Source organism: Pristiophorus japonicus, chromosome 1 (assembly GCF_044704955.1).
Source record: "Pristiophorus japonicus isolate sPriJap1 chromosome 1, sPriJap1.hap1, whole genome shotgun sequence".
Lineage (NCBI taxonomy): Eukaryota > Metazoa > Chordata > Chondrichthyes > Pristiophoridae > Pristiophorus > Pristiophorus japonicus.
Genome location: NC_091977.1, coordinates 178,860,854 through 179,005,032, shown reverse-complemented (window position 1 = coordinate 179,005,032; position 144,179 = coordinate 178,860,854).

The following is a 144,179-nucleotide window of genomic DNA, read 5'->3' as shown; positions in this document are numbered from 1 at the left end:
GAGAGTGGCTGATGATGAGGAGGAAGATGCAGATGATGAGGAGGAGGAGGACGAAGAAGCCATGCAACTACCTGGACCCAGAGCACAACGGCGGAGGAGGGCGGGCTGTTGTGCCCCTTTAATGATTGCTGCAGCCTTGCGCCAGCAGCTCATCCGTGAACGCTTTTCTGCCTGACAGCGGCAACTATTCCAACTGTTTGGACCTGCTCCGTAATGTTGTGTTGTGTTGATGGAATCAATTAATGGAAATGATTCTTCTTTAGTTCAAAAAGTTGTGTTTCTCATGGAACAAATAATTTAAATGATTCAATTATAATGTAAAATATATTTTATTTAAAATCTAACACTTGCTTGTACTTAACAAGAATATTTTTATTAAAGTTAAGTTAAGATCATTTACAAACTTTAAAATCACTTACAAACTTTTAAGCTTATAAATTTACATAACTTACAAAAAAACTTTAAGTTGACAACAGTAACAACAATAATAAATACAACAACAACAGCAGCAGCAGCAGCAAAGAAAGGCTGCACCCATCTCTCATCCACCTTATTCTAAGACTGCCCGCTGCGCTTGGACTTGGTGACTCCACCCCTGCCCGCAGGCAGTGGCGCAACGTTTCTCGGGTTGGTACCAAGCTTATTCTTTCGAGCATCTTGGGTAATGCGCACTTCTTGATGGGGGGCATTGGCAGGCGGTAATGTGGAAGGCCCGGCTTGGGCCTCTTCAGAGGTTGGTCTGGGGATTGGTGTGGAAGTGGCAGTTGATTCTGTCAATGGCCGCGGGATCTGGGCATGTTCCCTTATTGCAGCAGCTACTTGCGACATTTCCTCCCTAATGTTCACCAACAGTGCATCAGCTGCCTGTGACATTTCCTCCCTCATATTCACTGACAGCGCATCAGCTGCCTGCGACATTCCCTCCCTCATGTGCCCAGACAGTGTTCCCATTAACGTGAGAGTGTTGTTACTTCTCCCGACAGTCCCGATACCTCATCACCCACCCGACTGATAGTGTCCAGGAGTGATCGCGTAAGGTCAATGCTCTCCCCACTCAATGCCATCTTCTGAACCACATCTGATACATCCTGCACCTCAGGAGAGCGCTGATAAGCTCTCCTTCCCCTCCTCACCCTGGGTGTGGTTCGCTGCATCCCACTGGGACCCTCAGCCTTGGATAGTGGGGCTCTGGGTGTGCCTTGCTGCACCGCACTGGAACCCACAGCCACGGATTGTGTGAAACCATGAAATGTCCCAACACTCGCACCATTCAGGAAAGGGGCTGGCACCTCAATGGGCAGCACCAGCATCTCCTCCAGAGTGAGTACAACAGTGGGGGCTTCATCCTACCCCTCCCTCTGCCCCTCACTCCCATGCTCTTGGTCTGAAAGGTGGGATTGGACGAGGTTCTCCTCTTCAGGCTCGTCTGTGCCTGAATCTTCTTCTGCATCGGCTTTAGCATCGTCAGGGTTGGCCTCAAGTTCTGCAAAATATAACAGAACAGTCAAATGGTTAGCAGCAGAGGAGGGGGCAAGGTGGGTGGTATGAGTAGGCTCACACAGTGCAGGCAGCAGGCTCATTAGAAGGACCACGATGAATGATAGAGCATTGTTTCTCCAGGCAGGACCCATCAAAGCAGCGACCCTGTCTCCCACGGGTGTCAGTGGGTGCAGATTTGCCGGGCCTCCTCCTATTCGAATTCTCTCTCTTTTGTTGTGTGCCACCTTCCTCTGCAAAGATGAAAATATAACTTTTTAGAGAGGGTGTCTTTCTGCTGGGTGGGACATACAGATGGTCACATTTACAATTGCAATTCCAGTGAATAAATGAAAATATTACTTACGCTAACTGCTTGACCAAGGTCCTGCCACTTCTTTTGGCACTGGCCTCTGGGCCTCGTGGTGATCACCATTGCACAGTAATCTTGTGAAAGTTGGTGCCAGCATTTCTTCATTTCTGTTGGTGAAACTTTTATTTGACCTCTGCTGGTGTATAGCTCATGCCATTGGGCCTCCACTTCATCCTGTGAGAAATTCTTGGTCCTTGAGCTGCGTTGCATATTGCAGCTCCAATTTTAATTCTCACACACCACTCAGAATTAAAGTTTTCACATACAACTGGCTGATTAAAAATGGCCGAATGCAGACCGGGAGCTATACTGGGCATGCGCACCCATCGCAGTCACGTAAAAAACTTCATTTTTTTTTACGCATGCGGGGTGGGGGGACGGCATCCTTTTTTCGGTGCAGACATGAGACTCCAACCCCCAAGGCGAAAGGACAGGCTGCGTGGCGCCAATTTCAAAAATTGGAACGGGGAAACTTTCAAATTTTTTTTGGCGTAGTTGGGCCCTAAAAAAAGGGCGTAACTCTTGAAATATGCCAAAAAAAATGGCATTGGGGAAAATTAAGCCCATTATTTCTGGGCACTCAGCTTATCTGCACTACTTCCTTGTGTACAGCCAGTAACTACTAATGTAGCATAGGAAATAAACAGGCACAGACAACCTAGATGAACACTTATTTATGTGTGAACTGGTCATTTAAATGTTTTCAGTAAAACGTTTTAGAAAAGCTGACTGATCTGCACACATATTAACTGACAGGCAGTAAGAAGATAATGACAAACGTGATAATTGCAGCCCCATTCTCATAGTGTCCACTAATTTTGATTGTCTGATTTCATGTCAACTTTAAATTAAACCGCAAAGCTACTTTAGGTAAGCTGCATTCTTGCAACACCAATTGATGCCAGCCATAAAGCATATCTCTATGAAGTTTAATTTGCTCTTTGTGCACTAATTGTGTACAAAACATTTGTTAATATTTCTCTGTTTTCTTGGTGCACTTGCAGAAACACATAGGTTTACTCTCTCCCATTCTTGGAGGTCAGTTGCCGAGCAGGCAATCAGCAAAAGAATCTACAATAATCACCAGTTAACTCCTTTACAAGGCATGCAAGTACTATAAATAATGCTCATTCCAGCTGTGGAGAACAGAATTTGGACAATTTACAATTTATTGAGAGAGTAAGGCATAGAAAGGCCATTTTATTGCCACACCTTTCAGATTATTATGAATTATTATGATGGATGGCATAAGAGAATGAAGAGATTCCCACTATGGGTTGAAAGGGCATTGCTAAATAAAGGGAGGACCAAGTGTGAAAGGGAAACATGGAAAGCCAACATGGTTTCCAGTCCACAAGCGGTCACACTTGGTGGAATATACAGATGTTCATTTCCAATTGGAAATGCCAAGATAACCAATGAGGACCACTATGAATAATATCACATTTATATATCTGGGTATAACTGTCAGTGGCTTTACATGGCAACATACAGGTATTCTATTCTCTTTCCAGAAAGAGCCACATCAGGCCTCAAAGGACAAATCATTGATCAGCACACATTGCTTCATGCATTGGTTTTCTGCAGGTGATTTACTTTGCAACTGTTTTCAATGATGCCTTCTCCTTTGGAAATACCAGATGACTGGCAATATTGGGTCTGCTTCTCCAGTGGGGGCTGCATGCTGCTGAAGAACTATGTGTCGGCCAAAGCATGTTAGAAGAGGATATTTATTACCTTAGTGATAAAGCAATGAGCCACATTTCAAATGATTCAAGTCACATCAACATGGTGCCAACAGTGGTGGTCACTTTCGCTTCCAGTGAGAACACTATTGCCTCAGATCGGATCTGGATGCTGACACATTTCGGAAACCACATAGCCTGTATATGCTGCTCCTCATGGACGCCCAAGTAGGTGACATGTCAGTGGAACTCATGCTGCATTGAATTGCAGTGAGTCCTGCGGCCTTGAACCTCCCAAGCCATGTTATTGTTCTTCCTCCTCCAAACTAGCAAGTATTGATGTGAAGTCACTTCTCTGGAGTTTAAAGAAAGACTCCTCTTTTAGGAACATTTCCTGCTCTCCTCACCCCTGGAACTCTATGGGCTTCCTCCAGTACATTAATGTTAACTTTATATAAGAGAAATGAAAGCAATGTAGGAATTAAGTAAATCCTGAGGAAATTTACATGTTCATCATTGCTTAACAAATAGATAACAAACAAAATAAAATGTATTACTGCAGGGTTTGTGCATTGGCATGTTTTAGAAATGTTTACACCAACAATCGAGTGAGGAGCATTGGTGAAATTTAACACCTGGTCAATTAGTGCCAAATCTAAAAAATTACTATCCCTTAACACATAATTGGTACATGTGCGAGCTTTAACACACAGCAAATTAAAGCCCAATGTGATTATAATTAGAGCTGGCCCACAGGTTCTGCCATTCAATGCACAACATCACATAAGTATTAGTACATACTCCTGAGTGGCACAGTTACAATGCTCAAGGAAAATCAAGGGTTTTGTTACTCAAATTGTTTCTTTGTTCCAAAGTACAATGTTGCAAACAAGGTTAGCACAGTTTCATTCTTGCCATAAATACCTGCTTGTAACTATGCTATTTCAATGTTAATCGATCTTCCAGTGATCTGTGACAGGCGATGACAATCACATTGACATTTTTGCACGACGCGTACATTTACAGAGTTAATTTTCCTCTCTACATACCAAGCCAGTATCTAACATTCACAAAAAATTTAAAGAAAATTATTTAAAAAAGGCATTGCACCATGTGCTATCACATGTCAGAACAAAAACAAGAAGTCAGCTGTTCATCTTCATATAATAACCACGATGTTATTGTGAACTATACCTTTATTTACAATGGCACAATATCATACCAACATGAAGCTTAGAATCAATAACAACAGCATTAAATGTTTAAAATATTAAAAATAATGAGCACTTATTAATTTGTTTATGATTATGCCAGTAAATTTAATATTTAGGGGAAATTATCCTTTTAACAGAATTAAGAATCTTTCAATAAAATGATCAGAATGGTTTATAGGCTAAAAAACTGTATGCCCGTGAATAAAATATTATTTTTTTTTATTACTTGTGTTGATTTGGATTACAATAGGTCAAAAAACTGTTGAAATAGAATGTATATTCGAGGGATATGTTAATTACATATTATACTCAACAACATGTTTTCTGTTTGCATCAATACATCCATATAATTAAAAGTCTTGCATTTAACATTCATCTATAACATCACACTTTTCAAAAGCATCACATCTGAAAGTGTAGCTTCAGAAACATGACACCTCAATGTGTCATACCTAGGGCATGACACCTCAAAGTATCGCACCTTAGGCCATCACACTTTCAAAGTGTCACTCGTCAATCGGCAAAACATGAATGCCTCAAATAACCACTAATCTTTTAAATTATCCATCAACTACCTGATCAACCAAATGTGATAGAATCAAAACTCATACAAAGAACCAATGAGGAATGAATAACCAGCAGAAAACTAAACAATCAAATCCTTAAGTTTTTTTTCAAAGCTACTATTCACAATCCAGCAAGTACCAAAAACCAAACTCTGAAAATGTTCATATAATTTCTTCACACTGTCTTCACCCCCCTTTATCTTCTTCACTCAGGTCAATGTATACAGCTGGAAATAGCATTCATAACATAACAAACATATAAAAATCATTTTAAATAAACTGACCCATAAAATTGGTTATTTAATCTTGTAAACATTTGCAACTTGCTTCCCCCACATAGGCCTATCCTTGTATCTGAAGCTTGGGACTTGAGTTGGAAACTTCACCTACACATTGGTTGCTGAGAGTCCCAGCTGCTGTGGACAGATTCTCTGCAAGAGATATAACCAGGCTTAAAACTTACAAGTGACATTTGTGAACTGTGAGCTGTGGCTAGAAAAACATCAAAAAATAGAAATATTTTGTATTTTTCATCATGTTATACAGTTTATGTTATTAAATTAAAGGGGCTTGTAAAGATGCAGGCCCACTCCACCAACAGATATATGACAGAACAGGTGCCACTGACCTCGACTCTTGACATCAACGGTCAGCTCACTTATATGACTGCAGCAGGTGCCCGTGCCAGTATGGTCGCATCTTCAGTGTCCATTAAAGGAGGGGGCAGGAAATGCAGTGCCCGATGGTAACTTGGGGGTTCATTGGCAGACTCCTATCAAAAGTGAAGGCTGACTAGCTGATCAATTCCATTTATAGGAAGACTGATTTAAAACATTTCATGGCAGCATTTCCGGAATCTCCCAGGCTATGACAGATCTGGTAGGGATGTCTAGCTTACTGGGTGGAAAGGAAGTCAGAGCTGAAGAATTTCCAAAGTGTGAAATCCCTTTCCCTGGGTTGACGTTCTCTGACGTGTTTGCAGTGGACAGAAGATTTGTCTGCCCCACAGGCCTTTTTGGTAATTCCTGATGCTTCTTATTTTGCATGGTGACCTGGCATTTCTCAGTCCCACCCAAACTTCTTTCCTAAGCCTGCTAGCATCTGACTTACATCCCCATTATGGTAGTAGGCCTGAGGATTTTTGGGTCCAAGATGTCCAGGATGGCAATTCTTTTTTCTGTCGCTGAGAGAACTTGTGTTTGTGCTGGAGCTAGAGGGGGAAGTTAAAAAGGCACTTTGTTGTGAAGCTTGAATATTGTGGCTGCAGCTCATCAGTTAGCTAGGGCAGGGTCATGATAAATAACAACCATTTCAGGTAGAATCATTGAATGATGAAAATTATGGCACAGAAGGATACCATTAGAGCCCATTAGGTGTAATTCTAGTGAATCTTCATTGTACCCTGAGTCTACTATTTTTTCCAATAACTGGAACTGCACACAACACACCAACTGTGTCCTAACAACTGTCGAATGCAATCTCACCATCAGTTCCTTGCTTTTGTATTGAATGCTGCTCATTACAAACCCTAGAATCCCATTTCCTTTTTTATGACCTTTCCTATCTGCATTTCTAGCATAATTTGAATATTTTGGGACTGCCCTTATGCTTAATGGGACTAGAATCAGAGACCATGCTATTCGACACCTGTGGCTCTAAAAGCAACCTTGCAACTCATAAATACACTTGGAAAAACAGCTGGGGTAACAACACGTCTGTTTTGTGAGGTAGCTCTGGAGGGACTGATTGAGGAGGGTTAGAAAGAAAGAAAGAAAGGAAGGAAGGAAGGAAGGACTTGCATTTATATAGTGCCTTTCACAACTTCAGGATGTCCCAAAGCACTTTACAGCGAATTAAATATTTTTTGAAGTGTAGTCACTGATACAATGTATGAATTGCCCCAGCCAATTTGCATACAGCATGGTCCCACAAACAGCCTCCCCGGGTCCGTACGGCATGTGTATGGACTCGGGAAGGCATCGCAAAAGCCGGTTTTCTGCGCACAATGAGCATGTGCTGAAAACTGGATTTTCCGATCAGTCAAGCTCCAGCTTGACAGATCCTCCACATCTCCCCAGACAGGACATTCGCAGGGCAAGATTGCGGTATTTACCCATATCTTGCCCAGCGGATGTCCTGAAAACTCTTGCGCCTGATAAAAGCAGGTGCATAGTCTACTGTTACAGGCTTAAGAGTTTTAAAACACACAAAAACATAATAAAATAACATTTTAAAAACACATTTTATTGTTAAAAACCCTGCCACCAAGATAAGTTTATTTCAAACAATAATTAAAAAAACTTTTAAAAAACTCAGAAAATATATTTTTGTATAAGACATAAATACCTTTAATTTAAATTACTGTTAAATATGTGGTGTATTTGTTCTATTTTTTATTAGTGTTTTGGGTATTTGGGGGCTGTTTCTCAATCATAATAATGGGAACTCCAACTTACGGTGTTCCCATTATTATGAATGAGAAAATACAGTACCTGGATTGGCTGCCACAGCCATGTGACTCCAGCTCCAGCTTACGGACGTCCTGACGTGCACATGCTCCGATGTGCAGTGAGAGGAGGTCTCAGGACCGGGATCGTTGGTGGGCACAGAAGGAACAGGTAAGTGCGCATCTTTTTTAACTTTTTCACTTGATCGCCCGCAGGAAGCAGCTGACCGGGATTTCTGTGCCAATTTGTTTTTAGTGATGTCTGGTTAAATGCTGTGTCCCCGTGCAATGTTAAAACTATTGACCTGACTTGATCAAAGTGCTATAGAGCTCCTTAGCCAAGAGACAATTGAAGGAATTGGTGAGGAGTAAGGAGTAAGTCCCGAGATCTCATCTTTGCTCAGGTATAGAAAAGAAAGAGAGACTACCATTTACCTTTCACAACCACCGGACATCACAAAGTGCTTTACAGCCAATGAAGTACTTTTCTCGAAGTGTAGTCACGGTTGTAATGTACGAAACGCGGCCACCAATTTGCGCACAGCAAGTTCCCACAAACAGTGATATGACAATGACCAGATAATCTGTTTTTTAGTGATGTTTATTGAGGGATAAATATTGACCAGGGCATTAGGGATAACTCCCCTGCTCTTCATCAAAATATTGCCATGGGATTGTTTACGTCCACTTGAGAGAGCAGGCGGGCCTCGGTTTAATGTCTCATCCAAACGACGGCATCTCCGGCAATGCGGCATTCCCTCAGTACTATCAGCCTAGATTATTTTCCTCAAGCCGCTGCAGTGGGAATTGAACTCACAACCTTCTGACTCAGAGGCGAAGGTGCTAGCAACTGAGCCACAGCTAGCATAGATGATAGCATCATTCTTTGTATATCATTCCTTATTTTTCCAGTGAAGCATTCTTCCACTCACTCCTGCACAAACATATCTTGCAGCCATGCAGCATTACAGTCTTCAATGCCTTGTAATGTGCTAACAGCTGAAGACATATTAATGGATCGGACAGAAGTGGGGACGATTCCAACATACCTATCTGCAATTTGAAGAACTAGTGGGGGCTTCTTTACAGTGTCCGTTTGTAGAAGAATCAATGCGTTAATGAACCTTTTACACAATAGCCCTGACATTATTGAGGGTCCATTCTCTGCTGGAACAAGAGTGGCAGAGCAGAACCTCTATCCAATTTAGCCTGAAGCCAGAGATCCCATCCCAACTCTCAGGAATGGAGTCATTTGCATAATTGAGGCAGTTGCACTGTGGCTACATGGGTGCTTCATCAGCACCTGCCCTGATATGCTGACCAGAAGGAGAGAAACCAACAACCCTCCACATGAGGTGCTCCCAGGCCAAGCTAGGCTGAAGAAATAAGTACCTTCGTCCATGCAGAACAAAGTAATCAATCCCTGTCGGTTTGATTACTTTAGTCTAGTAAAGTTTGAGACCTTCACTAAGCCCATAATAAAATGTCTGCTCTTTTTGGCTTATCAGGAAGTATACTCGGTGGATTCACCTGAGTTAGTCTAGGAACACCCCTGGATACAATATGGATAGGTGAAAAGAAAATCTGCTCATAGAGCCAATACTGGAATTTAAAGGACCACAGCAAATAGTGCGGAACTTTAATTCATTAAACTCTGGTCATTTGTGGGCCGGTACCAGAAAAAATAATTATGACAGCTGTCAGATTGTTGTAAAAACCTAACTGGTTCATTACTGTCCTTCTGGGATGACCTGTCACCCCTCCCTGGCTTGGCCTACATGTGTCCAGTCCCACATTATGTGGTTGGCTTTTAATGTGCTCAAGGCAACTAGGAATGAGCAATAAGTACTGCCTTGACACTGTCACCTGCATCCCGAGTAAATACATAAGGAAAATGTTATTATCAGCAAACATTGATTTCATTTTTCTTGTGCCTCTGTTCAAATCATTTATATAAATGGAAAACAAAAGAAATTCCAGCACAGATCCCTAGGTACACCAGTATTCACATGCCATCAATCCTAAAAACATTCACCTATCCCGAATCTCCCCTCGCCTTCTCTCTATCTATGCAGCTGCATTGCTTATAATACCAAGTGGAATCATTTTCACTGCAATTCTCTTATATGCTACCTTATCAAATAGGTGAAATTCACATACATATCTACTCCTTTCCCTTTGTGTACATATTCTGTGATTGTCTTGAAAAATACAATTAAGTTAGTCACACATGACCTGTCTTTGATAAATTTATACTGATTGTTTGTGTTAGCATATGGTCACTAATTTCATCTCATTTTATGGTTTCTAGAAATTTACTCACAACTGAGATAAGTCTAACTGGTCTCTAACATTTTCCAGCACCAGTCATTTTCCACAATTCCTGTTTCTAACATTTTTTGAAAGATTAGTATTTGTGCCTCTCTCAAAACTGTGGAGAATCAGTTTAAATCTTAGAAATGGATAAGAATGGCTGAAGGATATTAAATAAAAGTATTAAGAAAAAAACTTGTATTTCTGCAACACCTTAGCACATCCTTAGGGAATCTCAAAGTGCTTCACAGCCAATGGATTTCCTTTGAAGTGTAGTCACTATTTTTATGCCGACAAATGTATCAGCCAATATACATACAAGGCCCCAATAATGCAAATAAGTCAGTGACTAAATAATCTGTTTCCATGGTGTTGACTGAGGGAGGGATTTTGACCATCAGACCGAATAGTGCCATAGGATTTTTTATATCACCTGAGCTCGCAGACAAATCTTTGGTTTAACATTATGGGCGAGACTTTCCACTTTGCTCGCTAGCGCCCAAAAAATGGGTGATGTTCCAGAGATGGTCGATGTCTCAGCCTTATCGATCGCTGGAACATCGCCCATTTTTTGGGCTGCGATTTTCCACTCAGCAATAGGCCAGCGATGTGAAATGGGCGATGCCAAAGGTCAGCGATGTAACATGTGCCCAGCGAATGGCCAGTGATGTGGAAGATAAAAACTTCCCTAGCAATGGGCTTCTGCGCATGCGGGTTTTTTTTTTTGGTTGGCCATCTTTTCCCGCGTTTCGGTAGGTCAGGGGTCATCCACACATGCCCAGAAGGGGGAGAGAGATCGAGAGAGGATAGAGAGAGAGAGAGAGAAAGAGAGGGAGGAGGAAGACAGAGACAAAGAGGACAGAGAAAAGAGAGAGCGAGAGATAGGGAGAGTAACATGTCTGAGAGTGATGAAAGTCTTAGCGATGTGGCGATGGGGAGGAAGAGGTGCAAACCATTTTCAGATGAGGCCAACGAGGCCCTCGTGGCGGAGGTGCACTCCCGGTGGGTCCAACTGACCGGGGGTGAGCGTGGTGGGAAACCAGCACCACGGGCGTACCGTAAATTATGGAGCGACGTCACCACTGTCATCTCGTCTGCGTCCCATGAAGCGAGGGGACCCGACCAGTGCAGCAAATGCTGGAACAGCCTTGTGGCTTCAGCAAGAGTAAGTATGATTTTATACTGTAATGATGCCAAGCCTAAGTAGAATTATAATTATGATAGTCAATCTCCTGGATTGAATGTAAGCTTTTAATTCTAACATATATAAGATATATCATCCCCGCTAGGAACTGCACATGGCTATGAACCTGTGCCCTTTTGAAGTCTCTCTAGCTGCTGTCACTTACACAGGGACCCAGCATGGACTGGGGGAAAGCTGGCTTTGCTCACTGTCTGGCCTGGGACAAATATGGATATTAGCTACTGTCATTGCCGAGTTCAATGTAGATTATATTCGAGAGAGATGTCTGCGTCAAGCATTCGCTCCTCAACACACTGATCTTTGTTATAACCGTGCATCAATTGTGTGGACACAAACCCTATTAGCATATAACGTTGGAAACTGTTGTCTATAAATGATAGAACCTAGTCAAGTAGCTTATGCCATGCTCCCTTCACATTTGCAGAGGAAGATATCTCATAATCGTTCGCAGCAGAGGCACAACGGAGGAGGCCCTCATGTAATACAGACACTCACCGACATTGAGGAACGTGCTGCAGCACTAGTGGGGGCCCACAGTTGCGCTGCCACCACCCGTGATGTTGCCGGACCCTCCCATGCACTACGTGAGTAATGTGTCAAGCAGTGTTAAAGTAATGTTACATCACTTCATTATAAAAGACTAGACGAGTGATGTACTGTTATGCATGCAGCCTCTGTGCTATTCTGTGCTACTCTCATGTTGACAACATAAGAATATAAGAGCAGGCCATCTGGCCATCTGTCCCTTTCTCTGATGCATTAATATGTAATGTCTCTCGCTCACATTTATTGGAGTAGCGCTGCTCCTCCTACGTATGCCAGCGCGGAGCTCCAATCCCTCCTGTTCTAATAAGCTCAATTGTGTTTCGCAGGACTCCCAGCTCCAGAGGCACCAGTGGAGGACACACCCTCACATGCACCTGCCCCACTGCATGTGTCATTCACCACGGGTGGTGAAGAGGAGACCACCGAGCCAGAGGAGGAGGAAATCCTGGAGACAGGAGGATGCTCTTTGCATCCCTCTGTCTGTTGAACCTGTGGCCACGACGGTGATTCCCATCGAAGAGATACCCGCAACAAGCGGCATGCAGTTGGCAACGCCAAGGCGCATATTGGTGCTGTCGCGGACCCCACAGAGGCCGGGTCAGCGGCTTGAGCAAAGGCCTACCCTGGACGAGCGCATAGACAGGCTGGCACGACTGTGCGAGGAGTCTGTCGCGACCCAGCGCGAGCAGCTCTAAGTGTTTGTGGGCTTCATGGAGGAATTCTCCCGGGTGTCAGCTTGCCAAGTGGAGGCGACGCAGTAGATGATTAACGAGATGCATCAAATCACCGCCATGCATTGCAGCATGTGTACTTGGCGGCACACGGCACTGCACCCCAAGGTCCTGTGACCACAAGCACCAGCACACAGGCAGGTCCAGAGGAAGCCCCACCTCCTGACTCGGAAGGCGATCCCCCTATTTTGTTCTCCCCTCCAACAGCCCCCCAACAGGCGATCGTGACCCAGATCCCTCACCACGGCAGGAAGTCTTGCCGTTGCCCACTGCACACCTGCTTCATAGCAGTACCCGGGGGACGAAAACGGGTGGGTGAGGTAATGAAGCTGTTAGGTGCAGGATCTGGAGAGAAACGTGGCCACAATTAGGGAGGGGGGTGCAATGTTTCTTATATTGTACATATTGTTCACATTGTTCATTGATGGTGTTTTTATTGCTGTTTCACTGTGGGTGGTGGGAGGGTGTTTCTGTGTTTGTTATTTAAAAATAACGTTCAAGAGTTATTATTTTATTAAAACAATTTTATTTCGCTTTACAATTGTTGTGCAGTGTCTTCTAATAACGTACGTTTTAGTAAACCATGAATGCAACGGTTGTGAAATAATGGCCAGGCCGGACCAAGTAAGGATGAAACGTCACTTATTAATATAAATATAATAAAATGTCTAATTGGCAGTCTAACTATCTTTAAAAGGCCCTTAAATAATTCACAAACTATCTAAGCCCCTGTTTAAGCAGCCTCCTCTGTTCCTGCGACTTTCAAAATGGTGACCGTAGTGCTGAGATCTGTGAGGAAGGCCAGGGCAAAGCAACTATTCTCCAGCGATGTTCTCGGTGAGCGATCAGCCCGGTGATGTGCCGGCGATGTGCCGAAAGTTGCGCTGGACGATGTGCGGGCGATCACCTCAGCGATCACCTCGGCAATGTGAGCCGAAAGTTGGGGGGATAATTCTCCATTGATGTTGTAGCCCAACTTTCCACTTTTTGGTCAAAATGGGCGATAGCAGGCATTTTTGGGCGATATATGGGCACTAGTCCAGTGATGTGAAGTGGAAACTCTAGCCCTATATCTATAGATAGCACCTCGAAAATGTATCACACTCTCAATACTGCACGGAAGTGTCAGTCTAGATTATGTGCCCAAATACTTAGTGTAGTTGAAACACATCATTACATAGGATTACATAGGATTACATAGGATATAAGGCACAGAAACAAGCCATTTGGATCACCTATCCATGCCGGCATTTATGCTCCAATCGAGCCTCCTCCCGTCTTTTCTCATCTAACTCTGTCAGCATAACCCTCTATTCCCTTCTCTCTCATATGCTTATCTAACCACTCTTTAAATACATCAATATTATTTGCCTCAACTATTCCCTGTGGTAGCAGCTTCCACATTCTCATCACTCTCTGGGTAAAGAAGTTTTTTCTGAATTCCCTATTTGATTTCCGCTGACTGAGACATTGGGGTGAATTTTCCCAGGTTCCACACAGGAGATGGTGGGAAACCCAGAAGGTCAGGTTTCCCAGAAAGCTGTGGAGTTTTAACTTGCGTGTGACATAAAGGGCGGGTTCCCTGGCCAGAAGTCAACCTATTTGACAGGCTAGTTTCCAGTCGTGTGGGGAATGCGGACAAGTAAACCACAGGACCAGATAGGTGCTGGGCCGAGGTTCGTTAGAGAAGGGGTTACAAGCCATGGGGGGAGGGAGTCGTTGGAGCAATTCCCCCGGGGGTTCCAAACCTGGGGTGGGGGGGAGGATCCAATCCCTCAGCCCAGCATCGGAGTCACGATCCCTGGGGGTGGGGCTGTTCCAGCTTGGGGGGAGGGGGATCTGATCCCCGACCCCAGGGAGGGTCAGGCTGATGGTAAGGGAGCTTGGGGGAATACAAGGAAGCACTCCTGCTTCTTCACAAGGATTGTTCTCTGAGGCTGTGGGCTCCTCATTGCAGCCACTGGGAATCCCGAGCCCTGGGATCCCGTCCCGCCTGAGTGAAAGGTGAAATTGGTTGGGTTGGGGTCAGGTTTTACAATTTTACAACTGTCACTTTCCCCCCTGCCCACCTCCCACCACCCCGCTCTCGGCCTCCAACCCACCCATTCTTACCTCTGAAAATTCCGGACACTAAAGCACCACTGCCTGCATCAAACTGAGTTTAGTTAGAGGAGCTTTGTCAGGTTGGAGGCAAATACTGTCCCAAGGATCAGTATTGGGCCTAATTCATATTCATGGCTTGGACTGAGAAAATCAATGCAAATTGGTGAAACTCACAGATTATAGCAAATGAAAGCAGCAATGTCATGGGGGAGCCATCAACTCCACGCTCCCCTCCGCGTCACATACCATTCTGACTTGGACATGTATTACTAATGCTTCAATGTTGTTGGTCAATATCCTGGAATTGCCGACCTAGCATCATTCTAGGAGCACCATCAGCACAAGACTGCAGCAATTGAAGAAGGCACACTACCACCTTCTCAGGGCAACAAGGGATGGCCAATTACCAGCATCTCCCACATCCGAAAGCAAATTACAAAAAAATGAATGTGGACAAGTGTAAAGATATACATATAGATAGATCGATAGAAAGGAAAATAGGTGACACATGTACTTCATGAATTGTGTTCAAATAGCTAAGGATGAAGTGGAGAGAGACTTAGAAATCTTAGTATATTCAATGCTTAACATGTCCAGGCACTGCAGAACAGCAATCAATAAAGCAAGTAGAGTGCTGAATCATGTCGCCTAAGTCAAAAAAAGTCATGATCAAACTGTTCAGTGCTCTGGTCAGACCACGGGCTGATTTGGATGGATGGACATCATTACCGTAGTCACATTGAACTGCCCCCGTGTTTGGAACATCTCACAGCTCCTCTGCAGAGCTGAGCCAATTGAGTTATATTAAAAGGGGGGCAGGAGGCGATCCCGGGAAAAGGCAGCACAGGGTCAGGCACCAGATGGGTCGAGCATTGATGGTTTCCCAGGCCCCACAAAAACCACAAAAAAATGTATTGGACCCGCTTTTGGGATTCTTCCAAGCAGTCCCTTTAAAGAAAGAAAAACTTTAATTTATATAGCACCTTTCATGACCACTGGACATCCGAAAGCACTTTACAGCCAATGTAGTACTTTAAATAAAAATATATGGTCACTGTTGTAATGTGGTAGAACCGGCCACCAATTTGCACACAGCAAGCTCCCACAAACAGCAATGTGATAATGATCAAATAATCTGTTTTTATTATGTTGATTGAGGGATAAGTATTGGCCAGGACACCGGAGAAAACTTCCCTGCTCTTCTTTGAATCAGTGGCATGGGATCTTTTACGTCCACCTGAGAGAGCAGACAGAGCCTCTGTAGAGTTGCAAAATTCATGGGAGAACCCCCCCCAGTGTTTGGACTCATTGGAAAGGAAATTTAATTTGGAACTATCTACCAGAAAGTTATGGATCCTAAAATGCTTATGGAAGAAATCTATGAGTTTTAACCAAGTTTGAGATTTTTAAAAGTTAAATGTTGGATCTGCAAGAAAAGGGGTGGGGTCAATCTCTAAAAGGCCAGTTTGGACATTAGAGCTAATCAAATTGACTGGGAACTGTTTACCCCTGAAACCTGCCCCTAGAAAACATTAGCATTTAAACAATCGACCACGGAAGAAACATTATCACCCCACCCAGAGGAACCAAATGTCACATACATATTCCAACACCTTTTCAACAGGCATAGAAATATTCTGAAAGTTCAGCCATGAACTCATTAAATGGCGGTGCAGGCTCGAAGGGCCGAATGGCCTACTCCTGCACCTATTTTCTATGTTTCTATGTTTCTAAATATCTGGCTCAGGCCAGACTTCTGGAAGCAAAAAAACAGTGCTATCACAATGGACACGAGCTCATCAACTCCGAAAAATCTATCAATGCCAGATTAAAACGTAATCAAGTTTCAGTTAGCTGGGCTGCAAAACCTAAACAAAGAACTAAGGTTGATTTGGGGACAGATAAGGAAGTCTCTGAAAGTATAATTAAGGCCTATTTTTATAGCCAGGACTACACTTGGCTTCTACACCAGCTTCGTATGCTTCAGACCTGGTAGACTTCAAGACCAGCACACCAGCTTCGTTAACCTGGTTCTTCAGAACATCAACCAAGACAACATCGCAAGTGACCAGGACACCAAGCACGCCACGGCAGCAAGAGGCTCACGAAGCAACCACTAAGATATTACCAGCAATCAAATTAGTAATATTGAGCCACCGCGACCAAAGATTTCCAAACCGAACTCAACTCGACGAAAACCCGAAGATTCGCAAGCTGTTTCCACTCTACAAGCTATCCCTGAGCAACCAACGGGTAAAACATTACCTAAAAGAATTTTAAAACCTACTGCTGAAGGAAGAAAGTGGGTACTCACCCCATAAATCCAATACGCGCCCTACCGCATCAGTGGACACCACCCAACTGAGGAACATGCAGCAAGAAGTCCTCTCCTACGTTCGGGGTATGGCTAGCAGAATCGACAAAATTTAACGCACCCTGAAACCGGGACCCATTACCGACTGTCAAGGAAGGATTAGTGAGCATAGTCCCTGAAGCCCCAGAGCCTAACCTAGTTAGATAGGGGGATTGGGAGGTGGGAGGTGTTGTACTGCTGTGAATTCTCTTGTGTTTGAGGAAAGGATTCCCCATTAGAGTGATAAGTTTTCTCTCATTTAAAGTGATAAGTTTTCTCTCATCTAAAGTGATAAGTTTTCTCAGTTTTAATAAAAGGTGTATTCATTCTTATTGAATAAAAAACATACATTTCTTTGTACAAAACAGTTGTCTGCTGCACCTTATCACACCCTGATTAATAAATCCAGGCTCGAGAACCAGGGAGTGGGAGTGACTCGCAACCGCTCTGGGTCATGGAAGGCAAGCTGACCCCACTGACACCACTCCCTACACCTCGGTTTAACGTCTCATCCAAAAGAAGACACCTCCGACAGAGCAGCGCTCCCTCAGCACTGCACTGGATGTCCGCCTAGGTTTTCTGACCCAGAGGTGAACGTGCTACCCACTGAGCCACAGCTGGCACTATTTTAAGTTTCGATAGTTAGGCCACTCCTCATCTACAGCACTCGCTCCTCTCATTAGAGCTTGGAAATTGCATTGGGGTCCTATTGAAATCAGAGGACCTCCATTTGCATTGTACAACAAAGACCCCACAGGAGCCAAAGGCCCCAATCAAAATGACAACAGGTGAAACGACAGCTGAAACAGGGCAGTATATTCTGCACTCCAATTGTAAGCATGATACTGCCCTGTTCCCGCCCAAAAACAGGGATGAAAGTAGAGACCCACATCTTTTGGGTTACATTCAGTTCTGTTTGCCAAGAGACAAGGGAGACATTGAAGCCATAAAGTTAATATCTAGTTTAAGAGCTCTCAGCAATGTTTTAATTGTATTAAATTAAATAGTGAAAGTAGTGCAAAGGGATGCAGGTTCAAAATGATAAAGGGGAATTTAGGACTGATGGCAAAAAGTTATTTTTCACCCAAATATTCATCAATACAGTGAATGGTCTTCCACACAGAGTAGTGGAGGCAAAATCATAAATGAATGCCACAATTAGAATCATAGAAGAATGGTTACAGCACAGAAGGAGGCAACTCGGCCCGTTGAGCCTGTGCCAGCTCTCTGCAAGACCACTTCAGCTAGTCCCATGCCCCTGCCCTTTTTGAGCATATTGAAGGGTCTAAGATGGGCCAAATGGTCTTCCCAATCAGTATTTACCTTGTGATCTCCTACTGCCGGCTCACTGATTGATCTGCTGGTTATTGGAGGCTCGACAATGTGAAAATCCTTCTAGGGCATTGGTCCGCCTTCAGCTTCAGCAAGAATTGCAACTCCACCATGGAAAGTAAGGTCTGTAAACACATCTTTGAGAAATTATAAATATCTGAGAAAAGGGAGGAAGCTTTTAGGAAGGGAGGAGGGAGAAATAAACAAATTAAGTACTTCCATTTTAAGAACGTATTGCAAATCCACTGGAGGAGATAGAACAATAAAGTAAATATCCTACTGGTAATTTCTCTGTGCAGCAACCTGACAATCCACTAGAGTAAGATTAGAATCGATTGTTCACTGAAATTAAATATAGGATGCAGAAATTTAGAGGTAGTAATCCAATCAGACAGCTTTCATGGTGTCATAAAGCTTGAGAGGAAAGTTTGAACAGCTCGTGAATGTCAGGAAAACACTGATATTAAATTAAAACTGTGTAACTCATTCCCATCAACATCTTATATTCTTTTAAATACTTCATTAAAAAGATTAACATTACATTGTCCACTTCTGTTGCTGCTATGCAGTGGCATAGTAACCACAGGAGAGACACACCGATGTAAGTGAAAATGGTAATACAGACAGTACTGCAGCATAACCTAATGTATTCTACATCTCACGTGAGACATATGGCATTGCAAGCCAATTCTTGTATACATGATAACATTAAATAAAGATTACTCACTGCAGTGAATTTTCAGTTAATGATCCAATTATCTGGTCACTGAAATGATTTTTAGAATGCATTATATCAATTTGTTACTGACGATCTTTCGGCTCTGCAGGCTACATCATAAGTTTTCTCACCAATGCTCGTACTTGTGACTCATGGTCCTCCGCTGGTTTTCGAACTCCTGTAATTCACCATAAATTGTACATAATCTTCAGTTATTTAGTTCTTATCTGAGTACAGTGGTACTTATTCAGTCATCACAGTGTAATGTTTGTAATGTCTGTAAGCTTGTAATGTTACAGACTAAGGGTTTAATTAAGAGGGGGAAAATAGAGTACGAGAGGAAACTTGCAGGGAACATAAAAACTGACTGCAAAATCTTCGATAAATATGTGAAGAGAAAAAGATTAGTGAAGACAAATATAGGTCACTTGCAGTCGGATTCAGGTGAATTTATAATGGGAATAAAGAAATGGCAGACCAATTGAACAAATACTTCGGTTCTGTCTTCACAAAGGAATATACAATTAAACTTCCGATTGTACGAGGGGACAGTAGGTCTAGAGAGAAGGAGGAACTGAAGGGTATCCTTATTAGGCGGGAAATTGTGTTAGGGAAATTGATGGGATTGAAGGCCTGGGGCCTGATAGTCTGCATCCCAGAGTACTTAAGGAAGTGGCCCTATAAATAGTGGATGCATTGGTGATCATTTTCCAACAGTCAATCGACTCTGAATCAGTTCTTATGGACTTGAGGGTAGCTAATGTAACATCACTTTTTAAAAAAGGAGGGAGAGAGAAAACGGGTAATTATAGACCGGTTAGCCTGACATCAGTTGTGGGGAAAATTTTGGAATCTATCATTAAGGATGAAATAGCAGCGCATTTGGAAAGCAGTGACAGGATTGGACCAAGTCAGCATGGATTTATGAAAGGGAATCATGCTTGACGAATCTTCTGGAATTTTTTGACGATGTAACTAGCAGAGTGGACAAGGGAGAACCAGTGGATGTGGTGTATTTGGACTTTCAAAAGGCTTTTGACAAGGTCACGCACAAGAGATTTGTGTGCAAAATCAAAGAGCATGGTATTGGGGGTAATGTACTGACGTGGATAGAGATCTGGTTGGCAGACAGGAAGCAGAGAGTCGGGATAAACGGGTCCTTTTCAGAATGGCAGGCAGTGACTAGTGGGGTGCCACAGGGCTCAGTGCTGGGACCCCAGCTCTTTATAATATACATTAATGATTTAGATGAAGAAATTGAGTGTAATATCTCCAAGTTTGCAGATGACATTAAGCTGGGTGGCGGTGTGAGCTGTGAGGAGGACATTAAGAGGCTGCAGGGTGACTTGGACAGATTAGGTGAGTGGGAAAATGCATGGCAGATGGAGTATAACATGGGTAAATGTGAGGTTATCCACTTTGGGGGAAAAATACGAAGGCAGAATATTATCTGAATGGCGGCAGATTAGGAAAAGGGGAGGTGCAATGAGACCTGGGTGTCATGGTTTATCAGTCACTGAAAGTGGGCATGCAGGTACAGCAGGCGGTGAAGAAGACAAATGGTATGTTGGCCTTCATAGCTAGGGGATTTAAGTATAGGAGCAGGGAGGTCTTACTGCAGTTGTACAGGGCCATAGTGTGGCCTCACCTGGAATATTGTGTACAGTTTTGGTCTCCTAATCTGAGGAAGGACGTTCTTGCTATTGAGGGAGTGCAGTGAAGGTTCACCAGACTGATTCCAGGGATGGCTGGACTGTCATATGAGGAGAGACTGGATCAACTGGGCCTTTATTCACTGGAGTTTAGAAGATGAGAGGGGATTTCATAGAAACGTATAAGATTCTGACGGGACTGGACAGGTTAGATGCTGGATGAATGTTCCCGATGTTGGGGAAGTCCAGAACCAGGGGACATAGTCTTAGGATAAGGGGTAGACCATTTAGGACTGAGATGAGCAGAAACTTCTTCACCCAGAGAGTTGGTAACCTATGGAATTCCCTGCCGCAGAGATTTCTTGATGCCAGTTCATTGGATATATTCAAGAGGGAGTTAGATATGGCCCTTACGGCTAAGGGGATCAAGGGGTATGGAGAGAAAACAGGAAATGGGTACTGAGGGAATGATCAGCCATGATCTTATTGAATAGCAGTGCAGGCTCAAAAGGCCAAATGGCCTACTCCTGCACCTATTTTCTATGTTTCTATGTAGCGCCACACTGTGGATGTGGAATGTGTTGTGTACTGCAAGTGCAGGGTTAATAATAAACAGAACCAGGCAGATTTCTGGAGACTTCCAAGAGAGCTGCCTGCCATGTTAGGAAGCTGTGTGTGCTGTGTTCTGTGACTATATCATATTTGGCGACAAGGATGGGATTTTTCGGATGATTTAAAGCTTAAATTTTGTTGGTGAAGGATTCAGCCAGCCGACAGAGAGACTTTGGAAATTTCTGTCTTTGGAAAAAAGCTACAAAATCTGAGGTAAAATACAGCACATGGTGTGAACAGCTGGAGATTAAAATGGCAGGTGTAGTGAGACATTTGGGTGAATATGGACATGAGCGGGAATGTTTTAAAGCGTATGTGGATCAGCTAGAAATGTATTTCACTGCAAATAACATAATCGAAGTTCCAGACAATGCAGTCCAGAACCGGGCTGTGTTGGAACATAAGAAAGCGATCTTCTTATCGGAGGCAGGTCCGGCATTATATGACACACTTGTAAATCAGCTTGTGCCTGATGAGCCAAAGGACACAACACTTAAAGAGATTTTAACGAAGCTGGAGCAGCACTATAACCCCAAACCGTTAGAAATTGCTGAAGGCTATCGTTTTGGGATTCGGAATCAAAAGACTAATGAAAGTATCAGTCATTACATCATAGCATTAAAAAAGCTGTCGATGCACTGTAATTTGGGAAACTTTCAAAACCGAGCATTACGGGATCGTTTTGTTTGTGGGGTGAAAAATGATGCGATCAGAAGGAAGTTATTGACGACGGATGACGTGACTTTTGAGATTGCTTGTCAGACAGCGAGGTCGATAGGCATGGCCGAACAATATTCCCGAGAATTAAATAATGATTACGGTCATCAGTCAACCGAGGTAAATCACCTGCAGGTTCAAAGTAAAAGACGGTGGGGGCCCAAAGTCTCAGAAACTGGAAATTCTAACAGAGCGTCAAAGTGGTGCTATAGGTGCCTGGGACAACACATTGCTCAAAGTTGTCCATACGTGAAGGCAGGAAGACTGGGCATCTTGCGAAGGCATGCCGACTGAAAGGTAAACCAGTTTTTAAAGCTATGAGTCCAGCGTTCAAAGCTATGAGTAGAAATCCCAAGAGACTACATAGCATGGAAGAATAACAACAGGATGAGGAGATGTCAGGGTTACACATCATCAGGAGCACGAGGTTAACGGACAGCGATTCGGAAAGCATCAAAATCCACATAGATGTTGCGGGATTCAAGATACCAATGGAAATTGACATGGGTGCATCCATGAATGTAGTACGGGAGTCACCATAACCCGATAAATTGCGTGATTTTCAACTGGAGAAATCCAAGATAGAGCTGCGGGGCTACTTGGGAGAGAAAATTCCTGTGGTAGGTCGTATCACCGTACCGGTGAAATATAAAGATCAATTTCAGAACTTGCCTCTGATCGTAGTGAAAGGAGACAAGTCTGCCTTACTAGGAAGAAATTGGTTGAGCTCACTGAAGCTGGATTGGAGTGAGATTTTCTGTGTGGAAGCGAGATTTTCATCAACTGACGAGGTTATCAAGAAGTATCCGAAGGTGTTCTGTGAAACGGGCAGTCCGATCCAAGGCTTCAAGGCGAATGTCAGGGTACAGAAGGACGCTAGATCGGTTTACTACAAGCCACGTTCCGTACCATATGCACTCAAGGAGAAAGTTGAGCAAGATCTCAAAAGACTAGAGACTGAGAACATAATTTGTAAGATAGATCGATGTAATTGGGCTGCACCCATTGTTGTTGTACCTAAGTCCAATGGTGAGGTGATTACAAAGTAACCGTAAACCAGGTTCTAGAGGGTAATGTCCCCAATACATTGCCGAATATAGATTTGTTCACAACACTAACAGGTGGCCAGAGAAAACTGGATCTTACAAATGCCTACTTACAGCTTGAACTGGATGAAGAGTCCAAGTCATGTTTGACGATAAATACTCATCTAGGCCTATATCAATTTAATAGGCCAGCGTTTGGAGTGTCTTCCGCCCCTGCCATATTCCAAGGGGTGATGAACCAGATTTTGCAAGGTATTAAAGGGGTAGTATTTTATTTGGATGACATACTAATTTCAGCACCAAATAGGCAAATTCATAATAACATATTGAATGAAGTCCTCAAACGGCAAGAGAAACACAGAGTACGAGTGTCTGCTCTTAAGTGTGAGTTATTTAAAAACTCAGTGGAGTACTTAGGGTACAGAGTAGACAAAGATGGTTTACATCCAACCATGGAAAAATTGGATGCAATCAGAAATGCACACACTCCCAGGAATGTCACTGAACTTCGTTCATTCTTGGGTCTTTTGAACTATTATGGGAAGTTCCTACCAAATTTGGCTACAGTATTACATCCACTGAATGAACTTTTGAAAAAACAGGTCCATTGGAAGTGGTCAAAAGAATGCAATACAGCATTCAAGGAGTGTAAAAGCAAATTGGTAGAGAGCACCATGTTAGTTCACTATGACATATCTAAGGAGATTAAGCTAGCATGTGATGCTTCTCCGTATGGAGTTAGGGCAATAATCTCTCATGTATTAAGTAGTGGGGAGGAGAGACCAATTGGTTTTGTTTCACGCACTCTCAGTGCCAGTGAGAGTAATTATGCGCAAATTGAAAGGGAAGCTTTGGCATTAATATTTGGGGTCAAGAAGTTTCACAAATACTTGTCTGGTCATAAGTTTACCATCATTATGGACCATAAGCCCCTAACAGCAATCCTCCATCCAAAGTCCCCAGGTTCAACATTAGCTGCAGACCGAATGCAGAGATGGGCTTTGATTTTGTCAGCATATACATATGATATTGAATACAGACGATCAGCTGATCACAGTAATGCTGATGCAATGTCTAGATTGCCTTCCCTATCACAAGTTACACCCGATAGGGAAGAAGTGTTTTATTTTTCATACATTGATGAACTGCCAATCACAGCTGAAGAGATTGGTAGAGCAACCAAACGTGACCCAGTGATGTCAAAGGTGTATGAGTATATTGCAAATGGATGGCCAAACCATGTAATAGACAAAGATACACATCCATTCTTCATTCATAGGAACGAATTATCAGTCGATAAAGATTGTATCATGTGGGGTGCAAGAATGGTTATACCAAATAAATTCAGGTCCAATTTATTAGGAGACCTCCATGACCAGCACCTGGGAATGTGCTTGACCAAGAGTTTTGCACGCAGTTATTTATGATAACTGCCAGATCTTGATAAAGATATAGATTACATCGTGAGTCAGTGTACGACATGTCAATTGGTAAGCAAGCAACCACCACCATTACCATTACCATTACAGCCATGGAAATGGCCTCCCAGGGTGTGGCAAAGGCTACATATTGATTTTGCTGAGTTAGGACAACAATTGTTCATTGTGATTGATAGCCATTCGAAGTGGGTTGAGGTGTTTCCAATGTGGAAAATAACAACAAGTAAAACATTGGACATTTTACGAAAATTATTTTCTTCATTTGGCCTCCCTGAAGAAATTGTTTCTGATAATGGACCACAATATCGTTCAGAAGAATTTGCACAATTCACGAGCAAAAATGGTGTGAAACATACCAAGGTTCCACCATACCATCCTGCTTCGAATGGTGCAGCAGAGCGCACAGTACAAATTGTAAAACATGCCCTCATAAAACAAATGTTAGATCCAAATCCAAGGAAACGACAGTTGTCATTGGATCACAAATTGGCTAATTTTTTGATTACATATTGAAATACTCCTCAAACAACTACTGGTAGAACACCAGCAGAGTTGTTTCTCAAATGACAGCCACGAATCAGATTCTTGTTGTTAAAGCCAAATTTGGCACAGTCTGTAGAAGAGACACAATTAAGACAGAAAGAGAATCATGATAGAGGTAGAGTAAAAGAGAGAAGTGTGAAATTAAACCAGAAGGTGAGAGTGAAGAACTATCACCATAAATGGGTAAAGTGGTTATCAGGAAGAGTGGTGAAGATATGTGGTCCTCACACATATTTGGTCAAGATGTTTGATAATGGACAGGTTAGGTTTGTTCATATTGATCATATTTTACCTACAGACATGAAAGGAGTTGAAGGTGGGAATGATTAAATTATTTTTGACTCATCAGATAGTTATGATACACCAGTAGCAAATCCTAAATCCAATGTACTGGAAACAAATCCAGGAGAGAATCAGAATGAAAGTCTGAGTCCGAGTCAGGAAAACAAAGAGCCTGAAGTTAGAGTGAGTTCAAATGAAAATGAAAGAAATTCCGTGGAAGAAAACGTTCCTCAGGATGAGCCTCGAATGAGTTTAAATTCAAGACCATGTTTGTAAGGTTCTGTTGAAGAGCGAAGGTATCCTCTTCGAAACAGAAAACAAGTGGTCAAGTTAAATTTGTAAATATGGAAAAAAAATTATTTTATAGCCTGTGTTATTTATAAACATGAAAGTTATGTATGATGTTTGTTGTGATGGCTTCTTCATTAAGGAGGGAGAAGTATAATGTCTGTAATGTCTGTAAGCTTGTAACGTTTGTAGCTCCACACTGTGGATGTGGACGTATTGTGTACTGCAAGTGCAGGGTTAATAATAAACAGAACCAGGCAGATTTTCGGAGACTTCCGAGAGAGCTGCCTGCCCTGTTAGGAAGCTGTGTGTGCTGTGCTCTGTGAATATATCACACACTGTATCTATCATACTTTGCCCATTCATTGATTCAGACTATGTGGTCGACTTTCATTCCCTTTGCCAGGTAGGAACAGGATTGTTGTGTGATTAAAACAGCAGCACAGCAGTTACGTACCTGACGTATGGGTCACTGCCGTTTTGGTTGGGGCCTTGAAATGGTGGTCCAGGCACCCCCTAGAAACAGGAGTGAGCCTCATTAGCCCAATGGGGTCCTATGAAGATCAATAGGACCTCACGCACTTATCTTGAAAGTGAGTTGTACAGATTCACAACGCTCTGTGTAAAGAAGGATGCAATGTCCAAGCCATAAACATGTCTTTGGGCCCTCATTTGAATATTTTTATTGGGCTTCCTCCTGTTTCCGGTGGGAATGTTGGCTACCTAAATTACATCCCACTCGAAGATTGCAGTAGATGGGCCTCTAGTGGTAAAGTAGCAACATTTTTCAGTTTTCGTCCACTGAGAAATGAGCAGAAGGCAGACAAAAACCAAGGCAGACAAAAACCAGTGGCATATTGCCCTGTCACAATGTATATTGGGGCCAAAAATTAACCTTGGGTCGAGGGTGCATGATGATATAAGTGCAGACATGTGAATGCTTGGAACTTTTGCTCCTGAGGCTGCCATAATTTGACAGGTTGGGGAAAGTTCCATTCATTTTCTTAGCAGTGGTGGATACCCACACCCTCGAGGCCACAACTAGGGTACCTGCCCGCCGGAGTAATTGGGAAATTTGGCAGAGTAGTGGTTAGTTGGGGAAAGGGGAATTAAAAAGCATTCCACTGCTGACCTTATGCTGGGATCCTAAAATTACAATGGGACTGTGCCAGAAGGGTCATGGATTTTTGTCCCTATCTATACATGTGGATTTATTCCATTTTACAATTGGCTGGAATGGAATGGCATTGTTAGAATCATGTACACTGATCTGACATTAACCTATGGTAACAGTTAGCACAATGGAACCTTCACATTCTAACGGTCAGTACAGTGCTGACGGCATGTGGACAGAGATGTGAATGAAGAGTTACAGTTGCACTGCCCCTTGCATCACTGATGTAAATGTGGAACCATCCTCAAATGCACTCAAACACAGGCAGGATGTCTCACTTACTGTCCTCAGACTGTAATGAGAGATTTACTGATTGAGAAGAGTTGATAGAACATTCAGCTCTTTCCAGTCAGTAAAAGTAGATTGATGGTACAGCAGCCAATTTAGCTTTAAACATATTTAAAATAAGAAAGAAATAAAACATCTAACTGCTGTCAGTGTAAAATTAATATGATGCAAGGCAATGTCTTTAAGATTGTCTGAGTAACGATAAGGGCCCCTGCTCAAAGCATTATATTGCACTTCTGCTAGTGCTGTGCTGAAGTTCTCGACAAAGAATGGGCCCCAAAGTTGTAGTATGAAGGCACATCTGTGTATCCCTCATTCGCCTCCTGTTCTTCTGCAATAGGTCATTTGTTCTTGGAATAATGCAGTAGGGGTAAATGTAAACACTAAGGGAAGTGAATTCAGCTTAGTTCTACAAATCAGGAGCAAACTTAAACCATATCTTATTTTTTACAGAAGTATTGTAAATCTTGTAATTACTTTCGGTTTCCACCAATTGCATATTATGAAGCCCACTGTGATGGTTATGTAATAATTTGAAGTCTGTCCCAGTCCTTGGGGTGATCTCAATGGAGAAACAGAGTTCAAGTGCATGGAACCTTTGTTCCCATAAATGCAGGTTGCCAGTTGTGAAGCAATGGAGCTATCTGATTTATTGTGACAGCCTGTCAGCTAACATAATGATACAAGCAGTTAAGTGTTAACAAACATCCTAACATGAGGGTCCTGTGGCACCTCGAGCCTCAGTTCAATAGAACTCCATTGCTTTTAAAATCCATGAATGAACAAGAATAGCTCCTGATTGTAATTGTGTACAAGGTAAGGGAATGGACTGCTGCTCATGCAAGTGACTTGAAGGCACTCGAAGGCTCAAACAGGACCAGTACACTCAAAATAAAGAAAAGCAATAACAACTGTCATATTTCAAAAAATTATTATGCGGTTCCTGGCCAATCGGAAACATTGTTTATTGATGTCAGGCACAGGTCTTCAATCAGTGATGGCCTGTATTGAAATGGCATTTTTAATGAAACAAATGTTCACCCTCCAGTTGAAGGGTTGCATGTTCTGTCACTTAAACAGAAATAGTACCCGAGGAGAGGAGAAAAGTAATAATAGTAATATATATTTTAAACAGCTTAAATGTCACTGAAGAGAGAGGAAGGGTCTGCCCCTATAAAATAATTTATAAAATTCTTAGGTGCTGAAAATGCCCCTTTTGAAAAGGACCATTAGCGCCTCTGGCTTGTGCTAATGGGGCGATAAGTGGTTTGCGCCATGAGCAGGCGTCGGGAGCGACATGGCTGGAATTGCCCCAGGATGCCGCGGGCGGAAATGGCTTTGTGTTGCATCCCGTCATTGGTGCCCCGGGCACCGGCACACATGGTGATGACATAATCGCCGTGCGTGCCGCCCTCTTATCGCCATTTTATTTTAAATATCGGCCAATTCTGGAGTCGGCCCGACAATAGCGGCCGCTGGTTCAGCCGGGCCGCCAACAGGCAGCCCTGCACCCCTTCTTGGCCTGGCCGAAACCCTCCCTGGTGGCCCAGTGTGCGCCATGGAGACTGCGCTACGCCTCGCAGCATCCCTCCCTTTTAAGAGAGGGGGAGGGATGTTGTGACACGTCAGCGTGACGTGATGTCTGTGTCGCGTTGATGCCTTCAGTGCCGCGCTGACAACGCAGCGCTGTGCTCAGGCCTCCCTCCCATCCCATGAGCACCCCAAGAACGCCGGCGAGTGACAACAGGATTTTTTTTGTTCTAAGAGCCCAATTCCAGGGCTCATGTGTCTTCCTGGCGCCGCGTGATAAAACTCCGGTTTATTCAAAGTTGCCGCCCCAAACCAAGCACGGTGCAATTTCGACCCCTTACAATGCTGATATCAGTGAGTTTACTCACCTGCTATAGGTTTCCTAATGCTTTGCAGTTCTATAGCAAGAAAAGGAGTTTTGAAATTATACTCTCAAAGCTGCTGAAACACACACTTACGTGCATTCTAACCTTATGTAACTCGGGCAATAGCTCCACACGCTTTCATTTTGTTTAGATCCTGATCTCTGAGTATTTCAAAGCTTTAAAGGTCACTTGTTGACATTCAGCTCTGGGTTTCTGAATGATGTTCACATTTCGACACATGGACAATTATGTCATCCTCTGCCTCTTTGAAGTTTTAAAGCTTTATGTCCTCTGACTCATTCTTTTCCAACTCTATGTTTATCAAATGTTTTATTAACACTGTCGTTACCTTTTAAATCGATTGGAACCCGTATAAATATTTTTTCCCTGAGAAAGAAAGCTATTATTTGCACTGAAAATTTTAAACAAATATGTCTGCATAATGATCCAATGGTCCAATGCAGGTTAAACACTAAAAAGGTCAATGCCCATCTTTTCTTTTTACAGATGCTGACTGACCTGCTGCTGTGTATTTCCAGCATGTTCTGTTTTTATTTCAGATTTCCAGTATTTGCAGTTTCTGTGGAAGTGGGTGAGAGGAGCCTATATATTCTGCTCCATGAATATTGAGTGTAATCAGCACTTGAGTGCTTAACCTGTAGGGAGGCTATTGATAGCCCCTGAAAACAGGCCCGGGAATTGTGATGCAAGATTAACCTGCACCCATTCAATGCAACATGCCAACTTCCTGCTGCTTGCTCATTTCAATGATTTCAGTGTCCAGCCAGTGCTAACCTCGCTGTTGATTGGCTTCGCGCATCAACAGAATGCCCAAAACCGTAACTTGCTAGCACCTTTTAAAGATTGCCTCCACTGCTTAAAGCTAGCCTGCAATTCTTAAAGAGAAGCATTCTGGTTGGAGCAAGGTGCTGGAAGTCGTTCAGGAGGTGAATCTGACCTGGGAAACAGTGAAGAATGGCATAATATGGGAGAGAGCAGGCTCTGATGCTGCACTGGAGGCCTTGGTGAAGGAGATGGAAAGGAGCAGAGATATCCTGTATATGCAGGGGGCAGGAGGCCCTCCAGATACATGCTCAGAAGGCAGAGGGAGCAGATAGCCATGGAGGTTAATGTCAGGCATCAAGCCCCGAGGACCTGGATGCAGTGCTGCAAGAAGTTCAATGACCTCACATGAGTAGTCAAAGGTCAGTGAATGCATCTTAAAATGCCATATCCTACCAACTACTCCACTAGTCTCAGCCACTGCTCAATGCACTACACTTCCATCACTCACCTGCCAACAATCTCTATTAATCAGGACTCATACTTAACATTCATAGCTTCACCTCACCCTCACGCACTCACTGACACACTTTTCTCTCTCTTGCACGGCAAGGTGGCACACAACCAGAAGCAGCAGGAGCTAACCAGCATATGACAGGCCCGTCGACATGTCCTAACCCTGATGGAGGAGACAGTGCTGGCCATTATTGGAACGGCCATTGCTGAGGCCGTGGCCAGCTGCAGGGCTGAAACCATCATAGATGACAGTATCTCAAACCTAATTCTCCTTCTTACATCTCACTTCCCCCTCATCCCTGAATCTTTTCTGATTTACAAGCTACAGATGGTGTAAGCATGCACCTCTTGATTTCCCCCCCCCACCATCCCTTCACTGTAACATTATCCTTGTGCCTTTCTCCTTTCAGATACCCAAGAATTGTAGCTGGCCAGGCAGTGGTGGAAGAGCAAGAAGACAGTGATGATTAAGATGCACCGTCACTCGATTTCACACTTGCAGCCACCAGCTCAGATACTGATACAGCGCGTAATTTAGAGGATCACATAGAGGTGGGATCTGCAGGTGGTGAGACACCGGGCACAAGTGGCCTGCAGCCAGAGCAGGAGGCAAGGATAGCACTGGAACCAACTTGGCACAGGGCTTTCCGCATAGCTTGGAGCCCATTCTTTCCAGCATGGAAATGGTAGCCAACTCCATTGGCACAGTTGTGCAGCCAATCATGAAGCAGCTTCTGATGGCCGATGTCTCAGCTTCCATTGCAGCACAAGCAGCAGCCACCCAATGTCTGAGCACTGCAGTGCAAGCTCATACTGCTGTCCACATGCCTGTGGATTATAGTGTGCAAATAGGCTTGCAGGGTAGCACAGCAGTTCAGCAACCTGTCCTCCAACAGATTACTAGGATTGCTGAGGCGTCATCCCGAGGGAGTGTCAGTGGCTCCATGGAGCACAAACTTGCTGTCCTCTCTCAGGATGACAACATTCGTACTCCCACAGCTGCCACTGCGCCAGTGCCCTTGCTGTTGGCTGTCATCCAGCCAGCCCAGACTGCTGCCACCCATGCAGAAATAGTGCAGTCCACAGCAGGGCCTTCTAGGTCCAGAGCTGCTCAAGGTTGTCCTCCATGGCCGGCTGCAGCTTTTTCCACTGAAAGTTAGCAGCCTTCTGACAAGTATGCAGTGCTCCTCCAGAGCGGTCCAGTCAGTGGAAGGGCTGTTTCAGCACACCTGTGGTCTGCTGAATCACATTTCATGTGGTAACATGATTTTCATTTTATGCACGCTACCCACGTGTGCATACATTGTGCACCAGAGTCATCAGTCATGTAGTCAGTGGATAGCCCTTGTCACCCACTGTCCGCTGTGCCTCAGTGTGTACCAATCTCACCTCTGAATCAGAAAGTTGTGGGTTCAAAGACCCACTCCAGGATCTTGAGCACAAAAATCCAGGCTGACACTCCAGTTCAAAACTGAGGGATTGCTGCACTATCGGAGGTGACGTCTTTCAGATAAGACGTTAAACTGAGGTCCAGTCTGCACTCTCAAGTGGACGTACAAGATCACATAGCACTATTATGAAGAAGAGCAGAGGAGTTATCCTTGGTGTCCTGTCCAATATTTATCCCTCAATCAACATAACAAAAACAGATTATCTGGTCATAATCACACTGCTATTTGTGGGAGCAAGCTGTGCACAATTTGGCTGCTGTGTTTCCTGCATTACAACAGTGACTACACTCCAAAAGTATTTCTTTGGCTATAAAGTGCTTTGAGACATCCAGTGGTCATAAAGGCAATATATAAATGTAAGGGGGAGAAAACCGGCTGCTTGGCGCCTGTGGGAGCGCTAACAGGGCGCTATGGGGTTAGTGACCGGGCGCGGTGAATGCAGTGACGTCCACGAACTTCAGTGCCAGTTTAGCACTGGCGCTAAATCTTACCGACTGGGTTTCTAGCCCCCTGCAGATCCTGACGTCATAACGTGTACAGCGTCCCGTTATTGCTCCGGATGTGAAATTGCCTCCCGCCCCCAGCTGTATCGCCGGGAGTGAACAACATCAGGAAGAGGAGGTATTGTCATCTCACTGGCCGCTTGGGGAGTGCTTATTAAAGGGAATGATTTTCAGGTAGGCCAACCTTTATTATTTGCACCAATCTGGTGCCTGCTCAAAGTTTTTGATGTTTTATTGCTGCAAGATGTCCAAGTCTTCCACTTTGTGAGAGTCTTTGGAGCTGTAATGGTAGTCGTGCATGTTGCCTTGCAATGCAGAGCTGCCGACTAATAGGTTGTGCATCATCATTGCATCATTGGCCCCTCCCTTTAAGTGAGGGAAGCAGCCTCTGATGCTGTTAACAATGCCCTCCAAATTGTTCAGCACTCTGCCACTTTTGCAAGGGCCCGAAATTGATGAACTCACAGTCCACTGCCGCCGACTGTCGCCCACTGTCACCGACATTCCTCTGGAAGATCCGCCCAGTGCCACTTTCGAGGTGGCCTGGAGCGGGCCAGAGGAGAGAGCTGCTGGGAAGAGCTCAGTGATGTCAGCGGACGGCCGAGTGACACAACTGAGGTCCTGCCCGCCGAGCTCCCATATTCATGCAGGCAGGAGTCGGCGGGAGTCGACGCCAGAATGGGGGTGGATTGCTGGCTGGAGGCTGGTCTGTCCCTGGTGGTAAGTATGAAGATCCTGAAAAAAAGGTTAGTAAACATTTTTTTTTTCCACAGCGACTTACCTAAATGAGGTCCCCTGAAGGTCTTCCGATGTTTTTTTTTTACTGATCATTTTTCTTTGTAGGTCTTCGACCCTCCGTGGGGCCGTCTCCATCCTCAACGGCACTTGGGTGGCTAGTGCCTTTGCCGCTGAGATTGAGAGCTCCCCCTGGCTGCCGCCCAGATTGGCGGCATAAGTCCCTCATTTGCTGCCTGCCGAACTTCAAGGGACCTTGTTGATCAATATCACGCCCAAAGAACCGTCAGGTACCTCGGCGATCCTTTGGGTGGCACTTGGGCGGGCGGAGGCCTTCACCAATTTCGGGCCCTTGGACTTTAGCGCCCTAAGCGCCTGATTTAGCACTCCACTTCCCTCTTGGAGCATTAAAGCTGAATTTCCTAACAGGAGAGAAGCATTAGCACTTGGTGCTACTTTTTCTACTTTTCAAAAGTTAATGCCACAACTGGGGCGCTATGGAATTTCTTCTTTCTTTCTTTGGTTTGCCATGGTGGCTCAAATGCAGATGTCACAACAGAATGGAGGCATCATGGCTGCTGCTAGGATACCAGAGGCATTGGCCTGCGTGATGCGCTGCCTATGGTCACACATCAGTTAGACGTTGAGGGAGTGGAATCCCTTTCAGTTCCAGTATATGGCAGAGTTGGCATGTGGTGCCCGCAAAGCAATGTGCATGCAGTCAATGACACCCTCCACCATGCCTCCAATCCTAGCGAAGCTGCGTGTTTGCTCCCCTGCTGGTCTCTGGCAAGAGAGAATGAAAGTAATCAGCTCTCTTTGAATAGAGAGCCTCAGTGACCTCCCTTACGCAGTAGTGGACGATAAACTGCGAGATGTTGCAAATACCTCCAGCTCCAGCCTGGAAAGAGCCAGACACATAAAGGTTCATTGCCACGGTCACCTTCACAGCCATTGGCAATGTGGTCCTTGCCCTGCTCTGAGGTTGCAGTTGTGGTTGCTGCAGGTGGAAAATTTCAGTGAGGGCGTCCTTACCGAAGTGCAGACATCTCACACATTGTTCCTTGCTGAGGTTCAGGTAGGAATATTGCTCCCTGAACACTTTGGGTTGATGTGGCCTGTTGCTGAGAGCCCTTCTCCCCCTACTCCTCTCTCTGCTAGCAGCTTGCCTGGCTTCTGCTCATTCTCCCAGTCATGCTGTATTTCAAGCGGAATGCCCACTACTGCACCCATGTCTGACAGCAAGTGGTTTGTGCAGAAGCCTTGAGGTCAGGGAAAAGTCCTTCAGCATCTACTACACCATCCCCTGTAGACTTTTGAAACTTGAAACAACTATAGAAAGCACCAAACACTTGTAGAATCGTATCAACGGCCAGAGGAAATCAACCAGCAACTAACTGCTAAGTAGTTGATGATGCCTTTAAAAGCACTGGTGGGAGGTCCTTCCTGTTGCTGAATGCATGTTGCATGCTGATTGACATCATGATCTGCCTGCTCTGCATATTTCTGCCAGATGTTCACTGCACGTGCTAATACCTTCACCAATATGGCATCCACCGCGATTTACCCCACAAGTATGGGTGTAAGCCGCCGTCACCATTTTGAAGCACTCGTAGCACCCAAAGAATGGTCACCTTCTGCCCCAGGTGTCTGTTTAACATCTCCAGGCAAGTTAAAATTATGGTAATCAGCAATTAGGACCAACATTGTTTGCTAAATCCGGACTTCCAAACAGACTAATTTTATTAGCACTGCACCCACTTAGCATCTATATTCTCCCTTTGGCCAAAATAACTCCCTAAGACTCTTGGCAGTACCGCACTCCCTTATCAACAGCAACTTGCATTTATATAGTTCCTTTAATATAGAAAATGATCAAAAAACATATGCTGAACCAAAGAAAGAGAAATTAGGGATAGTAGATTTTAAGGATAGTCTTAAAGGAGGGTCATTTCAGAGTATGGAGCCTAGGATGCCGAATACAAGGCCACCAATGTGGAATGAAGGGGGAGGGAAACACTAGAGGCCAGAGTCAGTGAAATTGAGAGTTTGGGGTGGGGGGGAGGTGGTTCCAGAGATAGGGAGGTGCGAGGCAATGGCAGGAAATAAATAAGAGGATGAAAAATTTAAATTTAAGACATTGGGAGACTGGTAGGCAATGCACGTCAGCAGGGGCAGGGGTGACAGACAAGCAGGATTTGGTGTGAGATAGGATATGGGAAGCAGAGTTTTGGATGAGGTGACAATAATGGAGTATAGAGAATGGGAGCCCGGCCAGGAAAGCTTTGAGATAGTCAAGTCTGGAGATGACTAAAGCATGGAGACGGTTTTAATGGCATGTGGACTGAAGTAGATGTGGAGGTGGGGGTACTGGGGTGTGTGGGGTGGAGGGGTGGGGGAGTGTTGGGTGAATTTTTCAGAGGTGTAAGTTGGAGGTCTTTGTGATGGAGATGATTATGGAATCAGAAGGTCAAATCAGGATTGAATAGGTTGCTTCTGAAGTAGCCTAGCAAGCCATTCAGTTGTATCAAAACTGTTATCAAGAAGAAAGCCCACCACCAACTTCTCAGGGCAACTAAGGCAATTAAATGCTGGCCTTTCTCAAGGTTACCCGCTGTTCTGGTTTAGGAGGCCAAAACCCGCAACTTGTAACCCAAAGTTGAGAGTATTACCAACTACGCTAAGCTGACACTTAATTTGATGTGACAGTTCTGAGTATGTTAAGTTCCAGTTCTTGACATTGCTTTTCCGTAACTTGCTTTTCGGAGGTCTGCAAGAGCTTGTTGTGGAAGTGGAGATTCCAAAATTCTTTCAATGATGGCATGGTTGGCAAGAGAGAAAGTGGGGGGTGGATTTACAATGGCAAGCCTGGGGCCAATGCATTAATTTAAGCCATGCTGTGAATATCACAAGCTGTCTACCTAATTACATAGAATTACATAGAATGTACAGCAAAGAAACAGGTCATTCGGCCCAACTGATCCATGCCGGCATTTATGCTCCACATGAGCATCCTCCCACCACTCTTCATCTAACCCGCTATTCCTTTCTCCCTTGTGTGCAATTCTAGCTTCCCTTAAAGGCATCTAATGCAGAAATATTCCTTGTTTCAGTATTCAGTCGGGAAAGGGATCACCTGTGGAGGGGAACAGGCTACATTTAAATAGTGAAGAATGAGAATGTATAAATATTCAGGAATTTTGTTTAGTTTCTTTTAGGATCAGTCAATTTTTATGGAGCATTTTCCATCAGGACGTTAGTGAGGTATCTGTTGTGGGTTAGATCGTACATTGTCAGTAAAAGACCCAGGCTTGATGCCCCATGTGACTTTTCCTCATTCCATGCGGCCCTATGTTCTTATCACTGACCCTCTCCATCACATGATCAAGATACAGGGCGGTCTTTGCGAGAATGTTTCGATCACCTTTCTTCCCATCATTTAACTTGAAACTACACTATAGGAGCTGACATTGCATGATTTAGCAGTGTGAACTGAAAATATGAATCAATAAGCCAACAAACTAAATTTAAAATGATTCCTATTAAGTTATATTACAGAAAATAAATGCTGGTGAGTGTGTGTGATGATTACATTACAATAACTGTGTCAGCTCCTGAAAATTTTTATGTCATCAGTACTGCTTCATTGTGTTAAATCCGCATAGCCTACTATTTAATCTGACATTACTTTTTAAATTATACAATTGTAGTGGAGATATTTTCAGTATAAAAAATGATCTTACCTCATTGCAGGGAGGATATGAAAAGTATCTCATTGTAGTGTGATAGTATCATGCATGGAATGTCTTTTTATTGTGAAGTCATGTAAAAATGAAAAGAAAAAAAGATGTTACAATGGGCTGCCTCAATGATTCATTGAATAAATGCATTTTGTGGTGTAATACTGAAGTATTTGAACCAGGAAAGTTCCAGGTTTGATCTCCAATCTGTATTAGTGGGTGCATCAATTGGCCTCAACATCCCTCGCTGGAATGGAAATAATCAGTCAGGCTTGCTGCTCTTGATCCTTATCCAGCATTCCTCTCAGAGAATTCAGCACCTGTAGACTTCATGGGGAATATTTCCCCTTGTGATAAGTGTAAGAAACCATAAACCTATTGCTTATAAACAGACTTTACAATTGAATTATGCAGAGTGCACTTAGGCAGTCATGAGTTGCCAGATTTGGGCAGGGTCAAGTTTGATTGTACTGCCCATATTTGAATAGCCCACCCAAATTCATTCTTGTGAAGAATGGCTATTCCACTATGAGTCAGCAAATTTAGTTTAGAAGTTTTTTCTCCATTTGTTAATGTTAGTAAAAAGTCAGTGTCAGTATAAATTGATGAAAATATATCCCTTGGAGAGGATGGAGAAAATGAGTGAAAAATGAATTAAAATGGTCCCCGAGAGAGACCGTTCTAAATAGCTCATAGCTGACACTCACTCAAATGCTTTTCTCTGTCTCCACAAAAAAAAACATCTTTAGAATCACCAAAATAATATAAATCTTGAATTAATGGTCCAGCAGGGAAAAGAAAACTACATCACAAAACTTCTCAGTCTCATGTATAGGGTCCAACTGCTGCTCTCAAACGACCCATTACTGTATATCGCTGTCCAAATGACTCACAAGTAAAACTAATTACACTAAAACTACTTTAATACATTTTATTTTAACAATAGAATTCAAAGATCCAGTTGTATAAACAGGTTACATGCTGGTAATGAAGTGATAGATGTTGCTGCTGCTGTCATTCTGTTGGAATGATACAGCTCTTCTGATCTTTCATTGCTCATTCATTTCAATGGAACGCAAAGAAGCCAAGCTTTATTTATATTTTGCTCATGATTTCACTTGTTATTTTTGTGTGACTCTCTGGAGTACGCACATCAAGCCAAGTGTCTAAAACATGTGTGAGGGTAATTCTGAAAGAGCTCTGCTTCTAGTTGAAATGAACTGATAGTAAAATCTCCTGCGTTGTTTTCTTTTCGTAAACTACTGAAATATCCAATATGCTGATATCTCATTACAGGGAGCAGATTTTTTGGCATATCACAGGTGTGTTTTTTTCCAAAAGGTTATGTTAATGTTGGAATCCCATCCACCGGCTTCCACTCACTGACTTTGTATCTGTCTACCTGTCTAACGACCAATTCTCTACATTCTGTTGTTCTATTTTAAGCACTCCCACATGCCTTTATGTGTTTCCTGTCTTTCTGCTGTCTCCAGTCAAACACTAGGCTCAAAAAACGTCTCCCTCTTTTATCAACCTCTCACCCTGAAACTTGATCTCTCTATCCAGAACTTTTACCATTCTTTTTCACTCACTGGCTCTTTTGTTTTGACTGTTTTGCTCTTATCTCTATCTCTTTTCCTCATCTTGTGTCTCATTTTAAGAATTAATCATATTTCTTCTTCACTGTCACTCTCAATTTTGTCATTCCATTGCTAATCCATCTTGTTTCACTTATTCTTGGAACTTTCACTCTCTCTTGGCACTATCCTGTACTTCCCTTCTATGCCCTGTTCTATCCTGATTTGTCATGTTGAGTCTTGCCTGATCTTATCTTGTTATGTCATATCCTCTCAAGCCTTGTCCTTCCCCCACCCAGGCTTGCTCCATCCTGTTTCTCCTTTCTTATTCTCACTACTATTACTCTCTTTTTCCCCTTTCCCTTATTCTTAGCAGCACCTACTTCTGGCTTTTCCCATTGCTCCCTCTCTTACCACATGTCTTGGTCTCTTTATTCTTGTCTTTCTTGCATATTTCATTCACACTGGTCCTGAGAATGTTTGGAAATTTCTAGATTCAAGCCATTCTTTCCATCACTAAAAACAAAGTCAAAGCAAAACTGAAGCAAACAATCTGGAACTTTATACCACATTCTAGCCTACTCGAAGCAGTCAAATTGACAGCTGAAGCAACTCCTTTACAGCACTCCAGACATGTACAGTGAAGGTAGCAGACACAGAATGGGGCTCAGCATTCCACTCAGCTGGCATGGGCTACATCACAGAATTCCACCAGAGTATTAAAACACCAGCCATCCTACTAGCCGTGCTAAAAATAAACTATATTTTACTTTTTAAAGGCATCAATCTAATCTTAAATATATATAATAACATTGATGTGTAGTATAAATATGATACAGAACTTGGGAGCGGTGGCTGACCTAAAAATAAGGCACTCCTTGATATCGGACTACGTAATCCACTTGTCGTTTGGCTTTATGGTTTATGTGGCCTGATGTCACTTGGGTTATTTTTAGAGAAACAGCCTCACCCCCGTCTGTATCGTTGCCTCCTTGACATAACATGCCCAGTCTGAAAATGCCAGACTAAATTGTGAAAACAAGATTAGAAGTTTAGGTGAGTCCTTTATGTCCCCTTTTCATATCCATTTTGTTAAATGTATTTGAATGCACCAAAGCCCTGGATCTACAGTCACTTTTCAATCAGCAAGCAGAATCCTGAGTGCTCAGGGCATACATGTTCGGATGCAATTGTTCTCCCTAGTTTGTTTTTTATTAGCTGTTATTAATTGACACAAAACATTTTTCTGCTGCTTTTCTCATAGTTTACTTTTCTTTTATCCTCATCTTCACACCTCCTGCTCCATGCAATTTCTTCAGCCAAGAGGACAGATGGAAGACCTGCTGCCAGCCCTCCTCGTTGTTGTATGACTGAGTATGATGAGGTGTGGAAGAGCCGCCTGAAGTGACTCTTCTTCTGGTTTCCCCTTCCTACTGGTGAAAAGGTGCCTAGCCTCAGCCTGAAATGTCCAAATGGTGGCATGGTTGAGATTGGTAGCTGATAGTGGGAGAACATTTTGTCTCCTTACTATCTGTGTTGAAATCAGAAGCGGGGATGTAAGAATCACATTTATAATTTTGATACAAATAGAAAACAGAAGAAATCCCCCATGTACAGAAGTGGAGTATGAAACCATATCCAACCACTCTGTGGTGCAGCCTACTGAAGCACCACATCACCTTTGATTTGTTACATAGGATTACATCGAATATACAGCACAGAAACAGGTCATTCGGCTCAACCAGTCCATGCCGGTGTTTATGCTCCACTTGAGCATCCTCCCATCCTTCCTCATCTAACTCTATCAGTAAAACCCTCTATTCCCTGCTCCCTCATATGCTTATCTATCCTCTCCTTAAATGCATCCATACTATTTGCCTCAACTACTCCCTGTGATACCGAGTTCCACATTCTCACCACCCTCTGAGTAAAGACATTTCTTCTGAATTGACCATTTGATTTCTTAGTGACTATCTTATATTGATGGCCTCTAGTTTTGCTCTTCCCCACAAGTGGAAACATTCTCTCTCTGTTGTATTCTTTAACAAAAAAGACAGTTCTTTTAATTTTTATAATTAAAAAGCCAAATTACCTGCAGACCTAGTTTTATAATGATATCTAACACACATAGTACTGCACATTACACACAGGAGGCAAATCCCCCCATTCTTTTATTGCACTTGATTGTGAAGCAGATGTTTTGAATCATGTCATGTACAGTAAGACTACAAATTGTTCAAAAGAAACTTCAGTATTTGAACTGGAACTAACTATATATATATATAATATTAAAAAATTTACATCATTACACACTTTCTATCAACGTATTCATTAAAAATTACTATGTCTACATTTATAATGGGAACTGCCTATATTAATTGGTCATGTTACAATTACAGCCTTCCACCAGATGTGGCACTGCACTGCACTGTGTTGTGTCTCCCACCTCCTCAGCCTGGACTGCAGGAAATTCCCAATGCAACAAACAAATTTACTTCCCTGCTTCCAAAATTCCCATAAGTTTTGGTTTGTACCTTTAAATAATAATATAAAATCAAAGTATTATCTAAAAATAAGGATATAATATATGACTTTAAAATAGCAACTGAATTATATCTGCTTGCCCTGGTCCAATTATTCCCTGTCCTCTAATCCCGCTATACCTGAAGGCTACACTTGGTCTTTACTTTCCAAGTACAACACCACAGGGGATCAGTTAGTATTTATATAAACATTTTGAATAATTATGAACGTTTATGCTACATGCTGAAATGCAGCCATACTTTTTAGTACAGAAAATTGTAATATGGTAGACTCACTATAACTGGCATTTCTGTAGGAGCCAAGTGCAATATTGCATGTGCTTTTGGTTCCATATTAAGTATTAGGTGGTATATTCCCACTAATAATGAGTTGTTATTTAGGTACTGCTGAACAACAAGCCACACAAATATCAGGGGTTCTGCTGTGGTGACGTTGCTTTGGGCAGGAGTTGAACCCAGGTGCTAATAATCCATTGCATGGCAGAACCCCTAAGGCATGTGTTCATTATGGTCATTAAGTGAGTAAGCTTCTTGTGTCACAGCCCATGATACCATTGTTTAAAAAAAAATACAAACTGTAGTTAAAACTAAAATTAGCCACATTAGTAGAAACTAGGCACATGATGGGAACTGTTGCTATTGTTTCAACAGTAATCTAGTAATGTTTGTGGTATGTCACAGTGCTGTGGCAAAGAGATACTGTAGAAAGCATTTGTTTGGTATATGTTTCACAACAGTCTGATACCATGTGCTATGTACCCACTATAAATCTAAGCAACATACTAGTAATACATGTCAAATAGAATCACATGATTCTGTTGCATACGGCTCTTCCTCTTCTAAAGCAAATACCTAAATTAAAGTTTTAATTACAAAAATATCTTACACTTATGTAGCTCCTTTAACATAAGAACCATCTCAAGACACTTCACAAATAAGTGTAGGGAAACTGGGCACTGAGCCAGAAGGGAGGGGTCAGCTCACGTGAGCGAAAGCTTAGTCAAGAAGATGGTTCTTGAAGAGGATTTTAACGGTGGTGACAGAGGTAGAGAGGTTTAAATAGGGAGTTCCATAGAGGACTAAATGCTCTATCACCAAGTGTAGGGCAAAGATGGAGTACAGATTTCTGGAGTCAAGGAATGGAGTGCTTGAGAGGGCATGTAAGAGTGGAGGAAATTGCAGAGATAGGACAAAGGCCACGGGGAATTTATAGATGAAGACAAGAATTTTAAATCTACTACATTGGGGTACCAGGGGTTACTGTTGGTCAATGAGGATGAGCATTCTGGGTGAGCAGGACTTCGTGTCGGACAGGATATGTGTGACAAGGTTTTGGACAATTTGGAGTTTGTAGAGAATGGAGACTGGAAGCACAGAAAAGAGAAGAGTGGAGTAGTCAATTCTAAAGGTAAGTGCAGTTATGTAATGTTGCAGAAGTGGAAGTAAATAGGTGATGAGTATGATGTAGGATTTGAAAGTCAGTTCATGGTCAAACAGGATGCCAATATTATAGATGGTCTGGTTCAGCCTAACAGAGCAGTTCGGGAGGGCCATGGAACCAGTGTCAAGGGACCAAAATTTATGGTGGGAGCCAAAGACGATTGATATGGTCTTCCTGATGTTGAGCTGAGGAAAGTTATGGCGCATGCAGGTTTGATGTTATAAAGTTTAACAGCATGAAGGCGCTAAAGAAATTGAGAGAAATGATGCAGAATTACAACTATACATCTACAACCTAATCCTCTTCATGCTGATAATATCACCAAGGGGCAACATGTAGATACAGAAGAAGAGGCCGAGGATAGATCCACGACGGAAGAAAGAAAAGCTATTGATGGAGATTCTCTGGCAACATTTTGATGTGTCTGGATGGTACCATGCAATGACATTTCCCTAATGGAGAGACAGATGAAGAGAATAGCCATGGTCAACCATATTGAACATAGTGGAGAGGTTAAAGAGGAATAGCACAAAGTGGTCTCAGTCACAAAGGATAACATTCGTGACTTTGGCTAAAGCCATTCAAGTGCTGTAAGTAGAGCGGAAGCTGAACTAGAGGTATTTGGACAGAAAAGTTTGAGAGAGATAAGCACCATTAATTTAAAAAGAGATTGGAGATGGGGTGGTAGTTGGAGAAGATGGATAGGTCGAAGGTGGATTTAAATTAAATACAAACTATTTGTATATATAATTACATATTTATGCTTTGCAACTGTGAGGAGCGATCTTGCAGTTTCAGCTGATCATATCACAGTTGTGACTTTGTTACTCAAGTGGTTAATTTCACATCAGTAATTGTGGAGCATTTTCCATGTAGCAATGGTTCGGATTTTCCGTGGCCTATGGCTGCGTATGCGGTGCGTACATAGCCATAAGTGCCTCGCAAGTTCCAGGTCAATGCATGGGCTGCGCATGTGTGAAAACCCTGAACTTATGATCTGTCTAGAATCTTGGGCTATTTGACCAATTCTTTCCCAGTGAATGTCCATGCAACTCATAAGCCTGGTAAAAGCAGGCATAAGGCCTTCTTTTACCAGCGTAAGGATGAAAATAAATATTAAAATAAAATTTTTATCATTTTAACATTCAAAAACCTGTAATATAAGTTTATATTATTTGTGGCCCCTTAAAAAATGTCAAAATGTATTTTTCAAAAAATTAAACTTTTGGTTTAAATGTTTAAATTGTATTTTAATTAATTTTAAACAGGTAATGTTTTTTTTAATTTCAAGTTTGTTAAAATGTATTTTTGGGTGATTCCTATTGTGCTTATGGGATTCCATAGGTAAATGGAATTCCCTAAGCATAATGGGAATCCCCTTTCTGATAGATTGGGCTGGCCCAAGTGATCCCAGGAGCGCTTGCGAACTCCCTGCGCTCCTGGGATATGTGGGCATTTACGCAGGCGTTTGAGTAGAGGCCCAGAAACACAAGTCTCCATGATTCCAGGACCATCACGTAGGTGGGTGGATTTTTTGCGGTTCAGAGGCATCTGCCTGCGCAAGCCTCCGACTGCAAATTCTGTTCTGTACTGAGTCAGCTGATCTCAATCAGTGCATGAGTGAGGTGCGCATGTGTGAAAACCCTGAATTGGCTTCAGTGTTCCTGTGCAATGAGGGAAAATCAGACCGGGTTCCCATTCCTGATCCTGTGACTGTGTAGGAAAGTGTGTGTGGCTCAGATTAGATGAGTATAGGGCTCAGTGATGGTGCTCCACTTATGATCAGTCTGCGTCCACTCACTTTCTATGCTTACACAGAAATAATGGACACTTGCGTAAGGTACCTGAAGACTCAGTGCCCTTGAAACCATATGTAACATGACTCACTATTTTCATATGATGAAAATTAAGAAAAGAATTATAATATTACCAGAGAACCAGGTCAAATCAACAGTAAGAGAAGAGTAAATGACCTCAGCCAATAGTAACTATTTTAACTTGAAGCACAGAGTGTCAGATGACTGATAAAGGTCTATTGTCTAGAGACTTCCACAATTCAGACTAACTAACCTTTAATTGCACCAATAGACAGCTGATAAGTGACTCAAATGACTCTTTCCATATCTGTACAGTCACTAGGATGTGCTTCCTGAAAGGATATAAGAGCGATACCTGTAAGTCCTCAATCTGATAGCAAGCTTCCTGTCAGATAATCCATTGCAAGAGCTTTTCATACAGTGGCTAGAATTCTTGTTGTAACACTTGTAGATTAATCAAGTTTGAACTGTCTTTGCAAGATGTATTAAATGTATTGTTTTTCAAAGTTGCTTTATGAACTTCTCTTATACCTCAATGGATAAGTGTAACACAGACCAAGGATATAGGCCCCAGTTTCAATCACTGGCTTGTGCCAAATTAGTTGATCTCCAGGCTTAGCAGTCGGGGTGCTACATAAAGAAATAGAAAAGTTAAGCAGGACTTTCACTCTGGGATGGTGAAATTAGTCTTCGTCAATAATGCAAAATGGGTGATAGTGAATAAGCATCCCGTTCTTTTCTATTGACTTCAATGAAAAAGAAAATCAGGTGGCATGTAAACTAACCAATTCACTATCACCCAATTTGCAGTACAGCCTGTTTTGGTTGAACAAACTATTCAACTGTGCTGTGTCCCATGCCCCAAGGATGCCTGAAAATTTTCAACCCCATATTGAATAAAAGAAACACTTAAATTTACAAAGCGCTTTTCACAATCTCAGTGTTATGTCTCAAATAAAGCAATGTAACTGAGTACTGCAGACTTGAGTAAGTGTGACCTTAGTCTCTTTATTCTGACTCCAGAGTGCTGGCACAGTATGGGAGGCCTGCTTATATGCAGGGCTCCCAAAGGATGCTGGGATCCCTTGGGACTCCAACAGATGCACCCTCTGGTGGCAGTAGAATTCTGGTTACAAGGTGTGGCATACATAACATCATTCCCCCACCCCGCAAAGTCAATAGTACACTTATTTACACGGTGAGACAATCTGGGGCTTTCCGCTCCCTAGTCGATCATCTCGGTACAAACACAGGTGCAGGTGAGTTGGTTGGGCCTACGCTGGGCTGCTGTGCAGCTGGCCTTGCTGGACTGCTGGGGATGATGAGTTCAGCTTCGTGGTCAACCGTGATGTCGGTTGCCACTTGTGTGTGTATCGGAGGGTCGAAGTTGGTGGTGTCCTCTTCAGGTTGCTTGTGGCTGACTGTGAATCACAGTTTGGTTTGGTCCAAATGCTTTCTGCAAGTTAGTCAATTTGCAAGTTTGACCTCAAACACCCTACTCCCTTCTTTGGCTATGACGGTGCCAGCAAGTCATTTGGGACCATGTCCATAATTGAATAAAAATACAGGGTCATTGACTTCAATATCGCGTGACAAATATGCGCGATCATAGTACATGCTTTGTTGATGCAGCCTGCCTTCAACATGATCATGGAGATCAGGGTGGACAAGAGAGAGCCTTGTTTTGAGTAACCTTTCCATGAGCAGTTTGGCAGGGGGAACCCCGATGAGCGACTGGGGTCTTGTGCGGTAGCTGAGAAGGACTCGGAACAAGCGGGTCTGCAGGGAGCCTTCCGACAAGCGTTTCAAGCTTTGCTTGATGGTTTGGACTGCCCGTCTGCCTGGTCGTTAGATGCGGGCTTGAACGGGGCAGATATGATGTGCTTGATCCCATTGCGGGTCATGAATTCCTTGAATTCAGCACTGGTGAAACACTGCCCATTGTCGCTGACAAGGACATCAGGCAGGCCGTGCATGGCAAACATGGCTCATAGGCTTTCGATGGTGGCAGTGGACGTACTTACAGACATTATTACACACTCAATCCATTTTGAATAAGCATCCACAACAACCAAAAACATTTTGCCTAGAAACAGGCCAGCGAAGTCAATGTGGATCCTAGACCATGGTTTGGAGGGCCATGACTACAAACTTAGCAATGCCTCCCTGGGTGCATTGCTTTGTTGAGAACAAATGTTGCATTGGCGCACGCAAGACTCCAAATCTGAGTCGATGCCCGGCCACCACACATGGGATCTGCCATTGCTTTCATCATTACTATGCCTGGGTGGGTACTGTGTAGGTCGCATATGAACGTTTCCCTGCCTTTCTTAGGCAAAACCACATGATTACCCCACAAAAGACAGTCCGCCTGTATGGACATTTCATCTTTGCGGCCGCTGGAATGGCTTGATCTCTTCATGCATCTTCGCTGGGATGCTGGACTAAATCCCATGGAGGACACAGTTTTTTACAAGGGACAGTAAAGGATCCTGGCTGGTCCAGGTCCTGATGTGACAGGCCGTAACGGATGACTTTTCATTTTCAAATGCATCCATCACCAAGAGCAAGTCTGCAGGCTGTGCTATTTCCACCCCGGTGGTGAGCAATGGTAGCCGACTGAGAGCATCAGCGCAGTTCTCTATGCCTGGACTGTGGCGAATTACATAGTTATATGCAGACAGCGTGAGCGCCCATCTTTGGATGCGAGCAGAGGCATTGGTATGAATACCTTTGCTCTCTGGGAATAGCAATATGGAAGGCTTATGGTCAGTTTCTAACTCGAACTTAAGCCCAAACAGATACTGGTGCATTTTTTTCACCCTGTAAATGCATGCAAGAGCTTCTTTTTCAATCATGCTGTAGGTCCTTTCAGCCTTGGACAAACTCCTGGTCGCATAAGCGACCGGTTGCATTGATCCTGATTCGTTTGCTTGTTGTAACACACACCCGATCCCATACGAAGACGCATCGCAAGCTAGCACTAAACGTTTACATAGGTCATACAGAACAAGCAGTTTGTTGGAACATAACAGATTTCTGGCTTTCTCAAAAGCACTCTCTTGTGATTTCCCCCATACCCAGTCATCTCCCTTGCGTAGCAACACATGTAGAGGTTCCAGCAAGGTGCTTAACCCGGGTAGGAAATTACCAAATTAATTGAGGAGTCCCAGGAACGACCGCAGCTCCGTCACGTTCTGTGGTCATGGAGCATTTGTGATGGCCTCCGTCTTGGCGTCGATGGTTCTGATGCCGTCTGCCGCGATTCTTCTCCCTATGAACTCGACCTCTGGTGGCAGGAAAACACACTTCGAGCATTTCAACCTGAGTCCCACATAATCTAGCTGACTTAGAACCTTTTCCAGGTTCTTCAAGTGTTCGACGGTGTCCCGACCTGTGATCAATACGTTGTCCTGGAAAAGCACGGTGCCGAAACCGACTTTCGCAGACTCTCCATGTTCCTTTGAAAAATAGCCCCGGCCAATTGAATCCCAAACGGGCATCTATTGTAGATGAACAGACTTTTGTGCATGTTGATGCAGGTGAGGCCTTTCGAAGATTCTGCCAGCTCCTGCGTCATGTAGGCCGAGGTAAGCTCCAACTTGGTGAACGTCTTCCCTCCTGCCAGCGTCGCAAATTGGTCGTCTGCCTTGGGTAGCAGGTACTGGTCCTTCAGCGAAAAACGGTTAATCGTTACTTTATAGTCCCCTCAAATTCTGACCGTGCCATCGCCCTTGAGAACTGGAACAATCGGACTGGCCCACTCATTGAATTCAACTGGTGCGATCATGCCCTCTCGTTGCATCCTGTCCAGCTCAATCTCCACTTTCTCTCGCATCATGTATGGCACCGCACGTGCCTTGCGGTGCATGGGTTGTGTACCGGGAACCAAGTGGGTCTGCACTTTGGCCCCAGAGAAATTTCAGATGCCCGGCTCAAACCATGACGGGAACTTGCTCAGAACCTGGGCACATGAGGCATCATCAACGGACGAAAGCGCTCAGATGTCGTCCCAATTCCAGCAGATTTTTCCCAGTCAGCTTCTGCCGAACAGTGTGGGGCCATCACCTGATACACTCCATAGTGGTAGATCGTGCACCACTCCATCATAGGAAACTTTTACTGTTGCACTGCCAATTACAGGGATCAGCTCTTTAGTGTAAGTTCTCAGCTTGATATGAATGGGGCTCAGCTTGGGCCTTTGTGCCTTGTTGCACCACAGTCTCTCGAAGGCATTTTTGCTCATGATAAACTGACTTGGACCCGTGTCCAATTCCATGGATACTGGAATTCCATTCAGTTCAACTATTAACATGATCGGTGGACATTTCGTGGTGAAGGTGTGTACCCCGTACATTTCTGCCTCCTCGGTTCAAGTCTCTAGTTCAGTTTGATCCGCAATGGATCGGTCTTCCTCTGCGACGTGGTGGTTTGCAGGGATTGCAGCTCATCTGCACATTCGCTGGAGGTGTCCCATTGTTCCACAGCCCTTGCACATATAGTATTTGAAGCGGCATTGATGGGCTCGATGATCACCTCTGCAGTGCCAACAAGGTGTCAATTGCCTCGCATTCTTGATGGCGGACTCTGAGTCATCTGAGATTGTGCAGTTGCAGACGTGTACGTTCTACCATATGCATTCCTGCCTGAAAACGACGTTACTTTGTGTACAGTACTTGCTAATGCATCTTTATGCTGCAAAATGTTTTGGTGTTATCGCTGGTGGACATAACTGCCTGGGCAATCGTCATGGCTTTTTTCAGGTTCGGTGTTTCAACAGTCAATAGTTTGCAAAGGTAACCTCATGGCCAAGCACAAAAAAGTTTCTTAGCATTTGCTCTAGGAATCCACCAAATTCGCAATGTCCTGCAAGGCAACTTAGTTTGGTGACGTAGCTCACCACTTCCTGGCATTCAGACCGTTGACATGTATAATATTGATACCTCACCATCAGAACGTTCTTCTTCGGATTTAAGTGCTCCCGGACCAGCGAACACAGTTCTTCATACGATTTGGTTGTTGGTTTCACCGGAGCAAGAAGATTCTTCATGAGGCCATAGGTTGTTGCCCCGCAGACGGTGAGGAGGATCGCCCTTCGTTTGGCAGCGTTCTCTTTCCCTTTCAGCTCATTGGCCACGAAGTATTGGTCCAGTCGCTCCACGAAGGCTTCCCAATCGTCACCTTCTGAGAATGTCTCCAGGATACCAACAGTTCTCTGCATTTTCGCATGATGGTTCGTTATCTCTTACTCGTCGCCAGTTGTTATGTCTCAAATAAAGCAATGTGACTGAGTACTGTAGACTTGAGTAAGTGTGACCTTAGTCTCTTTATTCTGACTCCAGAGTGCTGGCATAGCATGGGAGGTCTGGTTATATGCAGTGCTCCCAAAGGATGCTGGGATCCCTTGGGACTCCAACATATGCGCCCTCTGGTGGCGGTAGAATGCTGGTTATAAGGTGCTGCATACATAACACACAGGATGTCCCAAAGCACTTTACAGCCAATGAAGTACTTCTGAAGTGTAGTTACTGTTGTAATGTAAGAAATGTGGCAGCCAATTTGTGCACAGCAAGCACCCACAAACAGCAATGTGATAATGACCAAGAAATCTGTTTTCGTGATATTGGTTGAGGGATGAATAGTGGTCAGGACACCAAGGATAACTCACTTGCCCTTCTTCGAAATAGTGCCATGGGAACTTTTACTTCCACCTGAAGGAACAGACAAGGCCTTGGTTCAGTGTCTCATCCAAAAGACAGCGGGGCCGAAATTCACCATCCCCGAAGGGACGGCTACTGTGGAGTTTGAGCGGGCAACCGATAAAATCAATTGGCCACCGCGGTCCGATGATTTTCTCTCCCCGAGCCATATTCAGCTTGGCGGTGGGGGTGGGGGGGTGGGGGGTGGGCAGCGGGGGGGAGGGGGGCACGGGGATTTGAGCGGTGTGCACTTACGCCGGAAACGGCGTGGTGAAGCCACTATAAAGGAGACTTTCCAGCGGAGAGGGAAGCAACGTGCGGGCCGCTGAAAAGCGGCAAGGACAGAGATTTTCAGCTGCAAAAAGAAAGGCCTTTCCCAGCGGTGCCTCCGCAAGGTATTCAAGTCGGTGCTCGAACGGGCCAATGCTGGAGTGTTGCTGCGATTGGAGCCCTTTGGTAGGGAAATAGTTTTATTAATTGTTAACGATTTTATTTAAGATTACAGTATCCACTGTATTTATCTTTTAATAGTTTTAATAATTATTAGTGATTTTATTTAAGATTACAGTATCCAATGTATTTATCTTTCAATAGTTTTAATAATTATTAGTGATTTTATTTAAGATTACAGTATCTACTGTATTTATCTTTTAATAGTTGTATTAATTATTTTGTCTCTATTCACCCTGCTCAGTGCTGTCCAGAGGTTTTCACAGACTTTTGTACAACTTTCAAGTATGACTCTTTAGTGGAGGCCTGTGGACTGCAGAGACCTGCTTGGCAGGGTTCACCCTGAGGATGGGAGGAGTGTTGGGAGGGCGACACCTGGTACACCTGCTCAGAAGCAGGGTGGCAGGCAAGAGAACGTACTGTGCAGACAGGCAGCGGGCAAGGGAGGCAGCAGCCATGATTTGTTCATTCTGCGCCAGCCCAGTGTGCCCGCTGTCTTCACCGGCCCGAATCAGGATTGCGGTTGGCTGCTTGAGGACAAGGGATATCTCCTGTCCACTTGGCTGCTCACTCCACTGCGGAACCCCAGGACAGCGCCAGAGCATGTGTACAATGACGCTCATTGTGGCACCAGGTGCATCATCAAGCAGAGGTTCCGGTGCCTGCACCGCTCTGGTGACACCTTGCAGTACTTTTTTCAATGGGTTTCCATAATTGTTGTGTTCTGCTGCATGCTGCACAACCTGGCCATCATGAGGGGACAGCCGTTGGAGGTCGAGCCAACACTACTACCTGAGGAGGAGGAGGTGCAGGAGGAGGAGGAGATGCAGAAGGAGGAGGATGCCCATTGCCCCAGAGCCAGGAGGCGTCGGCCCATCGCCACCCTGGAAGGACCAGGTGCAGACTGGCCAGCACCCTCCTGGGAGGGTGTGTCCTCACATATATGGAGATGTCTGACACCTCCCCTGCAATCTCCCTCCATGCATTATGTACTGCGTGTCTGCCAGGTCTCCCCATGTCAGGAAACAGTATTCTCCTGTCCTTCACACCATCCATCAGTGTCTTCAGCTCCATATCAGTGAACCTGTTGGCTCTCCTTGCACCTCTTACACCAGCCATCCTTCCCAACTCCTCCCCTCAGGGCCTTGCTGCAAACCCTGGTCTTTAACAAGACCAGGGAGCAGCTGGCTCATTAGAAACCCGGACCTGCATGCTAAATTTCTCAGTGGTGATAAAGCTCAAATTAAGACAGCTACACCATTGAAAAATCCACTTTGGGAGGGTTCATTAGCGCTGGAACCCATTTGTTCACTTTTGGAGCTGAATATGGGGTGGCCCAGCCACGAAATAATTTTGGCACTAATGGCCACAAAAAGGTGGGGGAGCACCAACTTTCCAGTGGTACTGAATTTCGGGTCCAGCATATCTAACAGTGCAACACTCACACAGCACTAGGCTATAGTGTCAGCTAAGATTTTTGTGCTCAAGTCCCTAAAGTGGGAATTCAACCCACAACCTACTGACTCAGAGGCAAGAACGCTACTAACTGAACCACAACAAATACACATTGGGGGTGAAATTCTGTGGCGCCCCATTTGGGGGCGGTAAAATCTTGGAGGCGGGACATTTTGCAGCAGGTGCGGAAGTCCCGCCCCGCTCGAAAAATTCGGGTTACAGCCCCTGAAAGGAAGTAGAGCACGAAACAGCAGATCGGTCAGGTGCAGGGCGCAGCGCTCCGCACTGGGCCGCATAGTGCTGCCGCGTAGGAGGGGCCCTTTGCTTCATTAAAGGGAAGGGCCCAAGCTGCAAACTTTGCAGTGAAGAGACAGTCCTCCCTGGACCATTGGGGAGCAGGGATGCCGTGCCGACCAATTGCAGCATGGACCCCACGATCGAAGTGCCAACAGGGCGCTGAAGAAAGACAGCAGATTTTCTTTTAAATGGCCGCCACCTCCCCTTTATGTAGCGCCCCGCGAGTGGCCTGCAGCCCAGTTCACGTCCCCTGAAGCTGTCACTGGCAACGCCCGGCGCAGCTTCAGGAGGCATTACCAATTTTTGTTCCAGGATGATAACATTGTCATCGCCGGTGCAGTGGAGCGGGGCACTACAGGTCATCACCACCGCTAAACTCCCGCGTAATTTAGGGAGTCATTAGTGGTGCTGTGCCTGGGCCCATTTGAGCCCTGTTCTAATGGGAGGCGCAAAGGACTTGAATTTCTATGCCATTGGGTCAGGTGTCCTTGGTGGCTGCCTTAAACAGATGTTAGGCACCTTGCATATGCTAACGTGGAACTTAACACCAGTTTAGGGAAACCTTCCTGAAATTGTGCTGTCTGAGCATTGCAGATGCCGAGCCTGCTCAGCTTCTCCAGGATTAGATAGGCCGAACAAGTGACCGGTTCCAAAAGGCAAAGGTCTCTTTTTTAAAAATTCCTTTATCTGGAGCCCAAAGGAGCAATATTGCTCCTCCTAGCTCCAAAGCATTGCTGAGGGCATCTTCCCGCCCTCGATAGCCCCCCTTCCCACACCTGAGGGCAGTTGCCAGCCAATGATTGCCCCCTTCCATTCATTTTCTACTGCCATCTGCCCCTCCCCCTGCCCATCCTTGCCCGGTACTTACCAGAGGGTTGTTGCCAGCAAGGCAGCCAGCACAAATTGGCTCTGTCTACATGGGTGAGGTGCCTCTGCAATCATGACAGCCCGATTGTTCCAGTACTCAAAAGTGATGCCACGGTCAGGATTTGCGGCGATTAACAAGTAACTATTATTCGTTTCTCGCTACAGGACCAATACCCGCTACCCAAGGCAGACAACCTATTTGCGAAGTTGGCAGGAGGCAAGACGTTCACCAAGCTCGACCTGACTTCAGCCTACATAATGCAGGAGCTGGAGGAGTCTTCGAAGGGCCCCACCTGCATCAACACACACAAGGGACTGTTCGTCTACAACAGATGCCCGTTTGGAATTCGGTCGGCTGCAGCGATCTTCCAGAGAAACATGGAGAGCCTACTCAAGTCGGTACCATGCACGGTGGTTTTCCAGGACGACATATTGGTCACGGGTCGGGACACTGTCGAGCACCTACAAAACCTGGAGGTGTACCTCCAGCGATTGGATCGCGTAGGGCTGCGGCTGAAGAGGTTGAAATGCGTCTTCATGGCAACAGAAGTGGAGTTTCTGGGGAGAAAGATCACGGTGGATGGCATTCGGCCCACAGATGCCAACACGGAGGCTATCAGGAATGCGCCCAGACCACAGAACGTCACGGAGCTGCGGTCGTTCCTGGGACTGCTCAACTATTTTGGTAACTTCCTATCAGGGTTAAGCACCCTCTTAGAGCCCCTACATATGCTATTGTGTAAAGGTGAGAACTGAGTATGGGGAAAAAAGCAAGTAATTGCTTTTGAGAAAGCCACAAACATTTGATGCTCCAAAAAGCTGCTTGTATTGTATAACCCGTGTAAAAGACTTGTGCTAGCATGTGATGCGTCGTCGTACGGAGTCGGGTGTGGATTACAACAAGCTAATGTTGCGGGGAAGTTGCAACCTGTCAGCTATGCCACCAGGAGCTTGTCTAAGGCTGAGAGAGCCTACAGCATGATTGAGAAAAAGGCATTAGCGTGTGTTTTCGGGGTAAAGAAAATGCATCAGTAGCTGTTTGGCCTCAAATTTGAGCTGGAAACCGATCACAAGTCCCTCACATCCCTGTTCGCTGAAAACAAGGGGATAAATACTAATGCCACAGACTGAATACAAAGGTGGGCACTCGCGCTATCAGTGTATAACTATACCATCCGCCACAGGCCAGGCACCGAGAACTGTACGGATGCTCTCAGTCGGCTACCATTGCCCACCACGGGGGTGGAAATGGCGCAGCGTGCAAACTTGTTGATGGTGGCGCAGCCCGCAGACTTGTTGATGGTCATGGAAGTGTTTGAAAATGATAAATCACTTGTCACGGCCCGTCAGATTAGGACTTGGACCAGCCAAGATCCTCTGCTGTCCCTCGTAAAAATCTGTGTACTGCATGGCAGCTGGGCCAGCATCCCCGTTGAAATGCAAGAGCTAATCAAGCCATTCCAGCGGCGAAAGGAGGAGCTGTCCATTCAGGCAGACTGCCTGTTGTGGGGTAACTGTGCAGTGCTACCCAAAAAGGGCAGGGAGACGTTCATCTCGGATCTCCACAGTACACAACCGGATATAGTAATGATGAAAGCGATAGCCAGATCCCACGTGTGGTGGCTCAATATCGACTCAGACTTAGAGTCCTGTGTACGGCAATGCAGCGTGTGTGCTCAGTTGAGCAATGCACCCGGAGAGGCACCACTAAGTTTGTGGCCCTGGCCCTCCAGACCATGGTCAAGGATCCATGTCGACTATGCAGGTCCGTTTCTCGGTAAAATGTTCCTGGTGTTGGTGGATGCTTTTTCAAAATGGATTGAATGTGAAATAATGTCGGGAAGCGCCACCACCACCATTGAAAGCCTGAGGGCCATGTTTGCCACCCACGGCCTGCCTGACATATTGGTCAGTGACAACGGACCATGTTTCACCAGTGCCGAATTTAAAGAATTCATGACCCGCAATGGGATCAAACATGTCACCTCGGCCCATTTAAATGAGCCTCCAATGGGCAGGCAGAGCGGGCAGTACAAACAATCAAACAGAGCCTTAAACGAGTCACAGAAGGCTGACTCCAAACCCACCTGTCCCGAATACTGCTCAGCTACCGCACGAGACCCCACTTGCTCACAGGGGTGCCCCCGGCTGAGCTACTCATGAAAAGGACACTTAAAACCAGACTCTCGCTGGTTCACCCCAACCTGTGTGATCAGGTAGAGAGCAGGCGGCAGCAACAAAATGTAAATGATGGTTTCCCGCCACTGTGTCACGGGAAATTGATCTGAATGCCCTGTGTATGTGCTAAACTATGGACATGGTCCCAAGTGGATCACGGGCACGGTGATAGCTAAAGAAGGGAGTAGGGTGTTTGTAGTCAAACTAGACAATGGACAAATTTGCAGAAAGCACCTGGACCAAACGAGGCTGCGGTTCACAGACTGCCCTGAACAACCCACACCACCTTTTTCGAGCTCACAATACACACCCAAAGGATCAACAACACCACCCGGACCTGGAAATTGAACCCATCATGCCCAACAGCCCAGCAAGGCCAGGCTCACCCAGCAGCCCTGCAGGGCCAATAACACGCCAGCCCAGCGAGGACACAGCCAACACACCAGAACAGACATTTGTACCGAGGCGGTCCACCAGGGAAAGAAAGGCTCCCGACCACCTCACCTTGTAAATAGTTTACACTTTGACTTTGGGGGGCGAGTGATGTTGTGTATCTTCAAAGCATGCACTCCCATGTTCCGCCACAAGGGTGCGCATCCCCTGAAGTCCCAAGGGATCCCAGCATCCCTTGGGAGCACTAGTTATAAGCCGGCCCCTAAGGTGTGTCTTAATAAAGACTGAGGTCACTGTTACCTTAACCTCCCTGTGTGCAGTCTCATCTGTGTTAGGAACACAATAATACTGAAAGATTTAGATGAGGAAAGACAGGAGGAGGCTCAAGTGGAGCATTAACGCGCGGCATGGACTGGTTGTGCCCAATGGCCTGTTTCTGTGTTGTATATCCTGTGTAATCCGATACACCATTGAGAAATCCATGGATAGCTATGGTGTATGGTGCAATGAGGTCCATGCCCACATCAGAATTCTATTAGAATATACCATCAGAATGTTCAAGCAACGATTCCACCATTTCTGTTGTGTCATCTTCTACCTTAAATCCTTTGAGGGGATCGGATGTAGCAGCCCAAAACTGGGCATCGATGAGATGCTGTGGAATCAGCAGCAGCAGAATTGTATTCCACCACAATCTGTAACCTCATGGCCCGGCATATCTCTCACTCTTTCATTACCATCAAGCCAGGGGACCAACCCTGGTTCAATGATGAGTGCAGAAGAGCATGCCAGGAGCAGCACCAAGCACACCTAAAATGAGGTGCCAACCTGGGGAAACTGCAACACAGGACTACATGCATGTTAAAAAGCAGAAGTAGCATGCTTTCGACAGAGCTAAGCGATCCCACAACCAATAGATCAGATCAAAGCTCTGCATCCTGCCACATCCAGTCATGAATGGTGCTGGATAAGTAAACAACTAACGGGAGGAAGAGGCTCCATAAGAACGTAAGACCATAAGAAATAGGAGCAGAAGTAGGCCATTTGGCCCCTTGAGCCTGCTCTGCCATTCAATAAGATCATGGCTGATCTGATCTTGGCCTCAACTCCACTTTCCTGCCCGCTCCCCATAACCCTTGACTCCCCTATTTGGACCTCTTCAGAATCCAGGGAATTTTGGTAGATTACAACCAATGCATCCACTATCTCTGCAGCCACTTCTTTTAGGACCTGAGGATGCAGGCCATCAAGTCCAGGGGACTTGTCCACCTTTTGTCCCATTAGTTTGCCTACTACATTTTCTCTAGTGATAGTGATTGTTTTAAGTTCCCCCCTCGCAATAGCCCCTTGATTATCTATTATTATTGGGATACTTTTAGTGTGTTCTACCATGAAGACCGATATAAAATATTTGTTCAAAGTCTCTGACCTATCCCTGTTTCCCATTATTAATTCCTCAGTCACATCCTCTAAGGGACCAATGTTTACTGTAGCTATTCCCTTCCTTTTTATACACCTGTAGAAGCTCTTACAGGCTGTTTTTATATTTCTTGCTAGTTTACTCTAATCTATTAATGTTGTGTATGTATAATATAAGTATACACCCTGTACACTCAATGTACAGGTACATAAGATTACTGGATGTACCTTCACACTGTATATTCTATGCTTGTACCACCAGAGGGTGCAACTGGTGGAGACTTGGGGTCACCTGTACACGACAGGTAACCAGGGATAAAAGGGAGTTCACCATACTGTACCCTCACTCAGGAGCTGTGATAAATGGACTAAGGTCACCGCAGTTCAAGTACAATACCTTACCTCGTGGAGTCATTACTAGAGTGCTTACAGACACAATAATGTTCTCTCTCTTTCTTATTTTTTTAGTCATCCTTTGCTAGTTTTTAAAAAATTCCCAATCCTCTGGCCTACCATTAATCTTTGCAACAATGTATTCCTTTATTTTCAATTTGATACCATCCTTTACTTCCTTAGTTAGTCACAGATGGTTCATCCTTCTCTTTGATTCTTTCTTTCTCACTGGAATATATCTTTGCTGAGAGTTATGAAATATCTCCTTAAATGTCTGCCAAATGGGTGGAACCATCAGCGGGGTCGGGACCCAGATACAAGAAGAGAGACGGCGAGAAGTGGAGGAGCAGTGAAAGATCGGGGCCCAGGAAAGGTGTGATAGGGGCCCAGGAGAGGCAAGAGTTTAGGGCTCAGGAGCGGCGAGGATGGAGTCGAGGTGCAGCAAGGTTAGAGGCGAGATTGGAGTCAAGGAGCTGCGGGGTCATGACCCAGGAGCGACGAGGTTGGAGGCGAGGTCGGGGTCAAGGAGCGGCGAGGTTGGAGGCGAGGTTGAAGTCGAGGAGCAGCGAGGTTGGAAGCGAGGTCGGAGTCAAGGAGCAGCGGGGCCGTGACCCAGGAGCAGCGCGGTTGAAGTCGAGGAGCGGCGAGGTTGGAGGTGAGGTCGGGGTCAAGGAGCAGCGGGGTCGTGGCCCAAGAGCGGCAAGGTTGAAGTCGAGGAGCGGCGAGGTTGGAGGTGAGGTCGGAGTCAAGGAGCAGTGGGGTCGTGGCCCAGGAGCAGCGAGGTTGGAGGTGGGGTCGGGGTCGAGGAGCAGCGGGGTCGTGGCCCAGGAGCAGCGAGGTTGGAGGTGAGGTCGGGGTCAAGGAGCAGCGGGGTCGTGGCCCAGGAGCTGCGAGGTTGGAGGTGGGGTCGGGGTCGAGGAGCAGCGGGGTCATGGCCCAGGAGCGGCGAGGTTGAAGTCGAGGAGCGGCGAGGTTGGAGGTGAGGTCAGGGTCAAGGAGTGGCGGGATCGTGGCCCAAGAGCGGCGAGGTTGAAATCGAGGAGCGGCGAGGTTGGAGGTGAGGTCGGGGTCGAGGAGCGGTGGGGTCGTGGCCTAGGAGCAGCGAGGTTGGAGTTGAGGAGTGGTGCGGTGGTGGCCCAGGAGCGGCAATGTCAGAGTCAAGAAGCCCAGCAGCGAGGCAGAGGCCCAGGAGTGGCGCAGCGTATAACATAGCGTAGTTGGGGCCCAGAGAAGGTGCAGCACGGGCCAGCCCACACTGCAACTCCAAGGACAGTAGGAGTATGTGTGCGTATAGATCCATGCTGCAGAGCTTGGTCTCCAGTCGTCTTGGTTAACCTTTGCCATAGGACCAAGACATTGCTCTGTTAAGCCCATGTGATGGCTGGTGTGCAACGGCCATTTCACGTTAAAAGAATTCATGCACAGGCATCTTCCACCCTTCAAGCTGTAGTTCGGGACCTGGAATGTTAGGTCTTTTATTGAAACACCTGTGAACTCAACCTTTTTTGGTGTGGAAGTAGATCATCCTCGACATGAGGGATTGCCTAATACCAATACTATACCGTCTTACCTTTTAATTTATTTTTCCTGTTCACTTTAGACAAATCTTTCTTCATGGCTTTGTAATTGCCTTTATTTAAGTTCAGGACACTCGTTTGAGACCCAAGTTTCTCACCCTCAAACTGAATTTGAAATTCTAACATGATATGATCACTCTTTCCTAGAGGATCCTTTACGATGAGATTATTAATCCTATCTCATTACACATAACCAGATCTAAGATAGCCTGCTCCCTGATTGGTTCCACAATGTATTGTTCTAATACTGAATACACTCTATGAACGCATCCTCAAGGCTACCTTTGCCAATTTGATTTGTCCAATCTATGTGAAGATTAAAATCACTCATGATTATTCAGTACCTTTCTTGCAAGCCCTCATTATTTCTTGATTTATACTCTGAGCTACAGTGTTGCTACTGTCAGGGGGCCTGTAGACTACTCTCAACAGTGACTTCTTTCCCTTATTATTTCTTATCTCCACCCAAACTGATTCTACAGCTTGATCTTCTGAGTCAATATCATTTCTCACTACTGTACTGATCGTATCCTTTATTAACAGAGCTATCCCACCTCCTTTTCCTTTCTGCCTATCCTTCCGAAATGTCAAATAATCCTAAATATTCAGCTCCCAGCGTTGGTCACCTTCCAATCACGTCTCTGCAATGCCTATCAGATCATACCCATTTATTTCTATTTGTGCCGTCAACTCATCTATCTTGTTACGAATGCTGTGTGCATTCAGAAAAAGAGCATTTAATTTTGTCTTTTTACCATTTTTCCCTACTCTGACTCTACTTTCTGATGCACTCTTATCTTTATACCCAATGATGGCAAAGCCCAGCACACGAGTGCACATGACAAGGCTGAAGTGTTTGCAGCCATCTTCAGTCAGAAATACCGAGTACATGATCCATGTCAGACCCCTCCTGAGATCCCCACCATCACAGAAGCCAGTTTTCAGCCAATTCTATTCATTCCATGTGATACCAAGAAACGGCTGAGCGCACTGGATACAGCAAAGGCTATGTGTCCAGAAAATATCCCAGCTGTTGTGCTGAAGACTTGTGCTCCAGGACTAGCTGCGCCTCTAGCCAAGCTGTTCCAGTACTGGCATCTACCTGACAATGTGGAAAACTACCCAGGTATGTCCTGTTCACAAAAAGCAGGACAAATCCAATCTGGCCAATAATCGCCCCATCAGTCTACTCTCAATCATCAGCAAAGTGATGGAAGCTGCCAGCAACAGTGCTATCAAGTAGCATTTACTCACCAATAACCTGCTCACCGATGCCCAGTTTGGGTTTCACCAGAACCACTCGGCACCAGACCTCATTATAGCCTTGGTCCGAACATTCACAAAAGAGCTGAATTCCAGAGGTGAAGTGAGAGTGACTGCCCTTTACATCAAGTCAGCATTTGATCAAGCGTGGCAAAAAAGAGCCCTAGTAAAACTGAAGTCAATGGGAATCAGGGGGAAAACTCTTCACTGCCTTGAGTCATACCAAGCACAAAGGAATTTGGTTTTGGTTGTTGGAGGTCAATCATCTCAGCTGCAGGACATTGCAGGTGTTCCTCAGGGCAGTGTCCTAGGCCCAAGCATCTTCAGCTGCTTCATCAATGACCTTCCCTCCAACATAAGGTTGGAAGTGGGGATGTTCGCTGATGATTGTACAGTGTTCCGTTCCATTCGCAACTCCTCAGATAATGGAGCAATCCATGCCCGCACACAGCAAGACCTTGGCTGATATTCAGGCTTGGGTTGATGTGGCAAATAATATTCGCACAACACAAGTGCCAGGCAATGACTACCTCCAGCAAGCGAGAATCTAAACACTGCCCCTTGACATTCAATGGCATTACCATCGCCGATTCCCCCACCATCCTGGGGATCATCATTGACCAGAAATGTAACTGGACCAGCCATATAAACACTGTGGCAATAAGAGTGGGTCAGAGGCTAGGTATTCTGTGGTGAGTGTGTCACCTCCTGACTCCCCAAAGCCTTTCCACCATCTACAAAAAACAAGTCAGGAGTCTGATGGAATACTCTCCACTTGCCTGGATGAGTGTAGCTCCAACAATATTCAAGAAGCTCGACTGCATCCAGGACAAAGCAGCCAGCTTGATTGGCACCCCATCCACCACCTTAAACCTTCTCTCCCTCCACCACTGGCACACCATGGCTGCAATGTATACCATCTACAAGATGTTCAGCAGCAACTAGCCACGGCATCTTCGACAACACCTCCCAAACCCACAACCTCTACCACCTAGAAGGAGAAGGGCAGCAAGTGCATGGGAACACCATCACCTCCAAGTTCCCCTCTAAGTTACGCACCATCCTGATTTGGAAATATATCACCGTTCCTTCATCATCGCTGGGTCAAATTCCTGGAACTCCCTCTGTAACAGCACTGTGGGAATACTTGCACCACAAGGACTGCAGTGCAGAAATCAAGCGCAGGCAGCGGAAAGAGCATGCGGCAAACCAGTCCCACCCACCCTTACCCTCAACGACTATCTATCCTACCTGTGACAGAGACTGTGGTTCTCGTATTGGACTGTTCAGCCACCTAAGGACTCATTTTTAGAGTGGAAACAAGTCTTCCTTGGTTCCGAGGGACTGCCTATGATGATGGGTTTAAGAAGGGGGCTCACTACCACCTTCTCAAGGGCAATCAGCCATGGACAATAAATACTGACCTTGCCAGCAATGCCCATGTCCCACGTATGAATGAAAAAGATCATAATCAATATGTAGCCTTTACAAAGGCTGAAATAATATTTGCCGCATTTGCGACCATTCACCTTTTATTGCCACATCCCTCTAATTGTGAGTTGCAGCCTTTTAAGGATTGCATACTCAAGATTTGGAAGCCTTCCACAGCAGTGTGCTCCTGCATGAGCTGTAAATAGTGTAGGGAGCATGTTTAAATTATATTTAAGAGCTAGCCTTGCAGAATCCAGCGAGGCCAGTTCATTACTTTGTTGGCACGCGTCTTGAGCCTTACGCTGCATATCCCCATGGGATTTTTACCAGGATTGCTGAATCATTCCTTGTATTTAGATAACATCATGCTTTTTAATTCAGCAAAAGAAATCACATTGAGTACCACTGAAAACAATTACAGTCCGGCAGGAATAAATTCAATTCAGGAGCCCAATGGAAATTGGTCAGATTTTCAGATGATATTATGTTGCCGTTACTCAGGGAACGGGCGGTTAAATTAACGGAAGAATCGTGGAGACTTACAAAAGCTGTTAAATAAAATCCACTCATGGGAAAAATTAGATTCAAGTGAAATCGAATAGCTACAACACATGGGAAAGACCATGGCCTTGAAATTCTGGTCGGAGGCTTCCTGCGGGCAATTGCCTCCAACCTGAAACATATCTATGAATTTACCTGATGGTCCGGGAGGGCCTGCGATTCCGGTGCAGCACTGAGGGAATGGTTGGGATCTTTTACGCCAAGTTGAGACATCTCTTCCTCTAGCAGTGCTGCACTGAGGGAGTGCTACACTGAGGGAGTGCAGCACTGAGGGAGTGCTACACTGCTGGCGGAAGAGATGTTAAACCAAAACCCCTTCTGCTGTATCAACTTGGTTTAAAAGATCTCAACCATTTTTTGAAGAAGAGTATGGGAGTACTGCCGGTGTCTTGGGCAATATTTATCCCTCATCATCAACAATACTAGAGCAGATTAGCTGGTCATCTGTCTCATTGTTGTTTGTGGGACCTTGTTGTGTGCAAATTGACTGCCGCATTTCCCTGCAGAAGGAGACGATTCGACCTATCATGCCTGTTCCGGCTCTTTGAAAGAGCTATCCAATTAGTTCCACTCCCCTGATTTTTTCCCATAACCCTGCAAATATTTATTTTTTAAGTATATATCCAATTCCCTTTTAAAAGTTATTATTACATCTGCTTCTACCACCCTTTCAGTGTATTCCAGATCATAACAACATTTTACATGAAAGAATTTCGCCTCATGATCAGATCAGCCCTGATGTTATTGAATGGTGGAGCAGGCTCGAGGGAGCGTATGGCCTACTCCTGCTCCTATTTCTAATGTTCTTATGTTCTTATTTCCCCTCTCGTTCTATGGCCAATTATCATAATTCTGTGTCCTCTGGTTACTGACCCTCCAGCCAGTGGAAACAGTTTCTCCTCTTATTTTCTCTACCAAAACCTTTCATAATTTTGAACATCTCTATTAAATCTCCCCTTAACATTTTCTGTTCCAAGGAGAACAATCCCAGCTTCTCTGGTGTCTCCACATAACTGAAGTCCCACATCTCTGGTATAATTCTGGCAAATCTCCTCTGCAGTCTCTCCAAGGCCTTGACAACCTGATGCGCCAGATTGGCACCACACCACACTAACACCATAAAGCATCCTACAATGCCCAAGCCATTCCTTTCACACTCTCATCACCATTTCAGGGGGTACCGTTATGTCTCACTATTCATTGCAATTCACTAAGCCACTGCCAAATGTGCACACAAATCTGTCCAAAAACACATATGGGCTGGAGATTCGGTAATGCCGATTTTGAGGTGTTTTAATCCTGTCAGGATGGTAACTATAGCACCCACGAAAGGTTTGTGCCACCTACCGGGAAATTAGGTTGAAACGCAGCAAGAGGGAAAAGGAGTGCAAATTCAGGTGTTCCACACTTCTCTTTCGGTGGTGGAACTGATAATTGCAGTGCTAAATTTGAAGAAGGGTTCCACATGCTCTGAAGTCCACTATACATCCTGGGGAAACCCGATTCTTAAAGGTGTGGTCAGATAAGGATGTGCATGTGCAGTTTCAACAATTCACTCTTAGCAGAGTGGGAAAATGGAGGAGCAGGAAGGTTGCCAACATGCACACCGCTTCTCAGCTACGGCCATTGACGCCTTAATAGAGGCTATTGAGAGGAGGTGGAATGTGCTGCAGCCTCCAGGTGGAAGGAGGCCTGTTCCACGAGTGTTCCGAAGGATTTGGAGGGAGGTGGCCCAGCACGTTTCTGTGAGGAACACGGTGGCCAGAATGGCGACACAATGTCACAAGATGTTCAACGACCTCACTAGGTCGCCAGGGTGAGTACCCTTTCTCTTAACGTTGCAATGCCATAATATGAACCTCAGTGTCTCACACAATGTAAAGTCTTTCCAGTACCTGCTCCTTCTCTATGTATACAAGGCCATGGTTTTCGTTGGTGAAGCCACCATAAAAGCTCAGGCTCAGTTCACCAGCCATGCCCTGCCCATCCAAGCATCGCTCACTGTCTTGTTCCCTACTCAGCCTCACCCCTCTTCGAAGTACCGTTTCACTCTTGATATGTGTTCATAACACTTCAGCCCATCACTAGTCTTTGGTGGTTGTCACCTAATCCCACTGTTCCCACATAACCTCTGCACAGCCATGCAGATTAAAATGGACATCTGCACAGTTGCTGGCACTAGCAGCTATTCAACTATGGAAGGTACATGTGACATACTCACTCACACCTTCTTGTGTTTCTTATTGCAGTCGAAACTAGCTCACAACAGGCGAGAGCAGCAGTGTACCGGAGGAGGGGAGCCTGACATCCAGGACCTCACGGAGGTGGAGGAGCGAGTGTCCACCCTCATGGCACACCAGTTGGTGAAGTAGTAGCCGGCGAAGCAGAGCCACCTATGGACAGTGATGGTATGTGAATGCCCTTTGGTATTTCTGTGATCTCTTTGCCCCTTGATAGCAAATGCCATACCCTTTACATAGAAATGTCCAATGCTACCTTGTTCTTCCCTTCCTGCCCCCTCCTCTACTGCTAGCCACAATTCTGTTGCTTTGTGCTTGTAGATGAGGAGCCAGAAGTGCAGCACCCTGCCCGTGAACTGTCCACTTCAACCGATGGGGGAGATGATGAGGAAGGTGATGAAAGTATGGTGACAGAATGGGACCGTCCATCAGTTGCACCAAGTTGGGACATCACCTCGGTGGAAGAGCCAACATTCCTGGATTTTGAAGAGCCTGAGGCTCCTGGCCCCAGTGGCCTGCAGCACCACCCAGTGTGAGGGGAAGCTCGGAGGCCAGCTCCCTGGAGGGTGAGTCAGCCCATGAGTCTTGCTCAGAGACAGTCAGATGTGGACCTGGACTTGGCGGCTATGTCCAGAGAGTCCATGTAAATGCACTGTGAGCGTATGGGTGCATTGGAGAAGGTCCTGCAGAGCATGGATGCACTTGCTCTGAGGTTGGGGAAGGCCGCGTCAAGCATTGCCCGTGCCTCTCAGCAGCCCAACAAGTCCATCCTTGCCCACTTACAGAAGGAGATGGACTCAACCAACAATAGTGGAGTGCCAAAAGTGATGGTGCATGGCATGGTTGATGTGGCAGGAGCTATTACAGCACAGGCCCAAGCCATGCAAAGACTTCATGATGTGATGCTGTCAATGACTGCTGGCATCAGCTCTCAAACTGCTGTGTTTCAGTCCCTGTCTGCTCTGAGTCAGTCGCAGAGTGATGTCATGCAAACACTGACTGCTGCCATCTTCTCGGTACTGCCCACTGTCCAATGGGGAAGTAATGGTGCCGAAGCAGGCCAGCAGTCTGTGTTCTCATAGATTGCTCCAGATGCTGAGGCTCTACCCCGGGTGAGTATCATTGGCCGCTGGAAATGGAAGTGCTGTCTTTGCTCAAGATGACAGCATTCCGGCTCCCACCACTTGCACACCACCTTTGCACCTGCGGCGGTCTACACCCCAGCCACGCGAGACTGCTGCTGCCGATGCTGAGGTGGTGCAGTCCACAGCCGGGCTTTCCAGGCCGAGAGTTGGTCCAGGGCATCCTGCTAGACCGTCTGTACTGTCTCCCTTACAGACACAGCAGCCCTCAAGCACTCTTGCTGCTGGCACTGATCTCACATTAAGGAGGAGCAGTAGGCATGGGAGGGGGGTAAAGGTAAGGGGTGGCCAATCTAAGAGCAAGTCTGAATGAAGACTTTGCCCACCATGGACAGATGTCCTTATCCTATAAATATCATTGTAAATATTTTGTTGCTGTTGTTTGGCGGCTGCTATTAGTGTAGGGATCTCGGCCTAATTTGGCACATGGAAGCTTGTGTGAATTACAAATGGCTGGGGCATTTGTACACTTGTTGCTGAGTTTGATTGTGTGTTATGATGTTTCAAGATGCATTTGTTAAATTTTTTATCAGTTGCTGGTGAGGGGCTGTGGGTGTAATGTTTGAGGTGAGACTTTTGATGCCATTAATAAAATATTCATTTGACTGGTTGCATTCCCATCTTGTGTATTAATGTGTAATGTCACGGAGATGTACCATTCTCGTAGCACATAGCATGATCATTATTAGCTGTATCCCTCAGCTTCCTCCATTCAAGAGAACTGATGCATTATGAGCTGCTGATGTGTGACCCTTGCATAGGCAGCATCACCAGCACCTTTCACTATGGATGCCGCTCCTCCACCACATCTGGCTGCCCATTCGGGGCCTTAACAGGCTCTTGTTCCTCTTCCGCCTCCTCCTGAGGTGGGGCTGCAATCCCCACTGGCAATGCCTGGGCCCTCATTATGGCCAAGTTGTGTAGCATGCAGCACACCACAATGAATAGCGACACCTGTTGAGGGGAGTATTAAAGGCTACTTCCAGAGCGGTCCAGGTATCGGAAATGTTGCTTCAGTACCCCTATTGTCTGCTCGATGATGTCGCGGGTGACCGCATGGCTGTCATTGTAGCGCTGCTCCGCTTGTGTGATGGGGTTGCGGAGGGGGGTCATTATTCAGCTGGCTAGGCCATATCCTTTGTCCCCAAACAGTCAGCTGCACCCTTCCCGTGGTGGCTGAAATATTCACGACACAGTGCTCTCACGCAGGATGAAAGCATCATGTGCGCTCCCTGGATAGTGGGCATTCACTGCACACCACTGCACATTCAGGGAGTGGTATCCTTTTCGGTTTATGAATACCTCTGCATTGTGTAATATAGAAACATAGAAAATAGGTGCAGGAGTAGGCCATTCGGCCATTCGAGCCTGCACAACCATTCAATAAGATCATGGCTGATCATTCACCTCAGTACCCCTTTCCTGCTTTCTCTCCATACCTCTTGATTCCTTTAGCCGTAAGGGATATATCCAATTCCCTCTTGCATATATCTAATGAACTGGCATCAACAACTCTCTGCAGAAGCGAAGTCTACAGGTTAACAACTCTCTGAGTGAAGAAGTTTCTCCTCATCTCGGTCCTAAATTGCTTACCCCTCAACCTAAGACTGTGACCCCTAGTTCTGGACTCCCCCAACATCGGGAATATTCTTCCTGCATCTAATCTGTCCAGTCCCCTCAGAATTTTATATGTTTCTATGAGATCCCCTCTCATTCTTCTAAACTGCAATGAATACAGGCCCAGTCGATCCAGTCTCTCCTCATATGTCAGTCCTGCCATCCCTGGAATCAGTCTGGTGAACCTTCGCTGCGCTCCCTCAATAGCAAGAACATCCTTCCTCAGATTAGGTGACTAAAACTGAACGCAATATTCCAAGTGAAACCTCACCAAGGTCCTGTACAGCTGCAGCAAGACCTCACTGCTCCGATACTCAAATCCCCTAGCTATGAAGGCCAACATGCCATTTGCCTTATTCACCGCCTGCTGCACCTGCACGCCAACTTTCAATGACTGATGTACCATGATACCCAGGTCTTGTTGCACCTCCCCTTTTTCTAATCTGCCGCGATTAAGATAATAATCTGCCTTCCTGTTTTTGCCCCCAAAGTGGATAACCTCACATTTATCCACATTATACTGCATCTGCCATGCATTTGCCCACTCACCTAACCTGTCCAAGTCACTCTGCAGCCTCTTAGCATCCTCCTCACAGCTCACACTGCCACCCAGCTTAGTGTCATCTGCAAACATTGAGATATTACTCTCAATTCCTTCATCTAAATTATTGATGTATATTGTAAATAGCTGGGGTCCCAGCACTGAGCCCTGCGGCACCCCAACAGTCACTGCCTGCCATTCTGAAAAGGACCCGTTTATCCCGACTCTCTGCTTCCTGTCTGCCAACCAGTTCTCTATTCACGTCAATACATTACCCCCAATACCATGTGCTTTAATTTTGCATCCCAATCTCTTGTGTGGAATCTTGTCAAAAGCCTTTTGAAAGTCCAAATACACCAAATCCACTGGTTCTCCCTTGTCCACTCTACTAGTTACATCCTCAAAAAATTCTAGAAGATTTGTCAAGCATGATTTCCCTTTCATAAATCCATGCTGACTTGGACCGATCCTTTCACTGCTTTCCAAATGCGCAGCTATTTCATCTTTAATAATTGATTCCAACATTTTCCCCACTACTGATGTCAGGCTAACCGGTCTATAATTACCCGTTTTCTCTCTCCTTCCTTTTTTAAAAAGTGGTGTTACATTAGCTACCCTCCAATCCATAGGAACTGATCCAGAGTCGATAGACTGTTGGAAAATGATCACCAATGCATCCACTATTTCTATGGCCACTTCCTTAAGTACTCTGGGATGCAGACTATCAGGCCCCGGGAATTTATCGGCCTTCAATCCCATCAATTTCCCTAACACAATTTCCCGCTTTATAAAGATATCATTCGGTTCCTCCTTCTCACTCGACCCTCGGTCCTCTAGTATTTCCGGAAGGTTATTTGTGTCTTCCTTCGTGATAACAGAACCAAAGTATTTGTTTAACTGATCCGCCATTTCTTTTTTCCCTATTATAAATTCACCTAAATCTGACTGCAAGGGACCTACGTTTGTTTTCACTAATCTTTTTTCTTCACCTATCTATAGAAGCTTTTACAATCAGTTTTTATTCCCAGCAAGCTTCCTCTGATACTCTATTTTCCCCCTCCTAATTAAACCCTTTGTCCTCCGCTGCTGTATTACAAAATTCTCCCAGTCCTCAGGTTTGCTGCTTTTTCTGGCCAATTTATATACCTCTTCCTTGGATTTAACACTATCCTTAATTTCTCTTGTTAGCCACGGTTGAGCCACCTTTCCCGTTTTATTTTTACTCCAGACAGGGATGTACAATTGTTGAAGCTCATCCATGTGCCCTTAAATGTTTGCCATTGCCTATCCACCGTCAACCCTTTAAGTATCATTCACCAGTCTATTTGAACCAATTCATTTCATTCCATTGAAGTTACCTTTCCTTAAGTTCAGGACCCTAGTCTCTGAATTAACTGTGTCACTCTCCATCTTAATAAAGAATGCTACTATATTACGGTCACTCTTCCCCAAGGGGCCTCACACAACAAGATTGCTAATTAGTCCTTTCTCATTACACATCACCTAGTCTAGGATGGCCAGCCCGCCAGTTGATTCCTCGACATATTGATCTAGAGAACCATCCCTAATACACTCCAGGAAATCCTCCTCCACCATACTGCTACCAGTTTGGTTAGCCCAGTCAATATGTAGATTAATGTCGCCATTAATAACTGCTGTACCTTTATTGCATGCATCCTTAATTTCTTGTTTGATGCTGTCCCCAACCTCACTACTACTGTTTGGTGGTCTGTACACAACTGCCACTAGCATTTTCTTCCCTTTGGTATTCCGCAACTCTGCCCATACAGATTCCACATCGTCCAAGCTAATGTTCTTCCTTACTATTGCGTTAAATTCTTCTCTAACCAGCAACGCCACCCCACCTCCTTTTCCTTTCTGTCTATCCTTCCTGAATGGTGCTTGCACGGCCACATGCGTGCAGTCAGTTGCTCCTTGACCCCTCGGGAAGCCCGCAATCCTGGAAAACCCACATGCCTGCTCATTCTGTTTCTCCCTGCTCATTGGGAATGTTATGAAGTCTATTCTGCAGGTGTACAGAGCCCTTATGACATCACGGATGCAGTGATGTGCAGTGAATTGAGAGACTCTGCATATATCCTCTAATGCAGCATGGAAGGAGCCGGAGGCATAGAAGGCCAGTGCCACACTGACCTTCACTGTGATGGGTAGCGCAGTCCTGGTGCCGATGTGAGGCTGCAGGTCTGCCTGTAGGAGATGACATATCTCTGTCAGCATGTCCTTTTGGAAGCACAGCCTTCTGACACAGGTCAAGGTATGAGCATTGCTGCCGGTAAACCTGTGGGGGTTATGGCCTCCTGCCTCTATGTCATTCGTGGGCTGACATGGGCAACATCTTGACACTGCCTAACAAGAGCATTTTGAAGGTAATGCTGGCGAGCTAGTAACCCACCCATTAAATTGTAAAACTCAAGTTGAAACAACCCTGTAATGTCAGATAAATCTGCCGCTGCAACGTCAGACGTTAACGCACCATGCTCTTTGGAAACCTTGCACTCAATGTGACCTCCGATGAATATTCTTCCTCCTCACTTTACATAGTCTGCAGGTATCAACTATGGTGGGACCTGTTGGTTTCTTCGGCATGATTAGGGGCAGACCTTATTTTGCGAGTGGGGCACTAGCGGGTTGTTGCACGAGAACTGACGCCTTGATCAGGCTGAAAGTACGCAGCGTTTCACGCCACCAGTAAACCGGAAGCAGTTTCCTGGCAGGGCGATGCAAGCTGTGTGGCTGGACGGCAAGCAATTTGAGATGCATCACAATCCCTCCAGGGTACTAACTGAGGAGCTATTCACCAAGTTTCTCCCCCAAAGTGTTGAAAATAAAGATTTCAATGTTTGACACCACATCAACAAAAACTTCACATGAACATTAGATAAAACACACAAGTGCTATTAGCTGGTATGATTGGACTAGGATGAGGGTGCGTGTCACTGATGGCTAGTAAGTTGGGGAAGTAATAATGTAGCTAGAAAGGGATAGGTGGAGGTGCAAGGTCAGTTGGTGTGAGTAAGGATGTGTAGGAGTAGGGTAGGGAAGGCAGAGTGATAGGGATGTGATGAGTGGCACAGCAGGATGTTACTGAGTGTGGCTTTGCAGTAATGTTTCGTGATCCACTGAGATCATTGAAAGGTTTGTGCCACTGCAGCCAGGTCTTGCTTGTGCCCTCCAATGCAATGTGCAGCCAGGCTGCATTGGTCTCCTGGAGAAATCTCTTCTATCCATTGGAAGGGAAGAGAACCTCCCTGCGTGCTGTGACTTCCTTCATAAGTACATGGAGGGAGTCCTGGGAGAGGCTGGGTGCAGCTGTGCACCTTTGTGCAGTGTTTGTTAGTGTTTGTAGCACCTCAGTGCTGTAGAACACTAACAGCATCAATGTCAAAATAAAATTGGCCATGGTCCCTTTAAGGAATCCGGCTGATGATGCGTCATCAAATTACTTCATCAGACCCACTTCCTTCAATTGGCTGGGAAATGCACTGGGCGGGCTAAACAAGACCCATCGAGGAAAATCATTCGACACAGCGGGCTGGAGCCAGGAATGGGGCCGCGACCCGCCCCTGATGTCGCCCGCCACGGACCCGCTGAAGTTCGTAAAATCCATCCCTATGTTTCTGCACCCCTTTAAAATTGTACTAATTCATTTATATTGTCTCTTCTCATTTTTCTTCCCAAAATGCATCACTTCACACTTTTGTGCATTAAATTTCATCTTTCATGTGTCTGCTCATTGCACCAGTCTGTCTATGTCCTCCTGAGGTATGTTACCATCCTCCTTACTCTTTACTAAATCTCCAAGTTTTGTGTCATCTGCAAACTTTGAAATGATGCCCTGTATACCCAAGTCCAGGTCATTAATGGCCCTGAAATCCTGGCCTCCCCGGGTACATACGGAGTGTGTACGGACCCGGGAGGGCATCACAAAAGCCGGTTTTCGGTGCGCAATGCACATCTGCCAAAAAACGGCTTTTCCGATCTGTCAAGCTCTGGCTTGACAGATCCTCCATATCCCCACAGCCAGGACATTCGCATGGGCAAGATTGCAGTATTTGCTTATCTCTTGCCCAGCGAATGTCCTGAAAACTCTTACGCCTGGTAACAGCAAGCAAATAGCTTTCTTTTACCAGTGTAAGAGTTTTAACATACAAAGATACAAAAATAAAATTTTAAAAACACATTTTAATGTTAAAATCCCTGCCCACTATGGTAAGTTTATTTTAAACCATAATTAAAACACTTTTTTTTTTAAATCGGAAAAATATATATTTGTTCTGATATTTATTAACTTTAAAAAGTAATATTAAATATGTGATGATTTTTTCCTATTTTTTATTGGTGTTTTGGTGTTGGGGGGGTTATTTCTCAATCATAATAATGAGAACTCCTACTTACGGAGTTCCCATTATTATGAATGAGAGAATTCTGTACCTGGATTGACTGCCCAGTGCCACGTGACTCCAGTCCAGCTCTACGTCCGTCCAGACGTGCACTTGCTCCGATGCGCAGGAAGAGGAGGCCTCAGGACTGGGATCTCTGGTGGGTGCAGCAGGAAAAGGTAGGTGCGGATCTTTTTAGCCATTTTCTGGCGAGCACTCATGGGAAGCCCAGCATTGGAATTTCAAATCCAATATATATCAAAAAGAGCAGCAGTGCTAATACCGATTTCTGGGGGACACCACTGTATACATCCCTCCAGTCGTCTGGGAACTATGCCTTGGGTTAATCAACATTTTGACTATTTTCAGATTTTCTTGTTTCTCATTAGCCAATAGAAGTTAAAATGCCCGGTGGGGGATAAAATATTCATAAGAAAGTCTGCAAATGCATTGCTAACAGATTCACAATAAATAATTGAAGATGTTTTTATGCATATTTTTGCAACACCACGGGTTAATATCTGTTTTAGAAGTATCCATTCAATTGTCCAAATATCAAAACCAGTTTCTACTCTGAGGATGAACTAGTCACTCCAGGGAAATGTAATGATACTTCAGTCAATTAGATTATTTTTAAAAATGAAATTAATTTTTGCTTTCCTCAGCTGGATCTAATCTAAAAAGTGGTTGATATGCAGGATTATTTTTTGACAAAAATGTTTTTTTGTGTGCTTTCTCCTTCTCCTTATGCTGCAACCACTTCCCATAGATAGACTTCCTGCAGAGTCTATCATTTTTGCTGTGTTCATTCTTATTGCAACACTTCAAATTATGGTAACAATAAATCTAGATTTGATTGATGACATGTCACTAAGGCACCCACTGCAGAAAAGGCCACCTCAGTCATCACGTAGCTTATACTATCTCAACACGATGTCTTTAAGATGACATTGTCAAATATGGTATTGGTCTATACAAAAGTACTATTATTTAAAGCATCCAAGTATCTGAAATTAATTCTACCATGTAGAACTATCATTTTATAAATGTTATAATACACTCACTTTTATTTCGCAAAGCAGGGTCTGAAAAGCAAGTACTGCTTAGCAAGTCAGTTTGGAACAGAGTTTCTATAGATAAAATAGTTAATGGTGTTAATTAGTCCTATTTTGAATGGTAATCGATAAATATTTGGTTAGCAATATGATTGGGGTTTATAAGGGTTAGTAAAATTAGAGATGATTGAATGCTGCTCGAGCATGCTGGCTTTTGAGTTGCAAGGACCTTGTCATTCCAATGAAAAGCAATTGATCAAGGATGTAAAATGTAGCACATAAGAGTAGACAGACATTCGAGGGCTTTACTGGAGGTTTGGCATAGCAAGATTTGCTGGCATCCCGTCCTCTTTCCTTTCTAGTTAATTCTTTCAATCAAACACTCACATTGAGAATCTGGTGTGGATTTGCGCTACCAATAATCTGTTGGTACTTACTCTTGCAACTACATCTTAGCCTTGGTTCCTCTACCCTTTTCTAGGGCAATCAGAAGATTTGACCTTTATTGCCAGACAGATTGAAAGAAAGAATGAATTCACATTCATTGAGCTCATGACCTCAGGACATCCCAAATTGTTTCAATGAAGTGCTTTTGTAATGTAGGGAAACTTGGCAGCAAATGTGTGCACCTGCAAGGCCCTACAAAACAGCAATGAAATAAATGACCAGATCATCTGTTTTAATGATGTTGGATGAGGAATAAATGTTGGCCAGGATACCTCCCCTGTTCTTCAAATAGTAATATGGGATATTTTACATCTACTTGAGAGGGCAGTTTAACATCTCATTCAAAAGCTAGCACCTCCAACAGTGTAGCATAACCTCAGTACTGCACTGAAGTGTCAGTTTAGCTTATGTACTCAGGTGTCTAAAGTGAGGCTTGAACCCATAATATTCTGATATTGAGCCAAGGCTGACAGAACTGATGATGAAAACCCTGACAACAGAACACCATAATTTGCTGTTAGTCTGTGTAATTAGATATTGATTTACAGGGGACTGCATTGTGGGATTCATCAAACACAAGTGAGGAGGAGCAGGTGGATTTGGCAAGGAAGGCGAAGAGAACTCCTAACCAGAGGGCCAGCTCATATTTCGGCTCTGTTGAAGAAGACAGAGATGCAGACTTCAGGGGCCCAGCATTTAAAAGAAATGAATTTTATATACCAGCAATTGCTGAATATATTGGACTGCTTGCCAGGGAGCTTCCAGAATATGTTGGATACAATGGTGGAATTCACCACCAACTTGTGTGTGATTCTCACACATTAACACTGCAGCCAACCCATTATCATCATAGGCAGTCCCTCGGAATCGAGGAAGACTTGCTTCCACTCTAAAAATGAGTCCTTAGGTAGCTGAACAGTCCAATACAAGAACCACAGTCCCTGTCACAGGTGGGACAGATAGTCGTTGAGGGAAAAGGTGGGTGGGACTGGTTTGCCGCACGCTCTTTCCGCTGCCTGCGCTTGATTTCTGCATGCTCTCGTCGATGAGACTCGAGGTGCTCAGCGCCCTCCCAGATGCATCTTCTCCACTTAGGACGGTCTTTGGCCAGGGACTCCCAGGTGTCAGTGGGGATGTTGCACTTTATCAGGGAAGCTTTGGGGGTGTCCTTGTAATGTTTCCTCTGCCCACCTTTGGCTCGCTTGCCGTGAAGGAGTTCCGAGTAGAGCGCTTGCTTTGGGAGTCTCGTGTCTGGCATGCAAACAATGTGGCCCGCCCAGTGAAGCTGATTAAGTGTGGTCAGTGCTTCGATGCTGGGGATGTTGGCCTGGTCGAGGATGCTAACTTTGGTGCGTCTGTCCTCCCAGGGGATTTGCTGGATCTTGCGGAGACATCATTGATGGTATTTCTCCAGCGACTTGCCTCGGGAGCCTCTTATCAACAAGAGCAGACATTGATGACAAGATTCAACACTGCCTCCAGTGCGCCAGTGCAGCCTTCAGCCGCCTGAGGAAAAGAATGTTTGAAGACCAGGCCCTTAAATCTGCTACCAAGCCCATGGTCTACAGGTCTGTAGTAATACCCGCCCTCCTGTACAGCTCAGAGACATGGACCATGTACAGTAGACACCTCAAGTCGCAGCCAACCATGGGGCCTGTGGTCATCTCAATGAATACTGCAGCCGAGCCCACTAATTACAGCCTGTCAACTGGAAAATGAGCCATTTAGCCCTTTAGTTTTCTGTCCATTAACCAATCCTCTATCCATGCTAATATATTACCCCCAACCTTATGAACCCTTATCTTGCGTAGCAGCCTTTCATGTGGCACCTTTTCGAATGCCTTTTTGATAGCGGCTTTACTTGGATTACTGATCACCTAGTGTCTGCTCACACACAGAAACAGCCCAGGAGATGGGAGAGTCATGCAAGGGAATGGAACATAATGTCATATCTCATGATAACAAAGCTTCTGTACCTTCATGACCCCCTAAACCAATGCCAGCCCTGGTGCCAGAAAGCAAGCTGGGTAAAACTGCCCCTGACAGATGCAATCTGAAGCTGGTCTCTCTCAGATCTAAGATCTAAGCAATCGGCAACCATGAGCATCTCCTGAACCTCTGAATTAGCCTCCCTTCTCCCATGTTGCAGCTACCGGGTGAGCATTAGAGTAGGTAAAATAACACTTTAATAGGCATTCAGGATTCACACTGGGTTGAGAAATAGTGTGTAGGCCTTTCTGTAAACCAGTAATGTCACAAAGCTGCTTGAAATTTGTGTGTGGAGTAGTAGCTGGCGATCTTGCGATGTTAGTTAACTTAAATATCAATTTTAGTATGAACAAAAATTAATATTGTCCATGTTGGAAATTTGAAACAAAACCAGAAAATGCTAAAAATATTCAAAGGATATCAGAGTAGGGGTGAAATGTCAAGTGGTTGAGAACGAGATGAGCAATCTTGGCCCTGATTTTGCTGGAGTGGGGCATGTGCCATGTTCATTAGACTTGTTTGTGCAGGTTTGGGTTTTAAAAATGTTTGTGCACAAAATTAGTGGAAGTGTGAGGGCGCGGCGAGGGCAACAGGACATCTGGGACCTTGGTGAACAATGGGACAAACAGTGTATCTCCTTAACCAATTAGATTAAAGGATTGAGAAGAAGGTCCGACAAGGAGAGTGAATTTGTGTGGGTAAATTTGATGTCAAATCAGGTACACTAAGAGGAATGAAGAAAGATTGGATTAAGAGAGAAAGAAAAAAATGAAAACATTTCAAATTTGACATTTTTAAAATCTCCAACAACAATTCACAACCTAAAGACATGAGACTCCACACTTATAATTGTTCTCTTTCTGGGCAGGAGAGATTGGTGGGCAGTCATTAACAGCGTAATTACTAGACTTGTGAGTTTAATGGGAAATTAATGTGCAAATGCAGCAACTTCATGAAAATCATGGGCAGATTAAGGGTGAGTTGAGGTTTTCGTGAAGCTAACTTTGGTGTATCGCAAATTGGCCAGTAATTTGCAATTCATGGGTTATCTCTTCCTCGCTAGTCAATTTGTGCATTAATAAGAGTGTGTATCATTCAGACGGTATTATTTTTTCAGCAAAATCTGGGCCATTATGTATTAGAAATCCATTGAGGTTTCCTCACGCAACTTCGAATCCTGCCGACTATGGTTAACATAAGAAATAGGAACAGGAATAGGCCATTTAAACACTTGTGTCTACTCTGCCATTCAATAAGATCATGGCTGATCAAAGTATGGACTCAGCTCCAGTCCTCATAACCTGAAGGGGCTGCAGCTCAAATTTTGGTTACACTTCCGTCCCACACTCCTGATCTTTGGGCACACTGTACGGAAGGGAGTGGGCAGGTCCAAGGGCCTCCTTGTAGGACTGCTCCTGGGCACGGCCAAGGGGGCCATCAGCCGATCCAGGCAGTGGGCGGTCGAGGGGGTCGTTCAGCCCGACTGCCTGCCTCTCTTCCGTGGTTACATCTGAGCCAGGGTGTCCCTGGAGATGGAGCACGCGGTGTCCACCGGTACGCTCGCGGCCTTCCGCGAGAGGTGGGCGCCAGGGGGACTGGAGTGCATCATCACCTCCGCAACCAAATTTTAATTTGATCATTTAAGTTTAAAGTTTAATTTGTTTAATTTGCTGGTTTTACTGCCCCCCCCCTTTTAACCAGGGGTCACTTGTATCATATCTGTTTTTATTGCCTTAAAACCGCGCCCCCAAAAAAACAGGGGCACTGGAAAAAAAATTATTTTGGAGTGTGACCCACCCCCCTTGCAGGGGGCATTTGTTTAAAGTGCACAACTAAAATAGTTGAACTGGTAATGTGTAGTGTGATTGTTAAGCCTTCGCGTATAAACCAACTAGTTCTTAATAGCAATGTGTTGCTATAAATTCTTAAGCAAAGAACCCATGAAGCAAATACATTACAAAATTTACAGCTGGGAAGGTAAGGATTCCTCCAGGTTTGTCTCTCTTTATTTGCTCCCCTGCAGCTGCAGCAGTTTGCTCCTTCATCCTGCTCCTCCTCGGGCCCATAGACTCTGAAAATCCTTGGGTCACAATCCTGATAGTTACGTAAGATTGCACCTAGCAGTGCCCTCAAGCTCTGACCCTACTAGACATTGCAAGGTTAACAGAAGGGTATTTCAGTTGCCATGGGTCAGGCAGCAGCAAACGCCACTTCAGACTCAGGGGGACTGATCTCATAATCACTATCCAGTGACTCCTGCTGGAATCTGTGTGTGTGTATGTGTGTACTTGTGTGTGTGCGTGTGTGTGTGCGTGTGCGTGTGTGTGTGCGTGTGTATGTGTGTGTGCGTGTGTATGTGTGTGCGTGTCTGTGAACATTGAGTTAATCTCAGTTGTGGTGGCCCCCATGTGTGAATATCCAACAGATAATCACTTTCCAGTGGCTCAATGGGTAGCACTCTCACCTCTGAATCAGAAGGTTGTGGGTTCAAGTCCCACTCCAGGGACTTGAGTACAAAAATCAGAGCTGACACTCCAGTGCAGCACTGAGGGGGTGCTGCACTGTCAGAGGTGCCACCTTTCAGATGAGACACTAAACTGAGGACCTGTCTGCTCTCTCAGGTGTATGTAAAAGAACCCGTGGCACTATTTTGAAGAAAGCAAGGGAGTTATTCCCGGTGTCCTGGCCAATATTTATCCCTCAATCAGTATAACAAAAGCAGTTTATCTGGCCATTATCACATTGCTGTTTGTGGGAGGTTGCTGAGCGCAAATTGGCTGCCACGTTTCCTACATTACAACAGTGACTACACCTCAAAATTACTTCATTGGCTGTAAAGCGCTTTGGAACATCTGGTGATCATGAAAGGTGCTATATAAATATGTCTTTCTTTTTTCCAGGCTCACACTTGGTGAGTAGCAAGGTATCGGACAAATTGTATTCGAACATGTGTCATTGTCCTCAGGGCAGGAGGGGGACAATGGCATCAACATTGAACAAATAAATCTATCATTGACAATGTCTTTGAAGTCAAAGGAAAACATTTATTTCTTCAATGGTAAATTTTAACAGCTCGCTGTTTTAATGGGACTAACCAGTGGTGCACTGCAAAGACTCAGCAGTCAGTCAATGTTATCTGCTGAGATACAATTCAGTCAATTGCTGAGTGGTTAGTGCACCTCCCCGAGCAATTGAAAATGATATCTACTAAAGGTTTGACATGCACCTCAGATAAGAGCTTAGCTGGTAAATGTACAGTCAGCCACACTTCAAATATAGTGATTATTTGACTTTCCTTTACCAGTCTATGGGTTTCAATTAACGCTTTTGTTTTGCTGTTTATCTTTCCTGAACAAATGCTGACATTTTTTGTTGCAACTTCCTACCCTTGAAAAGAATCTCGTGCCCCATTTGTGTTCGAACTCCAGTACATATGGAACGAGCAGAAAAGCTGATAAAAGTAAGAAGGAAAAGTGTAATTTTTATGGCAACAAAGTCATTCATTGTTGTTGCTTGAGTGCTGAACAGTAAGAAGTGCAGTAGCATTGCTGCATTTAAATTAAAAAACTGCCGATAGCTGACAAAATAATTGACAGTCCGTGCTGTATTTTCAAAAGTGCAAAAGATATCCGACATGTTAAATTAAAACCAGGCCTTTATGCATCTTTTTGAATAAAATATCAGCTTGCAGTAGCTCTTATTTTTTTGTTCTTGCTGTACATAAATATGATTTTCATTCCATAGCCAATGTGAGGTTGATGTGCAGTATTTAGTTAATTTTTAAAATTATGAAAAAGTTGTTGAATTAAGTGAAACTTTTAACAGTGAAAGGAATGTCTTAAAGCATTTCATAGATCATGAATTATTTTACATAGAAAATAGGTGCAGGAGTAGGCCATTCGGCCCTTCGAGCCTGCACTACCATTCAATAAGATCATGGCTGATCATTCACTTCAGTACCCCTTTCCTTCTTTCTCACCATACCCCTTGATCCTTTTAGCCGTAAGGGACATATCTAACTCCCTCTTGAATATATCCAATGAACTGGCATCAACAACTCTCTGCGGTAGGGAATTCCACATTTTAACAACTCTGAGTGAGGAAGTTTCTCCTCATCTCAGTTCTAAATGGCTTACCCCTTATCCTTAGACTGTGTCCCCTGGTTCTGGACTTCTCCAACATCAGGAACATTCTTCCTGCATCTAACCGGTACAGTTCCGTCAGAATATTTTATGTTTCTATGAGATCCCCTCTCATTTTTCAAAACTCCAGTGAATACAGGCCCAGTCGATCCAGTCTCTCCTCATATGTCAGTCCTGCCATCCCGGGAATCAGTCTGGTGAACCTTCGCTGCAGTCCCTCAATTGCAAGAACGTCCTTCCTCAGATTAGGAGATGAAAACTGAACACAATATTCCAGGTGAGGCCTCACCAAGGCCCTGTACAACTGCAGTAAGACCTCCCTGCTCCTATACGCAAATCCCCTAGCTATGAAGGCCAACATACCATTTGCCTTCTTCACCACCTGTTGTACCTGCATGCCAACTTTCAATGACTAATGTACCATGATACCCAGGTCTCGTTGCACCTCCCCTTTTCCTAATCTGCCGCCATTCAGATAATATTCTGTCTTCATGTTTTTGCCCCCAAAGTGGATAACCACACATTTATCCACATTATACTGCATCTGCCATGCATTTATCCACTCATCTAACCTGTCCAAGTCATCCTGCAGCCTCTTAGCGTCCTCCTCACAGCTCACACCACCACCCAGCTTAGTGTCATTTGCAAACTTGGAGATATTACACTCAATTCCTTCATCTAAATCATTAATGTATATTGTAAATAGCTGGGGTCTCAGCACTGAGCCCTGTGGCACTCCACTAGTCACTGCCTGCCATTCTGAAAAAGACCTGTTTATCCCGACTCTCTGCTTCCTGTCTGCCAAACAGTTCTCTATCCACGTCAGTACATTACCCCCAATACCATGTGCTTTAATTTTACACACCAATCTCTTGTGTGGGATCTTGTCAAAAGCCTTTTGAAAGTCCAAATACATCACATCCACTGGTTCTCCCTTGTCCACACTACTAGTTACATACTCAAAAAATTCCATAAGATTTGTCAAGAATGATTTCCCTTTCATAAATCCATGCTGACTTGGACCGATCCTGTCACTGCTTTTCAAATGCGCTGCTATTTCATCTTTAATAATTGATTCAAACATTTTCCCCACTACTGATGACAGGCTAACCAGTCTATAATTCTCCATTTTCTCTCTCCCTCCTTTTTTAAAAAGTGGTGCTACATTAGCTACCCTCCAGTCTATAGGAACTGATCCAGAGTTGATAGACTGTTGGAAAATGATCACCAATGCATCCACTATTTCTAGGGCCACCTCCTTAAGTACTCTGGGGTGCAGACTATCAGACCCCGGGGATTTATCGGCCTTCAATCCCATCAATTTCCCCAACACAATTTCCTGCCTAATAAGGATATCCTTCAGTTCCTCCTTCTCACTAGACCCTCGGCCCCCTAGTACTTCTGGAAGGTTATTTGTGTTTTCCTTCGTGAAGACAGAACCAAAGTATTTGTTCAATTGGTCTGCCATTTCTTTGTTCCCCATTATAAATTCACCTGAATCTGACAGCAAGGGACCTACGTTTGGCTTCACTAATCTTTTTCTTTTCACATATCTATAGAAGCTTTTGCAGTCAGCTTTTATGTTCCCAACAAGCTTCCTCTCATACTCTATTTTCCCACTCCTAATTAAAACCTTTGTCTTCCTCTGCTGAATTCTACATTTCTCCCAGTCCTCAGGTTTGCTGCTTTTTCTGGCCAATTTATATGCCTCTTCCTTGGTTTTAACACTATCCTTAATTTCCCTTGTTAGCCACGGTTGAGCCACCTTTCCCGTTTTATTTTTACTCCAGACAGCGATGTACAATTGTTGAAGTTCATCCATGTGATCTTTACATGTTTGCCATTGCCTATCCACCGTAAACCCTTTAAGTATCATTTACCAGTGTATTCTAGCCAATTCACCTCTCATAGCATTGAAGTTACCTTTCCTTAAGTTCAGGACCCTAGTCTCTGAATTAACTGTGTCACTCTCCACCTTAATAATGAATGCTATTATATTACGGTCACTCTTCCCCAAGCGGCCTCGCACAACAACATTGCTAATTAGTCCTTTCTCATTACACATCACCCAGTCTTGGATGGCCAACCCTCTAGTTGGTTCCTCGACATTTGGTCCAGAAAACCATCCCGAATACACTTCAGGAAATCCTCCTCCACCGTATTGCTACCAATTTGGTTAGCCCAATCTATATGTATATTAAAGTCGCCCATGATAACTGCTGTACCTTTATTGCACGCATCCCTAATTTCTTGTTTGATGCTGTTCCCAACCTCACTACTACTGTTTGGTGCTTTGTACACAACTCCCACTAGCGATTTCTGCCCGTTGATATTCCATAGCTACACCCATACAGATTCCGCATCATCCAAGCTAATGTCCTTCCTTACTATTGCATTAATTTCCTCTTTAACCAGCAACGCTACCCCAACTCCTTTTCCTTTCTGTCTATCCTTCCTGAATGTTGAATACCCCTGGATGTTGAGTTCCCAGCCTTGGTCACCCTGGAGCCATGTCTCTGTGATGCCAATTATATCATATTCATTATTTGCTGCTTGTGCAGTTAATTCGTCCACCTTATTACGAATACTCCTCGCATTGAGGCACAGAGCCTTCAGGCTTATCTTTTTAACAAACTTTGCCCATTTCGAATTTTGTTGTAATGTGGCCATTTTTGATTTTTTCCTTGGGTTTCTCTGCCCTCTACTTTTACTTTTCTTCTTTCTATCTTTTTCTTCTGCCCCCATTCTACTTCTCTCTATCTCCCTGCATAGGTTCCCATCCCCCTGCCATATTAGTTTAACCCCTCCCCAACAGCACTAGCAAACACTCTCCCGAGGACATTGGTTCCGGTCCTGCCCAGGTGCAGACCATCTGGTTTGTACTGGTCCCACCTCCCCCAGAACCGGTTCCAATGTCCCAGGAATTTGAATCCCTCCTTTCTGCTCCACTCCTCAAGCCACGTATTCATCTGGCCTATCCTGCGATTTCTACTCTGACTAGCATGTGGCACTGGTAGCAATCCTGAGATTACTACCTTTGAGGTCCTACTTTTTAATTTAACTCCTAGCTCCTTAAATTCAGCTTGTAGGACCTCATCCCATTTTATACCTATATTGTTGGTACCTATATGCACCACAACAACTGGCTGTTCACCCTCCCCTCCAAAATGTCCTGCAACCGCTTCGAGACATCCTTGACCCTTGCACCAGGGAGGCAACATACCATCCTGCAGTCTCGATTGCAGTCGCAGAAATGTCTATCTATTCCCCTTACAATAGAATTCCCTACCACTATAGCTCACCCACTCTTTTTCCTGCCCTGCTGTGCAGCAGAGCCACCCACGGTGCCATGGACTTGGCTGCTGCTGCCCTCTCCTGATTAATCATCCCACCCCCCACCAACAGTACCCAAAATGGTGTATCTGTTTTGGAGAGGGATGACCGCAGGGGACCTCTGCATTACCTTCCTTCCACTGCTCTTCCTGTTGGTCACCCATTCCCTATCTGTCTGTGTAACCTTTACCTGCGGTATGACCTACTCACTAAACGTGCTATTCACGGCATCCTCAGCATCGCGGATGCTCCAGAGTGAATCCACCCGCAGCTCCAGTCCCGCAATGCGGTCTGTCAGGAGCTGCAGCAGGATACACTTCCCGCACATGTAGTCATCAGGGACATCGAATTCCCACATAGCATAAGAGGAGCATGACATGTGTTCGAGCTCTCCTACCATGACTTAATCCCTAGATTAACTTAATTTGGCAACAACAATGATAAAGGTTACCTACTGATAAAGAAAAAGAAAAAGAAAAACTACTCACCAATCACCAGCCAATCACTTACCCCCTTGGCTGTGATGTCACCTTTCGATTTATTTCTACTTCTTTGTTTACCTTCTGCCCCTGCACCTGCACCAGTTGGCCTCCTCCTCGATGCTGCCCGAACTCCTGAACTTACGGGCCTTTTATAGGTCTCCGACTCCCCAGACTCTCGCCTCCTCGACGCTGCCCGAACTCCTGAACTCGCGGGCCTTTTATAGGCCTCTGACTCCCCGGACTCCCGCCTCCTCGACATGCAGTGACTTATGTAGGACAGTATTCTGTAAATTGAATTAACTTTTGTGTTTCAGAAATAATGCAAATGAGTTTCTGTTGCTCTCAGTTGCTTTATATTGGACTTGGTCAGATTTTTTTTGATTTAGAGAAGGACAGCATGGCACCTCTGTAGTTCAGTGAAATTTATATGTTACACATCCACAAATGATTGCTTAGTTGACCTACATTCTTGTGTAGAAATTGTTATATAATGTGTAGTGTAATATAATTATGTGTATGCAACTTTGACATAAACTACGCTGCAAATTGGGCAGGTTACATTTTCTATTTCATCGACCTCTGCACTCACTACACAACTGATTTGATTCTGTTCTCTCCAGTTCTCTATTTTAACAAATTCTGTAGATCATTGAATTGGTTTCTAGCCCGTATGCAATGATCCCAGAACATTCTTAAAGTAGAATGACAGTTATTATATAAAGATTTACTTTACAAAAATAAGTTCCTGAATTAGATGGAATGATTATTTAACTTTATCAGAGTAGCACTTAATTTGGACTTTTAAAAATATTACAATTTAGAAAAGATGGGGAGGGGGACGGGGGGGGGGGGGGGGGGGCGTGGCGAAACAGGGGAAAGGCACAGTGAATAAACACACCACCTGGACCCCAAGGAAAGTCTCAGGTTTGATCCTTCTGTAGTAGGTTAACAGATCTTAATTTAGTTTGTTTAGGAAATAAATTGTTTGGAATGTGTTATCTTGATTTGTGTTCAATCATAATCCATTCTGACCCTTCTGTCCATTCTGCATTATACATCTGTATTGTTGGTGGGAAACATCGCTCACCAGCAGCATATATTGGAAATTTGAGTGTGTGCTGCCTATGATTGAAAATTATGGACAGCACACGGCCGAATTTCAGAGACATATTGGGCCTAAAATTGAGGTCGGAGGCTTTCTTCGTATGACTGCCTCCGACCCGAAAAAAATCTACGAAACTAACTGTTGGTCCCGGAGAAACGTAAGATCTGGGTCGGAGGCCTAGATTCGCTACGCAGCGCATGGGGAGCTGTCTTCGAGGTATGTAAGTTCAAGCTGGAGTCACGTGGGCCTGGATAACCAATCACGATGCAGTATTCTCATTGTGCGAGTTCCCATTACTATCAATGAGAAAAAACCCTAAAACACCAAAACACAATATAATAAATAAATAAAACACCTCACATATTTAAAATTAATTGAAATTAAAATTAATTAAATGTTTTAGAAAAAAAATGTTTTGGAATTTTTTTAATGTGTTTTAATATGGTTTAAAATAAACTTACCTTAATGGACAGGGTTTTTAATGTAAAAATGTGTTTTGAAATATAATTTTTATATGTTTTAAAACTCTTACACTGATAAAAGTAGGCTATGCACCTGCTTTCACCAGGCGTAAAAGTTTGAAGGACATTCACTGGGCAGGAGATGGGCAAATGGCCCAATCTCTCCCGCGCAGATGTCCTTCTCCTGGGGATGCAGAGGATCTGTCAAGAGAAATCTTGACAGATCGGAAAAGCCGGTTTTCGACACATGCGCATTGCGCCCTGAATACCCGCTTTTGCAAGGCTTCTCCGGGTCTGTGTGCACTCTGTACAAACCCGGCATGGCCAGAATTTTAGCCTCAATATGTTGCCTCTTACATATCAGTGGCATTACTAAAACCGCCTATTTCCACATCCGTAACATTGCCCGTCTCTGCCCCTGCCTCAGCTCATCTGCTGCTGAAATCTCATCCATGCCCTTGTTACCTCTAGACTTGACTACTCCAACACACTCCTGCCTGGCCTTCCACATTCTACCCTTCGTAAACTTGAGGTGATCCAAAACTCAGCAGCCCGTGTCCTAACTCGCACCAAGTTCCGCTCACCCATCACCTCTGTGGATGCCAACCTACATTTGCTCCCGGTTAAGCAACACTTCAATTTCAAAATTCTCATCCCTGTTTACAAATCCCTCCATGCCTCGCCCCTTCCTATCTCTGTAATCTTCTTCAGCCTCACAAACCCCCCGAGATGTCTGTGCTCCTCAAATTCTGCCCCCTTGAGCATCCCTGATTATAACTGCTCAACCATTGGTGGGCGTGCCTTCTGTGGCCTAGGCCCCAAGCTCTGGAACTCCCTCCCTAAACCTCTTTGCTTCTCTACCTCTCTTTCCTCCCTAAGACACTCCTTAAAACCTACTTCCTTGTCAAAGCTCTTGGTCTTCTGCCGTAATTTCTTCTTATGTGGCTTGATGTCAAATTTATTTGTTTTGTCTTGAAACACTCCTGTGAAGCACCTTGGGACATTTTACTATGTTAAAGGCGCTATATAAATATATAAACTTCTTGTTGTTGCATCTTTAGGCTCCTATTTTATACAACTGTTCGATAATTCATGTTTGATTTAGATATCCCATATCCATGTCTCAAAAAGAAACAAAGCTTCATTTAAATTTTTTTAATTACATCACTCAATTTTCATCTCATTTCAATTATTAAATTATTGTGACAATATTCAACTATTTCTAGTTAGCACTGTTTAATTTAGGTACCTTAATTTGTTTTCTTTTAAGAATTATGGGTAAGTCATGTAATTGCTGTTAAAACTTGTTGACTACAACATTACTTAAATCAGAGTGATATTTGGGAAGAGCTGATTTTCTGAATTCATACTATTGGGAGCAAACATCCCCCACTAGCTAGGTGTACCAGAAAATCGCAGGCAAGTCATGCTTGGTTTCCTGATATGCGCAAACTGAAAGAAATATACAAAGATACATAAAATAGCGCACTTCACAACTTCAGGATGTCCCAAAGCACTTTACAGCCAATGAAGTACTTTTGAAGTGTAGTCACTGGTGTAATGTAGGAAATACAACAGCCAATTTGTGGCAAAAGCTCCCACAAACAGCAATGCAATAATGACCAGATAATCCATTTTTGGTGATGGTAGTTGAGGGATAAATATTGGCCAGGAAACCAAGGACAACTCCCCTGCTTTTCTTCAAAATAGTACCTTGGGATATTTTACATCCACTTGACAATGCAGACAAGGGGCTGGATTTCCATTTTTTTGCGAAAATGGAAATTTTATGCCAAAATTACCATTTTCTTTGTGCGACCATTTTCAGGGCGAACTTTCGAACTTTACTTCGCATCTGTAAAATCAGCATTGCATGAGGATTCGTGGTGCAAACTGCGAGTTTCGGTAACTTTAATCCGAGGCCAGTAGCGCTGTGAGAAAGGCCTTGGGAGGGGGGAAAAGCAAAAACAAGGTACGTGGAATCGCCACTGCAAAGAGGTCACCAGGGATCCCGCCGACCATGTTTTCGCCCCGGAGGATCAAATCGCGGCGAAAACCCGGTCGCAAAGTCAGTCAAAATCTAGACCTGGGACTTGGTTTAATGTCTCATACAGAAAGTTGCACCTCTGACAATGCAACACTCCCTCAGTACTGCACTGGAGTGGCAGTCTAGATTTTCTGCTTAAGTCTCTACAGTGGGACTTGAATCCACAATCAACAACAACAACAACAACTTGTATTTAGGCTTTATTTGCCTTTAATGTAGTAAAATGTCCCAAGGCGCTTCATAGGGGCATTATAAGACAAAAAATTTGACACCGAGCCACATAAGGAGAAATTAGGGCAGATGACCAAAAGCTTGGTCAAAGAGGTAGGTTTTAAGGAGCGTCTTAAAAGAGGAAAAAGAGGTAGAGACGAGGAGAGGTTTAGGCAGGGAATTCCAGAGCTTATGGCTTAGGCAACACGGCCACCCATTTTTGAGCGATTATAATAAGGGATGCTCAAGAGGGCAGAATTAGAGGAGCACAGATATCTCAGGGGGCTGTGGGGCTGAAGGAGATAGGGAGAGGTGAGGCATGGAGGGATTTGAAAACAAGGATGAGAATTTTGAAATTGAAGTGTTGCTTAACCGGGTGCCAATGCAGGTCAGCGAGCACAGGGATGATGGTTGTGCAGGACTTGGTGCGAGTTGGGACACTGGCAGTTGAGTTTTGGATCACCTCAAGTTTGTGGGAGGCCAGCCAGGAATGCATTGGAATAGTCAAGTCTAGAGGCAACAAAGGCATGGATGAGCTGAGGCAAGGGTGGAGATGGGCGATGTTATAGAGGTGGAAATGGGCGGTCTTAGTTATGCTGCGGATACGTGGTCGAAAGCTCATTTCGGGGTCGAATGTGATACCAAGTTTGCAAACAGTGTGGTTCAGCCTCAGACAGAAGTTGGGGAGAGGGAACAGAGTTTGTGGCAGGGACTGAAAACAATGGCTTCTGTATTCCCAATATTTAACTGAAGAAATTTTCTGCTTATCCAGAGCTGGATGTCAGACAAGCAATTTAGAGACTGTGGAGGGGTTAAGAGAAGTGGTAGTGAGGTAGAGCTGGGTGTCATCAGCGTACCTGTGGACACTGACGCTGTATTTTAGGATGATGTCGCCAAGGGGCAACATGTAGATGAGAAATAGGAGGGGGCCAAGGATAGATCCTTGGGGGACACGAGATAACTATGCGGGAGCAGGAAAAGAAGCTGTTGCAGGTGATTCTCTGACCTTCTGACTCATAGGCGAGAAATTATCACTGAGCCATGACTGACATCTGTAGTGAAGTTCCCACTGAAACTCAGCAACTCAACTATATGAGTAATGTTTCAAGGTGATAATGCTGACCCAAAATTCTTAATAGGAATAGAGATGTCATAGCACATGGGTGACCTAAATAAGTAGGCAAGAGTACTTGAATTAAAACTTACTGAGAAAATGTCTAATGATTAAAATGAGAGAAAAGGTAATGATAGTGTAAATGAATACTTTCCCTTTAATAGATACCTGAAGAAAAAATATTTTTTTCTTGTTAAATTTGATGAGATATATCCACACCAGTACTGTGGCAATAGCTTGCATTAAACAAAGCAAACAGTTCTGAGAGACATAAAGGACCCAAAATTCCATATGGACTTTTTTTGGCGCAGTTGTAGAGGTACGTCTGATTTTTTAGTGGCTGACTGCACCAAAAAAAAAGTTCCACGTTTTGCCAGCATAACCTTTCATTTTGGAGCGATGCAGATGTCCTTAAGTTCTGTGGGTGGAGCTTAGAAACATAGAAACATAGAAAATAGGTGCAGGAGCAGGCCATTCAGCCCTTCTAGCCTGCACCGCCATTCAATGAGTTCATGGCTGAACATGAAACTTCAGTACCCCCTTCCTGCTTTCTCGCCATAACCCTTGATCCCCCGAGTAGTAAGGACTTCATCTAACTCCCTTTTGAATATATTTAGTGAATTGGCCTCAACTACATTCTGTGGTAGAGAATTCCACAGGTTCACCACTCTCTGGGTGAAGAAGTTTCTCCTCATCTCGGTCCTAAATGGCTTACCCCTTATCCTCAGACTGTGACCCCTGGTTCTGGACTTCCCCAACATTGGGAACATTCTTTCTGCATCTAACCTGTCTAAACCCGTCAGAATTTTAAACGTTTCTATGAGGTCCCCTCTCATTCTTCTGAACTCCAGTGAATACAAGCCCAATTGATCCAATCTTTCTTGATAGGTCAGTCCCGCCATCCCGGGAATCAGTCTGGTGAACCTTCGCTGCACTCCCTCAATAGCAAGAATGTCCTTCCTCAAGTTAGGAGACCAAAACTGTACACAATACTCCAGGTGTGGCCTCACCAAGGCCCTGTACAACTGTAGCAACACCTCCCTGCCCCTGTATTCAAATCCCCTCGCTATGAAGGCCAACATGCCATTTGCTTTCTTAACCGCCTGCTGTACCTGCATGCCAACCTTCAATGACTGATGTACCATGACACCCAGGTCTCGTTGCACCTTCCCTTTTCCTAATCTGTCACCATTCAGATAATAGTCTGTCTCTCTGTTTTTACCACCAAAGTGGATAACCTCACATTTATCCACATTATACTTCATCTGCCATGCATTTGCCCACTCACCTAACCTATCCAAGTCACTCTGCAGCCTAATAGCATCCTCCTCGCAGCTCACACTGCCACCCAACTTAGTATCATCCGCAAATTTGGAGATACTGCATTTAATCCCCTCGTCTAAATCATTAATGTACAATGTAAACAGCTGGGGCCCCAGCACAGAACCTTGCGGCACTCCACTAGTCACTGCCTGCCATTCTGAAAAGTACCCGTTTACTCCTACTCTTTGCTTCCTGTCTGACAACCAGTTCTCAATCCACGTCAGCACACTACCCCCAATCCCATGTGCTTTAACTTTGCACATTAATCTCTTGTGTGGGACCTTGTCGAAAGCCTTCTGAAAGTCCAAATATACCACATCAACTGGTTCTCCTTTGTCCACTTTACTGGAAACATCCTCAAAAAATTCCAGAAGATTTGTCAAGCATGATTTCCCTTTCACAAATCCATGCTGACTTGGACCTATCATGTCACCATTTTCCAGATGCACTGCTATGACATCCTTAATAATTGATTCCATCATTTTACCCACTACTGAGGTCAGGCTGACCGGTCTATAATTCCCTGTTTTCTCTCTCCCTCCTTTTTTAAAAAGTGGGGTTACATTGGCTACCCTCCACTCCATAGGAACTGATCCAGAGTCAATGGAATGTTGGAAAATGACTGTCAATGCATCCGCTATTTCCAAGGCCACCTCCTTAAGTACTCTAGGATGCAGGCCATCAGGCCCTGGGGATTTATCTGCCTTCAATCCCATCAATTTCCCCAACACAATTTCCCGACTAATAAAGATTTCCCTCAGTTCCTCTTCCTTACTAGACCCTCTGACCCCTTTTATATCCGGAAGGTTGTTTGTATCCTCCTTAGTGAATACCGAACCAAAGTACTTGTTCAATTGATCCGCCATTTCTTTGTTCCCCGTTATGACTTCCCCTGATTCTGACTGCAGGGGACCTACGTTTGTCTTCACCAACCTTTTTCTCTTTACATACCTATAGAAACTTTTGCAATCCGCCTTAATGTTCCCTGCAAGCTTCTTCTCGTACTCCATTTTCCCTGTCCTAATCAAACCCTTTGTCCTCCTCTGCTGAGTTCTAAATTTCTCCCAGTCCCCAGGTTCGCTGCTATTTCTGGCCAATTTGTATGCCACTTCCTTGGCTTTAATACTATCCCTGATTTCCCTAGATAGCCACGGTTGAGCCACCTTCCCCTTTTTATTTTTACGCCAGACAGGAATGTACAATTGTTGTACTTCATCCATGCGGTCTCTAAATGTCTGCCATTGCCCATCCACAGTCAACCCCCTAAGTATCATTCGCCAATCTATCGTAGCCAATTCTCGCCTCATACCTTCAAAGTTACCCTTCTTTAAGTTCTGGACCATGGTCTCTGAATTTACTGTTTCATTCTCCATCCTAATGCAGAATTCCACCATATTATGGTCACTCTTCCCCAAGGGGCCTCGCACAATGAGATTGCTAATTAATCCTCTCTCATTACACAACACCCAGTCCAAGATGGCCTCCCCCCTAGTTGGTTCCTCAACATATTGGTCTAGAAAACCATCCCTTATGCACTCCAGGAAATCCTCCTCCACCGTATTGCTTCCAGTTTGGCTAGCCCAATCTATGTGCATATTAAAGTCACCCATTATAACTGCTACACCTTTATTGCATGCACCCCTAATTTCCTGTTTGATGCCCTCCCCAACATCCCTTAATGTCTGCACCGATAAACTGAGGTTGCCAGGGTAACGAGGGACGCGGAATTTATCCTGTAGTTTCATTGCTGATTTTTTTCTTCCCAAGAACTTATATTTTCAGAACAGGTGTAAGCATACAAAGAGCCTAATTTTTTTAAATTGATTTGTCTGTTTGTAAACTCAACCATGACCCCATGATGCCCCCTTCCCCCCCCATCCCCCACCCCCCCCCCCCACCTCACCCGGTGCCTGCCGCTTCTATCCTGGCTGAAAGGCCCCCGCACCGGCTCGCTTCTGTCCTGAGCCAAAAGGCCCCCGCACTGGCCCACTTCTATCCCAGGCCGCAAGGCTCCCGCACCGGCCCGCTTCTGTCCTGAGCCAAAAGGCCCCCGCACCGGCCCGCTTCTATCCCAGGCCGCAAGGCTCCCGCACCGGCTCGCTTCTGTCCTGAGCCAAAAGGCCCCCGCACCGGCCCGCTTCTATCCCAGGCCGCAAGGCTCCCGCACCGGCCCGCTTCTGTCCTGAGCCAAAAGGCCCCTGCACCGGCCCGCTTCTATCCCGGCCGAAAGGCCCCCGTATTGGCCCGCTTCTATTCTGGGCCGCAAAGCCCCCGCACTGGCCCGCTTTTATCCAAGGCTGCAAGGCCCCCGCACAGGCCCGCTTCTGTCCTGAGCTAGAAGGACCCCGCCCCCTGGTGCTGTGTCTTCAGCTCCGCTAAAACAATGGTGTCTTCTCTGCACTGATTTTCTCTTCTCTGTGCCGATTTTCTAAAGTGTAGGTAACGTTTTACAGAAGGGTGCAGTGCACCCTTTTAGAAAAAAAATCATACTTGGCCAAACTAGCTTAAATGGCTAGAAATGGCACACCCGGCAGGTTCTGCTCCCAGTGTCGTCAAAAAATCGGGAACTAAAAAATATCGGACATACCTACTTTAGAATGGCGCAGAAACTTTGGTGAAACTTGCAGATTTTAGTCTGCTCCAAAAAAAACAGTGTAGGCCAAAAGAAACAGCGCAGAATGGTGATGAAAATTCAACCCATGTATTATACTGCAGCATGAACGCCTATCTCTGTAATTTTGAAGTACCAACCTGTTTGAAGAAAGACACTTCATGTTGTGCAGACCCTTGTAAGTCTTCTCAGCAGAGTTAACTTGTTATTTTATATATTCCAATTTTCATTTCTTACTACCCTTAAGGCTTATGTGTTATCCAATCAACTACCCACCCACTCACCCACCAAAGCTTGGATTTCTCATTGCACCAATTAGCACTGCTGCGAGTGCAACAGTGTTTTCACTCTCTTTAAAAAAAAGTGATTTTTTTTAACGAGATTAACTTGGTAATTAGCTACTTAATTTTAAAGAAGAGTTAAGAGATACTTTGGAGCAGGATTCATTTTCATATTTACATGTTATATGAGGAAACAAGGCATTTACCTGACAATGTTTTTCAGTGTAAATGTAAAGGCACCCATCAATTGGCTTACTTGAGAATGTTTCGAAGTATAACAAAATAATTAGGAGTAGGAATTTTGTCATGAAGTGAGCCTTGTATTGTTCTCAATGCATTATTTAAATATATTGTTTAATTACAATGGGTAATGGGTAAAATGATGGAATCAATTATTAAGGATGTCACAGCAGCGCATTTGGAAAGAGGTGACATGATAGGTCCAAGTCAGCATGGATTTGTGAAAGGGAAATCATGCTTGACAAATCTTCTGGAATTTTTTGAGGATGTTTCCAATAGAGTGGACAAGGGAGAACCAGTTGATGTGGTGTATTTGGACTTTCAGAAGGCTTTCGACAAGGTCCCACATAAGAGATTAATGTGCAAAGTTAAAGCACATGGGATTGGGGTAGTGTGCTGACATGGATTGAGAACTGGTTGGCAGACAGGAAGCAAAGAATAGGAGTAAATGGGTACTTTTCAGAATGGCAGGCAGTGACTAGTGGGGTACCACAAGGTTCTGTGCTGTGACCCCAGCTGTTTACATTGTACATTAATGATTTAGACGAGGGGATTAAATGTAGTATCTCCAAATTTGCGGATGACACTATGTTGGGTGGCAGTGTGAGCTGCGAGGAGGATGCTATGAGGCTGCATAATGACTTGGATAGGTTAGGTGAGTGGACAAATGCATGGCAGATGAAGTATAATGTGGATAAATGTGAGGTTATCCATTTTGGTGGTAAAAACAGAGAGACAGACTATTATCTGAATGGTGACAGGTTAGGAAAAGGGGAGGTGCAACGAGACCTGGGTGTCATGGTACATCAGTCAATGAAGGTTGGCATGCAGGTACAGCAGGCAGTTAAGAAAGCAAATGGCATGTTGGCCTTCATAGCGAGGGGATTTGAGTTCAGGGGCAGGGAGGTGTTACTACAGTTGTACAGGGCCTTGGTGAGGCCACACCTGGAGTATTGTGTACAGTTTTGGTCTCCTAACTTGAGGAAGGACATTCCTGCTATTGAGGGAGTGCAGCGAAGGTTCACCAGACTGATTCCCGGGATGGCGGGACTGACATATCAAGAAAGATTGGATCAAGTGGGCTTGTATTCACCGGAGTTCAGAAGAATGAGAGGGGATCTCATAGAAACGTTGAAAATTCTGACAGGTTTAGACAGGTTAGATGCAGGAAGAATGTTCCCAATGTTGGGGAAGTCCAGAACCAGGGGTCACAGTCTAAGGATAAGAGGTAAGCCATTTAGGACCGAGATGAGGAGAAACTTCTTCACCCAGAGAGTGGTGAACCTGTGGAATTCTCTACCACTGAAAGTTGTTGAGGCCAATTCGCTAAATATATTCAAAAAGGAGTTAGATGTAGTCCTTACTACTAGGGGGATCAAGGGGTATGACGAGAAAGCAGGAATGGGATACTGAAGTTGCATGTTCAGCCATGAACTCATTGAATGGCGGTGCAGGCTAGAAGGGCCGAATGGCCTACTCCTGCACCTATTTTCTATGTTTCTATGTATCTATGTTTACAATGGCAATGTCCAGTAGCTATAAACACACTTTCTCTCATGGCTAACTTGCCATCTACATTAAGCTTCAGATTTGCAAGCCATCATCATCATCATCATCAATGCTTTTGTGTACACACTACTATATTATCAAATTCCCTGTTAAACTATGCTCATACTTCTTTCCCACATTTGGAATTTTGATCTGATCTTTGGTCATACAAACCATCCAAGTGGGCCTCTTGAATACTCATCCTGAGAGAATCCTAAATCTTCATCTCTATTCTTATGAGAATTAAATGAAGGTAATTAATTCAAAATGTTAAATTAATTAGCAAAATCAATAAGTGGATGTATTTTGTGCACAATCAGAGTAGAAATAGCCATAAGGATTGCCACTTGCCCCTGCTATTTCATTGGAGGCACTAACCTATTTATTTTAAATGGATTAATGTCTCATTTAAAACAGCAAAGAGAGGAATTTTATTCAAGTGCATTAAGAGTTCATACAATAACATCATGGACAGTCATTCATTAACCTTCTGTGACATAGCAGGACACAAAGCATGCAAGCAAAGGCCATGGGATTGAGCAGACAGTCCTCTTCACAGGGCCCTTGCCTGATCTTGTGGTTGGCTTTGATTGTGTACATTAACATTGGATTTTTGACTGTGCGATTTCTGATTTCCTATTTGCAGCATTTTGTTCACTGTATTTTTTCTCAGCTAGGTTTTTGATAGCAAGGTTTTTGACGGCTACACTTAAAATCTGGATCTAGGAATTTTTGGGGGCATTCCTCTCTTTCAATTTTAATTATTTAGAAGAGGAATGATAGAATAAAAGGAGGAACAAGTTATCTTTGCTTGCATGAGAGGCAGACTGCCCTTACCCACTACTTACCCACTCAGCCATGTGTAGAAATCCAGACATACCTACCTGGTAATAGCCAAGGAAAATTTCTTGCGGGGTCCACTTCACCGAGGAGGCAGTGATGGGATGGTGTTGTCTGCTGGAATCTGACCTGCAGACAGCCACCACCCCAGAAAAGCCATTGTCAGTGGATATCAAGGTCATCACAGCCCTGAACTTTTATGCTTTAAGATCATTCCAAGCTGTCACATGGGTCATCAGTAGGATCAATCAATATACAATGTGCAGTAGCGCCAAGCAGTTCATTGATATGGTGTTCACCAGAGTACACAACTTTATCACTTTCCCCATAGAATGAGAGATACATTTCCAAGACCAGAACATTGTTGATTGCACCAGTGTGTCCAGGCAGGCCCCTTACTACAAGGAAAAATTCAGTGAGATTGGACCACCAGAGTAGAGCCTTGCTATATGGGACTGTGAGTCAGAAATAGGGTTATAAAGAAAGAACTAGCTTTAATATAACACCTTAGCAAGTCCTAAAGTACTTCACATCCACTGTTGTCGGCAAACATGAGAATCGTTTTGTACACAGCAAGATCACACAGATAGCAAATGAGATGAATGACCAATTAATATATTTTATTTGATGCCTGTTGATATTGGAATGTTAGTTGGTACATTGGCAAAGCCCTGCTCTTCTCTGAATAATGCCATGGGATCCTTTATATCCAACTGAACAGGCAGAAAGGGTCTTGGTTTAATCTCCTTTCCAAACGTTAGCAGCGCCACTAATGCAATACTCCCTTAATATTGCACTGAAGTGTAGGTTGAAATGGGCCTTGAATCCAGAACTTTCTAACTTAGAAGTGAGAGTACTAGCAACTGAGCCAAGTTGACTCAGTTATGATTCTATTCTCTGAACTCTCATTTAGCTCGAGGATCACTGGCTTGCTGAACTTGTTCTGCAATTACACTGACTTCATGAGCTGCAAGAAATTTCACTCCATCATTGTGCAGGTGGTCAGTGATCAACAACACAGAATCATGCAGATCATTGTCCCCGTCCCAGGCAGTCGTCATGGCACCTTCAATTTAAAACAAGCTACTCTGTGTTATTTGAAGGGAAGGACAGACTGCAAGGATAGTATTTATGAGCTAGAGCCCTGGTTTCTGACACCATTGAAACACTTATGACCACATACAGCCAACAGGACCATTATTGAACAAACAATAAGTATCTTGAAGCAATGCTGCTGGAATATTGATCATAGTGACAGATAACAGAGCATCCTACAATACAGCCCGACAGGATTTTGAAGATTATCATAGTCTGCTGCATGCTACACAAATTTGCTATCTAGAAAGCATGTGGAGCAGGTGGAGGAGGAGGAGGAACACCCACAGCCAAGGACAGCGGAAGAAAAACAATCAGCGGCTCCAGTATGAGACCAATTTATGTAAGATTGAAGTAAATAAGCAGGCTAAATTAAACTTCCAAAGTCTTTCAAAAATAAATTTTCTATTACAACATTGAATATGATACCTCACATATCTGCCATTTGGGCCTACTTGCTGGGTTCAGTGAGGCATACTCTCTGAATGCATGGGTGCAGAGTTTATCATCACTGAATTGCTCCTAAAGTACTTGGGAGAAGCAGATTTACAACCGCCAAAAGTGATGATGAACAAATCCACTGCCATATCCCAGGGAAGAGTCATGCCCCAGAACGTGATAAAACGAAAGAACTTTGAAACATTCTAATTGCTCATGGATAGTCTGGGCCTAAAGAAAATTTTTGGATATTTATGGACAACCCACTCCAAAATCATAGACAAACATTTACTCCCTGCACCTGCCATTTGATTCTTGCACGTGAGTAACTGGCTGCATTCTGCTTTTGGCTTTGAAGTCTGACTGGTGGCAGGATCAATAGAAAGCAAAGAGTGACCTACAACCCTAAAACAATATTCCATCATAGAATTAAGCAACAAAGTCTGGATTTTCCTCAGCTTACCACCAATTTCCAGGAGTTATTTGAGCAAGCAGGGGTGGAAAATGGGATGTGGATCCATTATGCTACATCCCTGCCCACTTTAGTGCCTGCCTGTTTTACTGCCATCATTTCTGGCAGATATTGGAAATAAGGAGGTAATGACATGCTGACATCATACATATTATTTCCTGGTATTACTGCTTCAATTGGACCCAGATAAAATGCTGTCCACAGTTACAGATACTACAGAAAAGGTGGTGGTACATTTAAAAGGCCCAGCATTTTCACTGCAAGGCTTTACCAAAACTTTATTTCCCACATAATTTGATGATTTTTTTTTTTGTAAATGTGACAAACACTAAACTTTTATGCTATGGGGTTAGTCACTGTTTGCCTGCGCAATCAAGTTCCTTATAACAACTGGTGACAGCATGACAGGGCAGTGCATCTTTACAGAATGACAGGATTTCTCAAGGTTAGAGGAGTTAAGCAATGGTCCCACATGACCATACATTCTCCCTTGATCGATATCAAAAGGAAATCTCTCAATGTCCAACTAATTTATGGCCAGCAGCACAGCATCATGCAAGTGAATGCTCACTTTCCAGGCTGCGACTATGATGCTTTCATTTTATAACAGTCCAGATTGCTTGCATTCTTCCACGTTCTCAGGTGGCTCCAGAGAGATTCTACGGAACCATAGCTGGTGATGCCTATTGGTCATCCCAGGCCCAGGACATTGCCTAAGCATCAGTTTACACAACCATATGTTGAAGGTATGCTTCAGATACCTGGTTTGTTCTGCCAGTTCACTGTAATTATAGTCTGGCTATAGATGAAGGATCGTGGCTGTGCTTTGCCTGCTGCACTAAATTGCTTTAGAAATAGGCCACATTGAGGAAACCCGGAAGAGCAAGGCACCCAAGGACAACAGGACATCAGCTTAAGGGGCACCAGCAACTCAGAATATGCGAAGCACAACCTATTGCAGACATTCATACTGCTGTCATAGAGGTGGCTTTCTCTTGACTTTTGGACACTACACTAACTGCTTATACTTTCATGCTTTTCTTTGATAATATACTATCATCTACTGACCCTTGCATTAGATATTACAGACATTTTTTACAGGTGAATATTTATTTTGTGGAGCCAAAACCACTGTGAGGTTGCCTGCTCTTTAAGTTGTGCAAGCCTTTAAAACTTACAGCAGCATACTATTTCCAATTCCAAACAGATGAGAGGGTTCACAATGCTCGAAGCTCACCCATATTATTAAAACGACTCCAGAAACCACAGCAGAGTCAGTGATGTCGGGTGGACCTAAGTCAGAACCATCGCGCAGTTTCAAGAAGCTCCTTTCCTAGACTTTACCATGGATATCAGTGACCTTTGTAATGTCATGACACTTGAATGCATACAATGTCACATTCTCATATTGTGCATGTCTGTTCTGAAATTCGAGGTGTCAACTTTGAGTCAACTTACATATGTAATTTGGATAACATAGTTCCTATTGAATTCAGTGCATTAGTGCAAATGAAGTACTTCTGATGTGACAAAGAAAATGCTTATTTGACACTTTACTGTGAAAAGGATTAAAAGTATGGTCAGGATCCATCTATCATAGCCTGCTTTTCATCTCATGTCATTTGTAATGACTAGCAGGTGTTGGAGTGACAGCTTTGGCCTTGTGACCTAGGGAAATGGAGATTCTCTCTTCTGCAGATACAAGTATTGGAGTCTGGGGAAGTGAGATACATACTGTGTTGTGGGGATGGGGGAGGGAGTGATGGTGTTGAGATATCACTACAACTGTCTTTCCGTTACTTTGGTATTGAAGACATAAAATTATTAAACCTAGAACTCAGTTGCAAAAATTCAGTCCCTTTTACTGTTTTCTAATCATCATATTACAATCAATTCAAAAAAAAAATCCCAGGTGCTTTTACATTTGAGACATTTTGGAAATTCTCTATATCAGATTGTTAAGTGTTAACTTAATTTTTGAATTCAACATTTCACATCTTTTTACTGCTGTAGCGTGTGCTGAAGAATTTAACAAATTATTTTGACCTTGTTGTTAACATCAAAATGAGTCTTCAAAATTGAATTTGGGGTACTATGTGTGACTTTTGAGGGGTTAGATATTCTTTCTCCAAACTTTCAATAACTGTTGTTTTATTACAATTGACCCTTTGCTGTGGTCACAAGGTACAACATGTTAACATTACAGTAACAGTTGTCTTATTTCATTAATGAAATACAAAATAAAGACCTGGTTGTGACTTACTTGTTACAGTTCTGTAAAATTTAAAGGAATTCTGGAAATTGCCTTCCATTCATTTTGACAAAGTCGATAACAAGTCGTTGTCAAAATTTTGGCACAGTCAAACTGAGAATAATGGGCGGCTGGGAACAATTACAGCAGCATAATCTCACATAAACTGTAAACCACAGGAACAAAACTATCGCAACACATTATCACTTCAACCTGAAATGAGATTATTTTCATTAAATCAGCACCATTTTTTTAAACTATATGAAATTAGTAGCAAACTGGTTACACCCACCCATTTATTTTACAGCTAATGAATTTCACACAGGGGTTCAGATGATGTCATAAACCACAAAAGTAAAATGAAGCAATTTATTATCATCTAAACACTGAGATAAGAAAATGCTGCTGCAAACAGTTATCCCCCCCCCCCCCATTTATTTGAATATTGAATGTTTTTTATAATAAAAGAAATGGGGGGTAATTTTCACTTTTGGCAGGAGCAGAAATGGGCGGTTGTTAATCGGCCATTAACTTCAATGGGAAGAAAAACCAAATGAGGTGTACGGTGGGTGGCCAATCAGCGACCATCAGTTTACTGGCTGCATCGAAAGTAAAGATTATCCCCCATTAAAGCTGAAAGAATTGTGCTTCTGTCTGAAGGCAGTGGCTGTTCATATCAATGCACTGTAAGAAGGGGGTTTCATAATAATTTCAGAACAGGGTCAGATTTAATTTTTAACATTGAAAACTCCTTGACATTACAAACGAGAGAGGTGCAAGTCATCCATCTATCTATACTTTTCTTTATTGAATGTTGTACGAGTAAATAATCAGTCCTCCTGCCCCAGGATTTTTAAGTGTCAAGGTTTCTTTGCACAGATTTTTTTTGTGTTTGTACCACTTGTACCACTTTATCCTATAATGTATAAGGAAACAGCTGCATGATCTAAATTGTATATTGCCTGTGTTTATTTTCTATGTGCCATTTGGACATAGGCCAAGTCATCACAAGTATGAATACTATTGGGGAAATGTTGGCATGATGTCAATTTTTCCTTTATTGGTAAGTTATTAAAAAAACTAAACTGTCAATGTTTTTCATTTCATTACTATGCCTAAAATGTATTTAAAAATGATAAAGTAAATTACAAGTTTCCCTGATGCAAAAAATATTCCGTTTTTGGATATGTTATGGTAATTATGCTACTATTTAAGATAAATATCTTCCTCCAATAAATTACAAAGCAGTTTATTAATGCTTAATGAAGACATTCTTCTTCTGCATGAATATGTTACTTCAAACTGTGGTTTATATGTAAATGTGTTTGATATGGATTTTATGCAGAGAATTCCTTCAAGGGAAATAATTTATTTCCCATAAAATGCCACATATGCTGACTTGATAATGTACTTATGTATTCAAGCCTTAAGTTCTGACTTACAAAAAATTTCCTTCCTCCAAAAATGTCATTTTTGAATGTATTTATATCAATGCACTTTATAAAGGCCTGTGTGCTGTGTGACAGAAGCAAAACTTTGGGGCAGAAAATCCACTGGCCTTTTAGCTACTGGAAACCTCTGCCATTGGCACTGAAAGTTTTTTCAAATTCAGGAGGAGGTTCCCTCATTTTATTAATCTTGGCAAGTGCCCGATCTTGGGGGCCTATCAATCAGGGAGACCATAAAATGTGGCCCAGGCTGCCCTGTTTAGAGGAGTGGGGGCTGTTGTGGTTCTACTTGGAAACATCCCGCAAAGTTGCCCATTAGCCCCTTTATAAGGGAGCTGAAAGATTTTTTCAAAAATGTAAAAATCTTTCGGGGCAGAGGCCACAACCCAGGCCTGCCCAGCTCCTTTCATTGGTCTACTTGCTGGTTGTTCCACCAGGTTGGAAGCAAGGAACTAGCTTGTGAATTTCCCCTCTGATGCAGAAGTCCTTGTTTTGGGATGGATAAAGACTTTGGCTTAAACAAGGCCACATGGTAACCGGAGGAGAAAACTGTGACTTAGATATGCTGGGTCCTGGTCTAATTCCCTTCCCTGTCTGCCACACGTCCAGCAGATTTGCGCTGAGTGTGCGCCAGAAGGACTGTGGCCCCGAACTTGGTGGACTCACCGCCTGCTGCCGCCAGGTTTTCTGCGTGGTCACCCCTCTGAACGAGTTTGGTGGAGGCCTCCCGTCGGCAGGGAGGGAAGACCGCTGGGAATCGTCCGCTGGTGAGCAACGTGCGTAAGTGTCCTCCCGCCCACCAAACTGCCAGTTTGGTCCAAGCGAGAGTCTGCTGCAGCAGGGGAAAGGACCACCGCATGGAGGCAGGTCTAACTTCAACGGTAAGTAAGAAGACCTGCAAACAAATGTTAGTAAATTTATTTTCTTTCTTTTCTTCCAGCGATTCAGGTGGATGGGGTCCCCTGAAGGTTTTCAAGTGGGTTTTTTTTTGAATTTTTTTTATTTAATCAGTTCCCCCCTCCCTGAGCCCGACTCAATCCTCGGCAGCACTGAGATTGGGAGCTCCCGCCCGCTGCCCTGCAGATTCAGGGCTTAAGTCGCTTTTTTGCCGTTGGGTGGTTTTTCCAGGACTTTTCCACGAAACTCCCGCCCAATGTACCGTCATGATCTCAGCAGTCCTTTGGGTGGCACTTGGGCGGAACTTAGCTTCCACCAAGTTCAGGGCCACAGGATTTTTGTCCCCTTTTATTTATTTTTAGCCAAATAAATTGCCAGCTAACGGCTGTATTTACGGATTTTCTCGAAAATGATTCTAATTAAATGCTCTGCTTGGACCTTTGTATTATGCCACTCAAACTTTAAATGAATTCAAGTGTACAAGAGAACCAGAACTGAGATAAATGAAACAAGTGCATATTTCCTAGATAGCCATTAAACATTCAAAAGAGAGGTAGACAAGATAGTAATGATACAGCGATTAGTTGTGGAAAAGAAAGGAAAGGCTGATTGCCATAGCAACAGGTTCATCTTACCCATCCCAGTGTATAAACAGATAAAATACTTCAAAAGATACAAGGCAGCAGCATGTGCTTTTATTTCTGAAATGGAAATGGAAACATAATTTTAAATCATTAAGTATGAAAGTGAATTTATATTTTGTACCTTTAATTCTAGATAATGCTGAGCTGTGTTGCATAATAAGGCAATTAGTATATTGCTGTCTAGCAGCACACATTGTGTTACCTGTTCATTAACATATGTGTGCAGAATATTTTTATAATTTCTTCATGCTATTTAATTCCAGTGCACAAAATCCCAGATATCATTGATGCCTCCTAGACTGGATCTGACTCCACACTAATCTTATCTAATCCACCCCGGCCTTCGAGCAGTATCGATGACATCTTTGAGCATTGCATGCCAATATCTTGTATCACCACTGACATTTTTTCCATCAATATTGGGCATATGTTCTTCTTTCCATGCCTGACAATCAGTTAATCTTAAGACTCCTTCCATGGGAAGTTCAATTTTAGTCTCAAGTGGTGTAGGAAACATATTCCCATGTTACAATGCTCTGCAGGTTAACGTCTCAATTAGCATGTTTCAAGCTCAAGTAAACACTCCACAGCATTTTGCCTCTTTATTTGTTGCATCCTAGTTACCATTGCTAAGATAAATATTGCAAGCAGTGAAATCAAAAAGACATTGCCCAGTTAGAAGGCCAGTTCCTTAGATAGCTATCATTGATTCATCTTCTGCCACTGCTGTTAGCAGATGTAAGTGTATGTTGCCTAATTTCCTGCTACTCTGCTGGTGGGCTTTGCAGTGCAGGCAGAAACCCCGAAGGGAGGCTGCCAATAGAACTTAAATTAGGATGACCTGAAAAATTCACTCATCTATTGGACAGGCAGGAGTCGCACCCCATCACAGTTACAACAGCATAGTCACCACTGAGGAAAATCCAGACCATTGTTCCTGACACATAGGATAAAATCTCCCGAGACTCTGCACCATTGCTGGGCTTCGCTAGTAGTTGGCCGTTTATTAGGAAAATGTATTCCCCAATAATCCAACTGCTGCGTGCTTGGTCCTGTTGGTAGTATGGAGTGTCGGAAACATGTTCGCGTTGTTTCATGGATTATTACTACTTTGTATATAATGACCAGTAAGTTAACTTTTTCCTGTCCACTTCTTCAATCAAGTTTTCTCAGAGATGTAAGGTTAATATAAAAAATAGTTTGGTCTAGAAATAATGCTGTGTGAAGAATAGAATTTGAATGCTTTACATGTTCATCTGCGATTCCTTTGTCGCTATTCAAAATGGGTTACACCATCCTTTAAAATAGTGTACAAAGTTGTGGTGCATGATCACATTTAGCATTTCGACACTAATCTTTACAATGTGAAATAACATCAGTAGGCTCAAACCATGCACCTTTGATGAGATTATAAAATGGAGCAGCTGTGCACATCCATCCTTACAAGTGACCATCAACTTTTTGCCATCAATTGCTCAGCATTAAAGTTAGTTTCTCAAATAGGCATAATTCCACCCACTTAGTAACTTTGTCTGATAGCAATAACCAGTCTTGGTATCTTCTTCTGAAGCATGGAATAAGTTTAATCTAATTACCACCTACACATTGTAAAGAACTGGTATGACATGCATATTGTCTGGGAGCCTTGCACCATTTTTTTTAAAACAGAAGACATACGTCAATGTGTGTGGGAGAAGTTCTCCATTTGTACAACTAATGCATCTACTTGAGATGCGTGACAAATGAATATGGACTCTGTCATCACTAATGTAGTGTTGCTTTCAAATATCAGCTTTTTTACTATAGAAGATATATAAATTATCCACTTTACAGCAGAGACACACTCTGGTCTTGATACTTGAGATGGGTGAACTGTGTGCAGTTAATGGGCCTAATACATTCACCTATGGAATTCCTGGCAACCTATTGTATAGACCATAATTTAGGTTGCATTTACATTGCAACAATAGCATTTGTGTGAGGTGGTTTAGCTTTGCACTGACCATGCAGTAATAGTGCAAATCCAGCCTGAATCCAGAGTCAGGGATTCAGGAACGAGTCACTGGAATGAAACAGAGACTCCCTTCAGGAGGGCTTCTTATTCCACTTTTCTTTGGAGTCAGTTTGGGTCTGAGCACCTATATAGCAGTAAACTAGTTTAATCTCGATGAAAAAGCTGAACTTGTAATGGAATGCACCCTTAGGTTACTCATGGAGAATGACTCTGTTTCCACAGCATGTATATACAGATAAATATTTAACACTGAAGCCTATAAGATACTGTGAGGGAGATTTTGAGATCTCTAGCATGGTAGAAACGGTGTGGCAGCATCTCAATACTTGTAGGGAATAACTTACCATCCCATTCCCACCATCGCTGTGGCCACCGTTATCTTTCCCCACACCTGCCACTGAGTGGCCCGAACACCCACCTGAGTCAGGCAGTAGTCCCTTTTAATATGAAAATCAAGGTCCTATGAAGTACATTGGACCTGGTTTTCCATTTTAGGACAGCACTGGGTGGAGCACGTGCATCACACACCAGTATTAGCTGAAGGTCCAGCTGAAGAGGAGTGCAAAGGTAAGTTTTACTATATTTCTGAGGGGTTCAGAGGAACAAGAGTGCTCCTGCAAACTCCACAAAATCAGCCTGGGCCTCTACCACGCTGGGTTATTTCCCTTCCGAGATCGGACCTACACTATTCTGGCCAGGAGGCTGGCTTTGCCACCTGAGCTGGCCGGCTGCCCCAGGGCATATATTTTTTGCTAGCAGCCTGCCAGTCAAATGCTGATGAGGCTGAAGCCTCACACCAGGGTTATCGAGTGACCGACGGGTGCGCTCCACCAGCTGGCTGCCCGAAGTCTGTACCGGAGGGAAATCTACCCCCGTGTATCCTATTTTCAGAGCGCTGATGTTGATACAGTCCAGCTTTCTAATAACATCATCAAATCCCTGCCATTTTGGATTCGGCACTCACATGAGTAGAACACAAGTAATTTACTGTCTGCTCTCCATATTTTAGATGAAAACCTGATATGGTTGCAACACTGCAATACTAGCAGTGACAAATTTAGCTATGCATGTGAAACTTTTATCACTGAGACCAGAAAATAGATAGAGATACATTTTCCGCCAGCAATATATCAAGCATGCGTCAATTGGAGCATTTCCCCTGTGTAGTATCACATTTTAAAAATACACAGTTCTTTTAATGTAATTTCAGTTTACCTAGTGTTTATAATAGAATTTTAATGCATACTTTGTCATAACATTGCATAATTTCCGCTTTACTGCCATGTCACGCATATCTGGATATGGCAGTTGAGATGTACAAACATTTGACTGAAAAATATAAATTAAAATTCTTGGAACAAATGCAAGCAGAATTGTTGCATTAGTACTTTGTTATGCAGATAGAATTTTTTTTCTCTAAGGCAGAACAAACTCTACCAGTGCAGATTAACATTAGCCAGTCAAACCCTTAGCTGAAACCCTGGCCTGAAAGTTTGAGATCCTGCTAAGCTGTCAGGCAGCATAACTGTGTCTGCTGGCTCCGGGCGCCCCAGACCCAGACATTTCCATAAAATTGAAGAGTGCGTTGGTGGTGAGGAGAATTGGGGAGTGGGGGTGGGTGGGTTGGAAACTAGTGGTGGAGGCAAGCCACTTGGGAGGGGTGCCAGCAGGTTCCATAAAGGATTGTTTGAAAAAAGCTTGGTCTTTTTTCAGAAAGGCCAGTACCCTTAGGGAAGGTGATTGCTTTCTGAACAGCTGCCCAAAGAAAACTGGCCTTTCCAGATTTGCTGGGCTTCACTTCTGTCACCAAGTATCATTGTACACCTACTACTTACAGCATTAGAGGCAGAATTAGTAGGAATTCTGCTGAGTTGTGTCATCCTGCAAGTCCCACCCCCTTTTCTGATGTCTCGAATGTCAGCCTGTGCCCTCCCTTCACCCCAGGAAATACTGGCTCATCAAATTGGGGGCAGTGACCTGACTTTAAATTTCCCACCAAGTAACTTTTGCGCCCCCTCTGATAATGCTCCCAATTCACTACAAACCCTGAGGAAATTTGGCATCATATGTTTTGCATTGAGAATTATATGCTTATTACGCATGAGAAAAAGTTAAATGGGGGTGAAATTTCGACTGTTGTAACTTTGGTGGAATAGACTCGGAAACTCCCCAAAAATGGTGAAAACACCCTCAATGTTTCTTGTGCATTTTACTCTACTGACAGCAGTCCAAAATGATGGGTAGGGAAAAATGGAAATAGATAGTGCAGTGTAAAGTAGGTTGGAGAGGATTTCTAAATAGAAGATTTTTGAAGAACAAATGAAGACCTTTCATACCATCATTACATGCTCCAAGACAACACTGTGTAAAATAAAGGCATAGGTGTCTAATATGTGTTAATAATGTCCACACAAATAAAAATAAATATTAGAAAACAATATATATGAGGAACAAAATTAACAAAATCTATCTTTCTGTTTCCGCATGTTTTTCGGCGCTCTTCCCTGCGAGCGAGTTTGGTGAGGCCCTCACGCTGGCGGGGAGAGAAGACCGCCGGGGAGTGTCTGCTGGCGTCTGCTGGTGTGTGCTGGGGTGCAACGCTGAATAAAGTCCTCCCGCCCACTCCTGCCCGAAATTGGTCCGGGCGGTCCTTCACTCCAGCAACAGAAAAGACCGTCGCATGGAGGCAGGTCTTACCTGAATGGTAAGTATGAAGACCTGCAAGAAAAGGTTAGTGAAATGGTTTTCTTTCATTCTTTTGCAGCGATTTTGTTTGAAAGGGTCCTCTGAAAGATTTGTAATGGTTTGTTTTTCAATTTGTTGAAGATTTTTTTTCCATTCCCCCCTCCCTGGCCCGACTCTAGCCTCGGCGTTACTTTGCCGAGGATCGCAATTGCCATCCAGAATCCGACCTACCACCCGCTGCCGCCTGGAATCGTCGTGCAAGGCCCATTTTTTCCGACAGGCTTTTTTCCCCCATTTTTTCCCCAACCTTCCGCCCAAAGTCATCACCATCATCACCATTATAGGCAGTCCCTCGAAATCGAGGAAGACTTGCTTCCACTCTAAAAGTGAGTTCTCAGGTGACTGTACAGTCCAATATGGGAATTACAGTCTCTGTCTTGGGTGGGACAGACAGTCATTGAAGGAAAGGGTGGGTGGGGAGTCTGGTTTGCCGCACGCTCCTTCCGCTGTCTGTGCTTGATTTCTGCATGCTCTCGGCGACGAGACTCGAGGTGCTCAGAGCTCTCCCGGATGCACTTCCTCCACTTAGGGTGGTCTTTGGCCAGGGATTGCCAGGTGTTGCTGGGGATGTTGCACTTTATCAAAGAGGCTTTGAGGGTGTCCTTGAAATGCTTCCTCTGCCCACCTGGTGCTTGCTTGCCGTGTAGGAGTTCAGAGTAGAGCGCTTACTTTGGGAGTCTTGTGTCGGGCATGTGAACAATGTGGCCCGCCCAACGGAGCTGGTCGAGTGTGGTCAGTACTTCGAAGCTGGCCTGATTGAGAACATTGGCATTGGTGCGTCTGTCCTCCTGGGGGATTTGTAGTATCTTGTGGAGACATCGATGGTGGTATTTCTCCAGCGATTTGAGGTGTCCGCTATATATGGTCCATGTCTCCCCATCAGCATCTTAGCTGTCTTTTTGATGGTAAATGGGCAGAACTTAGGTTTGAACAAACTTGGGCCTGTTATGTATTTAACTCTTTGTAATTTGCATTACACCTGACCACCAGAGGGTCCACCTATTGGAGTCCAAAGGGATCTCAGCATCCCTTGGGAGCACAGTATATAAGCAGGCCACCCACGAGGTACCTGCACTCTGGAACCTTAATAAAGGAGCTAAGGTCACACTTGCTCATTACACACAGTACTCATTCTCACTATTTATTATGAGTATACCAATTGGTGATGAGGTAACGAACAACCGCGTGAAAATGCAAAGAACAGTCGGCATCCCAGAGAAGTTCTCAGAAGGGGACGATTGGGAGGCCTTTGTGGAGAAACTTGACCAATACTTTGTGGCCAATGAGCTGGAAGGGGACAAGAACGCCACCGAATGAAGGGTGATCCTCCTAACTGTCTGTGGGGCAACAACCTATGGCCTCATGAAGAATCGCCTGACCCTGGCAAAACCAACAGAGAAATCCTACGAAGAATTGTGTACGCTGGTCTGGGAGCACCTAAATCCTAAGGAAAGCGTTTTGATGGCGAGATATCGGTTCTACACGTGTCAACGATTGGAGGGCCAGGAAGTGGCGAGCTATGTCGCCGAACTAAGGCGCCTCGCAGGACATTGTGAGTTCAAGGGATTCCTTGAACAAATGCTCAGAGACTTTTTTGTACTGGGCATCAGACATAAGACAATCCTTCACAAACTGTTGAGTGTAGAAACTCTGAATCTGAGTAAAGCCATAATGATAACCCAGGAACACCAAGCAGATTTCGCAGAACAAAGAAGTTTCGGCCAGTACTGTGCATAAAGTAACGTCGGTTTTGAGCAGAAATGTACACGGCAGAACGTACACACCGGCTGCTTTGGCCCGACCTCAATTGACCCAGAGTCCGCCATCATCTGTTAATGTGAGGCAGTAACACCCTGTTGGCGCTGCGGAGGTGATCATCGGCCCCATCAATACCGCTTTAAGCACTATGCGTGCAATAGTTACAGAACAATGGGACACCTCCAACGAATGTGCAGGCGAGCTGCAAACCCTGTAAACCACCACGTTGCAGAGGAAGATCGATCCATAGTGGATCAGACTGAGTTGGAAACTCATACGGAGGAGGCAAAAGTGTGCAGGGTACACACGTTCATGACGAAATGCCCACCAATAAAGTTGAACTGAACAGCATTCCAGTATCTATGGAGCTGGACACAGGGGCAAATCAGTCCATAATGAGTAAAAAGGTCTTCGACAGGATGTGGAGAAAGAAGGCACACAGGCCCAAGCTCAGCCCCATTCACACTAAACTAAGGACTTACACCAAGGAACTAATCCCTGTAATTGGCAGTGCAGAAGTCAAAGTCTCCTACGATGGAGCAGTACACGAGCTCCCATTGTGGATTGTGCCAGGGGATGACCCCACGTTGGTTGGCAGAAGCTGGCTGGGGAAAATCCGCTGGAACTGGGACGACATCCGAGCGCTTTCGTCCATCGACGATGCCTCATGTATCCAGGTTCTCAGCAAGTTCCCATCGTTATTCAAGCCAGGCATTGGAAGCTTCTACGGGGCGAAAGTGCAGATCCATTTGGTTCCCGGTACGTGACCCATCCACCACAAGACTCGGGCGGTACCGTACATGATGTGTGATAAAAGTGGAAATTGAGCTGAACAGGCTGCAAAGTGAAGGCATCATTGCGCCAGTGGAATTCAATGACTGGGCCAGTCCAATTGTCCCAGTACTCAAGGAAGACGATATGGTTAAAATCTGCGGGGACTATAAAGTAACGATTAACCGTTTTTCGCTGCAGGACTAGTACCCGCTACCCAAGGCAGACGACCTATTTGCGACCCTGGCTGGAGGGAAGATGTTCACCAAGCTGGACCTGACCTCGGCCTACATGATGCAGGATTTGGAGAAGGCCTCACAAAGGTCTGTTCATTTACAACTGGTGCCCGTTCGGGATTCGGTCGACTGTGGCGATCTTCCAGCGGAACATGGAGAGCCTGCTAAAGTTGGTTCCTTGCATAGTGGTCTTCCAGGATGACATATTGGTTCCAGGTCGGGACACCATGGAGCAGTTGAAGAATCTGGAGGAGGTTCTTAGTCGGTTGGATCGCGTGGGGCTCAGGTTGAAATGCTTGAAGTGTGTTTTCCTGGCACAGGACGTCGAATTCTTAGGAAGGAGAATCGCAGCAGATGGCATCAGACTCACTGACGCCAAGACGGAGGCGATCAAGAACGCGCCGCGACCACAGAATGTGACGGAGCTGCGGTCGTTCCTGGGACTCCTTAACTATTTCGGTAATTTCCTACCTGGGTTAAGCACCCTGCTAGAACTCCTACATGTGCAACTGCGCAAGGGAGACGACTGGATATGGGGGACTTCACAAGAGGCTGCCCTTAAGAAAGCCAGAAATTTATTGTGTTCTAACAAACTGCTTGTCCTGTATAACCCATGTAAACGATTGGTGTTAGCTTGCGATGGGTCGTCATACGGGGTCGGGTGTCTGTTACAACAGGCTAATGATTCGGGGATTTTGCAACCGGTTGCGTTTGCATCCAGGAGTTTGTCCAAGGCCGAAAGGGCCTACAGCATGGTTGAAAAAGAGGCGTTGGTGTTAATTTACAGGGTAAAAAAAATTCACCAGTACTTATATGGCCTCAAGTTCGAGCTTGAAACTGACCACAAGCTGCTCATATCGCTGTTCTCTGAGAGCAAAGGGATTAATACCAATGCCTCTGCCCGCATCCAAAGATGGGCGCTCATGTTGTCGGCATACAACTATGTAATCCACCACAGACCGGGCACAGAGAACTGCGCAGATGCTCTCAGTCGGCTACCATTGACCACCACCGGGATGGAAATGACACAGCCAGCAGACTTGCTCATGGTCTTGGAGGCATTTGAGAACAAGAAGTCCCCCATTACGGTCTGCCAGATCAGGACCTGGATCAGCCAAGATCCTTTACTGTCCTTGGTAAAAAACTGTGTCCTCTATGGGAGCTGGTCCAGTGTCCCAGTGGAGATGCAGGAAGCGATTAAGCCATTCCACAGATGCAAAGATGAGTTGTCCCTGCAGGCAGACTGCCTTTTGTGGGGCAATCGTGTGGTCTTACCCAAGAAAGGCAGAGACACATTTATTTGCGAACTGCACAACACCCACCCAGGCATCGTAATGATGAAAGCCATAGCCAGATCTCACGTGTGGTGGCCTGGCATCGACTCAGATTTAGAGTCATGCGTGCACCAGTGCAACACTTGCCGTCAGTTGATCAATGCACCCAGAGAGGCACCGCTAAGTTTGTGGTCGTGGCCCTCCAAACCATGGTCGAGGATCCATGTAGACTGTGTGGGCTCATTCCTAGGCAAAATGTTTTTGGTTGTCGTGGATGCTTACTCAAAATGGATTGAATGTGCAATAATGTCTGTAAGCACGTCCATGGCCACCATTGAAAGCCTACGAGCCATGTTTGCCAGGCACGGCTTGCCTGATGTCCTACTCAGTGACAATGGGCCGTGCTTCACCAGTGCTGAATTCAAGGAATTCATGATCCACTACGGGATCAAACATGTCACATCTGTCCCGTTCAAGCCTGCATTCAACGGCCAGGCAGACTAGGCAGTTCAGACCATCAAGCAAAGCTTGAAACGTGTGTCGGAAGGCTTCCTGCAGACCCGGTTGTCCCGAGTGCTGCTCAGCTACCGCACCAGACCTCACTCACTCACCGGGATTCCACCAGCTGAGCTGCTCATGAAAAGGGTGCTCAAAACAAGGCTCTGTCTTGTCCACCCTGATCTCCATGATCACGTGGAGTGCATGCGGCATCACGAAAGTATGTAACATGACCGCGCAAATTTGTCACGCGATATTGAGATCAATGATGCTGTGTTTATGTTCAATTATGCACATGGTCCCACGTGGCTTGCTGGCACGGTCACAGCCAAAGAGGGGAGTAAGGTGTTTCAGATCAAACTGACCAATGGACAAACGCACAGAAAACATTTGGACCAAATCAAATTGCGGTTCACCAACAGCTACAAACAACCCGAAGAGGACACCACCAACTTTGACCTTCCAACACACACACAAGTGGCAACTGACATCATAGTTGACCACGAAACCGACCTCATCATCCCCAGCAGCCTGGCAAGACCAGCTGCCCAACAGTCCAGTGAAGAACTCACCAACCCACCGACACCCGCATTTGTACCGAGACGATCGACAAGGGAGCGTAAAGCCCCAGATCATCTCACCTTGTAAATAAGTGTATTTTGACTTCAAGGGGAAATGATGTTATGAGTGACCTTTTGTAACTTGCATTACACCTGACCACCAGAGGGCCCACCTGTTGGAGTCCCAAAGGATCCCAGCATCCCTTGGGAGCACAGTACATAAGCAGGCCACCCATGAGGTACCCGCACTCTGGAACCTTAACAAAGGAGCTAAGATCACACTTGCTCATTACACACAGTACTCAGTCTCACCATTTATTATGAGTATAACAGGGCCCTTAGTCTCTGAGATACCAGGATGTGATATATATATGCAAGGTATAGCCCAACAACTTTCAATGACCCCGATATTATCATCTTCCCTCACCTACAGGATTGAGTACTGAGTTTTAGGGGGGTTAGGAGAGGTTATTGAAATTTTGGGTAAAGCAATATTTTTTGAAAAGGCATTTAAAGGTGAAGGGTGGGTAGGATGAGGTGGCTGAATGCTTTGCCATCAAAGGTGGTGCAGAGGGATAAGAATGCACAGCAGACTTGAGTCAGAAGACTGGAGGATGTGCAAGGCTGTAGAAGAGATAAGGTGGAGTGAGGACATGGATGAACTTTTAGATGAGGACGAGGATTTTATATTCATTCTGTTGAGGGATGGGGAGCCAATGTAGGTGATCTAAGAAGAGGGTGGTGAAAAAAATGTGGCTTCGCATGTAATGCAAGAGGCAGCGTTTTGGATGATTTGGAGTGTATGGCGAGAAGAGAACAGGAGACCTGCAAGAAACGCATTGGAAAACTCAAGTCAGGTGACAAAGGCTTGGATAAGGCTTTTGGATTAGAAGGGCTAAGTCATGTGCTAAGGTGAGAATTGCTGCTGAGTAGAAGTTATCTTGGTAGTAGATAGGATATGGATAGGATATCTTTGAAGCTTGACTCTGACCAGAACATCGAGATTACATGCAGTCAAGTCCAGCCTAAATGGATAGCCATGGAGGAGGATGAAGACATCCAAGTGAGACAGACAGTAGTTGAACGAAAGGGTGGGTGGGGAGTCTGGTTTGCCACAGGGATAGAAAATTATAGCTTCAGTCTTCCTGAAATTCAGTTGCAGGAAATGCTGGCTCATCCATCACGTAATGATAGAGAATCTGACAGCACAGTTGGAAATGTTGAAGTGATAGAGCTTGATGTCATCAGCATATTTAGTAAAGCTGACTCCATTATCTACAGATCATGTCATGTAGAAGCAAAGTCTTTCAGCATATAGCATGGTGATGCATGACATTCTGGCTGGAATGTACTTGAGTAAGCCCCAAGAGCTGTCAGGGTATTAGAATAATGGTTACAATTTTCCTATGCTGTGGTTGATGATGGTTCTGATAGAAGTATGAAACTCATTGAACCGCTGTTCAGTAGTTGCACAGGAGTCATAACCCAGGCATGCAGTGGGTAGCCTTGGTCTGTCAAGGGTCAAACAATGCAGGACTGGTATAAGATAAAAACGCTATTGGCACTGACTTACATAATCCTGCATGATGTGCAACTAATCTGCTCATATGTAACCAGAAAGTGCTGGAAATACTCAGCAGGCCAGGCAGCATCTGTGGAAAGAAAAACAGAGTTAGCATTTCAGGCCGGTGACCTTTCATCAGAATTAATTTGTTCACAAATTAGCTACTCATTAATGGAATGGAAGCCTTTGAGACTCATAGAAAGTGCACTATTGTGGCCAGGAGTGTGCAGAGCAACATCTCTCCAATTGTAGACAACCTAGAAAGTATGGCAATTGAGTAAATCCAAGGCCTTTCTGCTGTCCATGGGGAAATTGGGGAAATGGTTTCTGTGGCGAGCATTATGTCAGATACCTCCTCTATATTTCTATGGAATGCAAATTGACTTACATTACTGACATCTGCTGTTGCACCTTGGAAGGAGCCAAAGGCAAAGAAGACCAGGCCTGCAGTAACCTTTATTGCAACTGTCAGTATCATGCTTGCCCAGGAGTGTGGTTGTAGGCCTTTTTGCAGGAGGAGATAAAATTATGTCACTGCTTCTGTGGTTAAACACAATGTCCTGATGCATTTCTGTTTTGTTATGTGTAAGAATGTTTGCCAGGGCCTGTACAATCAGTTGGCACAGGGTTTTGAGCAGTCCATCTCTAATGTCCTAAGCCTTGAAAAATATCACTGATTCCTTCATCTATCTCCAAGATTGTCAAGTATATAAGTCTTGTAACCATGATTCACAGTGGACTCACATAGTGAAAAGGTTAGGCTCTCTGCAACAATGCCCACACCAGAATCACTTTGCAAACCTCTTTCACACATTGACTTCCTCGAACGATCACAAATAATGTTCTGCTGCAAAAAAAAAACAATTTCAGGTAGTACCTGCTATCAGTGGCTGGGCCCTTTCAATATGTCCTACTTGAATCTACTGATTTCAAAACCCAAGATTTAGCAACTTGAAGATAAACCAGTGTTGTGAGGTCATAAAGGAAGCAAAAAGGCACCAATGTCCTGATAATCTCACATCGACCACATTCGAATATATTTGTGAAGCTCCTGTCTGATTTGGTTGAAACTTCCACCCCTACCCCTCACCCAGACTCCATTGGAAATTCAACACAGTGGGTGGAAATCCCGTTGTAGTAAAGTCCATCCAGTTTACAGCCTGTTACACCTCATCTGCACTTGCTTTTGGGGTGCAACTGACATCAAAAGCAGCCCCCAGAAAGTAAATGCATTGAACCAACTGAACGTTACAATCAAGACTGATTTGTAGGCTAAGGAGATTGCACGCTGCCCATAGAGAAGTAGATATGTGGAATAGAGTCACATCAAAAGTAGTTAAAGCTATGTATTTAGTCATTTAAAAAGTAGCAGGATGAATGTATGATTAATGGGATAGAAGATGATAGGGATAAGTACAAGCAGAGATGATAAAATTATTTACGTGGCACTATGACATCTTTTAGGAGAATGCAGATAGTTACTGAGAATAATCTATCTGTAATGTCAGAGTAATATCAAGAATTTTTGCTCAATTACTTTCAGGGGTCAGAATATTTTACAGTTAAATATTTCCGGAAAAGTTATCTGTAGTTATTAACCTCTCTCAAGAGACAAAGTAAACTGAGGCATTTCTATTGCAGTGACAATCGTATGTGAACTTTTGAATATAGCAGGGCTCAATGAGATAAAAGGCCTTTCCTTCTTTTATGCGTTCTTATATTCATATATCATATATAGTTCAGGGTTACATGAATGAGCAGTAAGCTTCAGCCCAAGTAGCTTGGCTGATTTCAGGAACAACGCAGCAGGATTGAATCACCTTGTCACTTCTCTGGTGCAATTACTAACTCAGACTCACTCTAGATCACTCCAGCCTTCACCAATGTTGCTGTGATTGGCGCTCATGAAGGTCTGCCAGGAATATTAGTAACTCGGGGTCAAATTGTGCACATGTTGGAGACAACTGCCAATCAAACAATGAGAAGTATATTTCGAAGATATGAGAAAGATACAACAAGAATACAGAAAAGTAATTGTATCCTGAAACTTAAAAACAGATAACCAAAAACATTCTAAAATCCAACAGGGTAAAGTAAAGTAAGAAAAACTTAAGAAAATAAGACTATTTTTAAACAACGGTGGTTTTTTTTGTTGGCCTATAATTTGTCCACTTACTAAAGGCTAGAGATAATGGGGTAGAAATCGCGGCCTCCCGGGCCCGTACGAAGTTCTATGGACCCGGGAAGGCATCGGAAAAGCCAATTTTCAGTGCACAATGCGCTGAGAACCGGCTTTTCCGATCTGTCGAGTTGGAGCTGGAGCTTGACAGATCCTCCGTATCTCCACATTCAGGACATTCGCAGGGGCAAGATTGCGGTATTTACCCATATCTTGCACAGCGGATGTCCTGAAAACTCTTGCGCCTGATAAAAGCAGACGCATAGCCTACTTTTACATGCTTAAGAGTTTTAAAGCATACAAAAGCATAACAAAATATAATTTAACAAACACATTTTATTGTTAGAAACCCTGTCCACTACAGTAAGTTTATTTAAAACCATAATTTTAAAAACTTACTAAAAAAAATGTATATGATTTTTTAAAGACATTAATAACTTTAATTTAAATTAATCTTAAATATGTAGTATATATATATTTTTTTTTTATTAGTGTTTTGGTGTTTGGGGGCTGTTTCTCAATCATAATAACGGAAACTCCTACTTACGGCGTTCCCATTATTATGAATGAGAAAATACTGTACCTTGATGTGGCTCTAGGCAGCCAGTGACTCCAGCTCGAGTTTACGGACGTCCCAATGTGCACACGCCGCGACGTGCAGGGAATGAAGGCCCCAGGTCCGGGATCGTGAGTGGGTGCAGCAGGAACAGGTAAGTGCGCAAGTTTTCTCCCTTTTTCAGTCGTTTGCCCGCGGGAAGATTTCGTCCAGGATTTCTGGGCCATTCATATTGGAGAGAATGGTGACTCAATAAAAGAAAGAAAGACTTGCATTTATAAAGCGCCTTTCACAACCTCTGAACATCCAATGAAGTACTTTTGAAGTGCAGTCACTGTTGTAATGTAGGAAACATGGCAGCCAATTGTGCACAACAAGCTCCCACAAACAGCAATGTGATAATGACCTAAAAATCTAGTCAGTAACGTTGATTGAGGCTTAAATATTGGCCAGGACACCAGGGATAGCTCCCCTGCTCTGCTCTGAAATAGTGCCATGGGATCTTTTACAGTCACCTGAGAGCAGACTTGGTTTAATGTCTCATCCAAAAAACATCACCTCTGACAGTGCAGCACTACTTCAGCACTGCACTGAAGTATCAGCCTAGATTTATGAGGTCAAGTCTCTGCAGTGAGACTTGAACCCATAACCTTGATGAGAAAGAGCCTTCACGGAGCCAATAATCAATCTCCAAATGGTAACTGAAATAGTTATGGACAAAAAAATACTCTCAGAATAATCAAGAGAACAAATGAAAAATAAATATTTTGGTAACACCAACAGCAAATTTATCCTCCATATTGCCATTCATATAATATACAAAATATGATTTTGAAAGCAATTAAACCAGTTAAAAATAATTACTGAGCTTTGTGAATCTTACTTTTAGTTGAAATGTTGCTCTTTTGGTTTGCACTCACCTAATTGCCCTGGCCCTATCCATTGCACCACCCATCATTAGCAGGCACCTGGAACTATTTGTCGTCTTGTCTATAAGTATTTAATTGCCCTCTGGAATGTGTACCACAATGATACACTGAGCAGCAATATTGTCTCGAACACAATATGCCACAGAAATCTGGCAGAGCTTCTGAGCTTACTCCACTGCCCCCCGCCCCCACCCCCACACCACACCCCACCCAAATGTTTAGTTCAGGTTTCCGTGCTGCATCTTCAATGTGCCAAACTCGCTGTCTATTATGCGGCTTGTGGTGTGCTGTGTTTTATGTATCGTTGCTCAGTAAAAGGAATGGAGGAAGAATCTATAGTTTCTGTTTATAACCAGTGCTATCCCACGAGTCAACCATAAATGCTTGCGTCTGTCTGAAAGCTTCTGCGAAAAGAGGACTGCTGCAAATGACTGAGTGATGATAGGATTCAAGACACAAGAAAACAGATGTGCATTAATATTCTTAGTACCACAAAATGTATGTTCACCAAATGAAATCCTTTTATGCTGTGGTAAATGGTTTAATTCAGTAAAGTGGCGCATAGTTGAACATGTGTACAATCATTTCCACCAGGACCGTAGGGAGACAAACAATATTGTAAAAATCTTACTGGAGGTGAAATTCCATAGCGTTGAAAAATGGGTGCGAGCACCCCGATGCGCGATATGCCCGTGCTCGTTCAAGGATTGCAGGCAGCCGTCAACTTTGTGCTGCCTGCTAATTATAATGATTGTAATGCACAGCCCAGCACTGAACGTGCTGCTGGCTGGCTGGATGCTCAGCAGTGAGTCCAAGTTTTTGATGTTTGTGCAAGCTAGCCTGGGCCTCTTAAAGGCAGTCTGCACCTCTTAAAAGTGAGCTGTCTTCTGCTGATCAAAAATGTTAACCGTGTTTCAGCACTAACCCAAATGGCTCAACAGGCCAGGGAAAGGCACCCAGGGTCTCACACGCAGCACTCCAGCTTTGTGCAGGGGGTGAACACTAGAAGAGGAGTCCTGTACCCACAGGGGGCCAGGAGGCCCTCCAGAAAGTATGCTTGGGACTAGATTACCAAAGTGGTCATTGCCAGCAGTGTCACTCCCAGGTCTTGGCTCCAGTGCCCAAAGAAATTTCATGACCTCAGATGCATGGTCAACATTAGTGAATGCATCTTCAAAAGCTGTCTCCTACCAACTGCACCACTAGCCTCACACACTGCTCAATGCATCACATCCCCATAACTCACCTACCAACAATCTCTACCAAACATGATGCAGCCACGTATTCCTAGCTTCACCTCAGCCCCTTGGAGGAGTGCTGCCATTCTTGGCAGAGGCATCGCTGCATCTATGGCCAGTGGCAGGCCTTAAAGATTATGATGCCAGTATCCTCATACATTACCCTCCTTCTCACATCCCACTTACCCCTCATTCTACAAAATCTTCTGATTTACAAGCTGCAAATGGTAAGGATACACCTCTTGCTTTACCTTTTCCCATCACCACAACCTGACCATTGTGCCTTCCTCATTTCGCAAGAAATCCAGCCTACCCAGCCAGTGGTTGGCCAAGAAGAAGAAGAGGACAGTGAAGAAGAAGAAGAAGAAGAAAAAACACCGTCTCTCGATTTTACACTCCCAGCTACCAGCCCCTCAAGGTTGTCCTGCAAGGCCATCTGCAGTGTCCCCCACTGAAAGTCAGTAGCCTTCCACCAGCCATGCTGCAGCCACTGGGAAAGCGTTGAATAAGAGTACTAGGATAGGCAAAGGCACACACAAGACTCTCACTAAGGGACAGTACAAGGGTGATTAGTTGACATTTTGATGTAATACTGGATGCATATACAGATAAATTTGGATTGGAAAGTTTGCTTTGTGGTGACTTTTATTTCTGCATTGTGGCCAAACTGACACTGTGATGGTCAGTAACTGAGGGAAGGTAAGGTGTGGGACAAATGTTGAAAGGGGAATTGGGGTTGTGTTCACTGGTACCACAGGCGGATGATTTGATCCCGGATATCCCGGCTAGAAAGGGGCTGTCTGGGTTGCCTCCTTCCTTTCTCCTCTTCCACTTCCTCCTCTTCTGCTTTTTCCTCTTCCTCCTCCTTCTCTTCCTCCCTCTGCGAGCAGCGTGTTTGTTTTGCTGCCACTGCTCAATCTGCATGACATGCTGCAACCCAAGGGGGAATGCGACTGGGAATAATGGTGTTCTCAGAGGCCTTCCTTTAAGAGCCAAACCTTTAAAAATGTCCAGCAGCATTCCATGCACCCCCTTCACACTTTAACAATCTTTTAAATGTCTTACACCAGTCACTACTCCAATAAAATGTAAAGAAATCAGTGGGGAAACAAAAATTTAAACTTTCCTGAAAGTTGGATGCATCCCTTTAAGAAGAGCTTTAAGAAGAATGGCGTCCGTCATACAGCTGAACGCATGTTCTGCTGTGCATGCTTTGGAGAGGGCGGCAATGTCTGAAATTGCAGGTCATGTGTCAATTCAATGTTGTATGCTGATTGATGTCACAATCTTACTAATTTCCATATGTGGAGCGAGAGCAGGCAACAGCAGTGCTGCTGACCTGCCCAAAATGGCAGCCGCCATGTTCTGCACCGGAAGTGAGGCGGTCATCTTTTTTTCACCCAAACCGTGCTAACGGGCCGAATTTCATGGCCATTTTGTTTACTCTTACTACTCTTGGGTCACACAAAACCTAACAGACTAATACAGCAGTAACCGAGATAATACAATTACACACAGAGAACTGGCTCATACTACATTGCATGATTGAACAATTAGCTCATGGTTAACAATTTCCGGTGATTTATTACAAGTTTAATAAATGGTATTTGGTTATATCGTCTCATCTAATCTCTACAAATAGATTTTTACCTCCTTTATACCATGGATTGCATGCTTATGATGTTTATATCAATCAGCTATATAAGAGCTTTTTGTGGTTCTGAATATTTATTTCATTATCTACTGATCTTATTTATGCATCAGGAACAATCATGCAATGTGTGTTTTATTGTAAATTGCCTTGTTTAAAGTAATTTGACTGTGCCAAAGGTGTTTCTAAAATCTAAATTGTTACAACATTAAGGGCTGGATTTTCAACTATTTTGCACCTTGTTTAGCGCCCCGGTGAGGCGTTAAATGTTATTTCTGGGCACGATTCCGGGCGTCCAGGATTTAGTGCCCAGCCAGAAGATTCGGCTATTGGTTTGTGCTGGTGCAAAAGCTTACTGACCCGCCCTCCGTTTTCAGCGTGAGTATGATTTCAATCATTGTCCAAGGCTGCGCTAGTGCCCCAGGTGGAACTTTTGGCCCTAACACCTCATTTAATGATCGCCCCAGGAGATGCCTGGAAAAAGCAGACGATCCCAGGGTGCAGCAGGCACTACTGGCAGCCTATTTAAAGAGAGCAGTTGTCAGTGACTGCTACGGCTGTGCGCAGAACGCTACGTGAGGCTGTGAGTTGCAAACAGCACCTTAATGTGCCCTGACACTTTGCTCACAAGGTCAGTGAGAGATTTCAATGGGGGCAAGACTAGTTCACCAGCGTAACATGCTGGAAGAAGGGTTCCTGGCCATGTTGGGCCACAGATTCGAAGAGGTCGCAGACGTTTGGGGAGGAGGCCTTGCCCCCTATGGGTTTACAGGAAACATTGCTCTTACCTCCACATCTCTGAGGTGCAGTGCATCAGAAAGCTGCGCTTCCAAAAAGAAATGCTGACAGAGATATGCTAGCTCCTACAGGCAGGCCAACAGCCTACCAGCGCCAACAGGACTACACTGCCCGTCGAGGTGAAGGTGACTGTGACAATGACCTTCTATGCCTCCGGCTGATCCAGGCAGCAGCAGAGGACATATGCAGCATCTCGCAGCATGCTGCACATTGCTGCATTCGCCAGGTTACAACGGCGCTGTATGCATGCAGAAGGGACTTCATAAAGTCCCCAATGAGCAGGGACAGCCAGAATGAGAGGGCTCTAGGGTTTGGACAATTTGCAGGCTTCCCCAAAGTTAAAGGTGCCATTGTCTGTACACACGTCACCTTACGAGCAACATCACACAATGCAGAGGTCTTCAGAAACCGAAAGGGATACCAATCCCTAAACGTACAATGCGACCATACTCAGCGCATCCTCACAGTGAATGCCCGCAATACAGGGAGCACACATGATACATTCATCTTGGGTGAGAGCAATGTCTCATGAATGTTTCGGCAGCAAAGACAAGGACAGAGCTGACTGATCGGGGATAAAGGATATGGCCTGGTCACCTGGCTCATAACCACCCCTCTGAAAACCTGCCACAGAAGCTGAGCAGCGCTATAATGACAGCCATATAGCCACAGGCAACATCATCGAACAGATAATTGATGTGCTCAAGCAGCGCTTCCGATGCCTGGACCACTCTGGAGGCAGCGTTCAATACTCCCCACAACAGGTCTCTGAATTCATTGTGGTGTGCTGCATGCTGCATAAGTTAGCCATCATAAAGGACCAGGCATTGCCAGTGGGGATTGCAGAACAACCTCAGGAGGAGGAGATGGATGAGGAAGAGGAGCCTGGCAAGGAATCCATTCTGATGAGAACACAACCATAGGGGAGGCAGCGTGGAGATGTGGCCGCAGCAAGAGCCTTACATTGGCAGCTCATCATTGACCGATCTGGTTGAATGGGGAAGGTGGAGTTGCAGCGTTGACTCACTATTCGATGTCACCATGCTGGCTAATTGACACTTGATTCTGCGAATGAGACACAAGACATCTAATATGTCCTTACTATATAGAACAAATGCATACGAGGCCCATACTAGAGAGAAGGGCACTCTGTGACCAGTAACCTTTATTTGCCAGCACTGAAGTGGGAAGATGGGTGGAGCATCAACAACTCTCTGCGGTAGGGAATTCCACATTTTAACAACTCTCTGAGTGAGGACGTTTCTCCTCATCTCAGTTCTAAATGGCTTACCCCATATCCTTAGACTGTGACCCCTGGTTCTGGACTTCCCCAACATTTGGAACATTCTTCCTGCATCTAACCTGTCTGAACCCATCAGAATTTTAAATGTTTCTATGAGGTCCCCTCTCATTCTTCTGAACTCCAGTGAATACAAGCCCAGTTGATCCAGTCTTTCTTGATAGGTCAGTCCCGCCATCCCGGGAATCAGTCTGGTGAACCTTCGCTGCACTCCCTCAATAGCAAGAATGTCCTTCCTCAAGTTAGGAGACCAAAACTACACACAATACTCCAGGTGTGGCCTCACCAAGGCCCTGTTCAACTGTAGTAACACCTCCCTGCCCCTGTACTCAAATACCCTCGCTATGAAGGCCAACATGCCATTTGCTTTCTTAACTGCCTGCTGTACCTGTATGCCAACCTTCAATGACTGATGTACCATGACACCAATGTCTCGTTGTACCTCCCCTTTTCCTAACCTGTCACCATTCAGATAATAGTCTGTCTCTCTGTTTTTATCACCAAAGTGGATAAACTCACATTTATCCACATTATACTTCATCTGCCATGCATTTGTCCACTCACCTAACCTATCCAAGTCATTCTGCAGCCTCATAGCATCCTCCTCGCAGCTCACACTGCCACCCAACTTAGTGTCATCCGCAAATTTGGAGATACTATATTTAATCCCCTCGTCTAAATCATTAATGTACAATGTAAACAGCTGGGGCCCCAGCACTGAATCTTGCGGTTCCCCACTAGTCTCTGCCTGCCATTCAGAAAAGTACTCATTTACTCCTACTCTTTGCTTCCTGTCTGCCAACCAGTTCTCTATCCACGTCAGCACACTACCCCCAATCCCATGTGCTTTAACTTTGCACATTAATCTCTTGTGTAGGACCTTGTCGAAAGCCTTCTGAAAGTCCAAATACACCACATCAACTGGTTCTCCCTTGTCCACTCTACTGGAAAAATCCTCAAAAAAAATTTGTCAAGCATGATTTCCCTTTCACAAATCCATGCTGACTTGGACCTATCATGTCACCTCTTTCCAAATGCGCTGCTATGACATCCTTAACAATTGATTCCATCATTTTACCCACTCTGATGTCAGGCTGACCGGTCTATAATTCCCTGTTTTCTCTCTCCCTCCTTTTTTAAAAAGTGGGGTTACATTGGCTACCCTCCACTCGATAGGAACTGATCCAGAGTCTATGGAATGTTGGAAAATGACTGTCAATGCATCCGCTATTTCCAAGGCCACCTCCTTAAGTACTCTGGGATGCAATCCATCAGGCCCTGGGGATTTATCGGCCTTCAATCCCATCAACTTCCCCAACACAATTTCCCGACTAATAAGGATTTCCCTCAGTTCCTCCTCCTTACTAGACCCTCTGACCCCTTTTATATCCGGAAGGTTGTTTGTGTCCTCCTTAGTGAATACCGAACCAAAGTACTTGTTCAATTGGTCTGCCATTTCTTTGTTCCCTGTTATGACTTCCCCTGATTCTGACTGCAGGGGACCTACATTTGTTTTTACTAACCTTTTTCTCTTTACATATCTATAGAAGCTTTTGCAGTCCATCTTAATGTTCCCTGCAAGCTTCCTCTCATACTCTATTTTCCCTGCCCGAATCAAACCCTTTGTCTTCCTCTGCTGAGTTCAAAATTTCTCCCAGTCCCCAGGTTTGCTGCTATTTATGGCCAATTTGTATGCCCCTTCCTTGGCTTTAATACTATCCCTGATTCCCCTTGATAGCCACGGTTGAGCCACCTTCCCTTTTTTATTTTTACGCCAGACAGGGATGTACAATTGTTGTAGTTCATCCATGCGATCTCTAAATGTCTGCCATTGCCCATCCACTGTCAACCCCTTAAGTATCATTCGCCAATCTATCCTAGCCAATTCACGCCTCATACCTTCAAAGTTACCCTTCTTTAAGTTCTGGACCATGGTCTCTGAATTAACTGTTTCATTCTCCATAGTAATGTAGAATTGCACCATATTATGGTCGCTCTTCCCCAAGGGGCCTCGCACAACAAGATTGCTAATTAATCCTCTCTCATTACACAACACCCAGTCTAAGATGGCCTCCCCCCTAGTTGGTTCCTCGACATATTGGTCTAGAAAACCATCCCTTATGCACTCCAGGAAATCCTCCTCCACCGTATTGCTTCCAGTTTGGTTCGCCCAATCTATATGCATATTAAAGTCACCCATGATAACTGCTGCACCTTTATTGCATGCATCCCTAATTTCCAGTTTGATGCTCTCCCCAACATCACTACTACTGTTTGGAGGTCTGTACACAACTCCCACTAACGTTTTTTGCCCTTTGGTGTTCTGCAGCTCTACCCATATAGATTCCACATCATCCAAGCTAATGTCCTTCCTAACTATTGCATTAATCTCCTCTTTAACCAGCAATGCTATCCCACCTCCTTTCCCTTTTATTCTATCCTTCCTGAATGTTGAATACCCTTGGATGTTGAGTTCCCAGCCCTGATCATCCTGGAGCCACGTCTCTGTAATCCCAATCACATCATATCTGTTAACATCTATTTGCACAGTTAATTCATCCACCTTATTATGGATACTCCTTGCATTAAGACACAAAGCCTTCAGGCTTGTTTTTTTAACACCCTTTGTCCTTTTAGTATTATGATGTAGTGTGGCCCTTTTTGTTTCATGCATTTGTTTAGTCGGCCCTCCACTATTACTTTTTGCCTTTCTACCATCTGTTTCTGACTCCATATTACTTCACCCTATCTCGCTACATAGGTTCCCATCCCCCTGCCATATTAGTTTAAACTGCATTAGCAAATGTTACCCCTCGGACATCAGTTTCAGTTCTGCCCAAGTGCAGACCGTTTGTGGTGCCTCAGGCCAGTACAGACTGCCCACAGTGACTAGGCTCTCCTCCACTTGGTTCCGGTGTTCGGTCACCTGTGGTGGAGTGAACTCGACATCGTGTTCTTCCTCTGCTTCTTCTATGGGGTTGCTGAACCTTCTTTTTGTTTGATCCACGTGTTTGCGGCAGATTTGTCCATTGGTAAGTTTAACTATCAGAATCCTATCCTGCTCTCAACAATTTTTTTCATGGTGGGGTGTATAAGGGATAACCTGGTTTTGAGCGTCCTTTTCATTAGTAGCTCTGCGGGTGGAACCCCTGTGAGCAAGTGTGGTCGGGATCTATTGGCCAACAGGAGGCGTGATAAATGGCTTTGCAGGGAACCCCCTTTGATTCTGAGCATCCCTTGTTTGATTATCTGCACTGCTCGTTCTGCCTGGCTGTTTTAGACCGGCTTGAATGGTGCCGTTCTGACATGGTTGATACCATTTCCTGCCATGAAGTCCTGGAATGCAGTCCTTGTAAAGCACAGGCCATTGTCGCTGACCAAGACATCCCGTAGATCATGGGTGGCGAACATTGCCCGTAGACTTTCTACCGTGGCAGAGGATGTGCTTGAATTGAGAATGTCACACTCGATCCATTTGGAGTAGGCGTCTACTACAACCAAAAACATTTTTCCCATGAAAGGACCTGCATAGTCCACATGGATGCATGACCATGGCTTGGCGGGCCAGGACCAGGGGCTAAGGGGGGCTTTCCTGGGCGCATTGCCCAGCTGGGCACATGTATTGCACCTGCGAACACAAAGTTCCAGGTCTGCATCTATCCCTGGCCACCAAACGTATGTCCTGGCAATTGCCTTAATCATGATAATGCCCGGGTACTCTCGGATGAACGCCTCTCTGCCCATCTGGGGCATGACTACTTGGTTAACCCATAGTAGGCAATCGGCCTGAATTGAGAGTTCATCCTTGCGCCTGTGAAATGGTTTAAATTCCTCAGGGCATGCCCTGTACGTGGCTGCCCAGTCTCCATTCAGGACACATTTCTTGACTAAAGACAGTAGCAGGTCTCTATTTGTCCAGACTTTGATCTGACGGGCTGTCACGGGTTTGCTTTCGCTTTCGAAAGCTTCAATAGCCATGACCATCTCAGCAGCATGCTCGGATGCCCCCTCAGTGGTGCCTAGTGGAAGCCTGCTGAGTGCATCGGCGCAGTTTTCGGTGCCCAGTCTGTGCCGAATTGAATTGTCATAGGCAACTAACGTGAGTGCCCACCTCTGTATGCAGACCGATGCATTTGCATTTATGGTCTTGTTGTTGGCCAAAAGGGACGTTAGGGGTTTGTGATCTGTCTCCAGCTCAAATTTCCTGCCAAACAGGTACTGGTGCATTTTTTTTACTGCATATACACATGCAAGCGCTTCCTTTTCTACCATCCCGTAGCTTCTTTCTGCCTGGGACAGACTTCTGGAGGTATAAGCTACTGGCTGTAACTGACCCTTGGCATTAACATGCTGCAACACACACCCGACCCCATAGGATGACGCATCGCACGTTAAAACAAGTTCATTACATGGGTCATATCGCGTTAACTGATTGTTGGAGCATAACAAATTGCACGCTCTGTCAAAAGCCCTTTCCAGGCTGTCCCCCCAGACCCATTCGCAACCTTTGCATAGGAGCACATGTAGCGGCTCGAACAGCGTGCTCAATTTTGGAAGAAAGTTACCAAAATAGTTCAGGAGCCCCAGGAACTAATACAGCTTTGTCGTGTTACTGGGTCTGGGTGCTCTCTGGATTGCTTCCCTTTTGGATGTAGTAGGTCTGATCCCGTCTGCTGCTACCCTCATCTCCAGGAATTCTACCTCTGGAGCTAGGAAAATGCACTTCGCCTTTTTCAGTCGCAGACCTACCTGGTCCAGTCTGTGTAGCACCTCCTCTAGGTTGTGGAGGTGTTCTTCAGTATCGCAACCCGTGATGAGGATGTCACCTTGAAAAACCACCGTCCTTGGAATCGACTTGAGGAGACTTGAAAGATCACGGCGGCCGAGCGAATCCCGAACGGACATCTGTTGTACTCAAGCAACCCCTTGTGTGTCGTGATGGTGGTCAGCTTCTTCGACTCACTCGCCAGCTCCTGGGTCATGTAAGTTGAGGTCAGGTCCAATTTTGAAAAAAGTTTTCCACCGGATAGCGTTGCAAAGAGGTCCTCCGCTCTCGGTAGCAGGTACTGGTCTTGGAGTGACACCTGATTGATGATGGCCTTGTAATCACCACATATCCTGACCGACCCATCCGCCTTGAACACTGGCACAATCGGGCTCACCCAGTCACTGAATTCGACTGGCGAGATGATGCCTTCCCTCAGCAGGCGGTCCAATTCGCCTTCTATCTTTTCCTGCATCACGTACGGCACCACTCTGGCCTTGTGGTGTACTGGCCTGGCGTACGGGTTTATGTGAATCACTACCTTGGTCCCCATGAAGGTGCCGATGCCAGGTTAAAATAGTGAGTCAAATTTGTCCAGGACCTGTGAGCATGATATTCGCTCCACAGAAGAAATTGCATTGACATCGCCCCATTTCCAGTTCATGACAGCAAGCCAACTCCTCCCCAGCAGTGCGGGACCGTCCCCCGGGATAATCCAGAGTGGCAACCTGTTCTCCGAATCTTTGTGGGTCACAACTACCGTGGCGCTGCCGAACACCGGAATGATCTCCTTTGTATATGTCCGTAGCTGTGCGTCAATTGGCATTAATTTTGGCCTCCAGGCCTTGGACGCCCACAACTTGTCGAACTGTTTGATACTCATCAGGGACTGGCTGGCCCCCGTGTCGAGCTCCATTGATACTGGGATGCCTTTGAGGAGCACTTTCATCATTATCGGTGGCGTCCTGGTATATGTGCTCCACTGAACTCGCTGAACTTCAGCTTCCAGCAATTTCCCCCAGTGTCCATTTGGCCTCGTAGGGCTTACATTGGGCCCGTCCTTCTCGTACATCAACCTGGCTGCAGGCTTCCTGCACATACGCGGCAAGTGACCGCTGACGTTGCAATTTCTGCAGGTATATTGCTGATACCTGCAAGCTCTGGCTGTGTGTTTGCCTCCACACCTCCAACATGAGCCGTTGTTGGAAACAAAAGGTCCATTACCAGTCGATCGCCTCTGATTGTCTCTGTAACTGTCCTTAAACGCACCATTGACAGGTGTTGATGGCCACATTATTGGCAGCATTATCCCTTGCGATGGCATGAATCGCTGTTCAGCTAGCCATTGTCTCTGTTGAATTCCCCCTTTGGGTTCGACTACATGCTCAGGCATGTCTGATTGCCCCTGTCAAGTTTGCAGATGACACTAAACTGGGTGGCGGTGTGAGCTGTGCGGAGGATGCTAAGAGGCTGCAGGGTGACTTGGACAGGTTAGGTGAGTGGGCAAATGCATGGCAGATACAGTATAATGTGGATAAATGTGATGTTATCCACTTTGGTGACAAAAACATGAAGGCAGAATATTATCTGAATGGTGGCAGATTAGGAAAAGGGGAGGTGCAACAAGATCTGGGTGTCATGGTACATCAGTCATTGAAAGTTGGCATGCAGGTGCAGCAGTTGGTAAAGAAGGCAAATGGCATGTTGGCATTCATAGCTAGGGGATTTGTGTATAGGAGCAGGGAGGTCTTGCTGCAACTGTACAGGGCCTTGATGAGGCCTCACCAGGAATATTGTGTTCAGTTTTGCTCTCCTAATCTGAGGAAGGACGCTCTTGCTGTTGAGGGAGTGCAGTGAAGGTTCACCAGACTGATTCCCAGGATGGCAGGACTGAAATATGAGGAGAGATTGGATCGACTGGGCCTGTATTCATTGGAGTTTAGAAGAATGAGAGGGGATCTCATAGAAACATATAAAATTTTGGCAAGACTGGACAGGTTAGATGCAGGAAGAATGTTCCCAATGTTGGGGGAGTCCAGAACCAGGGGTCACAGTCTAAGGATAAGGGGTAAGCCATTTAGGACTGAGATGAGGAGAAACTTCTTCACTCAGAGAGTTGTTAACCTGTGGAATTCTCTTCCGCAGAGAGTTATTGATACCAATTCATTAGATATATTCAAGAGAGAGTTGGATATGGGCCTTACCGCTAAAGGGATGAAGGGGTATGGAGAGAAAGCAGGAAAGGGGTACTGAGAGGAATGATCAGCCATGATCTTATTGAATGGTGGTGCAGGCTCGAAGGGCCAAATGGCGTACTCCTGCACCTATTTTCTTCGTTTCTATATTTCTATGTCTGTTTGGAGAACTGTGTGCCGCGTTAACAATGTTGACTCCCTGTCCATTTGCTGTATTTAAAACAAGATTTTTATCAAACATCATTCTGGTCTCTTCCTCCCCTGAGATAAATGTCTGGGCCATCAAAGCCGCCGTTTCCAAGGTCAAGTCTTTGGTCTCAATCAGTTTCCTAAAAACCCCAGTGTGCCCGATGCCCTCAATAAAAAAGTCTCACAGCATCTCCGCTTTGCATGCATCTGGGAACTTACATAGGCTCGCCAGTCGCCGGAGGTCTGCCACGAAGTCTGGAACGCTTTGCCCTTCTTGCCGCCGGTGCATGTAAAACCGGTGTCTCGCCATGTGCATGCTGCTCACCGGTTTAAGGTGTTCCCCCATCAACTTACTGAGCTCTTCAAAAGTCTTGTCCGCTGGCTTCTCTGGCGCTGGAAGGTCGTTCATCAGGGAGTACGTCCTGGATCCACAAACCATCAGGAGATGAGCCCTGCGTTTGTCGGCCGAATCCTGTCCCAGCCATTCCTTAGTGACGAAACTTTGCTGTAGTCTCTCATTAAAATCGTCCCAATCATCACCAACGCAGTACCTCTCATCTGTGCTGCTAGTGGCCATGCTCGCGTGGTTTAAATCCCAGTTTCACGTCGCCAATAATATGTCCTTACTATACAGTACAAATGCACACGAGGCCCATACTAGAGAGAAGGTCACTCTGTGACCAGTAACCTTTATTTGCCAGCACTGAAGTGGAGAAGATGGATGGAGCTTCCCCTTTTATACCTGAAAGTCCAGGTTAGAGTGTCTCCCACAAGTTCACCACCTTGTGGTCAGTGTTCTCACGGTGTACAACTTAGGTCAGTTTATACATGGATTACAATGACAGTAGAATACATGACAACATCAATGGCAAAGGTCAAACAAAAAATTTTATACTCATGAATAATTAACAATGTTCCCCCCAAAAAAACCAAAACTATACAATATGTAAAGTAAGAATAAATAAACACAAAACTGCTTCCTGTAGCAAGACAATTCAAGATATCACATAACACTATGTACAATTTTGACAATGCTACATACAGCCATGAGCACCAACTTGTGCCAGGCCTTACTGGCTCTTTCCTTCAACCCCATTCCATGCCTGCTGCTCCTCCTCAATGAGGCCTCAGTGTGCACAGCAAGGTTGCTGGAGGGCTGCTGTTTTGGGGGGCCAGCCAATGCAGACGGTGTCTGAGGACGCCCTGGACCAGTTCTTGGCCTGGAAGGCCCGGCTGCAGACTGCTGCACCTCATCATCGGCGTGAGCAGTCACTGATGGCTGGTGTGTCAATTGTGTATGGTGCATGGTTGGCGAATCAGAGGTGGGATCCGGAATGCTGTAATCGTGAGGAAGGACAGCACATTCCATTTCCTGGGAGCCACTGACTCTCCAACAGGGCTTGCATTCAGCATCCGGAGCAAGATGTGTCTCCACAACTTGCTGGTGTGCTTCGGCACCATCCCTTCCCCGTTGGACAGTGGGGAATGTAAAGTATGGTAGCAGGCATCGACTGCAGCAAAGCTTGTGCCTGTGATGCGCCCAAGTCTGCGATGTGAACAGTGGCACGCGCCATACTCTTGGGAACGCCACTGTCGCTGCTTGAAGCCACCAACCTCTGTGTGTGAGCACTGATGGCCTCGCTGGACTCCCGAGTCACACTGACAATCTGTGACGCTGCCTCCGCAAGTCGCAGTAAGCTTGTCAATGCTTTCTCGGATCTGTCCCAATGCATCCATAAGCTCACGGTGCATTCCTGTGGTTTCCCTGGACATTTCCACCAAGTCCAGTTCCTTGACTGCTTGTCATTGAGCAGACCAACTTTGCAGACTCACCCTCCGGAGAGCTGGCCTGCGAGATTCCCCTCTCGCACTGCGTTGCTGTACGCGGCTGTGGCCAGGAGCTTCCCACTCCTCAAACCCCGGGAACTTCGCCTCGTCCTCAGATGTAGTGAGACCAGACAGGGCTACTGGTGGTCTCTGTGACTCTGGCAGAGCACCCTATTCCCCTCCCTCGTCGTCTCCCCCAGGGCCAGATGTAGAGGGCTCCCTTGAAGGATGCTGTACTTGTGGTTGGTCATCTGCAACAGACGGTTACCAACAGGGGAGGGGGCAGAGTGACATGAGGAAGATGGCATTACACATGTTCATTTGAAGGCCCACCGCCACTTCAATATGTGTCTCAAAGCAGTCTCTTCAGTTGCTCTATCCATTTACATACTCTCACTACCCGAAGGGGGCTCAGCATCACCCCCAGCAACTGCCCGAGCTGGTACATCTATGAGGGCCGACACCTGTTCCTCGACATCAGTCAGTGGCAATAATTGGGGCGGCCCTCCGTCTGTGTGCAGCTGCTCCCTCCTGTTGTGAGATGCTTAGACTGCAAAGGGAAAAATAGGAAGGGTTCAGAAAGGGTTTCTTTGCTATTGTGGCACATATGCCTATCATAGTACAATAGGTGATAGTGTGTGAATGTTCGAGTGGCTTCCATTCAATCTGTTTGGATGTTGCAAGTGCTTCATGAGGAATTGTTAGGAGGTTAGAAGGATGTAACATGGAGCTGCAGGTGATCTTTCTGAAAGACTTAGCAGCAGTGTATTGTGAGGAGGAATGTAAATGATTGAGTTTATGTGCATGGATCATTAGAAGCCAAAAGGTCCAGAAGTAAGCCTTCCTCTTTCTTATGCATTGTGAAAACCACCCCACAGACCGTTGAGAGGGGTCATATGCATGACACACCTCACAGTGTGTGGGATTAATGTTAGATGTCATGGAGGCATACATAGATGCAAATGGTACTCACCCTGACTAGCCTGGTCATGTCGTTGAACTTTTTACAACCATGTGTGGCAATTCTAGTCAGTGTCTGCAGCAGACACCTCCTGAGCAATGTCCCTCCAGAGTATTTTAAAAACAGGTGATAGTAATCTGGCTCCCCCAGCAAGACCACCTCATCTCCACTACGCTCACTAAGACCTCACTCACCTCATTGGTGAAACGCCTCGCATGCTGCCTTCCCTCCTGCTCCTCCATCTCTGCAGAAGTGGCTGAAGTGGGTCGGTTTATATGTGCATGCGCGCAGGAATCTGCCGCGCCGTGCAATAGCGTTTGTGACTGGGAAAAAAAATAGATTGCACATGCGAAAATGGCCGCCTCCTTTAATGACACAAGTTTTGGCTCGGGCGCACAAAGCCTGTTGTGCAATATCTGACTTAACGTCAACGTTTCTCCAACTTACTTTTTCGCCAAAACTTGCAGTAAAAGGCACAAACTATTTTCAGGCGCTAACTTTAACGTCCCGCCGCGATTTATGCCCCGAAATCCAAAAAGCCCAAAATCCAGCCCCAAGTTCTTTGGCTCAATTTTCCACACGGATGATTTTTGGCACAGTTGAAGACGTACGTACGATTTTTCTTGTGGCCCAAATGCACCAAAATAAATCCAAGTTTCGCCAGAATTAACTGAATTTGGAGTGGCTTTGTGGGTGGAGCTTAAGGCCTGCGCCAAAAACTAGGGTAACGAGGGATGCTCAGAATAGGCTGAGGTTAGAAACTGAAAAAGGGCTGAAGCTGGGCTGGAAACTGAAGCCGCTGCCATCCCGAACCAAAGGGACCCCGCACACACCGGCCCGCTGCCTTGTGGGCTAGTGCGGGGTCCTTTCGGCCTGGGAAGGCAGCGAGCCGGTCCGCACCTATCCCGGGCTGAAATGACCCACCCCCCCACCTACATGCCCTGTCTTCAGCCTCCCTCTCTTCCGCAGAGAGTTGTTGATACCAATTTGTTAGATATATTCAAGAGGGAGTTGGATATGGGTCTTACGGCTAAAGGGATCAAGGGGTATGGAGAGAAAGCAAGAAAGGGGTACTGAGAGGAATGATCAGCCATGATCTTATTGAATGGTGGTGCAGGCTTGAAGGGCCGAATGGCCCACTCCTGCACCGATTTTCTATGGTTCGATGTTTCTTAGTTTCATATTGTCTGCAAATTTGACCACTTTGCATTAAGTTTCTGAATCCAGGTCACTGATGTAAATTAGATACAGTCGTGGTCCCAGCACTGAGTCCTGAGTGACCCCATGCAGTACTTCCCTATCACTCCAACACCCATGGCTCAGTTGGTAGCTTCGACCTCTCAGAAGTGTGTGGGTTCAAGTCCCACTCTGGAGGTTTGAGCACAAAAATCTAGGGTGATACTTCAATATTGATCCCTCTTACAACATCACTAAAACAGATTATCTGTTCATTATCACATTGCTGTTTGTGGGAGCTGGCTGGGTGCAAATTGGCTGCTGCGTTTCCTACATTACAACAGTGACTACACTTCAAAAAAGTACTTCATGTAAAGTGCTTTGGGACGTCTGGTGGTCGTGAAATGTTCTATATAAATGCAAATCTTTTTTAGTTTTGAACATGACTCCTATAATGTTGTTTTCGACTCTTCAGCCATTTTCTTATCCATTTGCACAATTTATCCTGAATCATTGCAACTTTGAGTTTAATTATGGAACTTTATCAAAAGCTTGTTGACACTCAAGATATACCAAGTAATTGGGCTTACCACAGTTTACTTGGGTTCTCATTTCCTCAAAGAATTTGAGGAGGTTGGTCAGGTCGGATCTTCCCTTTCTGAATCGATGCTGACTGCTGAAAACTATGCTATTGCAAATCAGCTGACCCTCAAGCTTACTTCTGATGATCAATTCCATTCTTTTATAATATGCAATAGAAGTAAGACTTTTGAGTTTGTAGTTGTTTGTGTTTGTTTTTGTAAAGTCCTTACTCTACAGCATGAAACCACATGAGGATATTCTGGGGACAAGGTCACTCTGTGACCGTAACTCTTTATTTACAGGACTCCAAAGACGATGACCCTGCGTGGGACCTCCCTTCGTATACCTGTGTGATCAGGTAAGGAGTGTCTCCCACAAGTTCACCCCTTGTGGTCAAGGTGTGGATCTAGGTTGAATGTATACAGTAATACAATGGTGTTACATTTGGTTACATACATGACATCACCTCCCCCCCCCCCAAAGTCTTATTAGGATCATAGGTTTAGTCTTTTAGGTGGTCTACGCTCCCTTGTGGAGCGCTGCAGTTGGGGCTCTGGTTGTTGGACACTGACGTGAGTGTCTGTCACCTGTGGTGATTCCGGCCTGTCCGGGCTGACAGCAGGGACTGTGCATTCTTCTGATTACTCTTGTTGCTCATTCACTGGTGGTGTTGTGAGCTCCATCTCATGGTCTTCTTAAGGTTCCTCCGTGTCGGTGTTGAACCTTTTTTTTACTTGGTCCAGATGTTTACGCCATATCTGACCATTGTTGAGTTTTACCACGATGACCTTATTCCCCTCTTTGTCAATTACAGTGCCCTCGAGCCATTTGGGCCCCATGGCATGATTGAGGACGAATACAGGATAATTTATTTCTATACATCTCCCCCTCGAATTACGGTCATGGTTCTCGTTTTGTGACTTGCGCTTGCCCTCAACTATGTCGGTCAGGACTGGGTGAATGAGGGACAACCGAGTTTTGAGTGTCTGTTTCATTAGTAGCTCTGCGGGCGGGACCCCCGTGAGCGAGTGCAGTCGGGATCTATAGGCCAGCAGGAGGCGCGATAGGCGGCATTGTAGGGAAGGTCCTTGAATCCTGAGCATCCCTTGCTTAATGATTTGGACCGCACTTTCCGCCTGGCCATTGGAGACTGGCCATTGCCCGACATAAACTCTCGGAATTCGTAGCTTGTGAAACATGGGCTGTTATCACTAACCAGGATGTCCGGCAAGCCATGGGTTGCAAAGATCGCACGTAGGCTTTCCACGGTGGTGGATGACGTGCATGAATTCAGAATGATGCACTCGATCCATTTCGAGTATGCATCTACCACAATAAGGAACATCTTACCCATGAATGGGCCCGCGTAGTCAACATGAATGCGTGACCATGGCCTGGTGGGCCAGGGCCACAGGCTGAGCGGGCCTCCCTGGGGGCATTGCCCAGTTGGGCACACGTTGTGCACCAGGTCTGAATCAATTACAGGCCACCAAACGTGTGACCGAGCAATGGCCTTCATCAGCACAATGCCTGGGTGCTCGCTGTGGAGTTCCCTGATGACTGCCTCCCTGCCCTTCTGGGGCATAACTACCCGGCTGCCCCATAGTAGGCAGTTGACTTGGATGGAGAGCTCATCCATCCATCTGTGGAACGGTCTGACCCGTCAGGGCATGCTCCGTGTGTGGGCGCCCAATCCCCAGTCAAGACACATTTCTTAATCAGGGATAGGAGGGGATCTCTGTTTGTCCAGATTTTGATCTGGCGGGCTGTGATGGGGGAGCCTGCGCTGTCAAAGGTATCGACAGCCATGACCGTCTCGGCGCTTTGCTCCGCTGCCCCCTCAGTGGTGGCCAGTAGAAGCCTGCTTAGCGCGTCAGCGCAATTTTCAGTGCCGGGCCAGTGCCGGATGGAGTAGTCATAAGTAGCCAGCATGAGAGCCCATCGCTGTATGCGAGCTGATGCGTTGGCATTGATAGCCTTGCTGTCTGGGGAATGTCGGACTGTCCCTGCCTGCCTGCGGGGCTCTGAGTCGCATTGATGATGTTGACTCCCTGATCCATCGCCGCGTTAGAGGCAGAATTGCGCGCGTATATTATTTTCATCTCTTCCTCCCCCACCATGAAAGTTTGAGCCATCAACGTCGCCGCTTCCAAGGTCAAATCCTGGTCTCAATTAATTTGCGGAAAATTCCCGCATGACCGATGCCCTCGATAAAGAAGTCCCTTAGCATCTCCCCCCTGCAGGCATCTGTGAATTTACAGAGGCTGGCCAAACGCCGGAGGTCCGCTACGAAGTCCGGTATGCTCTGTCCTTCACGACGTCGGTGGGTATAGAATCTGTGTCGGGCCATATGTGTGCTACTCGCCGGTTTGAGGTGCTCCCCAATTAATTTGGTAAGTTCTTCAAAGGTTTTGTCTGCCGGCTTTTCGGGTGCTAGTAAGTCCTTCATGAGCGCGTAAGTCTTCGGTCCGCAGCTGGTCAAAAGATGAGCCCTTCGCTTGTCGGCCACTGCATCCCCCAGCCATTCTTTCGTAACAAAGCTTTGCTGAAGCCTCTCGACAAAATCGTCCCAGTCATCCCCAACACAGTACCATTCCTCTGTGCTACCGCTGGCCATTCTCATGGGCCATGAATTCCCGTTTCTCGTCGCCAATGTAAAGTCCTTACTCTACAGCATGAAACCACACGAGGCACATTCTGGGGACAAGGTCACTCTGTGACCTGCTCTCTTTATTTACAGGACTCCAAAGACGATGACCCTGCGTGGGACCTCCCTTTTTCTACCTGTGTGATCAGGTAAGGAGTGTCTCCCACAAGTTCACCCTTTGTGGTCAAGGTGTGCATCTAGGTTGAGTGTATACAGTAATACAGTCATGATACATTGTGGTTACATACATGACAGTTTTGTCATTTTTTGAATATGGGCACCACATTAACATCTTTCCAATCTACAGGTACCTCCCCAGTCTCTATTGACTGCATCACAAATCCACTCCTTAGTCTTACAGCATTCTGGGATAAATTCCATCTATCCATGGGATTTTGTTTCCAAAGGCCCATTTAGACTTTCTAGACTTCCACCTTTATATAAATAATTGATTATACTTGGGATATATTTGGAGAGGGCATGTTGTTCCTGCTTTTCTCCCTCCATGATTTATCAGGCCATTTTCCTCTTTATCTCAGTTCTCATTTATTTGTTGTTCCCTTTAGGGTCATGTTTGCTTGGTTGGAGCTTGTTTTGGACATTCATTCACTCCCCATGTGACATCATGAAGTGCCAGTTTAATGAATAGGCTCATTCATAATTTCACTGGAGCAGATTTTGCCACGGCACATCAGGAGACAAAATTTCCACTCCCAAGCTGCATTTAGTTGAACTTTAGAAGTTTACAGCACAGGAGGAGGTCTTTAGACTAATCGTGTCTGTCCCAGCTCTTTACTAGAGCAATACAAGGCACTGTCACTGCTCCGCTTTCTCCCCGTAGCCTTGAACAGCTTTAAAATAAAAATGAAAGGTGGCAACAGTCACTGTGGTCAAAGTGTCAGCTGTGACTCAGTGGGTCGCACCCTCGCCTCTGAGTCAGAAGGTTGTGGGTTCAAGTCCCACTCCAGGGACTTGAGCAAACAGTTCTAGGCTGACATTCCAGTGCAGTGCTGAGGGAGTGCTGCACTTTCTGAGGAGGTGCCATCTTTCAGATGAGACGTTAAACCGAGGCCCCATTTGCTCTCTCAGGTGGAAGTATAAGATCCCACGGCACTATTTCGAAGAAGAACAGGGGCGTTATCCCTGGTCAATATTTATCCCTCAATCAACATAGAAAAATAGATTATGTGGTCATTATCACATTGCTGTTTGTGGGAGCTTGCTGTGCGCAAATTGAATGCCGCGTTTCCCACATTACAACAATGACTGTGATCCAAAAGTACTTCATTGGCTGTAAGGCGCTTTGAGACATCCGGTGGTCATGAAAAGTGCTATATAGATGCAAGTCTTCCTTTCAGTCAAGCTTTTCATGCTTTGTGGGGTCTAGGTCAGCATGTCAGCATTTTCTGACACAAGTTAACATTGTGTTTCCTTCTGTTCCCCTCCAGGTTTTTTTGAAATTGTTGTTCACCTTCTGCTAGTTTTCCAGGTACAGTCTTTTATTCTTTTTCACAACATTTAGGGATTTTTTTGAGCTATTTATGCAGAATATACTTCCCCTTAAACGGACATTCAGTTAAAAGGCAGAAGTACAGTATGCTTTTGAAATGTTTATTTACTTGCTGGAAAGGTTCAGTTACTGGGCTTTTATTAAAGTGGAATTGACGGTATTACCACAGAGATGTAAAGCTTGGTTCAGCTTGTCTGGCCCATGCTCCACTGTTAGGTCACACTTGGCAAAGTAGCAAAGCCGAAACCATCTGCTTACCATAGCCGCCTTTTATTTCTATGCCATAATTGTAGGTAGTGTTACACTTGGCAATTAAATGAAGTATCCTATCCTCTTCTTTAACATTATATGCTTAATTGGTGTCTGAGTGGCACTATACCACATAAAAAATCTCTTTTTGGGAACAGTACTACCCCATTTTCATATTGCTAGTCTCTAATTGCCGAAAGTCAAAGGAAATACAGAATCCATTTGATTGCATATTTGAAATATTGGAAGGTGGTTTCCTTCTGAGGTCCCAACTTCCTCTCAATGTATTTTCCTGCAGATATTCAAGTGATCTGCTTGGTCAGAATCTGCACCACTTATAAAGTTCCATAAACTTTTGAACTGTCATAAGTGTTTCTAGACATCAATGCCTATTGACGGTTTCCATTGTATGTAGCCCTGGTGACATTTGCTGATTAGAAACGACCAAACCTGCCCCAGTGTCTTGGATTATCCTTTCAAATTCACATTTTGTCTTGTTAATGCTGATTAAACGTAATATAAGTACCATTTTGTATTGCTATAACAATAATGAAGACTATCACTTCATACAGGTAGGCTAAATACTTATAATGCCCTTAAAACTTCATTGACTGAAAATAAACCATGGCGTCAGCAGCCAAAAGAGCATTTCAATTGCACAACAAAAAGCTGCACTTATGGGATGATGTGTGGGAGTGCAAGTGTCAATTGTGTTTTCCACCCCCAGGAGAAAAGACAAATTAGTTTTGTCGTTGTAAGTTTGCTAAGCCCTAATATCAGCAAGTGGTTCATTGTAAGAGACACACTTTATTTTTGTTCTTGGGATGTGGGCATTGTTGGCAAGGCTGGCATTTACATAAGAATATTAGAACATAATAATTTGGAGCAGAAGTAGGCCATTTGGCACTTGAGCCTGCTCCACCATTTGGTAAGATTATGTCTGATCTGATCTTGGGCTCAGCTCCACTTCTCTGCCCACTCCCCATAACCCTTCACTCCCTTATCGCTCAAAATTCTGTCTATCTCCATCTTAAATTTATTATCTATCCTTGTTCTCCTCGAGGAGGTGACTTAGCAGCTTGCTAGGTCACTTCAGAGGGTTGTTATGAGTCACAGAGACCAGCCAGGGTAAGGACAGCAAGTTTACTTTCCTAAAGGACATTAATTAACCAATTAGGTTTTTACAACAATCCGATAGGTTCATGGTCACTTTTACTGATACCAGCTTTTTATTTCCAGATGGGTAAAAAGATTAGAGGGGAGTTGAGGATAAATGTTTTCACCCAGAGAATGGTGGTCGTATGGGAATTCACTGCCTGAAAGGATAGTAGAGCCAGAAACCCTCATCACATTTAAAAAGTAATTGGATATATATTTGAAGTGCCGTAACCTACAGGGCTCCGGACCAAGAGCTGTAAAGTCAGATAAGACTTAATAGCTCTTTTCGGCTGGTGCAGATACGATGGGCCGAATGGGCTCCTTCTGTGCCACAAATTTTTGTAATTTTATGATTCTATGATTTTGCAACTATTATAAAAGTGCTATTGCCTCCCAGTCCTCTGTTTTGCAATATAAAAAAAAATTCCCCTCTTCTAACAATTGGCGATTTCATCTTTTGTGTGCTAAAGGCGTATTCTAACTCCAAGGTGATCACTTTCAATTTGTTATTTAAAGAGATCTTTCATTGGCCTTTTAGCTCAGCTGCACCTTCCAGCAAATTAATATCGATAGGTTTTAGGTACTAAAGTATCTGGCTTCACAAACTCTTAAAAAGTCCCTATAGTTCAGCAGAAATCGGGCATCCTTTATTATCTCACATTAGGAGCAGCAATCCTTTTGAAGCAAACAGGTGATTAGTTTTCATCTGCTTTACATTCACCAAATATTTTCTTATTCTACATTACTTGGATATGAAAGACACCACTTGGTTCTAACTTTCAAAAGATTATTGGCTAGAAATTCGGCTCCATAGTGCCCGATTTTTTAACACTATGGGTGCGCCGTCCGCGCGTGCACACCTCTGTTGTGAGCTGCGCCGGACACCATTTTGGTGAGGGCAGTAGGGCGGGCATTAGGAGCGTGCACAGGAAGTCTGTAGAGTAGACAGATCGTGACGTCAATCAGCGTGCAATGCTGATTTGACTCCACGCTGCCATTTTCAACCTCAACGCTGGAGCTAACACTCTGACTTAACCTCGCAAAGCTGAACATGTGTTCAGCAGCAGCAAGGACCCCCCACCAGTGATATTTAAAGGGATCAGCAACCAATCTCAGGTTAGTTGCTGATTAATTTCTACTGGCTCTGTTTAAGTTTGTGGAGCTATCCAGAGCAGTTTAAAGTTGGTGAGGTGACAGGGAATGGTGTTGCAAGTGTAGAAAAACTTAGTTCTGACTTCAAGGGTTTTGGTCAGACCACTTGCTCCCAGCTGTAGTCTGCAGCATGACATGAAGATGGAGCAGAGGCAGCAAAGAAAAGGATAAGCTGCTCACAGCAAAAGGAGGAGGAGGGGGGAGAAGGTCTCTCAGCAGGAGGCATACCCACCTCGGGTCTTCGAGAGCAATTCTCTTACCTCAACCTTAGCCAGGAGCAATATGTAAGGCATCTGCACTTTACGAAGGAGATGCTCACAGAACTCTGCCACCTCTTGCAACCAGACCTGCAGCCTCACTCAGAGCAAGGACAGCACTGCCAGTGGCTCTGAAGGTGACCATGATCCTTCCAGTCTGGAGCAGGCGACATCTGTAGCATCTTCCAGTTTGCCATCCACTGCTGCATAAAAGAAGTGACAGACGCTCTTTATGCCAGGAGAAGGGACTTCATTGTCATCTCGCTAACCAGAGAGAAGAACATAAGAACGGAAGAAATAGGAGCAGGAGTAGGCCATTCGGCCCCTCGAGCCTGCTCCGCCATTCAATAAGATCATGGCTGATCTTCTACCTCAACTCCACTTTCCTGCATGAACCCCTTACACAAGAGATTCACGATCCCTAGGATACCAGACAAGGATGGATAGTCAGGCTTTGTCTGGACTGTACTGTGCGAGACAAATTACAGAAATCGCTGAAAAACATTTTGTTGGATCCTGTACCTCAACGCCTTGTGCCCCCATTTGTTCCATTATCTCCTGACACCCTTACCGAACACAAATCTATCCATCTCAATCTTGAAAGTTTCAACTGAATCGATTGATCGAATTTCAATCGAGTCAGTTTCTCTTATACAAATACAAATTGATACCCAACGTTAACACTGCTGCGTATTTTTTAAATCAGGTTACACGGCGTGTTCAGTTTCCGTGCTCATCCCAAGAGCAGCACAACCCAGACCAGAATTGGAACAAATCCGACAAGATCCGGGAGAAGCTTCTCCTCCTGAATGCAAAGGAAGGATCAGGTGAGGTAGCAGCCAGGATGGGGGGGCTGTGGGCCTGGGGAGAGCAATGCCACCCCCTTCGCTCCCCACCACCTGCAGCAAGCCCTGGGCAGGAGGAGGAGGAGGAGGGGGACGGCCTGGGCCACCCGGGCAAACACTCAGCACCCCTCTCCCCTCCCCCAGTGCTGGGGCCAGTCCGCTCTTTGTGCCGCTTTCAGCCGCTGCGCTGCGGCTCCCTGCAACACCACAGGGTCCAGGCTGGAGTAATGGGCGGGAGGCCCTCACAGAAACAACTCTCCTTTCCCCTCCCCTCCCCAGTCCCGGGGGATCAGGGACCACCCGAGCCCGTTCAAACCCCGCGCACCAGGGCCCGGAGGGGGAAACCAGGTCTCAAAAGCCAGGCCTCACGTACTCGGCACACTCGGGCTGCCGGGTGCTCGGGGTTCCGGGCCCAGGTGGTGGTGGTCAAGGCCGGGGCCCAGTGCTCAGGCTCTGGGGCCCGCCGTTTTGAACGAGGCCCGCCTCGACCAGGAAGCTCCCAACCAATAATCCGCGCGGCTTCTCCTCAGGTATGGGCGGCAGAGGCCCGGGGCCCCCCCCGCTCCCCGCTCCCCCCCCCCCACACACACACTGGCCGGCCGGCGGCCCTCCTCCCCGCCGCGGGCTAACCACCTCTCTCCCCCCTCCCACTGCCCGGGTCCTACCTGTCCGCTCTCTGCCGCCGTCACTCCGCCTGTCTCACTCGCACCAGCGCCATTGTTGCGTGCAGCTATCCACAAGAAGATGGAGCATGCACGTGGCTTTGCCAGGGTGGCGGGCTTCCCCATGGTGCAGGGCGCCATCAATTGCATCCATGTGGCTTTGTTGGTGCCACATCTAAATGCTGAGATGCACCACAACCATAAAGGTTAGCACTTGCTGAATGTGTTCTTGGTGTGTAACCATGCTCAGCACATCATGATGGTGAATGCCCGGTTTCCTGGCAGCATTCATGATGCTTTCATTCTGTACCAGTCCGCTGTTCACTCAGTCTTTGAGCCCATTATCTGACACCATTTCTTTGGGCAGGACATGGCATGCAAAAATGTATCACAATTCATCTAATGTAGATGCAATTCATCCTCGTCATAGATGTCCCATATGCCGTACCTACAGCTATTTTGAATGGCTATCGATTTAGAACCAGAACATTATCACTGCCCCTCTCGCATAAATCAATATGTATTCTTTGGAATGGCCTCATTGGCCAAGTCCATGTTTGCAGCGACGTTTTAGCTGGCATGGTCCCGCTGTCTTGATAGAAGTATTAGTTAGTAAGTGCACTATCTAAGTCTTTATCCAACCCAGGTCAATCAACAAAATTTTGGGCCATCACTTTCAGGCCCACAATACCAGTATGCTCACTGAAGTTCCGTCAAGACTTTGGCCCATAGTGCACTGGGAATGACTGCTCTCAGGCCCCATTTTAGACATCCCTGCTCACATGATAATTCGTGCCGATGATGATAAAGAGCTTTATCCCCTCATCTAAATGTGTTCTTATGTTCTTATTCTGCTTCGATGTAGGATGCTTGATTCTGTAATCATACTGAGACAGTAAAATAGCCCATTTTTGCATCCTGGAAGCCACCATGGATAGAATTGCCATCTTTGGGCATAGGATAGCTAGTAACAGTTTATGATAAGTTACTAGCGTGAACTGGTATCCCAAAAGAAACTGGTGGAACTTTTTAACACGAAATATAATTGCCAAAGCTTTTTTCTCAATCTGGGCATAATTTGGTTCATTTTATTGAGCATACACGATGCAAAGGCAACCGTTTTTTCCTGCCCATCATTCATAATGTTGTGTATGCAATAACTGTTAGATTGAGTACTGTTTAATTCCAAGAGGTATGACCTTGGCTTTGCTTTATTAAGGCCCAAAGTGATTAATATACAAAATGGCTGGCCTTTTATACTTGGGCTGCACACGCGTGCATGCAGCCCAATGCCCTCCAACAGTGACGCCATCTAGTGGCTAGTGATCCCAAAAGTACTTACATGACAATACCCCCCCTCTGTGATACTAACACAGTCTTTTACAAATTGAGATGGTCCGGTGTTTTACGCACCCGGGTTGACCATCTCAGTTCA